Below are 122,584 nucleotides of genomic sequence, written 5' to 3' on the forward strand. Positions count from 1 at the left end.
TTTATTGATTAAAATTCATAAATAAGTTAAATAGATGAAAGAAAATGTTTTTCGTTAGTTTTAGATCTGTCTTTATTTAGTAATAAGTATTTCATAATTTATCTTGGACCTAGTACACGACCCAATTATACACATTTTTTTTATAGTATAAACTCCCTCGCTAGCCGTGTTTAAGTCCCATGTAATAGGGGGCGAGCCTAGTGCCATTGACCGGGCACAAATCCTGGGAACGTGATATACATTTTCTATGCTCCAAACATGAATTCAAACTCATATTAAATTTGAATTCTGTGGTTTAGAACCCGAGTCGAGATTCGAAACCGTGACACTACGATTTCAGTCGCTTATTCTCCAAACAGGCCTATTACGGTTTCCAATATAAGTGCCTACGTTACTGTTCTAGAAATTCCCGATACCGGCCCCGCCGGCGTGGTCGACGACTTCCCTCAATCAGCGCTTATCGCTATCGACCCACTAGGATCGATTAATTCTTTCTAATAGTTTTCCTCTCAGACGACGCCCTGACCCGAGGTTCGCGCCCAACTGGGCACCCTCAGGCCTGTTGTCTTAAATGTTGTATCGGATGAGAGCCTTCAACGCTCCCCATTTTTCCGGCCAAGTAGTTAATGCCATCTGCGGCAAATCTACAATAAGTCACGTCAAAAAAAAATGTTCTAGAAATGTACAAAAAATATTATTAAAAAAAACACACACACCAGGGTAGGTTCCATCCTGACCTGTCGTACCACTTTCGCTTTTCCACTCTCATCAATGTTAGGTAAGTAGGTAATATATTTTTTTTATCATAATTTTGTTTTTGTTGTAATTTTTGATCTTAGGTTTTATTTTTATTTTCCGCGTGGATTCTGTCATGTGTACGTGTACCTGTCTGTCTAAGTCTGTGGCGTCCCGAAATAATAAATTATGTTTCTTTCAAAACATTTTCCCTGCTCGCCGGTTTAGAGAATCCTTAACCCAGCCTTTCTTTCAAATATATTATCCTTAACAAATTAAATACCTACCTACACACTTAAATTCCAAGAATATAAATAGTAATCAATGGAAAGTTCCAAATACTTTCCGTCCGCATAATGAATGATAAACTGTAACGTTTCATTTCAGCAATTGAAAAGCAAGCATTTGTTTGTCTCATCATTTATTCATTAACTTTTTAATCCTCTTGTTTAATGTAACGAATTGCAAGCGATATTAAGCTGTTTTTACATTGGCCTCGATTCCTAGAGACACCTCCTAATTTTATTTAAGTTATACCTGTCATTTTCTTCTCCGCCGAAAAGGAAAGGAACGGTTGATTAACAACTGTTAATTTTAAAATGAATGAATAACCCAGGCGACTAAAACAGTCGCTCATATGCAACCCGTTTGACGTGCTGTCAACTTAATTCCGTCGGGTTATTGATCAATGTAACATTTTTGGTTGAGATTTTGTGCCTGAAATTGACGTGTATTCCATAAATTTTACGCATATATATCGATTACCTGTCCCTTTGCTTTTCAACGTATAAGAAAATGACAGGTAAAATTTAAAATAAAATTAGATGACGCCTGCAGGAATTAGCCCCAATGACAGTTATAACTTAAAATAAAATTAGATGGTGTTTACTGGGATCGGCACCATTGTTCGAGTATACTCGACACATACATAGTTATAAGTACTTGTTGCACAGTTCGTCGGCACAAAAGTTTCAGGAGAATATTCAGTTCAGTCGCGTTCGGAAACGCGCGCGGGATACACGCTGCTCGTGTCGTTTGCTTGTGATTCGCTAATAAATTTAAAAAAAATATGCGCGTTTCGTTTGACAAGTGACATAAATATTTACAAATACTTTGAATACAGTTGTTTCGATTTAAAGGTGGTCTTAAAAAGTTTGCGTTTCTATAACAATATTTTTTTTTTCAATTACGAATTTGTGATACTTTTGCCGTTTGTTGTTTGTGAATTGTTTAAAATATAATGTAAGTTTTAGTGGTTAATCTGTGGGACAATTTCCGTTGTTTCTGTATTGATACCGCGAGCAAGATTTCGACTTTTAAATTGAAAAGGTAAGCTAATAGTGTTAACTTTATAATATAAATATTTACTTCTTATCTATAAACGTAAAAATATTACCCTACTTACTACAAAAATAAATTTTTGATTTATTTATTTATGAAATTTCAGATTTTGAATTTTTGATGAATAAAAATGATACAGAACGTAGTTACATGATTTTCTTATTCCCATAAGGCAATTTTGGCATTTTTGATTTCTTTTTTGACGTGACTTATTATAGATTTGCCGCAGATGGCATTAACTACTTGACAAATGGGGAACGCTGAGCGCTCTCACGCGGTAAAAAAAAATAAAATAACAGGCTTGAGGGTGCCCAGTTGGGCATTTTTTTTAAACTCGGCTACTTATTGGTAAAACAGGCTATTTCCGAGTATATCAACTTGATTTTTTATTAAAGATACTTACTGTCACTTTTCGAGTATATATTCCGAGGTATGCATACCCTACTACATCATGAAAATAAATAGTACCTACCAAATGCAGTCTTGCGACAAACGTAGCAATTTCTTTCTGGCAGCTTTTATATATAGGATCTAATTTTTACCCCTATACATATATTTTTTTTACCTTTGATGGGCCCGCTCTTGGCCCCAGACTTGCCCGAAGCATTGACGATGTTTAAGATGGAGCGAGCTCGCCCAGAAGGTGCCTGTTCACTCTGGCCTTAAAAACACCCGGGCTATATGCATTCGGCAATACAGAAGACGGCAAAGAATTCCACTCCCTAGCAGTGCGCATAATATTCATATTCATAAAATCACTCCTATTTCCTGTTGGGGTAGGCAAACGCCACGGAATTCCACCTATTATATAAGATCCTGACACACAACTTTCCCTTCTTCTCATCAAAGACTTTATGCATGCTTGCCGGTACAGACCTGGTCTTTCTTTAAAAACATCCCTGGATCTGATCATGATGAACGCCTTGGCTTTCCTCTTCCAACTCTACCACCATCATAAATCTTTTTCGTAATTCTACTTTCATTTTGTCCGATCCATCTAAGCATCCCTATCTTAATTTTCGTTATTACATTTTATTTCACCCACAACACTGGCTTATAACTCTATTTGTTATTTTATCATTGGGTCATGTACCTAATTATGTACCTAAACATAAATTATGAAATTCTGATTACTAAATACAGATGTATTTAAAACTAACGAAAAACATTTATTCTTTATCTTATTTAAGAATTTTAATCAAGAAAAACGCAATAAGTCCGACATTTTATCACGTTTTTCTATGACGTCACAGTGTAGTTTTTCATACAATTCCTTTAATAATTTCTTGTAACTGATGTGACTAGTTGGAAGCTAGCCTATTCATTTTTTTTTCTGCTCAATATAAGAACGTAGGTATACGACGTCATATTATCTAGGCACAGGTATTTTTTGTAAAGAACAGATTACGGATAAGTCTTTCCTTAAATGAAAGCCATTCGTTTGAAAAATGACACAAATAATCTTTTATGAGACTGAAAGTGGATTTATCCTTTATAAAAGTACCTTTTGTAATGAAATTAAATGTATTTTATGGATAAAAAAGTCACGCAAACGCTTACGACGTAAAACGTAGAGAATTTTTAAAAGGTTTATCATGGGTAATGTTTATTGCTTACCTAGTAGATAACATTTATGACTTAGAGGAATAGAGTGAGTAATATCGTTTTTTCATGAGATATAAAAAAATAGAAAAATATTTACTTATATTTCTTAGCTAAAATTTTATTGCGGTGGGTAGGTACAAATTCAACAGCTTATTTTATAATATTATTTATTTTTATTTTATGACTTGAATTTTTTTTTATTTTATTACTCGCCTCTGAGGAATCCCTAGGTAATTGATCATGTGTGTCTAACAGATGCAAAAATAAAACATGAATTCTATACAAACATATATAAACTCATGCTCAATTCCCATCAGGGACACAATATTACTGTTGCTTCATCCACATTCATAAGACGCTTGATTTCTATATATTTTTCTCTATATAATGCTGATATCTGATTACTTGTGGCTTCGCCCACCCACTTAGTAGTTATAGGCGTGAATTTGTGTTTATATTTAGGTTTTTATTTACTGAACATCGAAAATAGGCTAGTTTCCAATTAGTCAAATTAGTTACTTTTTACTAAACGTCAAAACACGAAATGACTAAAGAATTTATTTCAAAAAGCACGCTGTGACGTCATGGAAAAACGTGACAAGATGTCGGACTTATTATTACGTTTTTCTTGTTTAAAATTCTTAAATAAGTTAAATAGAAAAAAGAAAATGTTTTTCGTTAATTTTAGATGTGTCTTTATTTAGTAATCAGAATTTCCATAATACATCTTTAACCTAGTCCGGTCACGAGTACTAATAATTATACACTTTGAAACCATGTCACATTAACTTTACTAAATGTAATACTAAATGTCAAATATGATAGTGCGACAGGGTTCTAAAGTGGGTACATGATTTTGCTCATGACTGTACACGACCCAACACCTAATCATACAATAGGAGCTGGAAACCGGACCTCCTCTTACCTTGTTTTTATCTTTCACAACATTCGTGGACTAAACGATGGTGTTTCCATTAATGTTCGTGTTATTCACGGCCTACTTCCACTGGGTCACTGAGATACAGGGGGGTTAAAATGGCCACATCGAAGCAATTCATCTAAGAAAGCAATGTTGCGATTTGACATTTGCGCATATAAAAGTAAGTGCGCAATGCAAATAAATTACAATTTTGTACCTTATTACTTAATTTTATAATATTTAATTAGATAATGGCCCTGATTACTGCAGACACCTCCTAATTTTCTTTTTAAGTTATACCCGTCATTTTCTTATCCGCCGAAAAGGAAAGGGACGGATGATTGTCAACAAGTTAATAATCGGGGTTAGTTGATGATCGGGCCGTCAGTGCGTTGCATTTAGATACTTTGTTTTATTATTATTGTTTTATGAATTTGGTTTGTTTTTCTTTTTGTTTTGGTATTTTTTTTATTTTATATATTTTTTTTGTCTGTGTACTTATTGATTTCCGTGTGGTTTCTGTCCTGTGTTAAATGTAATGTACCTGTCTGTCTGTGTCTGTGGTGTCCGGAAGTAATAAATGTTTCTTTCTTTCTTTCTTTCTTTCTTTAATTTTAAAAGGAATGAATAACCCGGGCGAATAAAATAGGCATCTCGCTGGTATGCAATCCGTTTGACGCGCGTGTCTACTTAATTCTGTTGGCTGATGTAAAATGTTTCGACGGTTGTTTTAGATTTCTGCTTAAAATTGACGTGTGTTCCATAAATTTTATGCCTGTCGATTACCCGTCCCTTTCTTTTTCAGCGGATAAGACAATGACAGGTATAACTTAAAATAAAATTAGATGGCGTCTGCAGGAATTAGCACCAATATCTTATAATATAATTATAATAAGGTACCTACTGTCACCTCTTTTATATTGCCTTGCCCTAGCAGGGCGTCACAATACATGTACCTTCTTACTATGTTCCACCATATATGGACGCCTATGGACGCCCCCCGGGAGGGGTCTAGTGAAGGGATTATATCTGAACGAAAATTACTTTGGTCGGTAAGCTGCTTTCGATTTGGAACTCAAACGGGTGGATACTGTTAGACAGAACTACTAGTTCAGTATGATTGGAGGTCATATTTCTTATCAGATTATGGTAACAGTGGCTATGTATCTGTCACGTTTTTCCGCAGGATCTCCTGTGACTTATTAAGCCAATAGCAGCAGGCATCTTAAAATAATACGAGTAACATACTTATTATACAGGGTCTTAGTGACATCGTAACGAATACTGAGGGTTATGATTCAGACCATGATTCTGAGTTGATATCAAGTGATATTAACTCAGAATAATGATCTGAATCATCCCTCTCAGTATTCGATACGATATCACTTACACCTCGTGCAAGTACATACAGTTAGCATATATAAGTAGATATGGGTGTTAGTGACACCGTAACGAATACTGAGGGGGATGATTCAGACCATGATTCTGAGTTGATATCAAGTGGAATTTCCTGTCGGAAAATTAATGAAGATTTTAGTATTTTTTTAAATTATTTTTAGTTCTATAGTTTTTGGAAATTCTACTTAGTATCAACTCAGAATTATGGTCCGATCCCCCCTCAAATTTTTCGTTACGATGTTACTAACACCCTGTATATCAATGGTATGTGAGGTAAAATTCCGAATGAAGAATTTCCATACGGACGTTATTCTTGTAAAACTTGGGCTGCGCGTGGGTTTTATTGTTTCATTTTGCGACTGAAATGTTCGAACCTTTTTGAAATCTCTGGCATATTTGCAATTTCGAAATGTAGCTACCCTAATAACTAGTTTTGGTCAGGCGAAAATAGTTTATTTAAAGTTTGTTGATCGCTTCCTATTAATAAAATACACCCTTATTTTTAGACAATCCGTGATAACCCGGCCGGAGAATTTGTGACGTAAATCGTAGTGTCACAGGCTCGATTCCTGGCTTGGTGTCTAAACCATTGAATCCTTTTTTTAAATTTATTTGAGCCATAAATTATTACCTGGAATCTGACAGAGGGCAGCAGTAACTGTCAGTACTATTCAGAGGCGGAGGACAGGAGTTCTAGTATGGCTTTGTAATAGACTACTCTGGGCGCCATCCCACTTGCGTCAGACAGAGTACTGCGGGGCGGAAGGCAAGAGGGAAACCACTGCCCTATTTTTTCCTAAAAAAGTAGCATGGAAAATGCTTCACCGACAAGAGCGTGGCTCTTAAATTGATGATGATGATAAATTATTCATTTTTGCACATAACATTCTCTCGCCAAACTGACACCAGTTTGTTGGCGAGTACGCTTTAGCAATGTTTGATTATACACGTACACACTTTACGATGACATTATTTTAATTCAAGCTGTGCTTTTACTAATTTTGATTTAATTGCTTGTTTTGGCAGTTTGGGTATTTTCCTTAGAATAAGTTTTTCATTAAAGAATTCATGTTTGGATCATAGATATTTCAGTAATTGATATTACACGAATTGGTGCATAGGATTTGTGCCCGGTTAATAGGAATAGCCCTTTTTCATGGGAATTAACGTATAGACTTTTTTTTTCTCTGGCTAGGAATGGGTGCTTATTATACACTTCTGTCTACCCCTTGTTGTCTTATTGAAGGTTTACTTAAAATGTCATTATCCACTTCGGCGACGGAAGACAATAAATTTCCCATTGATATTCAAAATTTACCTTTGAACAGTTAAAGGACAGTAATTAATCAGAAATTTTGTATAAAAGTTTATTATAAAGTTTGTGATTATTTAGAAGATATGAATGTATGGGATTAACTGTCTGGGAACTGATAGTAGGCAGCCAAATTACTAAATTGTATAACAATATTTTATATTTATTTTTTTTGAAGAATGTCTAGGGTGCTTTGCCGAGGTTTTTCTTGCAGCTTCTTAGTTTTAGGCGGATGAGACGTTCGTAATGTAAAAATAAAAAAGGTCGTGCAATCGTCACCGTTTTTTTTAGTGGAATAGTACCCACTAATGCCATCTATTGGATAAGTGCGGAACTAGGTCGGTAACTAGTTCGTAATCGCGAAATGCATGAAAATAAGGCTAAGAATATTGATCTATCGATTGCGTACAAACAAAATTTTTAAAATACTAAAATACTTTATTACTTAGAAACAATTTACAGCAATAAAGGTGATTGGAGTCTCCTTTTAAGCGTAGTGATTGCGTTGATTAAAAACCTGGATTTGTATACAGCTTCAAGAGACCGCAGACATAAGTATTACATGTTTCAACTTGATACCTCCACGAAAAAAAAAAGAAAAAGTTTTGACAGACAGACGTACAGACGGACGGACAAGAAAGTGATCCTATGAGGGTTTCCTTTTACCTTTTAAGGTTCGGAACCCTAAAAATTAAGATTCAAAGTGTAACTATGCTACCTACTGAAAAAAATCTTTTTGAATTTGAATTTGAACAACTAAACAACGAGGATTTAGTTAAGTAAATCAATTGCCCAAGAATTCATCCCAATCTACATAATAATGGGTAGTTGAATTTTCAATTCCTTTGTACCCTTCCCGTATACGCCTGAATAGATACTATTTTAAACAATTAATTAGCTTTCGTTATCCCTCGATCCTCAATATATTTTTAGGGCTATTGTTACTAAAGATTGTTACATTGTTTATATTAAGAGCACTTTTCACTAACACAGTTGGCTCGACCATTATAGACGGCGATACGGCTCACCGCCTATCACGTTGGTCTAACAGAAAGCTCGGCGAGGTGTATACTTAGTTAATTTTGCGATGGATGTACCTCTGACTACCCCAATTGGGATATCGTGAGCTGCTTTAAAAGGAGTAGGCTTTCTTAATGTTATAAATATAATAATAATTATTTATTACCGAATGACGAATAAGACCGAACTAAGATCGGTTGATATCGATAATGCCGGTCAATTATTTTATTATTTTATCGATTTTATTTTATGACATTGTTTTTCTGTATTGTTTTGTAATGAATAACTTTTTGATTTGGAAAGAATAATTGTTTTATTTTAGTTTAATAATTTAATATACTCTTGTCATTATTATTTGCATGTTATAATTTTCATAACTAAAAATGCTGACCATCTGAAAACTTTACCTATCATTTTTAAGGCGAATAAATGAATTATGAATTATACTTACGACACGTCCGATAGAGCGAAGTGAAAGAGAAATATATAAATGCCAAGGAAAGACAGAGAGAGAGTTATGTATATTTACTATGTACAGTGAGTAGGCGTTGTAGCCATTTCGAAGAACGCTTGAATTTCGAGTCTCGCACGGGCTTAAACCAATTTTAGGAATTGTTCATGAAAGCCTTTGGCATTTCTACCATCGATATAATTAACAGATATTGAATTAGATCTCAAGCCAAATTATGACGAAGATTAAATTCGACCACAACGGATATTTCATTAAGGTACTTAATCTAATAACATTTAATATTCTTCTTCTTCTTCTATCGTGTGGGTTGTGAGGTGGATTACCAACCCCATCTACCCTGGTGTTAGGGTTATTATTGAGCCGCCATAGGCCTCTGACATGACTCATGTAACGACTACGTACTTACATCAGTACTCGTAATAACCGGGACCGACGGCTTAACGTGTCTTCCAAAGCACGTATCATCTTACTTTCGGATAATCAGGTGATCAGCCTGTAACGTCTTAACCAAACTAGGGATTACAAAGTGATTTTTGTGATTTGTCCCCACCGGGTTTTAAACCCTGGACCTCCGAATCGTGAGCACAACGCTCAACCACTGGACCACGGAGGCCAATATTAACTATTTAATAACCGTTCCATTTTAGCATTAAACATTTAAATCATAAGGGATGGATTGCCTTACCATTCGGTATGTAACATAACAATTACCCTGGGACTTTTCAAGGTTTAAGGGAATAGGAATTATTCCAGGAATGGCGTAAAATCCCTTCCGCTAGGAGAGGTATACGAACAAACGCAAACAATAATTTCCATGAAACTGTTAGTCACATCGTAACGAATACTGAGAGGGATAATTCAGACCCTGATTCTGAGTTGATGTCAAGTGGATTTTCCTGTTGGAAAATTCATGAAAACTTTTGTGTTTTTTTTTTTAATTATTTTCCGTTTTATACGTTTGCGACGGAAAATTCCACTTGATGTCAACTCAGAATATTCATGCCTCATAATTTTCGTTACGATGTCACTAACACCCTGTTTTAGCAAGGAGCTCCTAATTCTGAAAAAGTATTTGTCGTATTCCAATTATTGTATAGCAGACCGTGTTGGCTTCGGCCCCACGCACGCCTTCCAAAAGTCCGGGCCTCCATAGGCCCGAGATATGAAAAAGACATACAATAATAATAATAATAAAAAAGTTTATTTAGGTATAATCTACGACACACATATACATTTACAACATTAAAATATACACACAATACGATAGCTCTGCTGCTCCCCATATTCCATTCCTTCCTTATAGGTTATAAAGCACAAGACGATCTTTTAATATATCCCTCTCAGTATTCGTTACGATGTGACTAACAGTTTCATTGGTAACTGAAATCGACTTTTTAAATCCGATAAATAAGTACATCCGTGGTCTAACAGCTACCGTGGTCTAGTGGTTAGAGCGTTAGGCTCACGATCTGGAGGTCCAGGGTCGATTCCCGATGGACAGTGTCGAAATCACTTTGTGAGACTGTCCTTTGTTTGGTAAGGACTTTAGGCTTGGATCACCTAATTGTTCGAAATCGTAAGACAATAAATCGTAAGTGCTTCGGAGGGCAAGTTAACCTATTGTTTCCTTCTATTAGCCGGTCAAAAACAGCTCTACCAACCAGCAGTGGAGCAGCGTAGTGGAGTATGCTCCATGCCCCCTCCAGTTGAGTAAGGGGAGGTTTGTGCCCAAAAGTGGGACGTATGTAGGCTGTTTATGTTTATATATGTAAATAAGAACATCAATGCATCTTCGTACCGTTAGGTATGTTTTGAATTTTTGAATGATCAAAACGTGAATTCGAAAGCAATTTCAAAAATTGGTGGTCGCTTTTGTAAAAGACTGGACCTGGCAATTCTTCAGCGGTAGGTAAGCGGTCCCTGTCGAAAACGGAATAACGCTAGCTGATGGTTTAGGCTTGTGATGTATTCGAACATGGAATAGACGAAATAGGTTGGAAGGGCCAAGTGAGCGCGAAATGCGCGCCATATAAGTATCACCAAGTGCAAAGTCTATTTGCACTCCACTCATCCTCAAACTTTACGTCTCACGCAGCTCCGCGATATAGTATATTAAAAGATCGTCTTGTGCTTTATAACCTATAAGGAAGGAATGTAATATGGGAAGCAGTAGAGCTATCGTAGTTATCTGTTTGCTGGAGTAGTAAAAGAGAATGGAGTTGAACCGGCGACAGCGGTTCTCATACAAAATGTGCGTAAGGGCCTTTACAACCACTTTCTTCTATTCCGTGCGTTCGAAGCTCACAGTGACACTCGATCGTTCTTCCAACTGGATCACCTCGGCTAAATAAGTACATAAACTGACGGGCGTAAATAATGTCTAATACCTAAAAACAAGAGCCACAATCGGAAGACAATTTGCAGCCTCTTTTGATACAAAGTCTTTTATGATGAACCTCCAGCATTTATTATATATCGTGTCTTTTCTACATCCTTTGTCGGTTATTACCAGTAATCGTGAGATTTGTCTGAACATGGATATGCCTCCCAAATCTTGAATCTCGAAACATAATATTCGAATTTTTATTAAACATTAAGTATATTTTTTCATTAAGTATATAATAAATATTTTTAAAATATTAAACACATAACCTACAAAAATATCGTTAGCTTCTTTTTTTGAAGATTACAAACTTACTTAAAAACTACAAAGTACTTATATCGAAAGATAAACGAGTGCTGTTTGATCAATGAATGCTGGCGTGTTGTAAAACTTTCATATAAATTACAATCATAAACGAAATCATAAATAAATTACTGACGAAATATTGAATATGTGTGAAAAGCTTCAAACTTTAACGACATCCATCAAAACGCAACAGACAAAAGGGACAAACAGTGTAAAACTATGTTTATAGCACAAACCCTTTTGTTCTATTGAAACTACGTAAGTATAATGTGAGTTTTACTGGAGGCACTATCCCAATTTGATGGAACAAAGGAATGTGATAACAAACACGACCAATAAATGTTGGCTTTGAGTATGTGTTCCAGACTATAAGCGAGAAGCAATAAATAATAATAAATAAAATCATTTTATTTCAGGCATGTAACCCATATTTACATTAGAAATTAAATTAAATTAAATTAAAATTACAATTCAAAAATTAAAATTCCAAAATCAACAAAATACAATGGTAAAATTAAATTAAGTTAAAACTAAATCAAATCAATGAAGCGAACAAAACTATTTCTTTTAAAAACATGAGGGGTCAAAAGTGGCTCCAAATGGTTCGTGTAATATTACACACGGTGCTACTCGCCAGTTGTATTACTTGAACTTGGCTTCACACGCTACCGCGTGTCTAGATAGTTTCGTTCGCTTCATCGCCGCTTATTGTTTCGAGTGCTGATGGCTCTCACCAGGAACATAATTTAAGACAACAGGCCTGAAGGTGTCCAGTTGGGCGCGAACTCAGGACGTCGTCTGAGAGGATAAAATTTGAAAGAATTAATCAACCCTAGCGGGTCGATAGCGATAAGCGCTGAATGAGGGCAATCGTCGACCACGCCGGTGGGGTCGGTATCGGGGTTCTGAAGTGTTTGTTGTCGCGAGTTGATTGGCCGCCTCTTTGGCTAGATTAATCGGGTCGTCGGGATTGTATATTACGTCCTTCGGATCGTACCGTCCCTAAGCGGGATAAATTAGGAAGCCGCAACTACCAGAGGATTTGGGTGGTGCGGAAACAAACAACCAACATTGTTTCTTATGTTTTCGTTTAAATTACAGCGTAACTTTCACAAGTGTTTTACAGTCACGAAACATTGATTATGATATATGATAAAAAATATCATATTTTGAACTTATTACTTCAACTCGCAAAGTGATCAGTAATGTGCCGAGTCGACTATTTTTGGTATTCGAGTATTTTAGTTCTCATAAAAAATTAAATCGAGTAAGTACTTGAGTCGTACTTGGATTAGTATTCTAACTTGAGTATCCGACACCTAACCAAACACGAGTATTCCAAGCAACTTGAGTACTATCTACATAATAATAAGTATATAATGTTTTATTTTTCATTAGCGAACTCGTGTTTGAGTATCCGAGTTCTATTTTTTGAATACTTGAATAACCATTAGGAATAAATTGGGTATTCGAGTTTCCTAGAAAGTTCAACTTTAAAATTATTTGTTTTACTGGCCTTAAACTTTCTACTCTCTGAATCCAGGAACTAGATAAGAGAATTTCCGGTATAAACGAGTACACGGAAAAGTTACGAAGGGCCTCTTGATTTCAGTTCCCGCTTTTACAAAATTAATATGACTTTTTTGTAATACTTTTTGCAATTTGAATTAGCTTTAGGAAGTCGTTATGTTTTTGATAAGACATTTTTACAGTGTTATTGTGTCAGATATTTGTAATTGGGAAAATAAGCCTTAAGTACGTACTTAGTACTAATTATAATTAATTACATACATACATAAACTCACGCCTATTTCCCACCGGGGTAAGCAGAGACTGTAGAATACCATTTGCTTCGATCCTGACATACTTTTCTTGCTTCCTCCACATTCATCAATAGTTTTATACACGCACGCCAGTTCAGAGTAGTTCTGAACCTTTTCTAAGAACATCTCCAATTTGGTCAATGTACGTCCTTCTAGATTTTCCTCTGCCAGCCCTACCACCAACCTTGGTGTCTCTGTATGTGTATAATTAATTACAAGTTATAATAAACCTGTCATGTCTACAACAACAGCTTATTTTGAACATTTGGTAAACATTTTGCTTTCGATGGAGTGAAGTTTGAAGCCTGTCCATCATTGAGGCTAAAGATACAGATTTTGTTATTATCAAAACACTCTTCGGAAGGTTTCGTGGAATTTTAACTTCATAATAAATGGCTATTGAGTAGTGAGCGAACAGGAAGAAGTTGTTATGTATTCCTTCTTGGAACGCTTTGAGTATAATTAATTGATTTTAAATCTGCAAGAGCAATTCTGGATGAAGATTCCCGGAATTAGTACTGCTCATTACAAAAATGATAGCACGTTGCCTTATCTTCTTCTATCGTGTGGGTTGTAAGGCGAATTACCAACCTCATCAACCCTGGTGTCAGGGTTACTACTGAGCCACCAAAGGCCCCTGTCATCGCTCATGTAACGATTACTCACTTACATCAGTAAGTACTAACTGAGATCAACGGCTTAACTTGCCTTTCGAAGCACGGATCATCTTACTTTCTGACAATCTGGTGATCAGCCTGTAATGTCCTAACGAAACTAGGAATCACAAAGATCTTTGTGATATGTCCCTACCGGGATTCGAACCCTTATGTAGTGTTGTAACTCTCTCTGCCATACATGTCATATCTTTATCTGTAGTGTATGTGTCTCTGTGTGTCCGTGTCTGTGTGTGCCTGTGTGTCAGTGTATTTGTGTCTGTTAGTGACGATGTGGCATAAAAGAGACACAGAGATATGAATTCACATCATCACTTCCCTATTTGTCAGGCCAAGTAGTTGCCTTTTGAAAATCTACAATAAGTACGTAAAAAAATCCATCACTTACCATCTGATGAGATTGTGGTTAAACATAAAACGTGGAACGTGTGGTTTTTTTTTTAATTTGAATTTTGATATATTTAGAATAAAAAAAAAACTAAAACAAAATCTACTTATTGTCTTTCAAATATTGTAAGTAATAGGTTTTCTTCAAGGTTTCGTAAAAAGAACCGTGGGCTTCTGAAATACGACTGAATTTTACTAGTTTGCTACTAGTTTGTAAATAATTAAATCAGCTTGTTATGTTAAATTCTGTTTATAAAATGATTTCCATATACGTCGTCCGCTGGCGCATATCAAATGAACTTCATTTACATTCGCAAATGGAGCAGAAAAATCATTCATTAAAACAAACAAGAGAGATTTATTTATCATCACAATTACCAATATTAATTATAAAACAGTTTTTGTTTGCACGATCCAATATAAAAAAAAATACCTACTTTATTTAACTCATCTTTTACGTCGTATAAAGAAATCTCTAGGTGTAGAAATCGACCCACCGGGATTCGAACCTGGGACCTCCGGATACACTAGAGCACGGAGTAAGTCGAAATTCGGCCGCCGATTTAATAATATTCAAAAGATTTTGATTTCACATTGATAATTTACACCACTGAATACAGTTAAATACAATATAATATAATTAATATTCTTTAGGCAGTTGTGTTAATTATAAATGTCAAATCAAAATCCAACAACCGAGTTAAATTCTATTATCCCAGTAGAAATCATGGATCAGTAATAAAAAAACAAAAAAAAAGTAATACCATCTTCCTAGCATTATTCCGTTTTTTTCAAGGGTCCGCTTACCTAAACTGAAGATTTGACAGATCCGGTTTTTCGCAGAAACGACTGCCTGTCTGACCTTCCTATCCGCGAAGGGAAAATTCAATACAGCCCAATACAGGTTATATCACATACCTCCGAAACGCATTCCTCGGGAATGTGGGTTTCCTTCACCGCTACGCACGTGATAATCATTTGTGATCCAAATATGAATTCGAAAAATGATTTTGAAAATCATAGATTTAGGCCCGCGCTGGATTCGAACCTGCGACTTTACAGTGAGAGTCAAACGTTCTACCAACTGGGCGACCACGGAAAAAATAATAACCACATATTTTTCACAACATGCCGATATATTTTCTGATTTTCAACTATTTCATTCGTAGTTATTATATTGTAATCCAATTGGGTATTTGACTGGGTTAAAAATAAATTATAAAATGCTAATCTAAAAATAGAAGCCAGTCTAAGATGATCAAAAATCAGTCTCATTTTACTTTTAGACTAATTAACATAAACATAAATAATTATCGAATTTTATTTAAGAATAAAGTAACAATGAGTACGACGTTTGACCGCTTTTGTTGATGACGTCACAGGACAGTATTTCCATACAAACTCCAAAGAAAAACTTTCGTTTTGACGTTTCGTAAAAAGTATTTCATTTCACTAGGTTGTCAAGCAAGTTGGTGCACGAGTAAGGACGTAATATACGATCCTGACGACCCGATTACTTTAGCCATAGAGGCGGCCAATCAGCTCGCGACACCGAACACTTCAGGACCCCGATACCGATCCCGCGGGCGTGGTCGACGATTTCCCTCAAACAGCGCTTATCGCTATCGACCTAGGGTCTATTAATTCTTTTAAAATATTTTTCTTCTCAGACGACGCCCTGAGCCGAGGTTCGCGCCCAACTGGGCACCCTCAGGCCTGTTGTCTTAAACGTTGTACCGGGTGAGAGCCTTCAGCGCTCCCCATTTGTCCGGCCAAGTAATGCCATCTGCGGCAAATTTACAGTAAGTCACGTCAAAAAAAAGGTGCACGAATAATCAAAAACCACCACCAATCCGCGTGTATATGTGTGTCGTAGATTTTACCTAAATAAACTTTTTTATTATTATTATTATGGAGTATGCTTCATACCCCCTCCAGTTGATTGAGGGGATGCATGTGCCCAGCAGTGGGACGTATATAGGCTATTTATGTTATATATGTATATAATCAAATATTTCACCATACAGAGGATGATTGATTTATGGGCTAATTTAACCCATGCTTGGACCCTTGTGCAAAGTGAGGCCATTTGATGTGTTGTGGGTCCGTTGTACCGCTGCCTGAGTGATGACGGCCCTTGGTTCGACATGCAACGGCCTACGATATCCGGATGTCCCGGGTTCAAATCCTGTTCAGTACACGACCTCACTGTGAAAGACTAGAGAGGACAGGTTATTTTGTATTAATTTGTAAGTCACGAAATCGGAAATTCAATTTCGGCAATTTTGATATTAGATTTAAAAATCATATTAGTTTGGAAGCAAATTTCTAGTGATAAGCACTAGGCGACACTAAATGGGCAGCAATCATTGGGCACCATCACCAGCCCATTAACGTCCCCACTGCTGGGGCACGGGCCTTCCCTATGTATGGATAGAGAGATCGGGCCTTAAACCACCACGCGGGCGCAGTGCGGATTGGTGGTTATTAACGACTGCTAGGTTGGTATTAATAAACTAATCTCAGCTGAGACTGCCCTCAAGATCATGCTAAAGTCTCTGTTTTTATATGAGAACTGTCACATTGACATGATCTTGAGGGCAGTCTCAAAGCTGAGATTAGTTTATTAATACCACCCCTAATGCAGCCGGGACCAACGGCTTAACGTGCCTTCCGAAGCACGGAGGAGCTCGAGATGAAAACTTTTTTGTTTTTTTGTGGTCACCCATCCTATGACCGGCCTTTGCGAAAGTTGCTTAACTTCAATAATCGCAGACCGGGCACGTTTACCGCTGCGCCACAGAGCTCCTCACGTGCTCCTATTGGGCACCATTTCAACCTAAAATACGCCGACAAAATACGAGTGACCGGCAATTCTGACGGACACGAAATATCCTCATGACTTTTATACAGTCCTTCATAACTTCTATACCACATGTCTCCTTCAATCCCAATGCGTAACTCGTGTCAACATCCACACGTTAATAACGAATTCCGAAATGATATCTATAATTACCGAGCTATATTTGGATTTTGATGGGCAGTTGAGCAATCAGGTTATTAGATTTCCATATCGAAAGCCCTTGAGGGTATATCCGTGTTACATTACATATATCTACAGTAAAATCCGTATTTCCTAATGGGCAACCCCATTAAAAGCGGATTCCCGAATAATCAGAGGACTTTCAGCTACTTTTGATACCTAATATAATCTCACGACTAAGTTCCCGGTTGGGGTAGTCATAGTTATACCATCGCAAGATGAACTTTCAACAAACAACGAACGCTTCACCTGAGCTTTCTGTTAGACCAACGTGATAGGCGGTGAGCCGTATCGCCGTCTATAATGGTCAATCTACACGATATAAGAAGAAGAAGAAGAAGTAACGCGGTTCACACGCCACCCTCCCTCCATTCTTCCCCGGATGTCGTCAGGCACGTTCAGGCGTTTGTATCGATCCAGACGCGACACTGTAGCGCGTTAGTAGCATTTGTATCGATACAGACGCGATGTTGTCGCGCGTTTCGTAAAGGCGCGTCGCTGCTAAAAGTCGCCGTAGGCGAGTGCCCTTAGTCATTACAATGGCATTTTTTTGACGTAACCTATTGCAGATTTTCCACAAATAGCATTAACTACTTGGCCGGACATATGGGGACCGCTGAAGGCTCTCACCCGGTACAAAATTTAAGACAACAGTCCTGAAGGTGCCAAGTTGGGCGCGAACCTCGGCTCAAGTCGTCGTCTGAGTGGATTATATTTGAAAGAATTAATCCCTAATGGATCGATAGCGATAAGCGCTGAATGAGGGAAATCGTCGACCACGTTGGCGGGGCCGGTATCGGGGTTTTGAAGTGTTTTAAATGGCTAGAGTAATCCGGTCGCCTTGATCATATGTTACGTCCTTCGGGTGATTATAATGACAAAAAACAATGGAGAAAATTATGGATCTACCTACTCCACTCCAATTTCATCAGTCATCCCGTGATCATGGCACTAGCAACAGTGTCGAAATAAAATATCGGGAGTCTCATATCCCCATTTAAACGCGGTAAGAACCCGTTATTATGTGCTTTAATTATGACAAAGAACAAGACAAAAGTACAAAAAGCGATCACTAGTACCTAGTATTTAACTCTAAATGGGTATGTTGATGTGTTTTCCATGTTGCGAACGGACAAATAGTACGAGTAGTGCGGCCTGACCCTAATGTCCATCGCTTTTCTTAGCACATCGTGATCTAATTATACTAACGCAACTGCAGTCATTGAGTCCATCCATTCACCCTGCCTAAGTATCTACATTGTTTTCATTGGAAAATTTTCTAGGTTAGTGTATTCATTGGTTTGTATTACATTTATTTAATCATTTATTGTAAAGAAAAACACAATATGACAACAATGATCCCCCAAGACTTTTTTATGTCCTTTCTAGTCTGTTTTATATTCGTTTTATCCGAAAAGGATTCAGTTTCATTGTCGATACTGAGTGTCGTGATGACAAATAAAGATTGCCTCTCTCTGGAATCCTTGGCCTGAAATTAAAAAAATAACTCATACTTTTATCACTTATTAGTTACATGTTCAGAATAGATAAAAAGTATTTGACTGCGTCAAAGACAAACCTTATCGAGCGAAATTTAAAATTAATGAAGCAAAACATGTTTTTTTTATTATTTACCTAAGCTTTTTCAATAAAAAAACTAAAAAATAAAAAAGGAAAATAAAATATTTTAAGAGGTATAAAATAAGCGTTTTTAATTTTTAAAAAGCTTATCCGAATACTGTCAATAATGCCAATAATTTATGTTCCAAACATTAATTCGAACTCATTTCTTTGCCTTTATATTTTTCTTTATTAAGGAAACAAACAGCTTGCACATAATAATAATATACTTTAATATATATAAACTAATAATTAAATACATTAAGCCAAAACCGTTTCCACCGATATATAATCTAACATTATATTATATTCCGTTGCAAATTGCAATAAACAGGGGGGCTAAAAAGGCCACATCGAAGCAATTCATCTAAAAAAGCAATATTGCAATTTGACATTTGCGCATATAAAAGTAAGTGCTCAATGCAAACTTTTTAGACCGCCTGTAGGCTCTGCACGGCAACCGCGCCGAGCGCGGCGCGAATTATATCGAGGCCTTCGACCAATAGCCGTTTGACGTCCGTCTACGTAGAAAGCATTCGTATCGTTTATTGGTCAAAGCGCTTAATATAATTCGCGCCGCGTGCGGCGTGGTTGTCATGCAGACACGGCTAGTCGGTAATATAATTAGTTATCCTATAATTGTCGCTGTGTGATATAAGTTGGCTGTGTGGGTATTATTAATACTCCATTCCAGATTGATAATGCCGACATAGTTAACTTTTCAAAATAGTCCTCAATGTAGGTATGTGTCATAAATTTCCGTATGGCTTTATGGCCGGAGAAATATTTGTACTTACTAAATTCATTCTTGTAAGTATTGTTAGACTGTGTCTGTAATACTGTAATTTATTAATGTGTAATAAAGACTTTTGAAATCAATCAAATCAGTTATCCTATAAGGTTTAAACATTTTGCTAACAAGTACAAAAATAAACCTCTGTAAGTAAATTATAAGCAAAACCTATGTAAACATTTCAGTGGTTTGGAACCCTAGCTAGGATTCGAACTCGTAACCCTACGATGTAAGTCAAGCGTTCTCCGAACAGGGCTATTGCAGGGCTATATTTTTTTTTATTCTTTTTTTTATTACGGCGGTATTACTATTGTGGAAAAGACAAATATACCCGATTTTCATAGTGACAGTTTTTTCACAGAGAATGAAATCAGTAATAAGATATTTTCCGGGCAAGTAGTCAATGCCATCTGCGGCAAATCTACAACAAGTCACGTCAAAAAACAAAGATATTCGATCTATGTCTCCGTGACAAAATGGCACATCACGCCTGTGTCTTAGGGGAAATCACGCCAAACTTGGTTAATAGATTATTTAGGTGAAGTACTCTGCTTGATACATCTGTACTCTGGGTGATTTATGAGAAATGAGGTCGTTGTTTATTACCTATTATAATATAAATAATATACTTAGTTAAAAAACGTATTTACACAAATATATAAATAAATAAATAAATAGAAATAAATAAATAAATAAATATAAATAAATAAAAAAAAAAAGTAAATAAATAGACTAATCAAATTGTCGTGTTTAAGGACAATTAGAAATAAAAGACGAAATTTATGTCCGATCACATAACACTCGGTTTTACCTCTACCTTCAACCAATTGGTTACAAACTATCTACATTATGCTATATCCCTCCTTATTCTAAAAAATAACAAAAGAAAGGTAAGTCCATAAAGACAAAATAAAATAAAGAATATGCTTCTATGCTGTTCTGGGAGCAAATAAAAAACATAGAACACGTTCAGCTGCTTGTCTTCCCGGGCATGTCGTAAAAACCGACAGAGGGATTGTGTCCTCTAACATGATGGACTAATGTTATGGGCGATAGGCTGATCCCTTATCAACATACGGTTCATCATATCCAGCTTACGACATCGTATCAACAGTGGCTGCAAGTTGTCTTTGATTACTTGTGGCTCTGCCCACCCCATTAGGGATTACGGGCGTGAGTTTATGTATGTATGTAAAATAAAGAATTAAAACAAAATAAAAATAAACAAAGCTAAAACATATTTATTAGATATTTGAGTTGTTGGATGTTGGAAGTAGGGTTCGTTGTGCAGTTTTCGCTATGAACTAAAAATGCAATTATATCAGTGGAAAAAATATATTGTATGTAGCGTGATTAAAATTGTGTTTTGAACTGTACATGTAAATGACAGATGTGATGTCAAGCAGTCGCCGTGCGGGGAGTCGCTGTCCACGCTACAATTCGTTGGCTCTAGACGGCATTGCGCTCACCTATCACGTTGGTCTAACAGAAAACTCGGTGACGCGTGGGTACTTAATTCATCTTGCGTTGGATGTAACTCTGACTACCCCAATTGGGATTTAATCCTGAGCTTATGTCATAATGTCAGTCTAAGATGGATCATCTTGGACCATAGATTGTCAAAGATGGCATCAACACAGATACAAATACACTGCACCAAAAAAAATAAAAAAATAAAAAAGACTCTTTACTAGGTACATGGCAAATGACGGCCTTATCGCTTAAAGCGATTTCTTCCAGAGAACCATAAGACGAGGAAAAACGTAAAAATTGAAATTGAAAGATTGCGGGTACAAACTATAAGTACAACTTACCAATAAATACATGCAAATAAAGACATAACATACAAAAATAAAAAAATATACCTATATACACATAAAATACCTAATAATGAGCAACTCAAGAGCCACAGAATATAAACAACACCACAACACACTTCATTACAAAAACAGAATCATTTACAATCGGGGAGCGCCGAGAACTCCCGGTAAGTCAACATTCCTAGATGTTCAACCTACCGCATTGGAAAGTTTGTTATGTTTTCCAATAAAATACCAACTCGTATAAAACCTATAAAAATAAAACTTTGATAGATTTATTTTGGATGGGTTTCGATCTGCTAGCTATGCAAACTTGGGAAAACAAACTCGATTTTCATAAAAAAACATATTGAACACTGATATAATTTCAGCCATTCATACACGGAACCGCGAATCAACGCGGTTGACGGTGAAGGAGATCGCATTGACTCGAATGTAATCCGTTGAAGCCTATGTCAGTCGACTGCAATATGATCTCTAAATCTTTTAAGGGATAAGGTACCTAAGTACATGTTTTTACAATAAGATTCCCATTGACATTCAGAATTTACCTTTGAACAGTTTACAGTCATTCAATAAAAACTTTGTAAAAAAAGGTTATTATAAGGTTAGTGATTATTTAGATGATATTTGCGCATGGGATTAACAGCTGTCTGGAAACTGATATTAGGCGTCTAGAACCGGGTGCGTGTTTTTCTTGCAGCTTCTTTTCCCCAGCTATACAGGTTGTGAGAAGCTGCAGTAGTTTAGGCGGATGAGACGTTCGTTATGTAAAAAAACATCAAAGTGTAACTAGGTTACCTACTGAATAATGATATTTTTTTTAATTTGAATTAACACACAAACGCCAGCTATCGGCGCGGACGGAAAAACGCGAAGACTAATTGTACTAAATTAGACATTCTGTTTTGCAGTATACTGATCAAAGTACGACCGCGCGAACAAGCCGCGTCGGTTCGCGGCGACGTGTGACATTCGCCTTATTCGTTATAGATTGTATAATAAAGTTAGATCACAAAAGTATATCGGAATCTATCTATATTATACTTCCGTTCCAAATGCTAGCCTGTGATAATAAACAAGTTCCTCTTCTAAACATTTTTCATCTATTGACAGACAGATGCCCGTAACCGCTTCCGGACTGTGCAGAACCACAAGTGAACTGCCATAAGATAACTTATTGAAAACCTTAAAAAAATCTAAGTACCTTATTAAAAGAAGAAGGGGAGGCCTTTGCCCAGCAGTGGGATCTTGTAGGCTAGATTAGATTCTTCTTCTTCTTCCAGTGCCTGTCCATTACTGGACGTTGGCCGTCAGCTTTGAGAACTCTTCTCTGTCAGAAGCAAGACGAAACAGCTGTTCTACGATTGTAACGCCGGTCCATTCGCGGATGTTCCGCAGCCAAGACTTCTTCCTCCTCCCTCGACGTCTAGATTAGATTAGATTATACCTTATTAAAACATATAATACCGGGTTCTTACCGCGTTATTCAGGCATATGAGACTCCCGATATTTATGACACACGACACATATGTTTGTTTAGAAAATTATGGATCTACCTACTCCACTCCAATCGTCTTCTATCGGCTATCATCAGGCAACAAGCCGCAGGCAGGTGATGATCAGGCTGATCACCTGATTGTCCAAAAGTAAGATAGGTACGTACGTGCTTAGGAAGGTACGTTAAACCGTTGGTCCCGGTTACTATTAACTGATGTACTTAAGTAAGTAGTCGTTACATGAGCGGCTCAATAATAGCCCTGATACCAGGGTTGATGAGGTTGGTATTTCACCTCACAAACCACACGATATAAGACTCCACTCCAATTTCATCAGTCGTCCCGTGATCATGGCACTTGCAATAGTGTTATAATATCGGGAGTCTCATATCCGTAATTGACGTGTAAGAACCCGGTATTATGTGTTTTAATTATGATCATAATAATCTATCTATATAAACCATTAAAATAATCTTATACTGAATAAAAGCTCTTTTGTATAAGGTATGTTATGTATATTGTAGTTACGAACTATATAAATTCTGCGTCTGTAGTTTAAATAGAACGGAGTAACAATGGAATTACTAATTACTTAACAACCACAGAGTAATCAATATAGTGGATGTTTAACAGTTAGAAATTATTCATAAATTCGTGACGCGAGGAACAGATTGTGTCGTGAATACATAATGAATACAAACCCGATCGAATACTAGGTATTTATAAATTAAATCAAACAGAGCGTAAGTAATTCTAAGATATTCACTCTACCCTAGCGTAACTACGTCTTCAGTTGAGACGACCCCAAGGCCTTCCTCGAACTCAGTTGAAAATAGGCATTCTTAGACGGCGCCTGAACCTGAAGGGAGTCTTAAACCTTTTCCAAGGACATCTCCAATTGGTCAATGTACGTTCTTCTAGGTCTTCTTCTGCCGGCTCTACCAACTTACTTCAACTTGAAACTTTCGCTTTATATAGTGCTTTCGTAATCCTGCATTCTTTACACTCCACGTGTCCAAATCAATTTAAAATTCCCTTCTCAATCTTAGTCACCATATCGCCTTTTACACCATATCTCTCTCTTACCACACTGTTTCTCACTCTATCAGTATTAAAGTAAAGAAAACGTCATGCCAAAAAGAAAAAAAAAAGTAAAGAAAATACCCTTTGTCTGTGTGCTAAGTATCCTTTTAGCTTTATTTATATCTTCTATGAAGTAACGGAGTCTGAACTTTGACTTTAGAAAGGTTATAATGGAAAATAAATAAGGAAGAATTGCTTTACGGTGTTTGCTTGTTTGTTGTATCTTTGTCGTCGTATCGATTTAGTTATTTGACTTGCCTTCGGGTTGTTGGGGAAAGTCTGCGAAAATATTTAATTTTGAAGATGATTTATTTATTAAAGTACATCCACATCATATAAGTACATTAAAACATTTTTACACATCGTCACTGAAAAGGCAAACCACTTGACTGAGACTGAGAGCCGTGGTAGCCCAGTTGGTAGAACGCTTGCCTCTCACTTTGAGGTCGCAGGTTCGAATCCAGCACAGGCCTAAACCAATGATTGTCGAATTTGTTTTTGAATTCATGTTGGGATCATAAACGATTTTCACGTGCTCAGCGGTGAGGAAACCCACATTCCGAGGAATGTGTTTTTGGAGGTATGTGACCTAATCTGTATTGGGTTGGTTTACTCTTCGCGGGTTGGAAGGTCAGACAGGCAGTCGCGCCTGTAAAAAACCGGACCTGTTAAATTTTCAGGTTAGGTAAACGGACCCTGTGACAAACGAGATAACGCTATGCGGAGATGATCACTGGAAATGCAAAATTAGGTACATAAGTGCCAAAATTTCCTAAAATAGGTAACATAATTACACTTTGAATCGTATTTTTTTACAAAACTTCTCACAACCTGTATAGCCGGGGAATAAAGCTGAAAGAAAAAAGCTTTGAAAAAACAACCATCATCATCATCATCATCAGCCCATTAACGTCCCCACTGCTGGGGCACGGGCCTTCCCTGTGGATGGATAGATCGGGCCTTAAACCATCACGCGGGCCCAGTGCGGATTGATGGTTATTAACGACTGCTAATGCAGCCGGGACCAACGGCTTAACGTGCCTTCCGAAGCACGGAGGTGCTCGAGACGAAAACTTTTTTTTTGTGGTCACCCTTCCTATGACCGGCCTTTGCGGTAGTTGCTTAACTTCAACAATCGCAGACCGAGCGCGTTAACCGCTGCGCCACCGAGCTCCTTAAAAAAAAAAACAACCAAATAACCATAAATCATAATTACCTACCACCTACCTACTTCGACTTTATATTTTTGATTTAGTATATTTTATACATAACATAACATAACAAATACTTTATTGCACAAACAGGAAAAAACAAAATACAAAACAAAAGAGAAATAGAACCTATTGTGATACCTATTGTTTCACGTGCCACAAAGTCTATCGATTAACATTCTTATGCCACGTCGTTAGGGAACGGCCAATTATAGTGTAAAATATGGTAACATGACGTACTTGGCGTCGTATTATTATCAGTGACGTTCCGTTCCCAGGAATATTCCCAAAGTGGGAATAAAAAACTCTGATAGTAAGGACAATGGCTGTTTTTTTCTCGAATTTTTTTAGACACATTACTGATTTTGAGACTCCAATATCTCAACCAAGTAGAGTTACTCGTACATCGTAAGGTTTTACAAAAGGAAATAATAATTATGTTAAAACGAAAGACAAAAATGAAAATTTTTGTTGGGAGGCAAAATGTATGGGAAAATAAACATGTGTAAATTTCCAGTGATTTTAGCCTCTCGCCTCTTAACTTGTTAAATTGAAATCATTCGGACTGATAAGCAGCATGATATATTTTTCGAGCCCTGCCGAAAAGTGTAAAAAAATATTGTGAAAAATTATGTGCCGTCCTTGGGTATCGGGTACTCTTACTAAAAAATAAGTAAGTACACTGACTGCTTTCCTTTTTCAAATTGTTCTTTCTTGTAGTCTTCTCTGCCTAAAGGTTAGGTAATAAAACTCTTTTTACATAAGTTTTGCGTTTTTTTACTGCCCGGAACGTTCCCAAAGCGATTCAATTTTTACTGATGAAATATGAAAGCAAAATCATGCATAAACGAGTGTACAGGTAGGTACACTCGTTTTTTCTTCGCGACTTTACTGGTTTTCTTATAAAACTCACTTGATATGATGCGAACAAACTTGTAATCAAGTTAGTAAAATTACCTGCATGCCAAATTTTCTTGTGATTTAATCAAATTATACTTTGCCGTCACTAGGTACCCTTCAGCATCTTTCAATTTCAAACTCAGCCCGACATAATGAGCAGTGAGCAGTACAGCCATATTGCTTGTATGGGTTAGAGAGGGACGGCTAGATGAAGATGATTAAAGGGTTATATTTTAGGGACAACATTGACATATGAGGGTCGACATCTACCTGTTATTCAACTCGTATGAAGATGGAATAGCTGCTCTTAGAGGGTCTGAGGTATTATTACATTGCATGTAGATGTTTTACTTACATTATACAGGATGTTAGTGACACCGTAACGAATACTAAGAGGGATGATTCAGCTTATGGTTCTGAGCAGGGATGTTAGGGAGCTCCGTAACCGTAACCGAAACTATCGGATATCCGATATAAAAATCCGCCTGTTGTGCTTTTCTGTATATGCTTTCCTTATCTCTGTATTTTGTGTCGATTGTGCTCAATAAAGTATTTTATATATCTATCTATCAATCAAAAATCATCCGTAACCGTAACCGCATCTGAAATAAAAGTTTCGGATAATATCGGATAGGGGCGGAGCCTAATTGAGACACGTTATGACAACTCATTGTGATCGGCTGGCCGCTGCCAGTGCCGCCGAATTGTTTGTTTTTTTCTTCTTTTGTCGTCTATTATATTACTTGTCGTTAGAAATAAAACCACTTTAATACCTATTTAGAAGGAAAAATTGAAGGGAAGAGAGGAAGGGGTAGACCTAGGATAACATTTATGAAACAAATAAAAGAGAAGGTGCAGGTCGTGTCGTATCGGGAGGTGAAGGTTTTGGCGGGAAGAAGAGAGGAATGGCGGTTACTCCACCGACAAGAGCGCAGCTCTTAAATAAAGAGAGAATACCTATTTGTATTTTACTTTGGAATTCCTTAAAAAAATAATATCCGTAACCGAAATTATCCGAAACTATCGGATAAACCGAAATAATTTATTATCCGTATCCGTAACCGTCTCCGGTATAAAAATCATTCTTAAATCCGTATCCAATCCGTATCCGAGATTTCATGATTCAGACCATGATTTTGAGTTAATATCAAGTGGAATTTTCCGTCCCAAAATTCATGATTTTTTTAGTTTTTTTTTTTATATTATCATTTCTATACTTTTGCGTTGGAAAATAGAATTTGATATTAACTCAGAATAATGAGCTGAGCATACAGGTAGCCATACAAGTAGGTATGGGTGTTAGTGACACCGTAACGAATACAGAGTGGGATGGTCCAAACCATGATTCTGAGTTGATATCAAGTGGAATTTCCTGTCGGAAAATGCCACATGATATCAACTGAGAATCGTGGTCTGAATCATCGCTCAAAGTTTTCGTTACGATGTCACTAATACCCTGTATATGCAATATATATATATGAATGTAAATATATAAATATATATATATATACTTATATATATAATAAAAGATGTACGTATGTACGTCTCTGTACAAACACGAGAGCGCGACCGCAATTCTAAGAACCATAGGGCGTGCCAAACTTTATCCAACTGGCATTTAGTACTCGACTGAACAACTAAACTGAAGCATATACAAGCGACTGAGGTGACACTTGACAACTAATATTTCAACACTAAACAGCTTAAAGCGCATGCTGTTTGACGCATTTCAGGATTTAACTGACGAACTATACGACCACATGTAGTGAAATTCATATATTCATACGTGAAGCTCTGCTCACGGCATTGAGGGGTATGATGGGCAAAATTCCGGTTTTAATTCAAATTAAAACACGTATTTATTTACGAATTAATTTACGAACGAATTAATTTTCCATCGCAAAAGTAAAGACTTTTGAAAATAAATTCGTTCGAAAAATGTAAACATACACGTGTATGTGTGTGTGTGTGCATGTGTGTGTGTATGTGTATGTGTGTGTATGTGTATGTGTGTGTGTGTGTATATTAACTCAGAATAATGAGCTGAATCATCCCCTACTTGTATGGCCACTTGTATGTACTTGTACAGTCATGAGCAACATCGTGTACCCACTTTAGAACCCTGTCGCACTATCATATTTGACATTTAATTAGGCTTATGGTTTAACTTGTCAGAAAAGTTAATGTGACATGGTTGCAAAGTGTATACATATAAGTACTCGTGACTGTACAGGTTGGTGACGAAAACTTTGATGGACGATTCAAACCATGATCCTGAATTGATATCAAGTAGAATTATAGTATACTTACAACTGAAAATAATTTAAAGGCACGCTAAAATTTTCATGAATTTCCTCAGTTTTTTTAATCCATTATTATGGATTACCATTCGAGGGACGGGGCGGGGCGGGGGCGTGCGGGGCGGGGGGGGGGGGTATGATGAGACTGTCTAGGTCCGCAACCCCTTATTTTACTTCTAAACCTGCATGCTGCTCATAACAAATGTATTATTGCACGCAGCATTGCACTAGTGTTTTCGCCTTAAACTTCTAGATTTTACAGCGTTTTACTTTAAAATGTACGTCCCTATAAATTCTGAAAGTTGGCATTAAGAATGCATTTCTAAGACAGATTTATATTCTGAAGTGCTTTAGCCGCAATTTACTTTCCGCACTCGGGGAAACGTAATTTCACGTGTTTACTGGCTATACCTACCTGTTTGTTTATGACTGCATTGATTTTGAAACTTTGCCAAAGAAAGCTATACTGAGGTGAATATTACATAAAAAAAAGTCGGTCAAGAGCGAGTCTCGCGCACCGAGGGTTCCGCGCAAACTGCCGTACATTACCAAAGACAATCTAAGGCAGGCTTTGATTTAATTATAGAACTTTGAATTTGAATTTACCTTTGAAAAACTTTTGTCATTACCAAAGACAACCTAAGGAAGGCTTTGATTTTAATAACGAACTTTGAATTTGAATTTGAACCTTTAAAAATCTTTTGTCTTTGTCTTATATTGTCATACATCGACATCGCTTATCAACTGCAAATAAGTTTGTAAGTAATCACATTTTTTTTGTAAAAGTACACAACATATTATTTATATAAGTTTTTCTTCCTTTACTTGTGATGTACATGATAAATATCATGATTCTAGGTAATATGAGAAGTACTTACCCTATAGCTTACGAAATGAATATGTAAATAGGCTAAAAACAGCTGCGTCTTTGGATTGGGTTGATTTAAAAGCTTTATTTTTTTACAGCTCCAAGGGACTGCAGACATAAATGCAGGGTGGTGGAGTAAAATTGAAATAACTGTGTAATACTTAAAGTTTTCTTATATTTTCTCTTATTTTTTTCAATATTATCTCTCACTCCCCCTCAAGACACGTTCATAAACTTCACCTCATACTTAACACATCACGTTGATAATAAGCTTTCATTCCCACATAAATATTTGATGTTAATTTAATAAAAGTGTCTTAAATTAGCGACAGACAGACGGACAGACCGACGGACAAGAAAGTGATCTTATAAAGGTTCGATTTTCCCATTCGACGTTCGGAACCCTAAAAGACTGACTAGATGCTGACCGTAGTCATACCATCCATCATTCACTGAACTGAACTGTAGTTGCTGAACTTATCACAAGTCGAGTCACGACTAGTGTTGGGTTCTTACCCGGAAAATTCCCGCGTTTTGGGAATTTTCCCAATTCTGAGGGAAAAAACCCGAAAAATTCCCATTTCAAGGGAAAATATTTTTTAGCGCATATATTTGTATTAAAAGTAAGGATTTCCAACAAAGACCATTTAAATATAATGTATGCCTACTTATGCCCAATTTATTTTCTGTCGTAGTGTCGTATGAACTCTTAAAAAACTTAAAGGAGATCATCGGATTTCGGCCCAGAAGTCTAAAGTGCCGGCCAAAAAATAATTTTGCTATATTCCGTTAGATCTTATCCGTATGAGCATTTATTACTATGGCACCAAAGCTGTAGGGTAAATATCTTCGGTTTTATTCGATTTTAAAAAACTGTATTTTTCATACATTTATGGTGAAAATGTAAAGTGCCGGCCAAGTAACAATAATGGTATTATCCTTAGAACTTATCCGTCTGAGCATTTATTACTATGGCACCAAAGCTGTAGGGTCAATATTTTCGGTTTTATTCGAATTAAAAAAAACTGAATTTTCATACATTTTTGGTGAAAATGTGAAGTGCCGGCCATGGAACAATATTTGTATATCCCGTTAGAACTTATCCATTTGACCATTTATTATTAGGGCACCAAACATCTATGACCATTATTTTGACTTTTGTTGGACTTTACGTTATAGTTTCTGTGTGAAAAGTGCCGGTCAGCAAAAAAACACATGTCAAAGCTATCGAGAAGATACCTGTAAACATTATTCACTATGACAAAAACGTGTATGACCATTAATTAGTTTGGCTTTTGTTGGATTTAAAAAAAAACTTGAATATTGTTTCATTTTGTATAATTAAAAATAAAATATAACAGGCGCGTTATTTAAAGGATCGTCAGAATGTTTATTACTATGGCATTAAACGACTATGACCAATATTATGAAATTAAATCGATTTTTCAAAAATTAAAAAAAAGTTTTATCTAGTGATAATGGAACTATCTTGCTAAAGGCGTAATATGGTGGTCGTCATTTGAAAAATAGGTTTGCGTTTGACCACTACCTTACCTGATGGTGATACACGCTTAAGAAGCTATTTTTTTTAAAGAAAAGTGTAAACAAGGAATAAACAGTGGGGTGATAGAGGTACTATGTTATCGGCCGAGTAGCACCAGGACATTGTGATAGGCATACTTGCAAAGTACAACTACCCGACTCCTGTTTTCCCTAACAGATACTTCAGACGTCATGCCAAAATACGAATTTCGTCACTAGATGGCAAGCTTATCTTTGGAGGGTGGTAACCATTTACGGTCAAGGTGAATCAATACCATAATTCAACCTAAACTTAGGCCGTAACGTTGAGTCGAATGCAAAAACTACAGCCAACATCATATCTAAAATCAGATAGTATTAATATAGAAGTTCACCTAACAACACTCAAAACAAAAACACAAAGTATTTATCTGACTAATAACTAGTCATTGGGAAAGCTCTGCTTGTTGTCATTGTTAAAATGTATAGAAAAAAGTTTTTTTAAAAAGTCCAATAAAAGCCAAAGTCGACATTTGGTAGTATAGTAAAAATACGTTTCAAGTCGTTTACCAAAAGATTTGACTTATTTTGTTTCGCTGGCTGACATTTTCCCATTTGAACCAAAACGGAAAGAGAGAAGAATAAAAAGTCAAGATAACGGTCAAAAATGTTTTGCGCCAGATTATTAAATGTTCTAAAGGTCCTTTTTAATCCGCCGTACCGCATTTTTTACCCAAAGCACTTTATTTTCATACAAAATAAATAAGAAATCAAGATTTTTAAAATACACTAAAAGCCAAACTAATGGTCATACAAGTTTGGCGCTATAGAAAAAAATGTTAACAGGCATCTACTCGATACTCTCAACATGATATTTTTGCTGGTCGGCATTTTTCACATTTGAACTAAAACGTAAATTCCAATAAAAGTCAAAATAATGGTCATAGAAGTTTGGCGCTATACTAATAAATGTTCTAACGGTCCTTTGTAATACGCCTGTATACCTCTTTTTCCCAACGGACATAATATTATTTTTTACAAAATGTATGAAAAATCGAGATTTTTAAAATCCAATTAAAGCCAAACTAATGGTCATACACGTCTGGTGTCATAGTAAAAAATGTTCAGAACAATCTACTCGAAAAGTTTGACACATTTTTTTTCTCTGACCGGCACTTTCAAATTTGGGCCGGCCAAAGTATGGAAAGCCGACGATCTCCTTTGTAATATATTTTGAATGGAATGTTCGATTTTAATAATTCCATGCAAAGATATCTACATATTATAGGATATATAGGATGCTTTTGGCACGAGAGAATGTCATCATCATCGAGGAGCAACATGGTTTTGTGCAAGAAATTGGGAGGCACGAATACCTACAGATATTATTTACTTGGACTATGAACAAGCTTTTGATCGAGTTCCTGTCACACGATTGATTGCTAAATTAGAGCCCTTTGGAATCAGAGGCAATGTCGTGAAGTGGATTGAAGACTTCCTGTCAAATCGCATATTCTCTGTGCGCATCGGAGAATCATACTCTGTTCCCAGAAAAGTCCTCAGCTGTGTGCCGCAGGGATCGGTGTTAGGACCTATTTTATTCAGTATCTACCTTACAGATCTTAAACATGGTATCATGTCTGATATATCACTCTTTGCAGATGACACGAAAATAACGGGGAATCCACTTATTAGCCATAATATAATCCAAGATGATCTCGATAGAGTAATTGCTTGGACCCGAGATTGGCTAATCACATTAAACGTAGACAAATGCACTGTGTTGCATGTTGGCAGTAACCACCCCACGTTGAGTTACACCATTGACTCAAAACCTCTCGAGTGTGTTAAAAAACAAAATGACCTTGGCATAACGATAACACATAATCTAAAGTGGGACGAACACATTATTGGAATCACTAAGAAGGATAACTCCCTCTTATACATAATTAGAAAAGCTTTTTATCATATAGATACGGAATTGTTTCTTAAGCTTTACAAAACTTACTTACGTCAGATGGCTGTTAGAACATGGGTTTCAAATATGGAGACTTTACTATAGGAAGGACATTGCACTACTAGAGAGAGTCCAAAAAAGAGCAACAAAGATGGTGACAGTACTGGCTGGCCGGAGTGGACCTTAGCGGGGGCCGCAGGACTCTCACCTCTGGCTTGCCTTCATTGGCCAGCCAGAGTGGGGCGTTAGAGCTATACGCTCGCAGGGTGGAAGTGAAAGATGCATAAGTCGCGAGTTGGTAAGGCGGGTAAACCGCCTCGCAGAAAGCGGTGTACACCTCTTGACACCCAGAGATGCTCACAACCATGTTGCTGCCTTGCCGTCCAGTCGCGTCGGCTAGATAGGTGGCCCAACCAGTGAGTGACGAGTCACCGCCTGCCCAATAGAAAATGTGGCAGATGAAAAGGCGTTCGTGCAACGTACAAAATAGAGCGGATGGAAGCTAGTGTCACCTACCAGTTTTCTGGTGTTGATCTAACTGGCCCTTTGACATTGCGTTCAGGAGACAAGGCGTTCTGTTTACATGCGCCACATACCGTGCTGTACACCTAGAAGTAGTGGAGACACTGTCGACAGGCGACTTTTTGATGGCGCTAAGGCGTTTCGTAGCGCGACGAGGACGAGTGGAACAGTTGTTTAGTGACAACGGCACAAATTTCCGAGGTCTCGATAATGCGTTCAGTTCACTAGATTGGGATGAAATACAACGTTTTTCATCAATTGCCAGAATAAAATGGAACTTTTTGCCTACGGCTGCGCCTTGGTGGGGAGGGTTTTATGAGCGGATGATCGGATTCTTAAAACAAATCCTACGAAGAGTGTTAGGCAGAGCTTCTATCACACTGACAGAGCTGCAGACGGTACTTTGTGATTGCGAGGCGGTAATTAATAGCAGGCCCCTCACATATGTAAGCGGTCAAAAGGATCTGCAACCGTTGACTCCTTCAATATTCATCCAGCCTCTACTGTCCCATCATACAACTGACTTTGATGAAGTCGATAGAAAGGCCTTAAATATCCGGTATCGTTATTGTCAGAATTTACGCGAAGACTTACGGAAAAGGTTTAAGGATGAATACGTGAGTGAACTTATACAAAAACGTGAGCGAGCAAAAACTGTACCGCTACAAGTTGGCGACATTGTTTTGGTAGAGACTGAAGGCAAGCGCGTGACGTGGCCATTAGCCTTTATAGAGGAATTGTATCCTGGTGCTGACGGTGTGACGAGAGTGGTTCGGGTACGGACTTCAACAGGAACAAAACTAAGACCAATACAACGTGTTTTTCCTCTTGAAGTGCACGCGACTGACAGTTCTATATTAGATTCTATCTCCAGACAAAGAGAGACTGACTCAACAGACCATAACGACGACGACGCGACAAACCATCCCAACACTGCTGAGGCCAGAAGCACACGGTCAAGGCGAGCCGGGAGGCTGCCGCTGCGCCTGTTCGATTATATCTTAGACTGAATAGGTGACCTCCCGGTTTTTCCGGCCCTGGCAGTGTGACGTATGTTGCTTAGTAACAGATCTACAACTGCTGTTTTTTGAGTGTCATTTTTCTCTCCGAATAAAATATTGTTTTGTACGTTGCACGAACGCCTTTTCTCTGTTATTAACATTGGTCGAGCAGGCGCCATAGTCCCCCATAGCCCCAGTATCCCGGTTCACTAACCCCCAACCCAATAGCCCAGTTCCTTTTGTTCCCATAATCTGCAATAGTCCTACACGAACCAGGGATTGTCTTTGGGTGCACTCCCATAGTGCATACAGGGATAATCGCCGGTTGGTGTCACAACACATTTAGAGTAAATTGTCTTAAGGGGCCTCTACGTGTTGGCTTCGGCCCCACGCACGCCTTCCAAAAGTCCGGGACTCCATGACAGACCCGACCCGAGATATGGAAACGAGATACAAATAATAATAAGATTAAAAATAATTAAATAAAAAATATTTTCCCATGATTCGGGAATTTTTCGGGTGTTTATTTTATTTTCCCATATTTTCCCGATATTTTTTCTTTCCCACCCAATTTTTTCTTTCCCTGCCCATCACTAGTCACGACGCGCTATCTTTACCTCTCCAAGTTTCTGCAAATCTATTGTTAGTCTGCTACGGACCTGAACTTCGAAACTCTGTAATTGGACATCTCACACGACGGTACCAATAACTTTTCAACTTTCAACTCTTATTAGTTTGAAACTCAGTAGTACCTATAGTAAAACCCTTCAGACTTTCTAGACATCAAAACTTTTAGTTTAAGTCTCCTCTTTGCCTTGTAGACACGTCTACTTCGCCATTTCATATAAACATAACATAAGCTCACGACTATATCCCAATTGGGGTAGTCAGATGTACATCCATCGCTAGATGAAGTACCTACACCTCACCGAACTTTCTGTTAGACTAACGTGATAGGTGACACTTAAGATAAATTAATAACTCATTGATACAAGTCAGGTACCGGAGTACGAACCGGCGCCCGCCGTTTGAGAAGCAAGCCGGTGAACCAAAGGAGCACAGTACATAACTCATGTATTAAGCACATTAATGCGTGTCCATATAGAGACCATTTCAGAAATTTGAGATTCTAAGTGCATCAGGAGCTAGTAAAAGTTCTCAAACGATTGTAAATGCATCCTATAATTTACAAAAATAGACACTTAAAAATTCAGTCAGTTTAAGGCAGTCCCTTAAACGATAACATTATAATACACCTCATCATCAAGCCGTATGAGGATTTCTAGTATGTGGCGGACCTAACTAGTTGACCAGCTAGTTATGCCCATATGAAACAGATGGCGCCACCATTCAATAATGCAGTCCTGAAACGCGCTATCGAAGTTTACACAGCGTAACGCATTAAGTATACAACTTCTAACATAATAGCGGTGGATCGTCGATCCCTAGTCACACTACCAAGTTGTAGTTAGCGGGGTATTATGCTCTATACGGTACCGCGAAAACATGCTTTGATGGCAGCACATTCTCTACAACTACATTGTGGATTAAATTACTCTGAATAATTCTATATTCTGTATTCGCCTTCAGTCTAGTATAAAACCGTTTAATATGTTATTTGAGTAAGACACTTCCAGTAAAGCTGGTTCGAGAACTTTCTCCGGATACCGGACAGTTGTCCGATAAAGAAAATAATAAAGGAACGAACGGCACTGGGAGACAAAGAAAATTATATTATGTCGGCGTTACTGGACCAGACATTTATGTCTGTACTTTTATTTAGTTTAATTTATCCGATACCTACATGGTAACAGATGAAAAGAAAGAATGGACCAGATTACTTCATTTAAAATTCTAGTATTCACAATCCTCACAAAGGAGGAAAGTTTGCTAAATAAAGATATTAAAAAAAAGAAAGGAAAGTTTTTAATAATGTATAATGATTTACTTATGCCATTATTGCGAGAGTAAAAATATTTAATTATTTATTGTTTAAATGAATAAAGTCTTTTTGGTGTGTTTCCCTTGGGTAGCTAGGCTTACTAACCGAAATATAAAAGATAGAGCAATTACATCAAAAATCATCCCCCATATCTTTCCATTAATAACCTCTTTTACCAACACCATTCCAAACAAAAGAGCGAGGGAGTAGAACCTGAAACCATCAAAACTTCAAATCATAATTGGTTCGCTTATAACGATCGATGTTGTCGTAAAACAGGCATTTCAAAGAGGGTTAGCATGGTATTGGTGGACCATTCATCGAGGAAACTTTGAGCCATTTACCGGGAAATTATTCACGAAAACTGATTTCAGCGTTCATAATCACTTTGTGTATGGCTGAAATTCACTGTATAAGACTGTCCCTAGTTTGGTCAGAATATTGTAGAATACTAATAACGACCTCCGTGGTACAGTGGTTGAGCGTTGGGCTCACGATCCGGAGGCCCCGGGTTCGGATCCCGGTGGGGCCATATCACGAAAAATCACTTTGTGGTCCCTAGTTTGGTTAGGACATTACAGGCGCTGATCACCTGATTGTCCGAAAGTAAGATGATCCGTGCTTCGGAAGGCACGTTAAGCTGTTGGTGCCGGTTACTACTTACTGATGGAAGTAGTCGTTACATGAGCCAAGGGCCTCTGGCGGGTCAATAGTAACTCTGACACCAGGGTTGATGAGGTTGGTACTCTACCTCACGACCCACACGATAGAAGAAGAATTGTAGAACGAAACGCGTAATGCGAGAGAGACAGATGATGAGGAGTCTACACGAACTTGCTTATTTCGATTTCCCTCAACCAGCGCTCATTGCTATCGACCCACTAGGGTCGATTAATTCTTTCAAATATTTTTCCTCTCAGGCAACGCCCTGAGCCGAGATTCGCGCCCAACCGGGCATCCTCACGCCTGTTATCTTAAACGTTGTACAGCCTATTTTATCGTAAGTTTGCCGTATATGGCATTAACTACTTGGTCGCGCTAACAAGAAACCCCCCCCCCCCCCAACCCCCTAGTGGACCGGGAGCGATAAGCGCTGAATGAAGGATACCGTCGACCACGCCGGCGGAGTCGGTAACGGTGTCCTGAAGTATTTGTTGCCGTGAGCTGACTGGCCGACTCTATGGCTAGATTTATCGGGTCGTCAGAATCAATGATGTCTTTCAGGCGTAGATATTTTTCAGTAACTCCCTTAAACAGAATGTTTTCAGAAACCGCGACTTCCAAAATTTGAGAGTAAACAGCCTACTTACTTAGGTAAAAAAAGCAACTTTACAACATCTTAACGTCTTAACTTTTGTTTGGGTTGAGTTCTAAAGTGCTTGGTTAGCATAAAGTGTTTTGTATTGTTGGCTCCAAGGAAGGTCGTTTTAAATTATGACGTTTCGTAAGGATGATAATTTGTATTCAAATTTTGGGAGCTTGATAATACTTACAACATATACTTAGAAGTGATGTTGTAATTCAACGGCTCCGAACTCCAGTGGTTGAGCGTTAAGCTCACGATCCGGAGGTCCTGGGTTCGAATCCCCACATATCACAAAAATCACTTTGCGATCCCTATTTCGGTTAGGATATTACAAAGTAATCACTAGACTGTCCAAACGTAAGATTATCCGTGCTTCAGAACGCTAGGTTAAGCCGTTGGTCCCGGTTACTACTTACGAAAATAAGTGCGTAATCGTTACATGAGTCATGTCAGGCGCCTTTGGCGGCTCAATAACAACCCAGGGATGATGAAATTGGTCATCCACAACACACACGATAGACGAGGATTTTGCAAACGTGGTTTTTTTTAACATTCAAGGCGAGCCACAAAGCCCTATCCTCAGCCGTATCCAAGCTCTTCCAGCCACCTTCAGCAGGTCGTCTCCATCTTGCCAGGGGTTAACCCACACTGCGTTTCCCTAGACGCAGTCTCCACTCCAGAACACGCTTGCACCAGCGCTTGTCCGTTCTACGACAAATGTGGCCAGCCCACTAGCACTTCAGTTTGCTGACTTTCAGAGCTATTTTGGTAACTTTGGTACTTATAAATACTTAAACCATACTCTACAGCTGCGTCATACACGGCGTGATAATACACGTTCGTCCCCAACTATGCAAATGCATGCAATTTGATGACCATTTGTACCTCCGACAAGGGAATTAGACATAGATACAATAAGTATTTATGCCACACGTCACATCTGTTTTGTGAGGTCACGTAGTTTAAATTGCATCATCCATTACACTCAGCGACACGTTTCCTGATGATATATGTATGAAAGGATTGAGATAGATGGCTCGTGGCGTCATGACATCATAGCTGCTATAAATTAATCCTTGGGTAAGCTGAGATACAAATTACTTATACAAAAAAATAGCAGTTTTGTCAAATCGTCGCCGAGGTCGCTAACTGACGTACTTATCTGAAATTTTATGCGAATCTGATTTGCACGTTTTGCAATTGACTGTTTGCTAAATCTACCACGAAATATGAGCGGCAGGTTAACTTCGTGAATGCTTTGTTACCGCGAGGTAACTAATATGACGTGACTCTACATTTGGCTGGAATATGTAGCATTCACCACTTGACCGGAACTAAAGGAACTAGAGTCCAGAGTAGGGTTGCCGCCACGTTTTTCAACGGGAATATATTTCGTATTTTTTGACAATTTGCATAAAAGATACGTATAGTATTTTAGGAAAATAATAAGTGGCATTTTTTTTAACACGTAAAATAAGAACGAGGTAGGTCAAATAGAAGAATAACAATTGTTAATATAGTACGGGTGGCAACCCTAGTCCAGAGGTAACTTTGTGACTTCTTTTCCGTTCACTGCTTCTGTGTTAGTATACCCGATTGTTATATATTTTTTAAAACAACGGCATTATCACTTAGAATTACATATTCCTTCCTATTTTCCTCATAAACTAAGATTCTTCAAACACAACCTTTTATCACAGTACATCTGAGAGGGTGTTTATGAGTCCCATTAGACTAACTAACGAGAACAAAGGGCCTGAGCAGGAAATGCCAAGTGGATTTACATTAACTATGTACACAGAAGTTCCTCGACTATCCAGGATTGTCCATTTGCTAGAGAGAATGTTTTATTTAGTCCGTCGTTTGAAATGTGAATATCGTCTGAATATAGGGTTGCCAGCTACTTCCCTCAATCAGCGCTTATCGCTATCGACCCAGGGTCGATTAATTCTTTCAAATATTTTTCCTCTCAGACGACGCCCTGAGCCGAGGTTCGCGCCCAACTGGGCACCCTCAGGCCTGTTGTCTTAAAACGTTGTACCGGGTGAGAGCCTTCAGCGCTCTCCATTTGTCCGGCCAAGTAGTTAATGTCACCTGCGGCAAATCTACAATAAGTCACGTCAAAAAAAAATGTTGCCAGCTGAGGGTTTAGAAGACATCCGGAGAGCGCGTTTAATAGATTAGTTTCCAACTAGTCAAACCAATTACTTTTTACTTAACGTCAAAACACGAAATTACTGTGAATACGAAAAAGCACACTGTGGCGTACAAAAACGTGACAAAATGTCGGACTTATTATTACGTTTTTCTCGATTGAAAATCATATTAATAAGATTTTTATAAATAGAAAAAAAAATTTTTTTTCGTCAGTTTTAGATCCGGTTTTATTTAGTAATCTGAAAAAAACTGGTTTTGCACAGACACTACTCATTGACGTTATCGTACATGCGCATATATGTGTGTTTGACTTCTGACGCCCTTACAATTGAAGACTAAAGTAAGACCGAGGGGAGTGGGGGGGGGGAACTAGCCCAGCCGAGCCGCTGGTGGCTGTTGGGGAGCGGAGAGTTGCCGTTCTATACGTAGTACTTATTACTCTTTATTCAATGAGCTTACAAAAAAAAAAAAACCCAAATTCGAAACTTAATTTGCCTCTGCCTGATTTCAACCGAATCTTCCGCACCAATGCACTCTTTGTCTAGCTAATTGCAATTAAATGCACTCGAAATCTCGGATGCATGCGAGGGAAAACTGCATTTGCAATAATGCAACCTATTGCCCTGTTAAATCGCTTGAACAGTCGAAGGAAAATTGAAATAAGCGAAAGATTTGTGTAATATGCGGAAAATTGAAGAAACGTAAATACGTTTCTAGAAAAGGAAATTTCATTGAATTTCTTTTTCCTTTAAAATTGGGTGCTGTTAAAACAAAGGCGATACGGCTCGCCACTTATAAGGTTGGTCTAACAGAATGCTCGGCGAGGCGTGGGTACTTAGTTCATCTTGCGATTGATGTACTTCTGACTACCCCAATTGAGATATAGTCGTGAGCTTATGTTAAACAAATCCTAGTAATTTATGGTGTGATGGTATGATAGAAAGTATAGACGCACAGTGCCAACCTTAATTAAAAAGCCCGCCTCGAATCGTACCTGGTGCAAATGTACACATAGTAATAATGTATAATTAATTTATTATTTCAATGTAGCATTTGAAAATGTTTTTTTTATAATTCAATATATATTTTTTTATATATATAATTCAATACTAACGAAAAAGAAATAAAGACTTAAAACAATTTCATTGGTCTTTTAAATAACTTTCAAATTAAACGCGTAAGTTCCATAAATTAATCTTTTACTCAATAACTGAATTCTATTCAAAACTCACAATTCATTTTATGAACAATTTATTTTAGAAATAGAATTGAGCTTTGCTGTTAGAGCTTAATAAAGAAATTGTGTAAAACAAAGATCTTTGTAAAGAAAAAGGCGCCTACTTTGTGCCTTTTTTGATGCAATATAGCAAGTAATAGACCACAATCTCAAAGGTAAGGTAAATTACGTTTTGTGTGGTTGAGAATGGATTTACTTTATCTAGAAAGAGCTTATTCACTCTTGCCTAAAAGCGACCAAGTGTGATCAGGTCGAGGCGTGGTGGAGTATGCTCCATACTCCCTCCAGTTGATTGAGGGTAGACCAGCAGTGGGACGTATATAGGCTATTTATGTAAGTCAGGTAAAAAAAACTTGCCTTGAAGAGGCCCAAGTTGTATTTTTTCGGGAGTACAAATTCGCGGGTACAGAATTCCAGACCTTATCTCTTCGTTCATATAAGGAAGGAAAATGTTCCGTGTGTGGACCTTTATGTTATTAACAAAGGTCGATTTTTGTTTGGATGTCTGGAAGCCCTCCATTACATTACGTGTCGAATTCTTCTGATGACGTTATCAAAACTTTTCCAATTAACAAAAAAAAAACCGACCTTATCTATTCTGTCGGCCTCTGTGGTCCAGTGGTTTGGGCGTTAGGCTCACGATCCGAAGGTCCCGGGTTCGAATCCCGGTGGGGATATATCACAAAAATTACTTTGTGATCCCTAGTTTGGTCAAGACATCACAGGCTGATCACCTGATTGTCGAAAAGTAAGATGATCTGTGCTTCGGAAGGCACGTTAAACAAAAAAAGTAAATAAAAAGGTTAAAAAAAAGTTAATAGTTGTTACATAAGCAATGTCAGGAGCCTTTGGCGGCTCAATAATAACCCTGACACCAGGGTTGACCATACGTGACTTTTTGTAGATTTGCCGCAGATGACATTAACTACTTGGCCGGACAAATGGGGAGCGCTGAAGGCTCCCACCCGGTACAAAGTTTAAGACAACAGGCCTGAGGGTGCGCAGTTGGGCGCGAACCTCGGCTCAGGGCGTCGTCTGAGAGGAAAAATATTTGAAAGAATTGATTGACCCTAGGGGGTCGATAGCGACAAGCGCTGATTGAGGGAAATCGTCGACCACGCCGGCGGGGTCGGCATCGGGGTCCTGAAGTGTTTGGTGTAGCGAGCTGATTGGCTGCCACTATGGCTATGTCGTCGGGATCGTATATTACGTCCTTCGGCACGATTTTAACTATATATCATTAACTATTCTCGCCAATCTTGCTATTGTGTTGGCGAATATATTTTTAACACGTCCGGGCATTTATCAAGAATAACGATCCGTTTATCGCCTATAATATTTTTTTTATTCTTCGTCAGATCGCGTGGATGGCTGTTGATTGATTATTTACGACCCACACCGTAATTAAATTAGCCAGGCTTTTTATAGTTTTGCTAAACTATTATTGATTCATTTTTCATCTGGGATTAGTTAGAACCTAAAGCTTTTGTTTTTAAATCCGATCAAGAAAGTGTTTCAGCAATCTCCGAGTCATAATAGTTGTTTTTTTTTTATTACGTTAGACTAAGTACAAAAACAAAAAAAAAAAACAAAACGCATAAGGGGGCGGCCTAAAGAGACCTGGCGACCAAAAACCTAAAACCTATAAACTGTTTACAAAACCATGATTTTGACACTCGGGAGAGTAGAAAATTCAAAAAAAATTCAAAATTCAATAATATCTTTATTCAGTAGGTAACATAGTTACACTTTGAATCGTCAATTTTACATAACAAACGTCTCATCCGCCTAAATCTACTGCAGCTTCTCACAACCTGTATAGCCGGGGAAAAGAAGCTGCAAGAAAAACCTCGGCACAGGGCCCTAGACGTTCTTTAAAAAAATAAAAATAAACATAAAATATTGGTATACAATTGAGTAATTTAACCAATAATTCTCGGCATGTCATAGAAAATTGCAGGAAAGAGAGGAAGGGGTAGACCTAGGAGAACATTTATGAAACAAATAAAAGAGAAGGTGCAGGTCGTGTCGTATCGGGAGGTGAAGGTTTTGGCGGGAAGAAGAGAGGAATGGCGGTTACTCCACCGACAAGAGCGCAGCTCTTAAATAGAGAGAGAGAGAGAGAGAGAGAGAGAGTCATAGGAGCAAGCAAAAGATCGCGAGGAGTGGAAATCTGTTATTCGAGCTCTACATCCCAACAGGGGGTAAAAAGATTAGAAGAAGAAGAAGAATAGTTAGTCTAACTTGGCTAAGTTCCCAGGCTGCACCAGGCAGTTAGGAGAAGGCTCTCGTTTGACGATAGAGAAACATCATTGTAAGTGAAAGTCATTAAAATAGACGATATACTTATTTAAAAAAAAAACAAGTAAGAAAAAAACAAGTAAAAGACCACTAAATCCAGCCCATCTGATTAAAAAAATTCCTATGTATAAGTACTTCCGCATGTCTAGACAACTATAAACCCAGTTGACAAAATAAACACCTCATTAAAACACACTATTTCGGAGTTGCAACGAAATACGCGTACACGCTGCTATTTTAGTAAGTAGGCCATCTGTTTCTGAAGCTTCGCTATTTATGCCGCTAATGAAGATGTACACAAGGTGAAGGAAATCAAAATACCATGTGGTGAATGAGGTGTGCTCTTGTGTAATATATTCAGATGCTGGTTTAGGCAGTCATGTTGACGTTTACGTATATATATATATATAACTAGATGTCGCGTGGTTCGCTCGCAGCAAGCTGCTCGCGTGTCCTGTATTAGTTCGAAGCTATGTATGGCGGCCATCTTGTTTTCCCGCCATTTTTTTACCGCGATAGAATTTGACCAAGACTAAAATAGGTCTCGTGAAATCAAAAAAGTTCTAGGTGCTATAGTTTTGCCAGGCTGTAGGGTGTCTCCCTGATGCGGAGCAGTTTTCCAAGATGACGTTCCTATAACACCCCTATACATCGTTTTTACACCCGAGACATTTTCTGGACAAACAAAAATTTGTATGGCGGCCATCTTTTTTTTCGGCCATTTTGTTTTTTTTTTTTCCCGGCGATAAAATTTGACCAAGAATTTATTAGGTTTGGTGAAAAAATTATCGTTCCAGGAGCGATAGTTTTCCCAGGCCGTAGGGTGTCTCCCTGATGCGGAGAAGTTCTCGAAAACCTGGAAGTATACCCATACTCTACATGACGTTTCGATCACATCCCTGTACATAATTTTTACCTTCGAGGCATTTTCGGGAAAAACGAAAATTTTGTATGGCGGCCATCTTGTTTTTCCGCCATTTTGATTTTTTTTCAACGGTGATTGAATTTGACCAAGATTTAAATAGATTTCGTGAAAACCAATAAGTTACAGGTGCGATAGTTTCGCCAGGCCGCAGGGTGTCTCCCTGATGCGGAGCAGTTTTCAAAGATCGAGCAGTATTTTCTAACTTGACACGACGTTCCAATTACACCCCTGTACATCATTTTTACCCCCGAGGCATTTTCAGGAAAAACGAAAAATTTGTATGGCGGCCATCTTGTTTTTCCGCCATTTTGATTTTTTTCACCCACAATAGAATTTGACCAAGATTTAAATAGGTTTCGTGAAAAAAATATTGTTCTAGGTGCGATAGTTGCGCCAGGCCATAGGGTGTCTCCCTGATGCTGAGCAGTTTTCCAAGATCTGGAAGTTTTCTCATACTCAACAATACGTTCCGATTACAACCCCATACACAATTTTTACCCACGAGGCATTTTCAGGAAAAACGAAAAAATTGTATGGCGGCCATCTTGATTTTCCGCCATTTTGTTTTTTTTTCACCGGCAACTAAATTTGACCAAGATTTAAATAGGTATCGTGAAAACTAAAAAGTTCCACGTGCGATAGTTTCACCAGGCCGTAGGGTGTCTCCCTGATGCGGAGCAGGTTTTCAAGATCGAGAAGTATTTCCATACTCAACAATACGTTCCGATTACACCCCCATTCACAGTTTTTACCCCCGAGACATTTTCTGGAAAAATAAAATTTTGTATGGCGGCCATCTTGTTTTTCCGCCATTTTGTTTTTTTTTCATCCACAATAAAATTTGACCAAGATTTAAGAAGGTTTTGTGAAAAAAGAATCGTTCCAGGTGCGATAGTTGCGCCAGACCGTAGGGTGTCTCCCTGATGCGGAGCAGTTTTCCAAGATCTGGAAGTTTTCCCATACTCATCGGAAGATTTTGATCATACCCCCCATACATCATTTTCACCCCTCGATGCTCCTTCTGGGAGAACAACTCTGTCAGTGAGTGAGTCAGTCACTACATGGGTTTGTAGCTATATATATTATAATAATATATATAATTATTTTTTGACGTGACTTATTGTATATTTGCCGCAGATGGCATTAACTACTAGGCCGAACAAATGGGGAGCGTTGAAGGCTCTCACCCGGTACAACGTTTAAGACAACAGGCCTGAGGGTGCCCAGTTGGGCGCGAACCTCGACTCAGGGCGTCGTCTGAGAGGAAAAATATTTGAAAGAATTAATCGACCGTCGTTAGCGATAAGCGCTGATTGAGGGAAATCGTTAACCGATACCGGCGGGGTCGGTATCGGGGTTCTGAAGTTTACGTATATAGGTACGTAATCTTTGTTCGTGATATGTTCAGAACACCCAGATCGCAGCACAGCAGCCGCGTAAAGCGGCTCGTGTTATATCGATGGCTTCGACCAATGATGAACTTTCCAGGCTACGTTCTCCAAAACGAATACATATGGCTCTGTCGAGATTTAACGTGATAATTACCCATATTCTCATTACTCTGGTAGATTCAAAAATACAATATCATTATTTATTTATTTGATTAATTCAATTCACAATATAAGCTTATATCTAACGCCAAAGCACTTATATGAAGAATAATAACAGAAGACAGAAAATAAACAGAAGAACAGAAGACAGAAAAGAGACAGAAGTATATACAAAAATAATTGTTGCTAGATATTTGGATCAAATTATGTGTAGAATTGTGTTGCTACCTATATCGCTTCTCTTTATTTTGATCAGTATAATAAGTGACATCGTAACTAATACTGAGAGGGACGATTCAGCTCATTATTCTGAATTAATATCAAGCATAGCAGAATTAATATCAAGAATTAATTCTGGCCGCTTACTATGGGTCTCGTGAGGAGGCTCGGTGTCGCTCAGCGGGCAATGGAGAGAGCTATGCTCGGTATTTCCCTGCTGGATCGAATCAGAAATGAGGAGATCCGCAGGAGAACTAAAGACACCGAAGTGGCAGTGGGCAGGACACATAGCGAGGAGAACCGATGGCCGCTGGGGCGGAAGGGTTCTGGAATGGCGACCACGTGTCGGACGACGCTCAGTGGGTAGGCCCGCTACAAGGTGGACCGACGATCTGGTGAAGGTCGCGAGAAGCCGTTGGATGCGGGCAGCGCGGGACCGATTGTCGTGGAGATCCTTGGGGGAGGCCTATGCCCAGCAGTGGGCGTCGTACGGCTGCTGATGATAATGATGATGAATTTTCTATCGCAAAAGTATAGAATTGAAAATAATTTTATAAAATACATGAATTTTGCGACGGAAAATTCCACTTGATATTAACTCAGAGTCATGGTCTGAGTCATCCCCCTTACGTTACGATTTCACTACCCTGCCTCCCACCCCCACTCACACTTACACACACTCACACTACACTACACCACTACACATACTACACTTATCACTGCCTGCCTGTCGCCTGTATATCTCATTTTATCCTTGGGTATACAAGTTTATATAGGTAACAGTTTGGTTGGGTAGGCGTGTAAACAAATCCCATAAGCCGAGATGTAGCGGAAACTGCTTTATGAAATTTTGCGCATACGTTTGTATATCGTTCGTGGCCCTATAAAGAAATCCCCTTAAGCGCCTAGCGCCTTTTCGAAAAATTACATTCTAATGTAATTTTCTTTAACAAAACTTCTATTTCATTCGAGGAGGTGTGGCTACTTAGTTCATCTTGCGATAGGTACCTCTGACCACCCCAATCGGACAATAGCCGTGAACTTATTTTGTGGAAAACCTCTATCATTGAATTAATTTCACTCCGGATAAAAATTGAGACCACAATTTTTTATACCTGGATTGAAAAAACTAGCATATCCAATGCGAGGGTTTGTTAATATTAACTCATCCGAATGCGATTTTTCAAAAACGGTTCTTTCTACGTTTTTATTATAAGACGATAATATTTAAATACAAAAGTGCTGATTTCTGTACACACGATTTAATTTTATTTTAATTTATAAGTTATAACCTGTCATTTTCATATCCGCTGAAAAGGAAAGTGACGGGTAATCCACAGACATAAAATTTATGGAACACACGTCATATTTGCCCTTCCAAAATGTTATATTGGCCAATAACCAGACAGAATTAAGTTGACAGCACATGTCAAACAGACATGCATATGAGCGAGATGCCTATTTTATCCCTTTTCTTTTCGGCGGATAAGAAAATGACAGGTATAACTTAAGAGAGTAAGAGGTTTTAGGAAATTTCCTAATTTTATTTTAAGTTATACTTGCAGGAATCGTTAGAAAATTATAAGAGAAGCTCGTAAGAAACATTTGCCTAACTAAAACATAACTATGATTATTTCACTGTTATGAAAATGACTGGTAGAATATCCTCATGACTTTTCCTATTTTACATAATTATGATACAATCCAGGTGAGGCGAGGGTAAACGAACGTACTAAATCCGGGTCATGTCGGAGACACCGCCTTGTGGTTGCAGTACCGTCCATTAGGATTTACATCAATTAATTTATTATACTAGCACCCATATTCGTATGTTATGAATTATGAGTGACCCTTTGCTCTCTGATACACACACCATAATATCCGCCTGTATCACCGAAGGGGTAGGCAGTATACACACCCACTCCTTGCTATGTTTAAGTCCCATGTAACAAAGTGCGAGGCTATTTCCATTAACCGGGCAGAAATCCTGGAATCCAGGTGTTACATATTATGTACAGTCATGAGCAATATCATGTACTCACTTTAGAAATAAGTCGCGTGAACATATTTGATTTGTATACGTGTTGTGTGTGTGTGTGTGTGTGTGTGTGTGTGTGTGTGCGTGTGTGCGTGCGTGTGTGCGTGCGTTCATGCGTACGTGAGTGCGTGCGTGCATGCGTGCGTGTGTGTGTGTGTGTGTGTGTGTGTGTGTGTAATGCTCGTGACCGCACCCTCCGATATACTTAGCCTCTTAGTCGATTATATATTTTTCATAGATTAAAAACCTAACCGAATTATATAAGAGCGAGACAAAGCTAACACACGCAATAGAGTAGTTCCCAACTAGTCAAAATTACTTTTTACTAAACGTCAAAACACGAAATGACCATGGAATTTGTATGAATAAGCAACCTGAGACGTTATAGAAAAACGTGACAAAATGTCTTACTTATCACAACATATTTCGTTATTAAAATTAGTAAATAAGTTAAAATATAAAACGTTTTTTCTTACCTTTAGATTTGTCTTTATTTAGTACTTCATCAGAATTTCATAATCTATCCTTATACCTAGGAAACTACTTTCTATTGTACTGGGGGGTTAAAATAGCCACATCGAAGCAATTCATCTAAGAAAGCAATATTGCAATTTGACTATCATAATTATAATGAGAAATCAATTAGATTATAATTACGTGGAGAAATAACAGTTTTTCATTTTAAATTTTCAACTTTCGATCTTTAAAATCAAATTAAGAACATTTAAAAAAACCATAAGTAATCATTTTTATGAAATTCTTTTTAAAAGCAAATTGAAGTACGTAAGTAAACGATTGCCATAATAAACAGAAAATATTATTTTGAATATCGCGTAGGCAATAAAAGCAAACATTATGTCGACATGTTTTATGTAGGCCTATTCTATTAGAGTTTTTATGATTGTTTAGCACGATAACGTTAATAAATACATATTGTACAGTTTACATTTCAGTCTACAGAGATATTTGGCCCGTACCCAAGGATTATGAAAACTGATTTATCTTAATTATACTATTATTTAACATGATTTTGATATATTCATGATTATGGCTGACTCCTGGTAGTGGTTGCCTGGAAGAAATTTGAAAATTGCTTCAGAGCAATATGGCCGCCCATTTGTACTGTTACTGAATGTTTTATAGATGTTTCTGTGATTTGTTTGTGTCTTATTAAAGTATAGGTAAGTATTTGATTTGATTTATATTTTAAAACTACTTACAGTGGTATTGTTGGAACAAATTATAACAAGGGGGGGGGGGGGGGTTGGGTTAAAAGGCGACATTGAAGCAATCTATCCAAAAAGCAATTTGCACAAGTGCCACATATGACCCAGGAGGGTATAGCAGAAAAAACAAGAAAAAATAAGATAAAAATATAAATTAAGCCAGAAATACAAAAATAATAAAAAACATACCTAAGAAGTTAACATCAAACATAGTTAATAATAATAATTTTTTTTTCTACATTTGCGCATATAAATAAGTGCCCAATGTCAACAAACTACTTACCTACTTGAAACATGTAATTAAATCTACGAATAAGTAGAATTAAATTGAACACAGACAATCGAATAAAATATATATCCAAAACAAATCCAAAAAAAAACAAATCAAATTATATTATTGTAATTACAAATTGTTTTTGTAATTTAAAACAATTTAAAACTTAGTCAGAAATACATAATATATATAAAAGCTCATGACTATAATCCCAACTGGGGTTATTAGAGGTACATCCATCGCAAGATGAACTAAGAACCCACTCCTCATGTGTTTTCTGTTACCCCAACGAGATAGGCGGTGAGCCGTTATGCCGTCTATGTATAATGGTCGAACCAATTGTCAGAAATAAATTATTCAATTATTTAATTGCATTATGGGTCTTAGGTATAATATTATACATTATATTAGCATGTTTATTACATTATTCAAATGTTTTCAACCAAAGAATCTCCATACCTCAGAACAACATCAAATGATTTCCAAATTCAAATTCAAAAATATTTTCTCTGTAAACTCATCAAACAATTTTGGCGCAAAACTTTCCGTTTTCTGGCCAGTGACCCTTTACAAACAAAATTTCCAAACGAATATTTGTAAATACAAACTTGGGCCATTTACATAGGGTGCGATTTCACACGGCCGAAATATCCAAAAATATTATCGCATAAATTAAATTGGGTGGTATTTGCTTTGAAAATTTTCCGTTTCGTTGAGTACCCATCGCAGGGTTTAATGTTCCGAACTGGATGTAGGTGGGGACGTATACTGAGATAAATCAGGGAGGTGGATTCCTACTAGAATAGACAGAGTGCAGTCATAAAAAAAATACGTATTTAATTCAGTATGTAGTCAATATGAACTATGTTAAGGACTTTTGGCAGCTTAAATAGTAACCCTGCCTCGTCGGTTACTGACTTAATCGACGCGAGAGAAGAAGAAGACTTGAGTTTATGTATGTAACAATTTACATTACATACATACATATATTTTCATTACTCCATAGATAGGGCGTGTAGAACGGTGGTTGCCCCAATCGCCTTCCGTTCCGCAGTACACCGACCAATTTCTCATTCGATGATGTTCTAGCTAGAGCCCTACCAGAACCCATTTCCTCGGCCTCCAAGCAGTACTGATACCGCTGCTGCCCGGCATCAGGGGTGCGATTTTGAAGTACCGGCGCCTACTCGCTACATCCCAAGATCGTCATAGAACCTAAGTAGCATTTTATAGGTTAGCCCGTCCCAGTGAGCTACCCACTACGTTCTGCTAATCCTGTCGCTGTTTGGTCGGGGACTGCTTATTTTTGTATTCGCAGCTAACCATCATATCTGATGGCCGTTCCACTATCCGCCACCTGTGGACCCCGTAGATGGCCTACAGCTGAGCCCACTACTGAATGAATGGCGATTACTCCACCGACAAGAGCGCAGCTCTTAAATAGAGCCAATATTTTGGTAATGTCTTTATTTATTACATCGACTTTGTGAGTTTGAATTCATATTTGGATCATAGATAATTGGAATCACATTCTTTCCAGTATTTGTGCTTCTCTCCTCAAGCACAAATACTGGAAAGAATGTGATTCCAATTATCTATGATCCAAATATGAATTCAAACTCACAAAGTCGATGTAATAAATAAAGACATTACCAAAATATTGGCTTTATTCAACTTTTGAAATACTGACACTGATAATGTGATGCCTGACAACATTAGACATAGACAGTTCACGACATTCGTCCCGCCCGACGAACGAATCAGTCTAGCACATGATTCTGGAGGTGCCCAGGGACACGTCTAGTGCGGGTAGAACGGCGTACTACTTCCAATTCAGTTATTCAGAGCCCAAGACGGGATTTGAACCCATAACATTACGACAGAAGTCAGATCACGCGTTCTTCTAACTAAGCTATCACGATCCGTCTTTCAAATAAACAATAGGCGACCTTTTTAAACCCATAAACACATTCGACCCAAAAACATCTGTTTCGAAACAACAAATTTTGTATCCGAACAATCAAATTTAATAAAACATGATGCTACATCGTATTTATTTTTATTGTTCTCTCACACTCCACGGGCTCGGAAGTTGCCACAAATAAATATTTAATTTATTTTTTCTGATTTCAGAATCATTGAAACTTGATTTAAATTTTATATTTCAATAAATTCACAAAAATGGTAACAATATATTATACTGTTTTATACATACATATACTAGTAGGTATGAGTGGTTAAGGGCAATATCTCACTGGGACACTATGGTGGCGATACAGTCGCGCCACCAACAAAATGTATGCAGTTGTTTTTAAAGAGAAAGTATTCCACACGGTGGTCCTATAAACTTTGTTTTTATTTATTGCCATCATGTACAATACTTATACAATACAGGTCTCAAATACTATGTTTTACATAGGTGGAACAGTACGGTCACGAGCATTAATATGTATACACTTTGGTACCATGTCACAATAACTTTTTTGACAAATTGAACTGTAAGTCTCACTAAATGTCAAATATGTTAGTGCGACAGAGTCCTAAAGTGGGTACATTATATTGCTCATGACTGTACATGAACCCTGTTACTAGGGCATTGCAATATGTCATAATTATTTGCAATATGTTGCCTGATGGTGGCGCAACCATGGTGTCCTAGAGACTGTGATACTGGATAATGTATTATAGATTTTTCTTCTTCTAATTCTTTCATCCCCGGTTGGTAGGTCTCGACTAACAGATTTCCACTTCTCGTGATCTTTTGCAGCCCCTGTGGCTTGCTCCCATGGCATGCTGAGTTAACTTTCGGTCAACCGAGCGTCGCCAGGTCTCTTTGGGCTCGTTTGTTCGGGTTTTCCACAGGTCTTCTAAGAACATGACCAATCCACCGCCATTTCACAGTATTCTGCCCAGTCAATCTCCACAGTTCTGTGTTTTATAGATTGGACGTTACGTAATGTATTTTGACCACAATCTCACCTGATGGTTGTTGAGGCCTAAGTTAGTACACGCTTTACACAATAAATGCATAATGGTGGTGATTCCAGTACACTCCAGGACGGGTAATCGACAGGCACAAAATTTATGGAACACACGTCAATTTTAGACAAATTTTAAACACCCTCTTAAAATGTATACTGGCCCGACAGAATTAAGTTGACAATGCAATTCCATGCCGGTTGCATATCAGCGAGATACCTATTTCATTCGCCCGGTTTATTAATTCATTCATTTTTTAATTTACAGTTGTCAATCATCCGTTACTTTCCTTTTAAGCGGGTAAGAAAATGACAGGTACTTATAACTTAAAATAAAATTACGAGGTGTCTACAGGAAACTTTTCAAACAAACGTATTTTTTTTTCATTGGGCAACACACAGCGATATAAGTAAGCCTAATATTATGCGAAGCAAGCAGGCAGAAAAAACGTGCCGTCCATAGCAAAATGGCGAATGAAAAAGAATTGTCGGAAATTGATACTCGACTCAAGTGGTTCCGGACGGAATTTAATTTCCAGACCGCATTGGGGCTTCTCTTCTTAACTCAAAGTATCTATTGAGATTTCATTATTATTTTTTATTGAGACTTGAAAAACAATAAAAAAGTATTTCTATACTTAGACATTACTTTATACTTACTTAGAGGGCGGAAGGCAAGAGGGAAAACACTGCCCTATTAAGAAAACGCTACACCGACAAGAGCGTGGCTCTCAAATAAGTAATGATTATACTTACTTACATAATTATAACATAATAACTTTGAACGCAAAGGAAAATAGTCTTAGTGTCTTCGATGCGAAGGGCAAAGACGCCTTTTAAAATACAAATCCCGTTGTTACTGTTAGTTACCTATTTATTTATTTACTTATACTTATTATTATATTATTTTGTTACTTATTATTATATTATATTATTATTTATTTATTTATTTGTTACTATTATTAGCTAGCTATTATAGTCACTGTTGTCCTGTGCTTCGCCGGTTTCCTCCCCATACGGGGAAGCACCGTTTAGAACTCCGGTACCGGACTTGCACCAATGAGACGCAGTTGGGTTGACCATTATAGACGGCGATAAGGCTCACCACCTATCACTACATATTGGTCTAACATAAAGCGTGGCGAGGTGTGGTACGTAGTCGATCTAGCGATAGGTGTAACTCTGATTTATGAATTGGCATATAGTTGTGAGCTTATATATGTTATGGTGTTTTGTATTGTATTATTGTATATTTAAACTATCTGTGCTTACACTGTAAAGGTTCCAGTCTGTTTTTTTAGTAAGTATACAGGGTGTTAGTGTCATCGTAACGAATACTCAGGGGGATGATTCAGACCATGATTCTGGGTTAATATCAAGTGGAATTTTCCGTCGCAAAATTCATGATTTTTTTTTAGTTTATTTAAATTATTTTCAATTCTATACATTTGCGATGGAAAATTCCACTTGATATTAACTCAGAATAATCAGATGAATCATCCTTCTCAGTATTCGTTACGATGACACTTACACCCCGTACAAGTACATACGGTAGCCATACAAGTAGGTATGGGTGTTAGTGACATCGTAACGAATACTGAGGGGGACGGTTCAGACCATGATTCTAAGTTAATATCAAGTGGAATTTCCTGTCAAAAATTCATGAATTTTTTTTTTAATTATTTTCCGATCCATACTTTTGCGACGGAAATTTCTACTTGATATCAACTCAGAATCATGGCCTGAATTATCCCTCAAAGTTTTCGTTACGATGTCACTAACACCCTGTATAATAAGCTATTCTCTTTACTGCGTCGGTATCCAACTACTGCTGGGTATAGGCCTCCTCTCTTTCACGCCATCCTTTCCGGTCGTATGCAAATCTCATTGCTTTCCGGTATACCTCACAATATCAACCGACCATCAGGCTGGTGGTCTACCTCGATATCATATACTATGCCTTGGCCACCATTCAGTAACAACTTAAGTCTATCTGTTGTCTTCCCGTCTTGCCTAGTGCCCTGCCCATCTCCACACTTAACCCTAGCAATTTGTATAAGTACCTACATATTCGACTTTAGTGCGTTGCAGAATGTGGTATGGTACAATCATGAGCAATATCATATACCCACTTTAGAACCTTGTCGCACTAACATATTTGACATTTAATGAGACTTAAGGGTCAATTTGTCGAAAAAGGTAATGTGACATGGTATCAAAGTGTGTACATATTAGTACTCTTGACCGTACGCATCCAGTGTATAAGCTATTACTATACTATATACTTATTTTGCCAGTAACTAGTCTATGTTCCTAATAAACTTAAACTTAAGTATTACTTATTGATTGTAGAGGCGAAGGGATTTATACTTTATTACCAGTCACCTTAGGGTTCAACATCAGCTAACAGTGTCTTCCGACTCCTTGCGGCTTTGCCCACCCCAAGGATTACGGCTGAAATTGAATTTCAACTTACCTTGTAAGCAGACGGGACACACGAGGTGTTACAATCTAGACTTCAACGATTTTTTTCACTTCACTCCGTTGAAATGAAAAGTGGGGACCACTTCAACGCTTTCAATATTCACATTCTTTTTACAAGCCACTTTGTTTCTCTAAATAATTAATGAAAATGTGAGAGTACCTACTAATATTTGCATGAAGCCATTATTCTCGCTGCTGAAATATCTTCTGATACAGGGTGTTAGTTACGCCGTAACGAAAACTTAGGGTGATGATTCAGACCATTCTGAGTTGATATCAATCGGAATTTCCTGTCGGAAAATCCGTGACAATCTTCTTCCATCGTGTGAGTTGTGAGGTGGATTACCAACTATTGAGCCACCAAAGGCCGCGACATGGCTCATGTAACAACTATTAGCTTACATCAGTAAGTAGTAACCGGGACCAACGGCTTAACGTGCCCTCCGAAGCACGGAAGAAGAAGAAGCGACGGAAAATTCCACTTGATATCAACTCAGAATTTTGGCCTGAATCATTTCTCAAAGTTTTCATTACGATGTCATACTAACACTATTACCTATTCAAACTTAAAGCCAAAAATACATATCTATCTGCAACTCTATTGAGTTAAGGTACACCAAACAAGGGAACGTACTGGTATAGTGTTTGACATTTTTATGACTGTGGACTCATAAAGCTGCTATAAACTGCATCCACGGTCAGCCAGCGTCGCAGTTCCACTGCATAACTCGAATCCAGATCTTATAGCTAAAGTTTCAAGGATGCAATTCCAACCCTCTATTGTTTAGAAAACAAAGGTGAAACGCGATATTTCAAGTACCTGTTTCTAGAACTAACAAACGAACTTTGTCGTTCTACGAAATTGAAATTAGAATGGTAGAGTCATAGATAATGTCGATAAAACTGCCTATTTCTCCCACCAGGTGTCGCTACTGTTGAGTGTTCTTAAATGTTGTTGTCATTGTTGTTGGAGAACCGATGGCCGCTGGGGCGGAAAGGTTCTCGAATGGCGACCACGTGTCGGACGACGCTCAGTAAGTAGTCCCGCTACAAGGTGGACCGACGATCTGGTGAAGGTCGCGGGCAGCCGCTAGATGCGGACAGCGCAGAACCGGTCGTCATGGAGATCCTCGGGGGAGGCGTTTGCCAAGCAGTGGGCGTCGTACGGCTGATAATGATGATGATGAAATGTTGACAGTTCCCCATACTATTTGAGTAAACGATCATTATTATTTTGCTTATATACACTATAAACCTTTGTACTAATCCGGGTAAGAGCCTTCAGCGCTCCCCTTTGTCCGGCCAAGTAGTTAATGCCATCTGCGGCAAATCTACAATAAGTCACGTCTAAAAAAAAGGATTACGCCTCATATTACTTTCTAATTTAATAAATAGACCACAAAAATCAAAAGTTAATGTCAGTAAAAACGGAGAACATTGTGTCGAAAATATTTTTTCAGACACGACCCAAATTAATTTCTTAATCCCACAAACTTTAATTACACGTCAGTCAAATCCAATTTAATTTTGTGTCTTAAAGTTAAAACAAAAAACATAAATTATTTTTCGTACGAATTGAGTAATTAACTGTCATTTTCGATTAATTTCTTTCCAGCAGAGCTAATATGCGCAACGTGAGAAAATTATCGATCGATCCAATAAATTTTGTCGAAATCGATAAGTTTGTTTATTGCCATAACATGAGTGTCACGTGATTTTGTTCATATTTTGACAGAATTACATCACTTATTTGCGTCCACATATTAGCACCAATCGACAAAACGACATAATAATATTATCAGAATCGATAAAATACTAATAATTTTATCACAGTGCGTTTAAATAACTAAAAATATTGACCTAATGCTAAATCCTGACCACCTACAAACTGTACCTACCATTTTTAAAGCGAAAATGAATTATGAATTTATCGCCAACGTCACAAACTGACGTAAGTATCTTAATTTTTTAGTGAATCTGAGTTGCACCTTTTGATATTGTCAATAAGACACGCAAAGCAAAAATTGCAGATACGTCAGTTTGCAAAGCCAGGCACGAATTATGTGCTTCTTAGCCCTACTGGAGTGGAAATAAAGAAATGATTAGTTATTCAGCTGCTTATTACTTTACATACTTAGGTATATAAACTGACGCCTGCAATCTCCATGGTGTGCCAGAAAGTAATAAGCAAAAACTCCCCTCATTGATTTAAAAGATGTGTTGCTGTTGCAGTTTCTTGTCATTTCTTCTCCTCAGCCATAACACCTTGCGAAATGACGTAAATTCAAAAATGTTACATTGACCTTCAACAAGTTTGTCCATGACACTCACACACACACACACGCACGCACGCACGCACGCACGCACGCACGCACGCACGCACGCACGCACGCACACACACACACACACACACACACACACACACACACACACACACACACAAAAATAAAGGTGATTACCTTTATTTTTTTCACGCATTTGTTACCTACACTATGTAAGTTACTTTTCGTCGTTTGTTTTACTTATTTGTTGTAAGTACAATATTAGTTCTCGGGAAGAGCGGAGTCTTCTGATACAGGCGCTATGCTTAAAAGGAGGCTCCAATCACCAATAATAGTGTATTGGCTTCTAAAAATAAAGTATTTTGTATTTGTATGATAACTACGTTGAACAAATGATTCTGATTTCTTTTCAGCCTCTGTTAATCCGAGGTCCTAAGATGGATATGGTGAACCTTATTTTGACAAGGGATACTCATATTCATTTATTGCCTGTCATAAACACAATTAAAGTGGAGCATAGTAATTAGGTACTTACATGTGATGCCCTCCCCTGGATCAGCTTATCGCCTATAACAATTAGGGATTTCCCAGGCTACGTTCATCAAAAACAATATAGATGGCGCTGTACAGATTTTCCTTCATTCAACCCTCTAATTTAATGGATAACAGACATATGCATCTTTGTTTTTGGGTGTAAAGGATGACTCTTTGTAATACACCCATGCACAATTACATGTTCCATTCATTATTATTCTGATCAAAATAAAGAGAAGCTATATAGGTAGCAACAGAATTATATAAGTACATAATGTGATCCAAATATCAAGTAACAATTTGTTTTGTATTTCCAGCTGTATATTGAATATGCACCCAATGCTCTAACCACTAGATCACGGAGACTTTTAGCTTTTTTTCTTTATTTTTTTATTTGTTTTTACATGACTTATTGTAGATTTGCCGCAGATGGAAACTTTTAGCACACCCCGGTCACTTCATACAAAAAAACCTCGTTTTACACAGACACTACACATTGACGTTATCGTATACGCGCAGCTGTGTATGTGACGTCTGAGACACTTACGATTAAAGACTAAAGTAAGACCGAGGGGGGTGAGGTAAACCTAGCTCAGACGCTGGTGGGGAGCGGAGAGTTGCCGTTCTATACGTATTATTATTCCTTATTCTATGTCTTTAATTTAATGAAGCCATAAACCTCATGGGGTAAAGACGTGATTTTTGTATGAAGTGTCCGGGGCGTGCTTTTAGTATTTGTAAAATTTTCACTGGGCCTAAAAACGTAATGCAATTTGTTAGCGCGCTCTGACGAATCAGGTGACAAAAATATTCGCTGACAGTTTTTGTTTTGTTTTGTTTTATTATTTTGTCCAGCAACGTAAAATAATTGCGTTATAACATTTTTAGTTACGAATCACAGCATTTGAAACATAATAAATATAATTGGACCCAACTTACATACATACATAAAGATCACGTCCTTTGAAGTAGGCTGAGACCACGAAATTCCACTTCAAAAAACCAATCTTCCAACTTTTTTAATAATTAATATTTTATACTTAAATGGTTTTCGATAAAAGTTTTTTTAATTGTAGCTATTAAATTCATAAATCTTTTATTATAATATATTTTAAATACAGTTCGGTGTCCTTGTAAAGTTTAATAATTTATTAATCTGTTTGTCATGTGACTATAGATGGGCAATTTACTTTTTTTATTTTGGGTAAAACCCAAAACCTACACGTGTATGTCATATTATTTACGCAGACACAGTTTTACATAGACAGAAAACTACACCACTCCCGGCCTGTCTATACAGTGAAAAATAAAAGAATTCTCTACGGAAAATTCACCTCAGAATCATGAGCTGAGTCATCCCTCAAAGTTTTTGTTACGATGTCACTAACACCCTGTATAGATGGGGAATCTACCTGATCCTTTTTATTAATTTAAATATTGCTTTTTTAGAAGAATTGTTTCGATGTGGCCTTCTTAACCCCTCTGGTGTCTTATTGCTTATTCAGTCTTCTCGCGCATGCGGCGTAAGCCGCACGTTAGTTAATTAACTATGTTACGCTCACCGCCGAGCGCAGACGCTCAGGCAAATATTACTAAAAATGCGGACAATAAGTCTAAGTGTAATAAGTGTACTTCGTGTGCGGTGGTGATCAGCGAAATTCTGGCCTTCATTGCCAATAAAGTGGATACATTACCAGAAATTACTATTATTCAAATCTGTCAAAGTGCCTATACAAATAATGAAATTGAAGATGGAAGACAGTTGGCACTATCTCTGCTTGCGCCGCAGAGGAAAGTCCTACGACGTAAAGAGGGTTCCGAACAGAAAGCTCTGCAGGAAACTATCAAACTTATCAAGGAATTCGACCCCGATACTTTGCCAATTTTTGTTGCAAGAAATCTTAATAAGTTGCCCCCAGTGACCTTTGACCACATTGACGTGACCACATTTCTGAAAGAGATGACCTGGCTAAAACGCGAAATTTCCGTCTTAAAAGAAAAAAGTACAGGAAATAATGAGTCCGAACACATAGCGCCCATAAAAAAGGACATTGACGATATAAAAATATTGCTCCGTGACTTACAAAAATGTCGTTCAGATGGACAAAATAATTACAAGGAAAATGATTTGCAAGGACTGACTCCAATGTCTTATTATGATAAGAATAACGGTAGACGGTCGAGTGATCATAATTCTGCAAAAGAAAAGGGTACGACGATTGTAGGTATGCAGTCCGACACTAATGACGATACGGAGATCGCAGAGAATGATTCACGCGCATTGCCGTACAAAGGCGTAGGCATATATGCAAGCGTAGGTGCAGTGAATACGGATACATATTTGAAACCTCATTCTGAGACCCCAAAAAAGTTGTATTCTGACTCCGTAAAACATAATGGTACGAAACGTACTCAATTAAAACAACCGATGAAACATTCTACATCAATAATTAACAATGATAAAACTTATATCAAGGAGGATCCATGGAAATCGGTTCACAATAAAAAACGCAAGAAGATAACGAATAGCAGAGGACAGGGGCAACCTTCTGATGATTTTAATTTTAAGGCTGTAGCGAGAACTATTCCCCTCTATGTGTCTCGTGTGCATATTGATACAAAACTAGATGATATTGTGGGTTACATAAAGCATAAAACGAATGTAGATGTCACTGTAATAAAGATTAATACACATGAAGGCAACCAGTTTAACGCGTACAAAGTTATCGTCCCTGCTAAATCTATTGATTTATTTTTAAGCGACAATGGTATGAAACTTTGGCCTGATGACATTGTGTTCCGCAGATTTTTCGAACGAAATCGCTTACAGCGGAAAGGTAACCAGGACAATAAAGGACAACCAAAATGAATGACAAACTAACACTTGTATCCTTTAACTGCAAGTCAGTGAAAAGATCTATAGACCATGTTCGGTCACTGTGCAAGAAGTATCATGTGATTGCTCTTCAAGAAACGTGGCTATATCCTCACGACCTTGGTTTTTTAAACACAGTCGACGACAGTTTCGGTTCTCACGGAGTCTCAGCTATAGATACCAGTACAGGCGTAATTAAAGGAAGACCATACGGTGGAGTAGCCTTACTATGGAATAAGTCTGTCTTTCCCAATGTACAAGTGATTGACTGTAATAGCCCACGGCTCGTGGCTATACGCTTAATTATGGAACAATGTAGTGTATTAATATTCAGCATATATATGCCTACCGATCAACTGGATAATTTACCTGAATTCACAGATGTACTGGCAAACGTATGTGCCATTATTGAAAGCTGTGATACGGAATTGGTGTTTATGCTAGGCGACTATAACGCCCATCCCGGCGCACCGTTTGGTTGTGAACTTACGGCGTTTTGTTCCGAGCAATCCTGGCATTGCATAGACATCGACGCGTTAGGTGCAGACTCCGATACCTACACTTTTCTCAGCGAGGCGCACGGCTCAAAAAGGTGGCTCGACCACTGTGTGGGTACTGAGGCCGCTGTTGATGTAGTAATAAGTGTCTCTGTGTTAAACGACGTATACTGGTCGGATCATTTCCCGTTGGTTGTAAACTGTGATATAGATATTATAACTAGCCGTAAGTCAATGTTCTGTGATAATACTTTAGGTTCTAATTATAAGATTATTTGGGGTAATCGAAATAACGAACAAATAAGTAATTATACAGCGTTGTGTGAGAATAGATTTACTAACTATTTATCTTCAATGAATTTATCTTCTTTTTGTAATCTCGATAACTGTAGTATAGCGGAGCATTTGGCTCAGATTAATATTTTTTACAGTTTTATTATTAACACTATGCAGAGCGCAGCTAGTCAGACACACAGTATTAAAAAACCTAAGTTTAATAAGATTCTAGGTTGGAATTATCATGTTAGTGCATTATATAAAAACGCAAGGGAGAAGTTTATGTGCTGGGAAACATTAGGTAGACCTACGTCCGGTCCGTGCTATGACGAGATGTGCGGAGCGCGCAGGGCTTTTAAGAACAAGCTCAAATATGTTCAGAAAAATCAAGAAAAAATTAAATTTGATATTTTGGTTAGTCATCGAGAAAAAAAGAATTTTACTAGGTTCTGGAAAGATATAAAAAAATTTGATTTCAAGAATATTTTGCCTTTAAGTGTAGAAAACGAAAAAGATCCCGCATCTATTGCTAATATGTTTAAAGATAAATTCAGTTGTGGCCCCCCACCTGCAGTGTGGGACAGGTCTACTACCGATAACAATACAGTAACATCGGCCTCGGAGGCTTGCCACTTCTCATCGGAGGATGTTTGTAAGATACTGCACTTAATGAAGCGAGGTAAGTCTCCGGGACATGATGGATTAAGTATAGAACATATACATCATGCGGGAAAGGACATATGTGAAATATTATCTTGTTTTTTCAACCTATGCGTGCGTCACAGTTATCTACCGCCGGATCTTATTCGTACAATGGTCGTACCTATTATTAAAAACAGAACGGGAAATAGCTCCAGCGCTGGCAATTATAGGCCAATATCTCTAGCTACGGTTGTGACCAAGATACTTGAAAGACTACTACAAAAAAAATATTTGACGGGGTGTTTACAGCTTGAAGATGCTCAATTTGGATTTCGACAGAACCTATCCACGGACATGGCCATCTTCACGCTTAAACAGGTTGTTGATTATTACGTTGACAGGGGGACATCAGTATACGCAGTCTTCCTGGATCTCAGCCGCGCCTTCGATACAGTTAATTATAAATTATTGTGGGAAAAATTATCGAAAACCGGGGTTAATTGTAATATTGTAAAATTAATGAATTTTTGGTATAATAATCAGATTAATAATGTTAAATGGGGAAATACATTGTCGGAGGACTATCGGCTGAGCTGTGGGGTGCGGCAGGGAGGACTGACCTCTCCCGATCTGTTCAACCTCTACGTTAACGACCTCATCGGGGGGCTCAGCAGCACCAACGTAGGTCTAAAATTCGGAAATAAATATATTAATAATATTAGTTATGCTGATGATATGGTGCTGCTGAGTCCGTCAATGAAGGGACTACGGAAGTTGATGGATGTGTGTGAATCGTACGCATCAAGTCACGGGCTAACATACAACGTGAAAAAAACAGAAATGATGGTGTTCAGATCGGGTAGGGGTCCTGATGTGGTATGCCCACTGCGTATTGATGGACAGCCTGTTGAAGTAGTGAATCAATTCAGGTATCTTGGTCACATCCTGACCAGCAACCGTAGGGATGACCTGGACATGGAGCGTCAGCGCAGAGCGCTGTCCATCGTAGGTAATATGCTTGCGAGGAAATTTCATGGGTGTACGGATGAGGTCAAAGTAACTCTATTTAATAGTTTCTGTCAGAATCTATATACCTGCCAGTTGTGGACCAACTACACTAAAAAGTCTCATGATAGCATCAGAGTGCAGTACAATAACACCTTCCGGCAATTAATGCGCCTAAAACCTTACTGCAGTGCCTCAGGCATGTTCTTTAAGGCAAGAGTCAATTCCTTTGAGGCTATCGTGAGACATAGAGTGGCATCCTTCATGGACCGCATCCGTACATCCGAGAACTCGATTGTTACTGAGCTGTCTGGCGTGACCTGGTCATCCCCTATGTATAAGAAGTGGTTAAGACTTGTATCCAAATTTTAATTTAGTAATTGTATTATTATTTATATTGTATTATTTTATTGTATGATACCTACCTAGTATTTGTATATACGTTTTATATGGACCTGTGTCTGAAATAAAGATTATTATTATTATTATTATTATTATTGGTAGCGCAACCACCAGGCGAGGTAGTCTTAATGCAACTGCAAACGGTTGCGCCACAGAGATTGCCATTTTGGCCCTTATTGTTAAGGCCAAATACCTCGCGGCTACATAGTCGCAAGTTGACAATTGCAACATAAAAAAGCGGCCAATCGAGTCGGACTCGCCCATGAAGGGTTCCGTAACAGCAAGTATTAGTTTTATCTTTCCTATACTTGAGTTGATTGAATGAAAAGTAAATTACGGTTTACGATTTATGATGTATTAAAAAAAAACTACTTACTAGATCTGGTAAAAACCAATTTTTGTTGGTAGTTTGCATGCTAATCTACATCATATATTTTTTTAGTTTTATCCTCCTCTTATTTTAGAAGTTACAGGGGTGGGGGGGGGGCACATTTTACCACTTTGGAAGTGTCTCTCGCGCAAACTATTCAGTTTAGAAAAAAAATATATTAGAAACCTCAATACCATTTTGGAAGACCTATCCATAGATATCCCACACGTATGGATTTGATGAAAAAATTTTTTTGACTTTGGCTACGGAACACTAAAAAGGTTATAAAAAATATGAATTCTTTACTTTCTTAAATTAATTTTATATTTCTCGATCTTCTCTTATTGTCAGAGGTGTTTGTAACCTTTGTAATTATCTACTAAACCTGAATTATATGCAAAGTGGCAAAACAATCAGCGTTTCTTTAATACAGTCTACGAGTGGTGAAATAATCAATCCACACACATTTTAACAACTTGACACCTCATTAAAAGTTCAAATTGATAAAAGAATGTCATTTGTTTGTCCGCAGATTTCGCCTGAGATCCGTCATGACTGACAACGCTCTCAATTCTCAACGGTAAGTGTTTTGTAATAAAGACTATATTTTGTCCGTTGCTTGATAATATCACACTTCGACTCTACATCAAGTTGATATTATGCTATGCTAGTGAATAGATGTATTTGTTCTCTGATTATACGGGACATGTCCCCATGAGTTAGTATCCCGAATTGACATTTCATTTACGTTCATTCGTTTCCGCTCGTAATAATATATTTTAAATTTTTATGTTTATTTTTTTAAAGAACGTATAAGGCCCTGTGCCGATGTTTTTTTTTGCAGCTTCTTTTCGTTTCGTTTTAGGCGGCAGTTAGCAGTAGTAGTAGTGTGTTTGTGTAAAAAAATACGATTCAAAGTTACATACTGAATGAAGATATTTTTGAATCTGATCGGAGCTAAGTGATCTAATCTGTATTGGGCTGGTTTTCCCTTCGGGTTGGAAGGTCAGACAGGCAGTCGCTTTTGTAAAAAAAACTGGACCTGTCAAATCTTCAGGATAGGTAAGCGGACTCCGGGAGAAACGGGATGCACATGATGATGGTTTTAGGATATGACGACATTTAATATATTTTCCTTAATTCCGGTATAGCAATCGGAGTTGGTTCCGATGTTCAAATAGCTTTCAATTGATTGATGGATAGAGTTTAAATTTCGTTTTGAAATTATTATCTAAACAATCTGACGCTTATCAAATAGACCATTTTTTTTTAATTTTGCTATCCGTCCAAGATGTGAAGCCATCTGTGGCAAATCTATACACCAATTCATGTCAAATAAAAATAAATATATTCTTCCATGACAGCCTCTGTGTCTGTGACTGTGTCTAGTGGTTAGAGCGTTGGGCTCACGATCTGGAGGTCTTGGTTCGATTTCCGATGGGGATATTGTCGAGATGACTTAGTAAGACTGTCCTTTGTTTGGTAAGGACATTGCAGAATTGAATCCGTGCTTCGGAAGGCACGTTAAGCTGTTGCTCCCGGCTTTTAGTCATAAAACAGCTCCTGTAGTGGAGCAGCGTGGTGGAGTATGCTGCATAGCCCTTCCGGTTGATTGAGGGGAGGCCTGTGGCCAGCAATGGGACGTATACAGGCTGTTTAAGTTTATGCATTCTTTTATTCTTCAATATCTTATTAGTGCCAATTAGTGTTGTATTCACTTCACTTCATTGAATCAGTCTGATTGCTCGTTCAAGGTCATGTGGATAGGTTATTCGTAAAGGAGACATTCATCATAATTTGCTTCTTCTTCACTGATTTGGAGATCAAACAATAACCATTATAGACGACGATACGGCTCACTACCTATCACGTTGGTTTAACAGAAAGCTCGCTGAGGTGTATTAGTTCATAATTATAATAATAGTTCATCTTGCGATGGATGTCCTTCTGATTTCCCCAATTGGTATATAGTAGTGAACTTATGTTATATTATATATTTATATTATTTAAAGTGTATAAATATATAATATAACATAAGTTCTATAATAACTAAGTTAGCAATTGAATATATCTCTGTCAGTCGTATCGGTTTTCCGTTCCACTGAAGCAAGGAAGGGTAAGACGAGTGTGTGCGCCTGCGTTTTGCGCGAACGTCTGCGCACCTTAATATATCCTGCGTACCTGACCGCTTCCGTTAGTCGAAGTGGTCGCCATGGCCGAAATCGGTTGGAGAGATCATCATCATCATCATCATCATATCTCTGTCTCTCTATTTAAGAGCTGCGCTCTTGTCGGTGGGGTAATCGCCATTCCTCTCTTCTTCCCGCCAAAACCTTCACCTCCCGATACGACACGACCTGCACCATATATATTGAATATGAATATATACATTTTTTAATTTGAGTTTGAATGGTTTCTATATATGAATAATTATTTTTTCAAAGAGAAAATTCCGGCGGTGGTGATGGTGTAATTGTTAACACGTTCGTCCTGACTTGATAGGAGATGCGGGTATTATTATTAAAAAAAAGAGTCCCGACCGAGTCACATTATTTTTCTCTTTGTGAGTTTCCCTAAGCACTGGAGAGTGCTATAAGAAAAAAAATATTTTTCGAAGCTTTTCTTCCCCTAACTAAATCAACATTTTTTCCAACAGGGTGTTCAAGAAATCGTCTCCAAACAACAAGTTGACGCTGTATCTGGCATCACGAGACCTGGTGGTGGAGAATGGGTGCATCGACCGCATCCAGGGTGTCCTCCACGTTGACCCGGAGTACATGGACAACAAGAAGCTGTTTGGACAAGTTACTCTTACCTTCAGGTGAGGGGTTCTGTCTTCTTCTCTCATGTGGGCTGTGAGGTCAATGACCAACCTCATCAACCATGGCGTCAGGGTTACTATTGAGACTAAAGCCCCTGACATGGCTCATGTAACGACAATACACAAACGTAAGTAAATAAAAGCCCAATTGCTTAACGCGCCCTCCGAAGCAAGTATCATCTTACTTTTGGACCGTCGGGTGATCAGTCTGCGATATTCTAACGTAAACCAGGTCTCAAAAAGTGATTTTTGGGGCATGTTTCATCGGAAATCGAACCCGAGATTTCCGGATCGTGAGCCTAACGCTCAGCTGCTGATAACAATAATATAATTCTATTCTTTATTAACAACTATTAATACCTACTACAGCGGATTTCCTAATAGTAAATTAAAGATTCTAATACGTTATTCTTGTTTGTTAGTTTTTCCGTTGCGATATATAATATTGAGAGTTTGCTTTTCCTAAAAAAAAATCGCAGACGATAAATCTTTGGTAAAAAATGAAAGCAAAATAAACTCAGCCGCCGATTACAATAACATCATTCTGGTCTTTATTGATAACTATTAATTACCTACTATAATGGATTTCCTAATAGTAACGCGTGATTCTAATATTAATAAGTTATATATTGATTTGTTAGTTTTTCTCTTGCGATATAATATTGAGTTTGCTTTTCCTAAAAAAATAAATCGCGGAAGATAAATCTTCGGTAAAAATATAAAGAAAAATAAACTACTGCTTGATTGCTTTCGTATACAATATGTTTAGTTTTTGGTCGAGTTTCTTATTTTCATGGTAAAACTTTCGGGAGCTATAATATTTTTGATCAGTCCATCCTTGGAAATATTTCGAGAAGCTTTCTCAAACTTGTTATAACGTAACTCGATATAGAATTCTAATGACAATATTGTGTCTCTTTTTTCTTGCGGAAATGCCTGCCTTATGCAAGATATATGTACATAAAACCTATTTGGCACGTGTCTGAGTAGTCATGTTATTAATTCAACGTAATGATTGGGTAAATACAGGAAAACCCGCAAGGGAGAGTTACCGTTCTATACGTAGCTTTATTCTATGAACATGGTCTGCTAGTGAGGCACGGAGCATGCATCCAATTTTGATAAAACAATGCAATAAACGCAGCCTACAAATTGCTACGTGCTACGAGATTAAATGGTGTTACTACGCCGTAGCATTTCCCGTAACGGTACGTAGCAAAATAAGCCTACATTTTCGAAATACAAAATTCAGTGTGAATTTTTTTTGTACTATTTAGTGTGCAGTCGTATGCGATCATAATCCCTATCCGAGCGGGTAGTACCATAAATATTCAGAATTTTTTGTATGCTTTACGGGATTTTTTGGACACAAACTCAAAAATGTCGATATTCAACTTTATCCGGGGATGTTTGTTATGTACGGTGGTGAATATCATAACATTATAACTATAACGTAAGGATTATACCTATTATATACATACATAAACTCACGCCTATTTCCCACCGGGGTAAGCAGAAACTATGGAATTCCATTTGCTTTGATCCTGACAGAATTCTCTTGCTTCCTCGACATTCATCAACCGTTTCATACACGCACGTTGGTTCAGAATAGATCCTACTGAACCTTTTCAAAGGATATCTCCAATTTGGTCAATGTACGTCCTTCTAGATCTTCCACCAGATCTTTCGCTTTGTATATTACTTTCGTAATCCTATTATCCTTCATCCGCTCTACGTGTACAAACCAACTTAACATTCCCATCTCAATCTTAGTTACTATATCGTCTTTTACACTACGTCTCTCCTATCACACTGTTTCTCATTTTATCACTCAATTAAACACCGCAGATGCTACGCAACGACTTCATTTCTACGGCATTAATCCTAATTTCATGCTACTTCTACTATACCCAACATTCACTACCGTACTTCAACGTAAGGGCAAGTATTATATCTATTATCTATGTATTTATCTTTCATATTAACTTATTTATTTGTACACAATAGAACACAGAAAGAAACACAAAGAAAACAGGCAATACAGATTAGTTGCTAACTTCATTGTTTTTTCTGAAATACCTAGTATCTTTAAAGGAAACGTCGCGTCGTGAAGAAACCAATGTGGGTTTTCCTGTGGATGTGGGGAATCATAAATGACTATCACGTGATCAGCGGTGAAGGTAAACATCGCGAGGAAACCCACATTCTTAAGAAAAGCATTTTCGGAGGTATGTGACCTATATTGGAGACTATAGAGAACCGGAGAGGAAATATGATTGGCCACCTGATACGACACGATTCATTTATAACAAACATTATAGAAGGAAAAACTGAAGGGAAGAGAGAAGGGGTAGACCTAGGATAACATTTATGAAACAAATAAAAGAGAAGGTGCAGGTCGTGTCGTATCGGGAGGTGAAGGTTTTGGCGGGAAGAAGAGAGGAATGAAGTTCACTCCACCGACAAGAGCGCAGCTCTTAAATAGAGAGAGAGTGACCTAACCTGTATTAGATTGGTTTTCCCTTCGCGTGTTGGAAAGTAAAACGGGCAGTCCCTTCTGTAACAAACCGGACCTGTCAAATCTTCAGGTTAGGTAAGCGGACCCTGTGAAAAACGGGATATGATGACTAGTATCTTTAAGGGTTTTTTGTCAAGGGTTCGAACTCGGACTATAAATCACTGAATTCGATTTTATGAGTATGAATTTGCGGTGGGGTCATAGATAAATCGTAGATTTCCAAGATTTGTGCCTGGTTAACAGCAATAGGCTCTCCTCCCCTTATTAGATGGGACTTAGACATAGCTGGCGAGGAGTGAGTGTACCTATATGAATAAGAATAAAATAAATTTATTGCCAGTAACAATTTACATTTATTTTGCTATATAAATAGGTAAGAAGAAATAGGTAAATAATATGGATATATTTGGTTGTATAAAATAAATATAATCAGCGGGAAAATAAAACGGCGTCGTTCTTGTTACTCCATTTTGTTTCTATTGTTTTTCTTCTGTTATATGATAAAAAGGTTACATCCCGTTTTCGCTACTTGAAGCTCGTTATCGCCCCTATATGTATACATAAAAAAGTAACAGCATTAAGTAAGAGTTGGAATCTCTTATTAAGCAGGCATATGCTTATATTAGGAGACTCCGCTCTACCGCAACAATTTTGCATTTGTACCTATTTCATAAGTCACACACAGCCTCCGTGGTCTAGTGATTAGAGCGTTAGGCTCTGATCTGGAGGTCCGGGTTCGATTCCCGATGGGGACATTGTCGAAATCACTTTGTGAGACTGTCCTTTGTTTGGAAAGGACCTTTCAGGCTTGAATCACCTGATTGTCCGGAAAAGTAAGATAATTCCGTGCTTCGGAGGGCACGTTAAGCCGTTGGTCCCGGCTATTAGGCGTAAAAACACCTTCACCAACCCGCATTGGAGCAGCAGATTGAGGGGAGGCCTGTGCCCAGCAGTGGGACGTTAGGCTGTTTATGTATGTATGCATAAGTCACAACTTATAATACAAAATTTGGCATGCATTTAAATTTAACGTGAATGTGTGTGTGTTTATGTGTATCCGCGTGTGTGTATATATACACCTCTGCCTACGTTGTCGCAGTGATGTTAAGTTGATTTTCTTTTTTCTTAAGAAATTCCTTAATCTGGCAACCCTGCAAACAGTTTCTCAGAAAGTGATGAAACAAATCCAGTCAAGTTAAAACACGATCATCAAAGTTACGTAACCATAGTTTCCGAACGTCATAATATCGACTGTAGTAATCCCAGATCCAATCCTCTTAAGCTTCAGTGTTCGATAGATTAGAAGTACTAAAACTATAAACTTTCGCTATAAAATTGCAGCTACTTTCTTTAAGCTTTATGGACGGTTGACCTTAATACGGTTTTAAAAGATCTACGCTAGAGCATAAGTATGAATGACTTGTAGACAGGCTAAAGTATTTAAATAGAGTATCAGGAACTACCTGTATAAGGTTTGTTATCCCTTCGCGGGTTAAAACATGAGACGGGCTTTTCAATTGGATAAGGGAATTTTTTATCATAAATAACATTATGACCTTAATTTCGTCTTCAGTCTAATGCTATAGTAAATTAACAATACATCTAGTGATAGTTTTTGTTTTAGAACACCTTTACCACATAATAGTTTCCAACTAGTCAAATCAGCTACTTTTTACTAAACGTTAAAACACGAAATTACTATGGAATTTGTATGAAAAAAAACTGTGACGTCGTAGAAAATCGTGACAAAATGCCGTGACTTAATTATTACATTTTTCTTTATTAAAATTCTAGAACATGTTACTTAAATACAAAAAAGGAAAATGTTATTTGTGGTCTTTAAATCTGTATTTATTTAGAAATCAGAATTTTCCTTTGAGCTAGAAAACTATCCGCATTTATTTATTTATTATTGGAAGACCAACACAGATTGACCATTGGATTTTTTATTGGAGACATTGTCGAAATTACTTTGTGAGACTGTCCTATGTTTGATAAGGACTTTACAGGCTTGAATCACCTGGTTGTCTGAAAAAGTAAGATGATTCCGTGCTTTGGAGGGCACATTAAGCCGTGGGTCCCGGCTATTAGCCGTAAAAATACCTCCACCAAACCGCAGTGGAGCAGCGTGGTGGAGTATGCTCCATACCCCCTCCGGTTGATTGAGGGGAGGCCTGTGCCCAGCAATGGGACGTATATAGGCTATTTATGTTATGAAGACCAACAACTAACGATACAAAATAATAGAAAATACAAAGATAACATAACACCATTCGTCATCTAGCCAAGTGTATGCCGTCCGAGTCGATCCACAATAAATCATGACACAAAATATATGCATGCCTGTGAGAATTTCATAAATAATTAGGGTCCTTCCTGGCTACGTTCCCCAAAAATAATATAGATGGCGTTGTCAAGATTTAACGTGATAATTACCTATTTTCTCATTACTCGGGTATAATTATTATTCAAAAATACAATGTGATGGCAGAAGCATTCATAAACAGCCTATATCTGTCCCACTGCTGGGCACAGGCCCTCCCTCAATCAACCGGAGGGGGTATGGAGCATACTCCACCACGCTGCTCCAATGCGGCAGAAGCATATATAAAAATAATCGTTGCTTGATATTTAGATCACATTGTGTAAGTATAGAATTATGTTGCTACTTCTCTTTATTTTGAACAGAATAATAATGGAAGAAAGATGTAGCGGACCCAACTAGTTGGCCACCTAGTTCCGCTCACATGCAACAGATGGCGCCACATTCAATAATGCAGTTTTCAAGCAGTCGTGAAACGCGATATCGAAGTTTTCACAGCAAAACTTTCAACATAACACCGTCGGATCGTCGATCCCTAGTCACACTACAAAGTTGTGGCTAGCGGGGCTATGCTCAGTTCGGCACCCCAAAAAACATCCTGTGGCGGCAGCACACCCAAGCCGTCAAACTAATGTAATTGTGCCTGGGTGTAATAAAAAGGGTCATAATTTGTACCCAAAACAAAGGTAAAAGATGTATCTCTGTTATCCATGAAATTAGAAGCTTAAACGAAGGAAAATCTTTACAGCGCCACCTATATTGTTTTTGAAGAACGTGGAAAGTCCTTCATTGCACGTTTATGTCAATTTGATGAATATGTATGTGCGTAACGCCCACGCAAAATTCCGTTTCTATTTTAGGCCTCGGCTTATTAATAACTATAATTAATTACACGGTAAACATTTAGTAACTGGGGTTAATTATTAATCTGTGGTATAACAGTCCTTATATATGTGGGAACGGAACGTAAGCTGAATGGAACGGGGAAGAAAGAGAGGTGTGTGCGAAAGGGACGGGGTGTGTGATGGCGGTTGAAGATGAGTGTGCGTGCGGGGTCGGATTTTTAATTCTTTTAAAAATAGAAAAAGACGATTATTTGCAAACCTAAGTTTTATTTCCGCCATCCCTCAATTTGGGGGCTCGTCCGGGATAAAAAAACCAGTGCTACGACGCGTAAATACGACGATTACTACAAGACGGTGCGCGGGCCGACCACGCCGCCACGTGCTCGAAAATCTACGACGAAAACGACGAGTATTTTTGCAATCTACGACGAATACGACGAGTATTTTTGCAATCTACGACGAAACGACGAGTATTTTATAATAACGACGACACGAAGAGTATTTCCAAGACGGAACAACGATTTTTACGACGACGAACAATGGCTGCGAGCGAAAATAAAGGAATCGAGCTAACTACGGCGATGGGTGGATTATACCTAGACGGCATTACAAAGTTTAGCGGCGACGACACCGAATCATCCTCAAAATGGGCGCAAGACTTGGAGGACAACGCTGCGATCTTCGACTGGACACCCCAGCAGAAGCTCGTTTTCGCTCGGAGATCATTGACTGGCACGGCTGGTCTATGGCTGAAAAGCGAGAAGGTTTTCAGAACATACGACGAGTTGAAGACGGCTGTTTTAAAAGAGTTTCCAGACACGATGAACACAAAAGAAGTACACGAAATCATGTCTGCGCGAAAGAAGCAAAGAAATGAGACGTTTTACGAGTATATGCTAATCATGAGAGAGTTGGGGCGCAAAGCTAAATTTCCCGACTATGTTATTGTACAATACGTCATAGATGGAATCATCGATTATGAACCTAACAAGTCTATTCTATATGGAGCTACGACGTTCCCAGTGTTGAAGGAAAGATTACAACTATATGAGAAAATGAAGAATAAAGCTAAGACTACGAGTGAAACTCAAGCTAAGAAAAGTAAGCCACAACTGCAGCAACGAATGAACAGGTGTTACAATTGCGGCGAAACGGATCATGTGGCTAATAAATGCAGAAAAGGAATCAAGTGTTTTCGGTGCAATAATTATGGACACATAGGAAAGCAGTGTCCGAAAATTAACGACCAAGTTGCGTCGGTAAAACAGCACTCAAAAATGTTACCTTCAGAGGGCGCCACTGCACGTACACCGTCGGTAAAACAGCGCTCAGCGAACTTCAACATGGACGTGACAAGTGACAGTGTTGATTTTGACAACCAAACGTCACACGAAAGAAATGAGGTTATGCAAATCGAAAACAAAGGCAGAAATTCATCTACGAAGCCGATGATTATGGTGAAAATTGAAAATTTATCAGTGAACGCGCTTATAGACTCCGGCAGCGACTTCAATTTGATGTCTCACCAGTGTTTTGTTGCCATTGGAGCGGAGAAATATGAAGATAACCTAAATTTAACCGGACTTGGACGCACGATAGTGAATTCATTGGGAAAAGTGTACTTGGACATTACGATCGACGGCAAAAACTATAATAGTGTGTTATTTCATATTGTAAACAGCGACGCTATGCCTTTTGATATCGTCACTGGAAAGGCAAAATTACGTAAGCGCCAAAATAGGTATTTTGGGTTTTTTATATATTCGGAATCAGCGTTTCATTCTGCGTCGATCTGTCTGGGTAGCATTGCGATACGAGCACTTTTTTGGCGCTTACGTAAATTTAAAAATAGTTGACTTTTTTCAATTCCAGTTTCTTAAACGACAAGATTTTGGTGTTTTTTTCGTGACTGGTGTATAAGTAATATTGTGTTCCTATATAATAACTACATATTAACTTTAAGTAAATTTGGCATTCTATAGTTTGAAAAGTATCATTTTATTAGTAATTTTGGACTACTGAAAATAAAAAATAGACTATTTATAAGTCATTTTTATTAACAGCTTTTAAAATAAGTAAGGCGTATAAGAAAAAAATGTCTTAGCATGTTTATGCAGTGAATGGCGAATAAGTAATTTTGACTTACAGTATTTAGAATAAGTAAGGCGTGTACGTAAATTTGCCTTCGCATTTTTATGCTGTTATTAAGCAAGTTTGTGGGCTAGCAGTAAGTTTCCCAGGAAGTTATTTTTTAAAAATAGATCTAAAAGTAAAACTATTTTAGAATTGATTTTATAATTTATTAGCGACTCGCCCGGCTTTGCTTGAGTGCAATGCTGAGGAAAAATGAAATTATTTACGACATCACATTAAAATCCTCAAAAATAACAGTATTTCTACACTATTTATTGGATGATATTATGTATACCTATAAACTTTCCTATTGAATCACTCTATCTATTAAAGAAAATTGCATCAAAATCCGTTGCGCAATTTTAAAGATTTAAGCGTATATAGGGATATAGGGACAGAAAAAGCGACTTTGTTATACTTTTTAAGTTCTGTCATTTGCATATTTAGCGCCAATTTTGAATTGAGAACTCAAAATTCAAATTTGTTGGAATTTCGAATATCAAAACAATTGAAAGCATTAGGATTAATGCAATTGTTTAGTTACAGCGTTGGTTTGAATCTGTCAGGTCACGTCCGAAAATGAATCTCTATTCTCGGTATGTCACATGGCGATTTTTGAGGATTAGTTGTCTTTATTAGGCATTTCAGGGACAACCATTTAAACGATATTGCATGACGCACTTGGTGTGAGGAAACTAGTTTGCCGTTACATCCCGCATTTTCTGACGATCATAAGGTAGCCCGCGTCAGATGGTGTAAGAAAACTCTTCAGAGGTTCAACCGAGGAGAGTCAAATCACGTGTACCACATCATCAGTGGTGACGAATCTTGGATTTATGCTATTATCCTGATTCCAAACAACAATCCACAGTTTGGGTCTTCCAAAACGAGTCAAAGCCGACTAAAGTTGTTCGGTCTCGAAGCACTTCAAAGAAGATGGTGGCTACCTTCGTGGAGAAAATCGGTCATGTTGCGACAATTGCACTTGAAGATCGTTGGACGGTTAATGCGGATTGGTATACCTCAATTTGTTTACCACAAGTCATCGCCAAACTTCGAAAATCTAACCCAAAGCGACGCATGATGATGCGCAGGGGTGCAGGATGCTGCACCATGACAACGCAAGCTCACACACCGCTCGTCAAACGATTATTTGAAGCAGGAAAACGTAGAAATTCTTGACCATCCTCCATACAGTCCTGACCTAAGCTCCAATGACTTCTTTACATTTCATAAAATTAAAAAAGAAACTCTTCGCGGTCAAAGGTTCCAGTGCGGTGAAGAAGCGGCCAACGCTTTCAAGTCAGCCATTTTGAACACCTCTACTTTGGAGTGGAATAAATGTTAAATAATACCTGGTTCGAGCGAATGGAAAAGTGTATTAAACTTCGTGGTAAATACTTTGAAAAACAATAAGGGGAATTATTGAGGAATTAAAAAAATATTGAGGAATTAAAAAGACTTGACCCTTCCAGAGACTTGACTTGACTTAGAGGCACGTATGCTTGTCCTAATTCAAACAATTTTGAGCCCAAATATACTACTGCATGGTCGACTGTGCTGCCCTGCATATGTTATGTTATGTTAGTGGGCTCTGTTTTCCGCATTTAGACTCTAAGGTGGTCCATTATGCGTGTAATTGTTGACTACGTAAGCCAACCTATCTCCTTCCAGAAGCTCAGAAGCCTCCTGGGGATTTCACAGGTTTCGCGGAGCGACCCCATTCCTTTGAGGATTTTTACCCGTTGTGCTGACACTCCCGTGCATTCCAGGATTACAGTTTCTTCTGCGTCCAGACAGCCTCTGCAAAGTGGGCTGTCCGTTATCCCTAAGTTAAATAGGTGCTTGTTGAGTTGGCAGTGACCCGTTATACTGCCCACTACTATTCGGAGTCATTGCGGTTTAAGCGAAGCAGTCGGCGAGTGAATTGGATATCATAGGCATGATATCCTTCGACTGTCTGCATGTGGGCAGCTGTGCCCATCTGTCGTTGTGTAGTTGCTGGGTATGGTCCCGTAGCCACGAGCGTAACTGACTGAAAGGTATCGGCAGGATTGGTTCGGGTCCATATACCCTGGTGTCTGATCCTCTCCTTGCCAGTTCGTCGGCGGCATCATTACCCAGCGATCCACTGTGCTGCCCTGCATATTATGAACGGTGGATGCCAATGACAAAATTAAGGGCAACATCCTTCTTTCAGTCATTTTGTAATATCGTCCATCTTGGATTTGAAATTTTGACATAATGACAGTATTCTACTAGTGTAGTCCTATCATTTGATACCCATATTGAGGGGGTTGTGGAAAAATATGTACCTAGTCCACTATTTTGGAACGGCGGCCATCTAGGATTTTAAATTTTGACATAATCACAGTATTCTACTTGTGTAGCTATTTCATTTCATACCCATATTGAGGGGGTTTGGAAAAATATGTAATCCCCCATTATGTACCGGCTGCCATCTTAGATTTATAATGTTATTGATTTTATTATATTGTACTGACATCGGAATTAAAGGTGTGTACCAAATTTCAGATCAATCTGACAACAGGAAGGTACTTAAATTGCAATTTCTAATTTTGATACAAATAAATACCGTACGGGTTTAGCTAAATAAAACCGTTTAACCCTTTCACGGACAGAGACAATGGGTCATTGGTGGTTCATAATAAATAGTATGACACCTTGGAATCAGAACGTCGGTATACGTTCTGTCTTTGAAAGTGTTAAAAAGAAACTTTTACAAACAGATAACGGGTTGTACGCTATTATTTATATTTTATGAAACTTTATTTCTGGCACTTCAGTATTTTAATAGCTATTTTTATAAATCAATTGAAGTAATAAGTAATTTAAGGAGGTATTAAGAATAATTATTTGTCTCTTACGTCTTTTTACCCATGTAAGATATTACAAAAACTTACTTTAAAGAATCTTTGGTGAACTGACATAATCAATCGATCACTTTTTACGCAATTTTCACATAATGAAAGCAGATGTGTAAAAGTCGTTACAGTAACTTTTACTCCGCTAACATTACAGTATTATTATATTTAAAGAAATATTGTCGTTCTCGTATGCATTGTCGTAAGAGCTGTAAGTAATTTTGCTTCCAAATAATATTTTAACCAGATGGCGGTTAAGTAAATTTGCTTTACTGTAAACTGAAGTCATTTTTACGTAAGCGCCACTATATCCTAAAATAGCAATCCAACTGTTATGATATGTATTGCTGGACATAGAAAATTAAAAAACAATGTAACCTTACATTGACATCATCTAAATTGGATAATTGGGTAAAAAGTTATGATAAAAAAACGAAAAAATGAAACTTTAAACGGCTTTTTCTCGAAATGGCCTTTTGGCGCTTACGTAATTTTGCCTTTCCAGTGACGATATGATTTTAGGCCAGGAATTACTTCAAAAACTTACCATGATTATGAGTGGTTACAAAGTTAAGTTTTTGTCTGAAAGGGATGAATGGATGTCTAAGTTGTGTTGTTTTTCAGATTCAACAGTAGAAGTGGATCATATTGTCAATCCTGCAGTGAGAGGGAAAGTCCTTCAGTGTATTGAAGATTATAATCCAACCCAAATTAAAGATGCACCCATTGAGTTGAAGATTGTTTTAAAAGACGACGTGCCTGTAGCTCAAAGACCACGACGCTTGTCTTTGATGGAGCAAAAGATTGTTGAACAACAGGTAAAGGAGTGGCTGGAGGATGGTGTTATTCAAGTAAGTTTTTCTGAGTATTCAAGTCCTTTGGTGTTAGTCAAAAAAAAAGATGGCAATGTACGGGTATGTGTGGATTATAGAATGCTGAACCGGAAAATAGTTAAAGATGAATTTCCACTACCTGTGATCGATGACATGATTGATAAGCTGTGTGAAGCCAAGATATTTAGTGTTTTGGATCTTAAGAATGGTTTCTTTCATTTAAAGGTGTCTAAAGAGTCTGTCCCCTATACATCTTTTGTGACACATCACGGCCAGTTCGAATTCCTGCGAGCTCCGTTTGGTCTGTCCATATGCCCGAAGTATTTCATGCGATTTGTGAGCATTATCTTTAGGGACTTGATTTCCCAAGGCATCATGATGATTTTTATTGATGACATTCTAATTACAGCAGAAGACGAAAAACAAGCAGTCGAACGACTTCAGCTTGTGTTAAAGGTGGCTGCAGAATATGGACTTAAGATAAACTGGAAGAAGGCAAACTTGATCAAACCTGAAATTGAATATCTAGGCCACGTAATCAGTAATGGAGAGATAAAGCCAAGCCCAGAGAAGACGGAAGCTGTACGTAAGTACCCTGAACCACGAAACACTAAACAACTACACAGTTTTGTTGGGCTGACATCCTACTTTCGAAAGTACATTGAGAACTATGCCTTAATATCAAAGTCGCTCACGGATTTATTAAAGAAAGAAAAAGAATTTTTATTTGAAGACGAACAAAGACTAGCATTTAATATTTTAAAGGAGAGATTATCTTCAGGCCCTGTTTTAAAGATTTTCAATCCAAAGTTAAAGACTGAATTACACACTGATGCGTCTAGTATTGCCTATTCTGCTATACTCATGCAACATCATCCAGATACAGGTCTCCACCCAGTGCACTACATGAGCAGAAAGACGAGTGAAGCTCAGTCCAGATATTCAAGCTATGAGCTGGAGGCAACTGCTATCATTGAAGGCATAAGGAAGTTCAGACAGTACCTGTATGGGATACACTTCACGATTGTCACGGATTGCAAGGCGTTTGAATTGACATTGAAAAAGAAAGACCTGTCTGCCAAGATTGCCCGTTGGGTGTTATTCCTCAATGAGTACGACTTCGAGATAGAACACCGTGCTGGAACGAAGATGAGACACGTTGATGCATTAAGCCGTTACCCATATGTTGGAGTTACCACATTACACGATAAAGTAAAGCAAGCGCAGGAGCAAGATGAAGGCATCATGGCTATTAAAGAGATTCTACAAGAAAAGACATATAAAGATTATTGGACACAGAATGACATTTTATATAAAGGAGATAAGCTACTTGTTATACCTAAGACGATGGAAAAAGAAGTAATTAAACAGGTGCATAGCAATGGACATTTTTCAAAGAAGAAGATGAAGGAAGTGATTGAAAGAGATTACTACATACCAGGATTGGATAAGAAACTAGAAGAGTTCATAGTAACATGCATTCCATGTTTACTAGCTACTAAAAGGGAAGGAAAACTAGATGGATTATTACATCCTATTGAAAAGGAGAGTGTACCGTTGGATACTATCCATCTGGACCATGTTGGACCCTTGACGCAAACCAGTAAACAGTACAACTACATACTGACAGTGGTAGATGCTTTCACTAAGTTTGTTTGGCTATTCCCTACAAAAAGCACGTCAAGCCGAGAGACTCTAAACAAGCTAGAGATCCACCAACAGACTTTTGGAAACCCACGACGGATAATAACAGATAGAGGAACTGCATTTACAAGTCATGAGTTTACAAACTATTGTCAAGAAGAGAATATACAGCATATAACCATAACCACTGGAGTTCCACGTGCCAATGGGCAAGTCGAAAGAATACATAGAATATTGATCCCATTACTTACCAAGTTGTGTATAGAGAACTCAAGCCTTTGGTATAAGCATGTCAGTAGAGTGCAGAGAGCCATCAATAGCACTTTTCAAAGGAGCATAAACTGTACACCTTGTGAATTGCTTTTAGGTACAAAGATGAGAGTAAAAGAAGATGTAAAGATACAAGAGTTACTACAGGAAGAATACATACAGATGTTTAATGAAAGTAGAGAAGATCTAAGAAGACAAGCTAAAGAACAGATTTATAGAATTCAAGAAGAAAACACAAAGAGCTTTAATAGGAAAAGGAAGGAGCACTTACCTTATAAAACTGGAGACATTGTTGCTATAAAACGCACACAATTTGGTACAGGACTTAAATTGAAGCCTAAGTTCCTAGGACCCTACAAGATCTTAAAGTATAAAGGCCATGATAGGTATGACGTTGAGAAGCTTGACAGCTGTACAGAAGGTCCTGTCAAGACTTCAACATCTGCAGATAACATGAAGAAGTGGCCAGAAGAATAGAGTTTTGGTAAGATTCTTATTTAATTGTTGTAATATTTTTATTTTTGTTGCAGGAAGAGGATGCAGTTTTTATTTTATTTTTTGTTGTTTTGTGGCCAAATGGTCTTAATTTACTAAAAGAAGGTTTATATTTTATTATTAGTGTTTGAATATTTGGAGTTAGAAGTTAGCATGGTTTTAGTTTGTTTTGTCTAGTTTACAGTTTAGTCTGAAAGGTATTAAGTTTATGTAAGTAAGCAAATAAGTACTAAATATATTCAAGAGGCATAACGTAAGGCTGTCTGTCTGCAAATTTAAATTAAAGTGTTTTTAAGTTGTTTTTCACATAAAATGTTTTGTTACATAAGATGTTAGTAAAAATGTTTAAAAGTAGATGTTTAAGGTGTTGATGATTTACATACGATGTTTTGTAACATGTTTATTTTTTTTTATAAGATGTTTTGTAATATTTAAGGTTCAAAGATGGTTTGTTAGGTATGACTGAAGGTATGAAGAGTGTTTGTGTGATGTATTGTATTGAAAGATATGAAACATTATGAAAGTGTGGACGAATGACTGAGGACAGTCATTGTAACAGGACGGCCGAATGTGGGAACGGAACGTAAGCTGAATGGAACGGGGAAGAAAGAGAGGTGTGTGCGAAAGGGACGGGGTGTGTGATGGCGGTTGAAGATGAGTGTGCGTGCGGGGTCGGATTTTTAATTCTTTTAAAAATAGAAAAAGACGATTATTTGCAAACCTAAGTTTTATTTCCGCCATCCCTCATATATGTAATTAGTTTTAATAAAAGGAACAATAGATACAGCAGGAATACAGTACAATACAAAAATCCTTTATTAAATATAAAAGCCGACCTTATTGTTACATAGAAATTTGTTCCAGTGCCAGGTAATCTTAGGGTGAATTAAGAAAGAGTTAGGTGCAAAGTCACCCAGTTAATATCTGACCTGTAGGCGAGTTTACTATCTATCTCCATCACCTAAACCTGAAGATTAGATATATCTGGTCTTTTACAGAAGCGACTGTCTGTCTGACCTTCAGGTATGGATTTTACAGGAATGTGGGTTTCCTCAAAATGTTTTCCTTCACCGAGCACGTGATAATTTATGATCTAAAGTAAACAGATTTTATTTCGCATATGAATGTGAGAAGAAATTCGAAAATCGAAGAATCGGCGTGGGTTGAAAATCAGTGTTGCCCTCTGGGTAAATTTTCACTGATCCCTGGCCTTTTTTGGTGACCTGCGGCACCCATGTTTTCCAACTAAATATTAATGTGTGTATATTTTAATGTTGTAAATGTAAAAAATATGTGTGTCGTAGGTTTTACCTAAATATACTCTATTAGTATTATTATTTAGGCTCGTGTTGGGATTCAAACCTGTGAGTTCATAGTGGGAGTAAATCATTTTTCCAACTGGGCTACGACGAGCGAGCATGAGAGTGAGTTTTATAACTTTATATAGGTAGTTATATAGGATCGTGAACTCAACGCTCAACAACGAGGCTATTGGAGCCCCTCCGAATTAAATGAATACATTACGTCAATAACGATGTGCCGTCATGAGCAATATCATGTACCCACTTTCGAACCCTGTCGCACTATCATATTTGACATTTACTGAGACTTACGGTTATGAATTTAATAGCTACAATTAAAAAACTTTTATCGAAAACCATTTAAGTATAAAATATTCATTAAAAAGTTTAAAGATGGGTTTTTAGGTGGGATTGCGTGGTCTCTGGCTAGTCCAAAGGGCGTGATATTACGTATGTAGGTAAGTTGGGTTTCAATTATATTTATTACGTTTCAAATGCTGTGATTCGCAACTAAAAATGTTATAAAGCAATTACGTTGCTGGACAAAATAATAAAACAAAATGTCATAACTTTCAACGAATATTTTTGTCACCGTTTTTAGGCCCAGTGAAAATTTTACCAATTTTACTAAAAGCACGCCCCGGATACTTCATACAAAAATCTCGTATTTACCCCTTTATGTTTACGGCTTTATTAGATTAAAGACATGGAATAAGTAATAATAATACGTATAGAACTGCAACTCTCCGCTCCCCACCAGCGTCTGAGCTAGGTTTACCTCACCCCCCTCGGTCTTACTTTAGTCTTCAATCGTAAGGTGCCAGACGTCACACAACCGATACGCGTGTACGGTAACGTCAATGTGTAGTGTCCGTGTGTGTTTTGTAAGAAGTGTCCGGAGTATGACGCCACAGAATCATCTTATTGTTCGGACAATTAGGTTATTTCAGCCCGAAGTTACATACAAAAATATGCATGGTCTATACGCGTCTCTACCGCTGTCGCTAATGCCTCGATGCCCGCAGTCATACAATTCGCGCTCTAATTGAGTGTCCTATTTCATAAAACAACTCGACGCCAAATTAAAATAAATGTTGGCTGATAAATGAACCACGCCGGCCGTCAGTTTGGCCAGGGACGAATTAAATACAATGATTATACCAAATTGGAATTGTAATAAGAGTATTTACATAATGGATAGTCGTGTGTTTATCAGTTTGTTGTTTACCAGCCCAGTACAGGTTAGGGCACATACCTCCGAAAATGCATTCTCGGGAATGTGGGTTTCCTTGTGATGTTTTCCTTCACCGCTGAACACGTGATAATCATTTTATGATCCTAACATGAATTCGAAAACTTTGGCTATCATTGGTTTCAACACAGGAGTGTTGAATTCGAACCTGCGACCTCAAACTGAGAGGCAAGCGTTCTACTAACTGGGCTACCACGTCTCATTGACATAAAGGGATACAAAGTACATATTAAATAAGGTAGTTAGTTACATACCTACGTATCTAAATTCTCATGACTCAACCTCGAAGCCCCACGGACCAATAGGTATACTGTGTAATACGTATAGATCGAAAATTTAGAGGCATATTTACCTAAGCTTGATGGTAGTACATAATACAGAGTTGCTTACACCATTCACCGCGTCACTATACTTATTAAAATAGAAATAGTTTTAGTCGTTACTAAAACAATAACCATACTTTTTTGGTTGCAAATTAAAGTATATTCTAGTGGAAAGGAACTAACAAAATCACTACTATTTAAAAAACAGGTAAGGCGATAAATGGTAATTTCAACTCTATATTATTGACTACCGTAAATCTTAGGTAAATACACCGCCGAACTTACAACCTAATGGTAATGAGATATTAAAGATAAATATTTTTATTGTGTTAAAAAGTCCGTACCTAGTCACGAAGGACTAGATAAAGTAAACCTTACCCTACGTTTATACTCACAAGGTATGTAATCATTTAACATAACATAACATAAACAGCCTATATACGTCCCACTGCTGGGCACAGGCCTCCCCTCAATCAACCGGAGGGGGTATGGAGCATACTCCACCACGCTGCTCCAATGCGGGTTGGTGGAGCTGTTTTTACGGCTAATAATCGGGACCAACGGCTTAACGTGCCCTCCGAAGCACGGAATCATCTTACTTTTTCAGACAATCAGGTGATTCAAGCCTGAAAAGTCCTTACCAAACAAAGGACAGTCTCACAAAGTGATTTCGACTATGTCCCCATCGGGAATCGAACCCGGACCTCCAGATCGTGAGCCTAACGCTCTAACCACTAGACCACGGAGGCTGTATTCATTTACTTATACTTTATGTTTATAACTCACTCATGTATGAAAAGGTCAGCACTTACCTGTGAAAAGGAGGTAAATTGATTCATAAAAGTATATAATATTTATCGTACTTTTCGCTAAAGAAAGAACTAGCCGATGATAAAGCGTCCTTATAAAACATAACATAAGCTGATGACTATATCCCAATTGGGGTAGTCAGAGGTACATCTATCACATGAAATAATCACACCTCACCGAGCTAGTTAGACCAACGTAATATATGGTCAAGGCAACTTTGTTAGAGAAAAACTGCACTCTAATTCTAATTTATCTTAAGTGCAATTTTCACTAACACAGTTGGCTCAACTATTATAGACGGCGCTACGGCTCACCTATCAAGTTAGTCTAACATAAAGTTCGGTGAGGTGTGGATACTTACTTCATCTTGCGATGGATGTACCTCCGACTACGCCTATTGCGATATAGTCGTGAGCTTATGATAAAACTTAAATAATATCATCCCGTGATCATGGCACTTGCAACAGTGTCGAAATATCGGGAGTCTCATATCCCTGATACAAACGCGGTAAGAACCCGTTATTATGTGTTTTTATTAAAATTTAAATAACATCTTGACTTTGAATAACTTTTCTCAGGGAATCCTACATTGAAAATTAACGAATTTTTATCTTTTGGAATACTTACCTACAATTACTTTTCTTCTATCAGGTACGGGCGTGAAGATGAAGAGGTGATGGGGCTGAAGTTCTGCAACGAAGCCATCATGAGCCTGGCACAAATATGGCCGGTACACTGTAACCACGAACGAGAGCCGAACACGCCTCTACAGGTAACATCTAACTTTTTAACCCTTTCACGGGCAGAGACCATGGGTCATTGATGGTTCATAATAGATAGTACGACACCATTCGGAACGTCATTAGATGTTCTGTCCTTGAGAGTGTTAATATTATCCTTCCGTGTTATTGAAGATGTCCTTAGAAAAGGTTCAGTACGATCTACTCTGAACCGGCGTGCGTGTATGAAACGATTGATGAATGTTGAGGAAGTAAGAGAAGTGTGTCTCTGCATATTTCGGTGGAAAATAGGCGTGAGTTTATATATGTACGTATGTATGTAAATTTTCACCTTATATTGAATACGTAAGCGGTGTGAACTGAATACTTTCAGATGTAATTATTGTTACAAATGAAACTTTGCATTCGGTATCTGCTACGAACTAGTAAGTTACCGCAAGGGGGTTTAAAAGGCCACATTGAAGCTATTCATCTAAAAAAGCAATATTACAATTTGATATATGTGTGCGTTGCGCACTTACTTTTATATAAACTTTTATATAAGTAATATAGCAATCTGGCATTTACGTATATACCTAAATGTCAGATTGCTATATTACTTTTTTAGATGAATTGCTTCGATGTGGCCTTTTTAACCCCCTGGTCGTTTAGGAATGCCTGTGCCTAGCAGAGGTATGTATATGGTCTGTCTTTTTTTATTATTAAAAACGAAACAAGTCCCTCAATTTCTTTCTACAATAGCTACGTATCTCGGGATGAAGAAAATACCAAATAAGATGAATGTCTGTTTATTTATTGTTTCGGCTTTTATTCAAATCTACTCTTGGAACGAGCAAAAAAGCATTTACACCAAAAATACTTCACTATTCCGCTTTTTTATGTGACTTATTGTAGATTTGCCGCAAATGGTATAACTACTTGGCCTGAGGGCTCTCGCCCGGTACGATATATAAGCCAACAAGCCTGAGGATTTCCAGTTGGGCGTGATACTCGGGTCAGGGCGTTTATCAAATCAAATCAAATCAAATACTTATACTTTATTGCACAGAACTAAATTTCAACAATCAGACATAACACATGAATACAGTACAATTTGGGCGGCCTTAGTGCTCTAGAGCAATTTCTTCCAGGCAACCACCAAAAGGAAACAAACATTTACAAACAACTTGGATGCGGGATGGTGCAACAAAAAGTAAATACCTAAAAGTAAAACTAAAGTTAATATAATAAATACACTATACTTAACGTACAATTTATTGGATTAAATTTTATCTTGTAACAAGGCTGTATGCAAATCTGCCTTTGCTTTCTTCGTTAATATTGTTTGGAAAGTATTAAAAAAAAGTAAGTTTCTCTCTTATGTCAACCGACACACGACAGAGGTGTATTATTCTTTAGTTTTATTTTTTATTAAAACAACATTGTTTCCGCAGAAATCTTGTTTATTATTTATAATAGTCATTACATTTATTAATAAATACTCAATATAATATAATTTATATTTACACATATTATTTATCCATATTTATTTGAAATAATTAATCCGTCCTAGTGGTCTAATAGCGATAAGCGCTGAATGAGGGATATCATCGAGCATTCTGGCGGAGTCTGTATCGGGGTTCTGAGTTTGTTGTCGCGAGCTGATTGGCCGCCTCTATGGCTTAATGGCGTCTGAAAAGTGCAGTGCAATGTGTTATTTTTTTTTGCTGCTATTTTTTTTTATACAACCGTCCCATTATAAATCACTTGTCTTATCCTCCCTGCCAACTTCTCTGTGCCAACCATGAATGTTAAACTCGGAGTTATTATTTTATCCTTGACAACCAAATGGTTTTATATTCCATGTGGCAAAACGCCAGATGTAGTTAAGTAATTGGATAGCCTTAACTATTATTGATCTTTTAAAAAACATTTTGACCTAACAGACAAAGGCATTTGAAGCTTTGGAAATCTTATGCCTGCAATTAGATCGTGTACTAGGTACTTACAAGATAAATTATGAAATTCTGATTACTTACTAAATAAAGACTTAAGAAGGTTGCCTGGAAGAGATTGCTACTTAGCAATAAGGCCGCCTATTGTACTAATTCTATTTCTCTTTTGTTTTGTATTTTGTTTTTTCCTGTTTGTGCAATAAAGTATTTGTTATGTTATAAAGACAGATCTAAAATTAACGAAAAATAAATTATTTTTTCTACTTAAGTAAGTCTATTTAACTTATTTATGAATTTCGATCAAGAAAAACGTAGTAATAAGTCCGACATTTTATTACGTTTTCTATGACGTGACAGTGTGTTTTTCCATACAAATTCCATAGAAATTTCGTGTTTTGACTTTTAGTAAAAAGTAACTAATTTGACTAGTTGGAAACTAACCTATCCTTGAATCAGCATAATTATATCCTTAAAACAAGGTTAACATACATACATACATAAACTCACGCCTATTTCCTACCGAGGTAAGCAGAGACTATGGAATTCCATTTGCTTCGTTCCTGACAGACTTCTCTTCCTTCTTCCACATTCATCAATCGTTTCATACACGCACGCCGGTTCAGAGTAGATCGTACTAAAACTTTTTTAAACACATTTTCTTTAATCTGGCAAGGTTAAGAGTACTTTAAACCAGCGAACTTGGATGAAAATTTTGATGAGAGTTGGCGAATGTGTGGTATTTGGGTGATAGTAAGCAGAATTCCGTGTGATTGGAGGTCAACCCCAATGGGAAATAGCCGTAATTGTATGTATGGAAATAAACGCTCTGCCCGCAAACCACATGTCACCAACCACGGTATAATTTACATCAGTATACCCACGTGTATTGTACAGATTTTTTATATCCTTCCTCGTCTGTTTTATATTCGTTTTATCCGAAAAGGGTTCAGTTTCATTGTCGTTGCCGAGTGTCGTGATGACAATAAAGATTGCCGCTTTCTGGGATCCTTGGCCTGAAATTAAAAATAGAACTTGTCTAGCAAAAGACATGAATAAAAGAGTTTGTGAGGGCAATTTTCAAGGTTTATTCTTTTTTTGTAAAAAATATTACAGAGAATGTGTTGATTCGACACAAAAAATGGAAGAGAGAGTGAACGCTGAAAATCAGCGTTGTGGCACTCCCTCAATGTCGGAGTGTCACAACATCTTGCTGAGCTGACGTCTCTTTTTAGAGATAAGGTTTAATTCAGTACTTTGTTCACTATTCTATTCTGTGTACCACCTACATATTTCTAAAATAAATGATTTTCTTTCTTTCTTTGAATGATTGGACCGAACGTTACCATTTAGTTACCAGACAAAATCGTCAGGAAACCCACATTCCCGAGAAATGCATTTTCATTAACCTGTATTGGGCTGGTTTTCCCTTCACGGGTTAGGTTAGGTTAGTGAGGTCAGACAGGCAGTCGCTTCTGTAAATAACCGGACCAGTTAAATCTTTGGGTTAGGTAAGCGGACCCCGTGAAAATACGGGATTACAGAATTTGTAGCAGTAGAGCTATGGTAGTTATCCTGTTTGCAGGAGTAGTAGTTAAAGAGAGTCGGATTGAACGCGGCGACAGCGAACCGCTGAAAATGCGCGTTACGGCCATCGAACCTCTTTTTTGTACTACGTGATCTTAGAAGGTACCAGTGACAATTCTGGCTGTTTTAGCAAAAGCCCTTTCTATTTCAAGTATCTAATAATAACATATGTTTCTGAGAGATGGATGGATAGGTCAACGGGCGATCGGCCATAGATAATTTATCATGTTGGTAACCCGTAGACGACTTTAGCGATAACATTCTGGCTGATAATTAAGTTTGCGAAGAAAAAATAGGTTTGTGGTAGACACACCTAAGTTTAACCGAAGGGGTCATCGGCATCTGAAGGACGTACGACCCTGACAACCCACCTTGGCGATCTTGTCACCCTCAGATTCGTTGTCTTAAATTTTAGTCACGGTTTAGAGCTCCAGCGCTCTCCATATGTCCGGTCAAACAGTTAATGCCATTTCTGGTAAATAACATAACAAATACTTTGTTGCACAAACAGTAAATGTAAAACAAAAGAGAAATAGAAAGAGTACAATAGGTGGCCTTATTACTAAGTAACAATATCTTCCAGGCAACGTTTAAGTATAGGAGATGTTATTTAATATTATTATTATACTATATGTAGCTGGAATTATATAATAAAGTGCGATAGCGAGATGATTACCACGTGCTCAGCAGTGAAGGAAAACATCGTGAGGAAACCCACATTCCCGAGAAATGCATTTTCAGAGGTATGTGACCCAACCGCGGAACGGAAGGCGATTGGGGCAACCACCGTTCTACACGCCCTATCTATGGAGTAATGAAGGCGATTACTCCACCGACAAGGAGAGAGTGACCTAACCTGTATTGCGCTGGTTTTCCGTTCGCGGGTTGGGGTCAGACAATTCGAAAATAATTGATTTAGGCTCGTGTTGGGATTCAAACCTGCGAGTTTGTGTGTGTGTGTGTGTGTGTGTGTGAGCCACGGAACAACGAAAAATAATAATATTTTAGCTTTGGAACCTCAGTTCGCGATTCCGATTCACTCTTGCCCGGGTTATTTCGTATGCTTTTCACGACATTGCGTCGAAATCTGACCACGTTCCATTGTATGAAATTCGTACCGAATCATTTTGCTCGTTAACAAACGAAAATCCCTCCATAACGGGCTCCATTTACTGCACATGAATTTTACAGAGGATGCCTTAATATAAAACCCATTAAGCCTTCGACCCGAAGGTATAAATAGGGCTAATTTAATTAGGTATGGGCGAGACACAGATACTGAAAAGTATCGGAGTCCGAAGGACGTAATATACGATCCCGACGACCCGATTACTCTAGCCATAGAGGCAGCCAATCAGCTCGCGACACCAAACACTTCAGGACTCCGATACCGACCCCGCCGGCGTGGTCGACGATTTCCCTCAATCAGCGCTTATTTTTCCTCTCAGACGACACCCTGAGCCGAGGTTTGCGCCCAACTGGGCACCCTCAGGCCTGTTGTCTTAAACATTGTACCGGGTGAGAGCCTTCAGCGCTCCCCATTTGTCCGGCCAGTAGTTAATGCCATCTGCGGCAAATCTACAATAAGTCTTGTAAAAAAAAACATGAGCCATGTCAGGGGCCTTTGGCGGACATTATAAGAAGAAATACAATTAGTGATTATATTTCAATAAAGATAACATTATACAATAGTTTAAATGCGCGGTATGATCTGTCGAAGTACTAAAGTCAATGTTGTGACGTTCATTAGAATATTATGTATCAATCGAGACAAGGTCGATCGATTCTGTTCTATCTAACAGTACTTATGTGGGTACATTTACATTATTTATTAAGTATTTGAAGTACTTTCGATTCTGTTCTATCTAACAGTACTTATGTGGGTACATTTACATTATTTATTAAGTATATTCAAGGTATAGTATAGTTAAAAAGGAAGGAAGGAAGGTAGGAAAGGGAAGACCAAGAAGAGCTTACATGGAACAGATTAAAGAAAAGGTTAACGTCGTGTCTTACAGGGAAGTCAAGGAATTGGCCTTTGATAGACTGGAATGGGAAATTCTACACCGACAAAAGCGTGGCTCTTAAATTGACGATGAAGAGTAAAATTATTTTCTACAAAATTGTTGCCAACTTCAATTGCGGAAGTGTCCAGAAGATTCTATTAATTTCTAAAAAGTTCTTTGTAATCTTTGAGTGTAGCAACACTTTTATCAGTACGACTATACCAACAACATTTCGCTAACTGCTCTAAAGGGAAAATGAGAATTAGGTTAAAACAAAAACAAGCATTTCCAGAGTATATTTTAATATTATAAACTCGCGTAGAGATAAGCAAAGATGTGTCTTGGGAATACAAAATGGAGCTTAAATTGCGGCTACAGAAAATATATTGTATTTTCTGTTTAATTCAGGAAATGTGTAGATTCGAAGAATTCACGCCAGTAGGTAATCCGTGACAGGTGTTGGCAACCCCAATATTAAATTAATATTTTTATTGAAATGACAACATTTGTCTTCTTCCTTCCGTTTTTCATTGTGCTCTATTGAACTACTGTTCGCAAACGTGAAACGAATCTAAATTAAATTCGGTAATTTTTATGGTATGGATGTTTTCTTCTGACTGACAATCCTCACTAAGGGTAGTACCTATTAAACCAATCTCAGCTTTGAAACTGCCCTCAAGATCGTGTCAATGTGACAGTTCTTCTATAAAAACAGGGACTTAAGCATGATCTTGGGGGCAGTCTCAGCTGAGATTAGTTTATTAATACCACCCTAAATGTCATCTTAATCTGAGGCAAACCTACAAAAAAGTCAAGTCACAAAAAAAGACCAGTAAAGTATGATTTTAGTAAGTACTGACTAGTATTACATACGACCTCCGTGGTCTTGTGGTTGAGTGTTAGGCTCACGATCTGGATCCTGGGTTCCATTTCCGGTGGGGACATATCACAAAAATTACTTGTCTACTTCAGCTACTTCCACAGCATAATGTCTTACGGTATTTTATTGTGGGGTCGAGCCGCTGATGTAGAAACTATTTTCATTATTCAAAAAAGGGCAGTTCGCGCTATTTATAATCTGCGTTGTCGGGACTCTTTAAAGGAGCTGTTTAAAGAAATAAATATACTGACGGTCGCAAGTCAATATATTTATGAAAACATTATGTATGTGCGTAAAAATGTATCTCTCCTTCCGAGAAACTGTGAAAGGCATACTTACAATACAAGGAATAAAAATAAAATTGTTGTTCAAAATTCTAGATTAAGTAAATTAAATTCATCTTTTTTGGGGTTATGTATACGTTTTTACAATAAAATACCAGATAATATTTTAAATTTGTCAGAGAACAAATTTAAAGCTCACGTGAAGCTTACTTTATGTAAAAAAGCCTATTATAAGATTAATGATTACCTAAATGATAAAAATGTCTGGTATTGAATGTGTTCCTCTAGTTATTAAATAACTTGTAATGTACCCTCATTGATTTAAAAGATGTGTTGCTGTTGCAGTTTCTTGTCATTTCTTCTCCTCAGCCATAACACCTTGCGAAATGACGTAAATTCAAAAATGTTACATTGACCTTCAACAAGTTTATCCATGATAATTACGTTGAATAAATGATTCTGATTCTGATTCTGATTCTGATTACTTCGCGGTCTCTAGTTGGGTAATTACAGGCTGATCACTTGATTGTCCGAAAGTAAAATGATCCGTGCTTCGAAAGGCAAGTATAATCCGACCGACGGATTGTACCTTCTCCAATAGGCATTACAGGCGTGAATTGAGTCCGTCTGTACTTATGTAACATTCTATTTATTTTTTTTAATTTCGTGTCTAATAATGGAATAATTTTGTTCACAGGATGCCTTGATAAAGCGATTAGGCGCCAACGCATACCCATTTCATCTGGAGTTGACCCCGCTGGCGCCACCTAGCGTGCAGTTGGTACCAGCCAAACAGTACCACGGTGCACCTATAGGCACCTCTTATGACGTCAGAGCTTATATTGGTAAGTGCATATTGTTCGGCTCTTGGTGTGTGTGGACTGTATGTGTAGTAGATGGTGAGAGGTCGAGGGTTCTAATTCCAACTGCAGCAAAACACCAGATTGTTCCTTGTCACTATTTTATTAAATTGTTCTCTCTCTCTCTATTTAAGAGCTGCGCTCTTGTCGGTGGAGTAACCGCCATCCCTCTCTTCTTCCCGCCAAAACCTTCACCTCCCGATACGACAAGACCTGCACCTTTTCTTTTATTTGTTTCATAAATGTTATCCTAGGTCTACCCCTTCCTCTCTTCCCTTCAATTTTTCCTTCTATAATGTTTGTTATAAATGAATCGTGTCGTATCAGGTGGCCAATCATATTTCCTCTCCGGTTCTCTATAGTCTTCAGTATGGTTCTCTTTTCTTCAACTCTTTCCAGCACTTTTTCATTTGACACCATTTCAGTCCAGCTTATACCCTCCATTCTTCGCTAACACCACATCTCAAACGCTTCCAACCTCTCTCTGTCTCTCTGTGTCATAGTCCACGTTTCACTTTCATAGAGTGCAATGCTCCAAATATATGATTTAATAAACCGTTTTCTATTAAATTAATTGATTAACTTGTTATTAAAATAAAATACACTTATACACTTTCGCGGGAGGCGTCGGCCATTCGATTCGTTACAACGTTGCCATGCCAAAAAATATTATTATTTTTATACTTGTGTTGCCAGTAACACATATCGTAATACGTAGGGGCCTTTTTGAAAAAACACATTCTGATATGATTAGCTTTAAGAATACCTCGATTGACACACCACTTTTTTCCTTTTCTTTCGACCTGTGTTGGTAAAAGTACTTAGAATAATATTATTGCGATGGATGTACCTCCGTTTCCCCTTTTGCGATATAGTCGTGAGTTTATGTTATTAATTCCAATTTGGGTAAAAACTTGCACCACATAGTTTTACTATGATTAAAACTAGCGTGTCTAAGACGATGACGGGTTTTCTATTTTTTCCTAACTGCTCAATAGATGGCGCTGAACTGGCTAGGTTACTGCAAGGAATGAAACATGAAATAAAATAAAAAATAAAATTAATTATTTCTGTTTTTCTTCGCTGAAATTATAAAAACAAAACAAAACGTAAAAGTCATACTAATTATGTTCTGAGAAGAAAGAAATAACAGGAAAAAAAATCAATCTCTCATTAGTTCGTCATCCTGGTAATGGCCAGTAGCGTAGTTAATATTATTTTCTTTTAATTATTTTTTATAAAAAAAGAAAATCTCCGATTGCGATAGAATGTGATTTTTCAAAAAATACGCTTACGATGTTGTCTCCATGACACATAACAATTTTCTGTTCTTATTCATCATCATCATCAATTTCAGAGCCACGCTCTTGTCGGTGTAGCATTTTCCATTCCAGTCTATCAAAGGCCAATTCCTTGACTTCCCTATAAGACACGACGTTAACCTTTTCTTTAATCTGTTCCATGTAAGCTCTTCTTGGTCTTCCCCTTCCTCTCTTTCCTTCTAGCTTTCCTTCTATGATGTTTTTAATGAATTCGTCGTGTCTTATTAGGTGTCCAATCATCTTGCCTCTTCTGTCCTCAATAATTCTCAGTATTTGTCTCTTTTCTCTTACTCTTACTAGCACTTCCTCTGTTCTTATTATAAGAAAATAAAATAACATCCATCGCAAGATGAACTAAATACACACTTCACCGAGCTTTCTGTAAGGTGGTGAGCCGTATCGCCCGCGCCGTCATATAAAGGTCGAGCCAACCTGTGTTAGTAAAAACTGGCGGGCTAAAATGGCCACATCTAACCAATTCATCATTGTCAAATTGCAATATTGCTTTTTTAGATTAATTGTTTCGATGTGGCCTTTTTAACCCCGCTGCACTTAAGATAAATAACACATAACCAGAACATGTATTGTCAACAGCGGAAAGAGCAGACGAGAAGATATCCCGTCGCAACACTGTGCGTATGGGCATCCGCGTGCTTCAAGGCCCAGGGCGACCCGCCATGCCAGCCGTGCTGCCGCCCCCCTCCCCCCACCACGCGCTCAGTGCGCTTGCGCACCATAATGTTATGAGGTATTAATTTAAATATAATTTATTTTATTTACTTACATAATTGTCGAAGAGAAACTTGCAATGATTTTTAATTATAGGTCATTACGATTTATTTCATACATACATAGTATCACGCCTATTTCCCTTTGGGGTAGGCAGAGACTGAGGAATTCCACATACTAAGATACTGACACACCACTTTCGTGTCTTCCACTCTCATCAAAGACTTCACGCATTCGCCGGTTTACATTACTCTTGATCTGACCTTTCTTTAAAATATTCTCGATCTGTTGGCGGTGTGTACGCTTTTTTATTATTTTTTATCGTTGGGCTCCCGGGAACTCCCCGGGTAAAGACACCCGGTACATACATACATACATGAACTCACGCCTATTTCCCACCGGGGTACCTAAGCAGAGACTATAGACTATTGCTTCGATCCTGACACACTTCTCCTGCTTCCTCCACATTCATCAATCGCTTCATACACGCACGCCGGTTCAGAGTAGACCGTATTAAACCTTTTCTAAGGACATTTCCAATTTGGTCAATGGAAGTCCTTCTCGGTCTTCTACCATCAACTTTCGCTTACCCGCCACCCGGACAAAGACACCCGGTATACCCACTAAAACCCAACGGAGTTCCTCCATGCCGCCAACCGCACACAACCGCGACCTCGCCGGCGCGGTATGTACGCCTAAGCCTTCCTCCTCCAACGCTACCACTGACCAATAACCGTATCATAAATCTTTTCCGTAAGTCTACATTCATTCTTCCTCTTTCTTCTTTTTATCTTACTCAGGACATGTCTTCTGACTGTACTATGACCTACTCAGAAAATGACTTTCCTAGATCATGACTTAAAAAAAGAGCCATGGTTGCCCAGTTGGTAGAACGCTTGCCTCTCACTTTGAGGTCGCAAGTTCGAATCCAACACAGGCCTAAACTAATGATTGTCGAATTTGTTTTCGAATTCATGCTTGGATCATAAATGATTATCACGTGCTCAGCGGTGAAGGAAAACATCGTGAGAAATCCACATTCCCGAGAAATGCATTTTCGGAGGTATGAGACCGACCCTGTATTGGGCTGGTTTTTCTTTCGTTGGTTGGAAGCTCAAACAGCCAGTCGCTTCTGTAAAAAACCGGACCTGTCAAATCTTCAGGAGATGATGATAAGTCAAAAAAAATCCCCCCGATTCCTGTAGACACATCCTAATTTTATTTTAAGTTATACCTGTCATTTTCTTATCCATTGTTTTAAGTTTACGCGGTTATTATCATAAGTAATTAAAACACATAATAACGGGTTTTTACCGCTTTTAAAGCACGGATATGAGACTCCCGATATTTCGACACTGTTGCAAGTGCCATGATTTTCTTATCCGCCGAAAAGGAAAGGGACGGATGATTGCGAACTGTTAATTTTACAATGATTGAATAACCCGGGCGAATAAAACAGGCATCTCGTCAATATGCAACCCGTTTCACGTGTGATGTCAACTTAATTCTGTCGGGTTACTGGCCTGGTACTGGATTTTTAAATTTCTACTTAAAATTGTTCGTGCCGTTTGTGTCGAACGTGTGTTTCATAAATTTTATGCCTGTCGATTACCCTTTTTCAGCGGGTAAGAAAACGACAGGTATAACTTAAAATAAAATTAGATGGTGTGTACAGAAATTAGGACCAATATTTGATAACATAACGTAAAAATAATTGTTGCTTGATATTTCCCCCAATCAGAGCTTATCGCTATCGATCCGCTAGGGTTGATTAATTCTTTCAAATATTTTTTCTCTCAGACGACGCCCTGAGCCGAGGTTAGTTACTGCCATCTGCGGCAAATCTACAATAGTCACGTAAAAAAAACTTGCTTCTCTTTATTTTGATCAGAATAATAATGGGTGGAAGATGTAATTGTTAAAAAGGGTTATCATTTATACCCAAATATATTATAGGTATGTCTGTTAGAAGGAAAATCTTTACAGCGCCATCTATAATTGTTTTTGAGAAACGTAACCTAGAAAGTCAGGCTCATTGGGGCAGTCAGATTCATCCCACGATGCATTAAGTATCCACGCCTCACCAAGCACCGAAGGCCGGTACGATTGATCCCGAAAATAATTTCCGAACGAAATTCAATCAATCAATCAATAATACTTTATTGCACAACGACATATACAAAGGACATAAACATACGAATAAAAACATAAGTACAATAGGCGGCCTTATTGCTACATAGCAATTTCTGCCAGGCAACCTTAGGGTGAAATTCATTTTAGTCCTTTGTCATCTTTCCACTTGTACCACAAGATCCTTAAGATATACCTATTTGGGTCAATCCCTCCTTTATCATAATGGCAACGTAACCTTGAAAAATGTTGTACGGGAATGATCACCCTTAATAGCCCCAAACCTTTTATCATGTACACACATAGTTATGTATTATGTTGTATACATAGTTAAGTATTATGTCGCAGTCGGATTGTATAATCGGCTGTATGATCCGCCGCTTTACAAAATGCCTAGCCGTAATGTAATACAGTGGAGGTTAACAATTTTAATGCAGCATAAATTCTATTAACTACATCATAATCAGAAGTGACTGCTTGTCTCTGCTTGACTGCTTGACTCTCCAACCCACAATGAGAAAACCAGCCCAAACACAAACATCTGGAACGCACCGTTACTTACATTTTAATACAAAATATGTAAAAAAAACCCTTATCCCGTAGTACGTACGACCGAAAGAATAATAAAAGAATGAAAGAAAATACTTTCTATGAAAAAACCACTACCACTAAATCAGAAAGAATAAGTAACACCTCAAAAGAATAAATTATGCTCCCTGACTTTTCGCCTGCTGCTTCCTTTTACGCAATTCCGAATTATTATATCCACAAGAGTTTTACGTAACTTATTAAAATATTATGTAAAGTTATTACCATACCATAAATTGATTTGAAATATGTGTACTTATATTAGCAGTATTGAAAAATATAATGTAGGCAGAAGGATATATAAAAATAATTGTTGCTTCCTCCGCCCCCGGCCTCCGTGGTTCAGTGATTAAGCGTTGCGCTCACGATGCGGAGGTCCCAGTTTCAAATCCCGATGGGTACATATCACAAAAATCACTTTGTGGTCCCTAGTTTGGTTAGCATATTACAGGCTGATCACCTGATTGTCCAAAAAGTAAGATGATCCGTGCTTCGGAAGGCACGTTAAGCCGTTGGTCCCGGTTACTACTTACTGATGTAAGTAAGTATGTTATATGCCCTTGGCGGCGCAATAACAAACCTGACACCAGGGTTGATGAGGTTGGTAATTCACCTCACAAACCCACACGATAGAAGAAGAAGATCGTTGCTTGATATTTGGATAAGATTATGGTATAGAATTATGTTGCTACCTGTAGGTATTGCCTCTCTTTATTTTGATAGAATAATAATGAGTGGAAAATGTGTATGTGTGTGTGTGTGTATGATTTACATTTCGCGACTTTATAGTGCAGAAGCGCCAATGCGCCGTGAAACTTTAAATATAAACAGTATAATAAAAAACATATGAAACTTAAGTTTAAACAATATAAAAACATATTTAATTTTCACACATCATTCATCATCTCGCAAAACCTCAGACACTCGCGACACACATACGTCCACTCACTCACATACAGATCACACTCTGGTGATGGTGATGATGTGTGTGTGCCCGCTGGATGCGGGCAGCGCAGGACCGAACGTCGTGGAGATCCTTGGGGGAGACCTATGCCCAGCAGTGGGCGTCGTAAGGCTGATGATGATGATGAAGATGTGTCATGCTAGGGTGTAATAAAAACGGTCATCGTTTATACCCAAAAACAAAGATAAAAGATGCATATGTCATCCATGAAATTAGAAGGTTAAACGAAGGAAAATCGGTACAGCGCCTTTTTTTTTTTGACGTGACTTATTGTAGATTTGCCGCAGATGGCATTAACTACTTGGCCGGACAAATGGGGAGCGCTGAAGGCTCTCACCCGGTACAACGTTTAAGACAACAGGCCTGAGGGTGCCCAGTTGGGCGCGAACCTCGGCTCAGGGCGTCGTCTGAGAGGAAAAATATTTGAAAGAATTAATCGACCCTAGTGGGTCGATAGCGATAAGCGCTGAATGAGGGAAATCGTCGACCACGCCGGCGGGGTCGGTATCGGGGTCCTGAAGTGTTTGGTGTCGCGAGCTGATTGGCTGCCTCTATGGCTAGAGTGGTACAGCGCCATCTATTATTGTTTTTGAGGAACGTGGCCAAAGTTCCCTCATTTACATTATCTGTCCCTGTTCGGTGTGCTCGAAATTTAACACGTTTAAACAGGACAACAGACAGTTGTTTACATCTCTTTTGTCCTGTTAACGTAGTCGTAAACACGATGTAACGTAATTAATGAATTGCTTGTCGCGTCTAATTGGTGTTCGTTTAGCTATTGTTATCTAAGTCTTCGGAATAGGGTAGTTTCCAACTAGTCAAATCAGTTACTTTTTACTAAACGTCAGAACACGAAATTAGTATGGAATTTGTATGAAAAAGCAACCTGTGACGTCATAGAAAAACGTGACAAAATGTCGTGAAAAAAAGGAAATATGGACATGTAAAAAGTCTATAAAATGTTCTGCGAGGAGTTCGCAACAACAATATTGAATATTAATTCGCGTGGTGCGTACTGGATGCATTAATTGCACTTTATGAAAGGTATTTCAGACAATTCAATAGCATTGAAATATTCACTGGTGGATTTTCATAAAATATTCGGAATAATTAGTTTTACTATGAAGAGTGTTTAAATATAGCTGACTATGTTATCCTCTACATTTCGGATCCGGTTTCCTAAATTGCAAACCCTAATCATGAACCGTCGTTATCGGAGAATGGTTAATTGCGTAAATGAGCCTTGCTGGATATTGAATCGACAGAGTATAGGTACCTACTCATCATCATCATAGGCCTGCAACATAACATAACAAATACTTTATTGCACAAACAGGAAAATACAAAACAAAAGTGAAATAGCATGACTACGGTCGCGTGCATGTATACACTTTAGTACCATGTCACATTAACTTTTTTGACAAATTGAACTGTAAGTCACACTAAATGTAAAAGTGTTAGTGCGACGGAGTCCTAAAGTGGGTACGTTATATTGCTCATGACTGTACAATTGGCGGCTTTATTGCTAAGTAGCAATCTCTTCCAGGCAACCTTTAAGTATAGGAGATATTTAATATTATATAAATATTGCGGAATAGTGGAGCATGGGAATACTAATGTACGTATAAAAGTAAATACAAAGACAGATACACTTACGAGTATTTAAACTACATAATAATAATACACATATAATTGTTATAATAAATAAATATCAATACTTAAACTACTACATGGAGGAAAAGGAGTAGACAGATTATGAAGATGAAGAGGAAATAGAAGCAAGCGCCTTGATTTGCCATTTAAAGGACTCCAATGACGAACTTGAAAGGACTCTTTTACATCTTGATCAGATGAATAGTATAATAAAGCGTTTCTGTGGCAACGTCTTGTATGGCTGTAAAGTCCAATACGGGAGCGGGAATAGCGTCCGCACGACAGGCTTCAGCTGAGGGTTGTTAGATGGTGTAGATAGTGTGGTGTGGACCTAGACATAGGTAAATAATATTGTTCCTGATCATTATGGTCCTGTGTGTAACCAGTTTGCTTGTCAAAAGTGTGCCGGTTTGATCCCCAAACACAAAAAGACGATTACAAAAAGAAAACAATCCAATACAATATCATTAAATACCCTGAAAAGTAATCCCAATTTGTAAAAAAAGAAAAGCAAACCAGCCTAAGAAATAAAACAAAAATCCAACCCAAATCCTTCGATTTGTGAAAAAAGCTGTTTCAATTAAACTTGATTAACATGGCGTTGTTCAAATAAACCGTTTTTTGTTTCAGACTCAAAAATAAAGTTAAATTGGAATCGGACGAGAATTGCCGACCGAAGCGAGAAGGAATTGGTGAGTTTGTTTGATTTTATTAAATCCTAAGGATTCGTACAGACTAGGTGACTGTGACTGCTTGCGATAGGCTCATGGACTGCATGAGTGTTTTACGTACTACCTACTCGCATCTGTTCGCAGGCACGTGCCAGCGCTGCTCACGTTTCTCTCTCTTTCTCTCCTTGGCATTTATTATTCCCATCTGATAGTGGGGTCTGTCATGTCTCATGTCTGTATTTTTCTTCCACATCGCTCTATCGGACGTGTCGTTTTAAGAGACATTGCACAAGCACTGGTCGCGTTTATTTGTTTATAATGAAAAAGTAGATACTAGAATAGAGAATAGAAATCACTAAGTTTAAAGATGTATGTATATAGGTAATAGAGTGAAAAGCGATCTGAAAAAGTGAGTTGCGCTAAACATGCGCACCAAACCGTTACTTAACTGTTACACTAGTATAATACTAAAATAGAATAATTCTAAGATGTTCTTTATAATGATATTGAGTTTAAGAAAGACCGGTTGTTTCAAAATCGATACTCTTAGACGGCGCTCAACCTTAACTCGAGTTTACTCCAGTAAGGCATGACGTCATTAATTTCGTATTATTTTGTAGATAGATTATGCTGGACTCCAGCGAGTAAAGTCCTTAAGTCGAGGACGTAAAATTAAAATACCAAAATGCTCAGCTGAGGCCGAGTCGAATGGAGGAAGAGTTGAGTGAACATCTGAGAATACGCGTGTTACTGTATCTGCGCGCGTGCAGAGCGCGCGCTGCGCGTATATGCGGCGCGATCGCGACGCTGGCACCACCTTCGCTCAATGTGTACGAAGCCCTAGACTACATTTTAGCTTCGCCTAAATTTTCGTCGATTTTCACAACTCCCACTTGACATTGCCAAGAAAATGGAAGCAAAAGCGGGAATGACGTCAAACTGCGTAATTTTCTGTAGCTAGCTTGTGTCTGCGCCGTTTTGCCGTCTGGAGTTGTGATTTGATTTGACGGGATTACAGGTTATTCTATTTCTGGCACTGTGTTCGTGTACGTGTGAAAATGTTCGGATAGGATAGTCAGATTCAATCTTGAGTTTTTATTTTATCAGTACTTACAACGAATCAAATCTTTTATTTTTTTATTTTATTTAATTTGACGTAACTTATTGTATATTTGCCGCAAATTGCATTAACTACTTGGCCGGACAAATGGGGAGAGCTGAGTGCTGTCACCAGGTACAAAATTTAGGACAACAGGCCTGACGGTGCCCAGTCACAACGTATCAAAGATTATATTGGAAAGCTATCAAAGTTATTTTCGCTAATTGTATTTACATTTTACATTAAATGACAATGGGCACTTTTGTATGAAACTTGGTCCAAGAACCTCCACTGATGAGACTTATATGTAATGAAAGCTTATGCTTTCCCTATGATTCTGGCAAAGTTCTATCAGATTCTGTCCCGGGGTTCTTTTTTTACGGCCATGTTTGTCCTGGCTAAAAATGTGATAAAATACAGTGGGAGCTAAAATCGACTCAAGATTTGTTGCTGGATAACTAAGTCTACATAAATAATTATGTATCATGTTGTATATCATTTTAAAGAGGATCTTTTCTAAAATCCGAAACATAAAAAAAAAAACAAAAAAAAAACTTTTTGTAAGCGAATTATAGTCAATTTATATCTGCAGCGCCATTGTTTCTCGGTAGCTAAGTTCAAGTTTCATGCCTTTTACCCCTTCCAAAAGTATCTTACCGATTTTTTTAATATTGTTCCGGAATTTGATCTGAGTGATAATAACAAGAAAAATAAATAAACACCTCTCCGATAGAGACCGGCTAAGGTATTGCCTATTGCAAGAAATCGTCATCATTAGCAAGTCATTACGGTATTGCATATAAGCTTATCAGCAACTTGGAACTTGGTCCAAGAACCTCCACTGGTGAGACTTGCATGTAATGATAGCTTATACTTGTCCTATGATTCTGGCAAAGTTCTATCAAACTCTGTCCTAGGGTTTTTTTACGGCCATGTTTGTCCTGAGTGTACAGTAGTGGACTGCAAAATCACCTCAGGATTTGTTGTCGAAAAACTATTTAACTAAGTCTATATACATAATTATATATCATAATGTATATCAATTTTAAAGGGGAAGGTTATCAGAATCAGAAACACAAATAAAAAAAAATGCATTATGTAAACGACTTTTAGCCAACTCACGTCCGTAGCACCATTTTTCTCAGCAGCTACGTACGAGTTTCGCGCCTTCCAACCTTTCCAAAGAAGCCCAATCATTTTTTCCTTCTTCTGATATTGCATTCTTAACCTGACAAGTGACAACAAAGAAAAAAAAAATAAGAAGAAATAAAATAGATACCATTCCGATAGAGGCCGCGTAAGCTATGGACCTATTGAAAGATAACGTACTCAAAGGCTAGTCATTATAATCCAACAGACGTAACATGATTAGAATGCGGCGGGACGGAAATGTAGTACATCGCCTTATGCGAAAGAGACGAAATATGTGTCTCTTTAACACTAACAGCATACAGCTTAGTACGAGAGAAACAAGAAATAAGTCATTCTAATCAAGATGCAATACAATGACTCTATTGTATACAAAAGAAACACATTTATTAAACAAGTTCAGGCAATAACTGGTGCAAAAGGCGGCTATATTGCCAAGGTAGCAATTACTACCAGGCAACCTTACGTTTACGATACGTTTGTTGTACCATTCGGCATTGTTTATAAGACAAGATATAAGCCTGGATTAATAAAACAAGATTGTGGTGAAAGAAAACATACTACATTTGCGTCCTCCCGCATTCTAATCATGTTACGTCTGTTGGATTATAATGACTAGCCTTTGAGTACGTTATCTTGCAATAGGTCCATGGCTTACGCGGCCTCTATCGGAATGGTATCTATTTTATGTCTTGTTGTTGTCACTTGTCAGGTTAAGAATGCAATATCAGAAGAAGGAAAAAATGATTGGGCTTCTTTGGAAAGGTTGGAAGGCGCGAAACTCGTACGTAGCTGCCGAGAAAAATGGTGCTACGGACGTGAGTTGGCTAAAAGTCGTTTACATACTTAATGCATTTTTTTTTTATTTGTGTTTCTGATTTTGATAACCTTCCCCTTTAAAATTGATATACATTATGATATATAATTATGTATATAGACTTAGTTAAATAGTTTTTCGACAACAAATCCTGAGGTGATTTTGCAGTCCACTACTGTACACTCAGGACAAACATGGCCGTAAAAAAACCCTAGGACAGAGTTTGATAGAACTTTGCCAGAATCAAAGGACAAGTATAAGCTCTCAGTACATGCAAGTCTCACCAGTGGAGGTTCTTGGACCAAGTTCCAAGTTGCTGATAAGCTTATATGCAATACCGTAATGACTTGCTAATGATGACGATTTCTTGCAATAGGCAATAGCTTAACCGGTCTCTATCGGAGAGGTGTTTATTTATTTTTCTTGTTATTATCACTCAGATCAAATTCCGGAACAATATAAAAAAATCGGTAAGATACTTTTGGAAGGGGCAAAAGGCATGAAACTTGAACTTAGCTACCGAGAAACAATGGCGCTGCAGATATAAATTGACTATAATTCGCTTACAAAAAGATTTTTTTTTGTTTTTTTTTATGTTTCGGATTTTGGAAAAGATCCTCTTTAAAATGATATACAATATGATACATAATTATTTATGTAGACTTAGTTATCCAGCAACAAATCTTGAGCCGATTTTAGCTCCCACTGTATTTTATCACATTTTTAGCCAGGACAAACATGGCCGTAAAAAAAGAACCCCGGGACAGAATCTGATAGAACTTTGCCAGATTCATAGAGAAAGCATAAGCTTTCATTACATATAAGTCTCATCAGTGGAGGTTCTTGGACCAGATTCGCCCATTCTCCTTTCAGAATAAAGTATTAATAAACATGAAAATCATTAAGTTATAAGTAATTCTGACCAAGACAACCTCCGGCCAAGTACTTAATGCCATTTGCGACAAATCTACAATAAAAGCCACGTCAAGAAGACCACGGACACCTCTTCTGTCCTATGGGTACCTTACCCAGTAATGGGTTCAAGTAAGTTAATTTGTTTACATTGGCCGAGCAGACACTGTTAGGTTAGAGTGTCTACGAGTGGGCTCCGGCACCATATACGTCTTCCAAAACCCCAGGATTCTATAGTATCGAGATATGAAACTATCTAATGCCATTTGTGGCAAATCTACAATAAGTCACGCCAAAGAAATATAGAAGTTACTATATAAGATACTCGTACACAGGTATACAGGCGAAGGACGTAATATACGATCCCGACGACCCGATCACTCTAGCCATAGAGGCAGCCAATCAGCTCGCGACACCAAACACTTCAGGTCCCCGATACCGACCCCGCCGGCGTGGTCGACGATTTCCCTCATTCAGCGCTTATCGCTATCGACCCACTAGGGTCGATTAATTCTTTCAAATATTTTTTCTCTCAGACGACGCCCTGAGCCGAGGTTCGCGCCCAACTGGGCACCCTCAGGCCTGTTGTCTTAAACGTTGTACCGGGTGAGAGCCTTCAGCGCTCCCCATTTGTCCGGCCAAGTAGTTAATGCCATCTGCGGCAAATCTACAATAAGTCACGTCAAAAAAAAAAAGGTATACAGGTTGTTAGTGACATCGTACCGAATACTGAGGGGGATGATTACATGATGATGATACGTGCTCATTACGACGAGTCGCTGTGTGGATATTAATATAACGTAGTTTATCCTTTAGTAGTTACACGAAACTATGGTCGCTCAGCGGGCAATGGAGAGAGCTATGCTCGGTATTTCCCTGCTCGATCGAATCAGAAATGAGGAGATCCGCAGGAGAACTAAAGTCACCGACATAGCTCGGAGAATTGTAAAGCTAAAGTGGCAGTGGGCAGGAGACATAGCGAGGAGAACCGATGGCCGATGAGGCGGAAAGGTTCTGGAGTGGCGACCACGTGTCGGACGACGCTCAGTGGGTAGGCCCGCTACAAGGTGGATCGACGATCTGGTGAAGGTCGCGGGAAGCCGCTGGATGCGGGCAGCGCAAGACCGATCGTCGTGGAGATCCTTGGGGGAGGCCTATGCCCAGCAGTGGGCGTCATACGGCTGATGATGATGATGGTCATATCTACATGTAATGCCATATTTAATTATAATATATACGTCTGATATAAATGGGTATATGTATGTATGTATTTATATTTATATATTTCTATTTTATTTTCATTTATTTATTTTACTTTTATTTGTTTTTTTATTTATAGTATTTATTATTTTATACAAGATGATGCACTGTCCCGCACCAAATTGTAATAATGTTTCCTATCCACTGGTTGCCTGGAAGAAATTGCTGCTTATCAATAAGGCCGCCAGATTGTACTGTATCTATCATCATCTGTGTTAATTTGTTTTGTATGTTGTGTGCAATAAAGTATATTTGATTCGATTATGATTCAAACCATGATTCTAAGTTAATATCAAGTGGAATTTTTCGTCGCAAAATTCATGAAAATTTTGGTGATTTTTTAAATTAAGTAAGTACTTACAGTTCTATACTTTTGCGACGGAAAATTCTACTTGTTATCAACTCAGAATCGTGGTCTGAATCATCCCTCAAAGTTTTCGTTACGATGTCACTAACACCCGGTTTACCCTGTTTACATCATTAGTTACCTTATTACTTATTAAAGTAACTAACGATGTAGTAATAGGTAATAAAACTGATCCAACCGATACATCGACCTTGGCAAAGTATTACAATTAACTGTTAACATTATTAAGGTGTCCATATTTTCAACTTTCCGAGCATTAGGCTTGACGCAGGCGCCCGGGACTCTCATTTAGTTAAACAGTGTTAATTAATATTTATTTCTTTCAACAGCGCTCGTTATAAACTGCAGTTTTTAACGTGCTTTTTTTGCTGGACTTAGAGCGAATACAAACATAAGCATAGAAAGCGTTCAGATACCTTTCATTTTATTTATTTCATGGATCATTTACACCTAAGCCATTGTTCACATTAGTTATAGGGCATGTTCTGCCGGGAGCCGTGATAGCCCATTTGTTAGAACACTTGCCTCTCGCTTTAAGGTCGCAGGTTCGAATCCAGCGCACGCCTAAAGCAATGATTGTCGAGTTTGTTTACGAATTCATGTTTGGATCATAAATGATTATCACGTGCTCAGCGGTGAAGGAAAACATCGTGAGGAAACCTACATTCCCGAGAACTGCATTTTCGGGTGACCTAACCTGTATTGGACTGGTTTGTAAGGTCAGACAGGCAGTCAGTTCTGTAAAAAACCGGACCTGTCAAATCTTCAGGTTAGGTAAGCGGACCCTGTAAAAAACGGGATAATGCTAGGGAGATGATGAGCGCTCTTTATAAACTGCTGCTTTTTTGCTGAACTTAGAGCGAATACAAACATAGAAAGCGTTCAGCTGCCTTCCATTTTATCTTTCCTTTTGCCCGTATTCGTAATATTCATAATTACCTAGTTATTAAAGCAAATGTAAATTGTTACTGGCAATAAATTTATTTTATCTTATTCTTACAGCTAAGAACAATGTACACATTAGTTATAGGGCATGTCCTATGATGCTAAAAGCAACAAGGATTGTTTTCCATTCTAAGGCAATTGTCACATGACGCAGATTTTGTAGCGATGATGCGCCGCTCGATGAGATTGTGTCACCTTTTCTTTGACATCTCAGGACTTCGTATTGAAAGTGACTATTTGTTGGCTTCTGATTGTTTGTAGCTCTCCGTATGTATACTCGCTACAAACTGGTATTTTTAATGTGTTTTTTGTTTCAGAGAATACTGAGTTGCCGCCGCCAAGAGCCGCCGTTGAAAAACCATTTTTATTGTCCGATGGCAGGTGAGAATCGCTACCGATAATATATTGAACTGTTCGCAGATAAAACTGATAAAACATTAACGTCGAAATGGCGGGACCAATGGGAAGTAGTTTTAGAAAGTATTGGATAGGTATTAAATATGTATGTAGCAATTGGTGCTGATTTCTGCAGACACCGTCTAATTTTATTTTAAGTTATATCCGTAATCGACAGGCATAAAATTTATGGAACACACGTCAATTTAAGGCAATTCAAAATTCAATTTTAAAAACCCTCCCAAATTTTTATATTGGCTAATAATCCAACAGAATTAAGCTGACACGTCAAATGAGTTGCATACCAGCGAGATGCCTATTTTATACGCCCGGGTATTCATTCATTTTAAAGTTAACAGTAGTCAAACTCTGTCTTTTTCCTTTTAGGCAGATAAAAAAATAACGGGTATAACTTAAAATAAAATTAGGTGTCTGCAGGAATCGGGACCATTATCTAGCTTCGGTTCGCCGTTTTGTCTGGTCCACAGTTTAACATATCTATTGAATGTGGAAGGTACTAGATTTTTTAGTTTAGGTACCAAATAGTACTGGATGGGTACTATATCTAACGACATGCGATTTCAACATCAAGCAATTGGTCCCGCCATTTTGATGCTAATAATATGATGAAGCCCGACTTTTCCTCTGGGTTTTGTTAAAAAAGTAATAGTCCTTGACACTGGTGAATAACTCAGAATAATAATGAAATCGTGAAATTAACGTTTAATAACACTTTCGGAGAGTTTCGGAGACGATTTTCTCGCCTAACCTCTCAAAATGGAAATTTTCTATCTCGGTAATTTCGTACCAACAACCAGGATAATCTAAAAGAAATGCTTTGAAAACACTTTCTGAAAAGATGGATTGATTTATTATGTAAAATTTCCAATTAAGGAAGTGGGAATTTTGAGACCGCCCTTATGGAGTAGGCCGCGCGGGGTTGTTATAATGTTTGGGCATACCTGAACAGTCCACACAAAAACTTATTCTTTACTCGTGCGAGCGAGATAGGTAGTCCGCGCGCACTCTTTACCAGCTTGATACCCTAGACGGGGTGAAGTCAGCGGTCGATACTAATTGGTGCGGGGCGCAAAGTTACCGATCTATACTCAGTATTATTCTTTATCTATGATATAGAGGTGTATTGAGTCATGGTAGCTCAGTTTTAAGAACGCTTGACTCTCACAGTAAGGTCGCAAGTTCGAATCCCAGCACTTAAACTAATGATTGAATGATTATCATGTGCTCAGCGGCCTGAGAAATGTGTTTTGGAGGTAAGTATGTGACCTGTCCATCTTAGGATTTCGTCAAGATTGGCTGCAAGTTGTCTTCTGGTTATTTTGTGGTTCTGCACATCCTATTAGGTTTACGGGCGTGATTGTTATAAGTTTATTTCAAATGCTGACCCTACAAAGGTATCACACGCGCTGTCGTGGTCTTTTATAATTGATTTCTCTTTTATTTCACCTTTGTTATCGAGGTCCCGGCATTTCCCGCTAGAGATGAAAACTACATTATTGTTCTACGCAACAAAGCTGGAATTTAATGAAAATGCTTTGAAAATAGAAAATTCCGTGTCGAGAAAAGGTTACGGTTATTCTTAAAGGTTATTCTTGCGTTACACGTCTGTTTCATAGAAATGGATCAGGGGTCTAAAAGGCCACATTGAAGCAATTCATCTAGGAAAGCAATATTGCTATTTGACATTTCTTTCTCACTTACTTTTATATGCGCAAATGTCAAATTGCAATATTCAATGAATCAATCATATATGTATTGCCTTTTAGATGAATTTCTTCGATGTGGCATTTTATTTTCCCCCTGCCCCCACCCCTGGTTTTGTTATACCATACCCCGGACACTTCATACAAACAACCTCGTTTTACACTAGCTATTACATTACATTTTTGGCCTTTTACCATAGAATAAAGAGTAATAACTACGTATAGAATGGTAACTCTTTCCTCCCCCCCAGCGTTTGAGCTACGTTTACCCCAACTCGAATATAGTTTAGTCTCGAATCTCACGATTCAAGGTTACGCGCGGATCGTTATTTTTATGTTGGATCAGTTAATTTTTAAAAATCGTTCGAATTTTGAAATTGGACGTCGACGTTCTTTTGTCTGATTCGAATATTTGATGTTATAGTAATTTCCCGCGCTGTTCTTCTTCTCTCGTGTGATAAGGTGGATTACCAACCCCATCAACCCTGGTGTCAGGGTTATTATTGAGCTGCCAAAGGCCCCTGACATGACTCATGTAACGATTACTTACATCACTAAGTAGTAACTGGGACCAACGGCTTAACGGGTCTTCCGAAGAACGGATCATCTTACTTTCGGACAATAAGGTGATCAGTCTGCAATGTCTAATCAAACTAAGGATCACAAAGAAATTTTTGTGATATTTCCCCACCGGAATTGGAACCCGAGACTTCCGGATCGTGAGCCTAACGCTCAACCACTGGACTACGGATGCCCGCGATCTAAATAAATATGAACTGATGATTATAAAAGCTTCTTTAGTAAGTAATACTACGTACCTAAGTAAGTAATGACGGCTAAATTAGGTATTGTAATTGGCAGCCCGCAGACATCACACACACAGATGCGCGTGTACGATAACGTCAATGTGTAGTGTCTGTGTAAAACGAGGTGTTTTTTTATTGTTTGAAGTGTCGAGGGTGTGCTAAAATGTAAGTCTGTTGTTCACGCCGCGACTTGTTCTGAGTGAGGCCCTTTTAATTCCAGAACGTGCACCACCGCCTTCAATCATTTCGACGAACATAATTTTTCCCTTTTTGTTATTGTTTTGTTAAAATTTTAAATTATGTTGTGTGTGGCGTCCTTTTATAATAAACAATTTATATTCTATTCTATTCTAAGTCGCTTTACGATTAAATTCCACTTCCATTCCACACAAGTTGCTTTAGCCAGACAGCTTATATGCTGAACCAACAGCAACTTCCAATATTTGATCCAATACGTGCCTAGAACATCAAACGGCTATAGCAAACACGTACTGCGCTCATATGCAGTCGATCGACTGCAAATCAACAACAGAAGTGCATTGCTTTATATTTACATGCTTTATGAATGTGGAGGAAGCAAGAGAAGTGTGTCAGGATCGAAGCAAATGGAATTCTATAGTCTCTACTTACCCCGGTGGGAAATAGGCGTGAGTTTATGTACTATGTATGTATGTTAAATGCTTTATAGTCAAAGAGAGGCGTTGGCCATACATACATTCAGGCTGTTAGTGACATCGTAACGAAAACTTTGGGAGATTATTCAGACCATGATTCTAAATTGATATCAAGTGGAATTTTCCGTCGCAAAATTCATGTTTGTTTTGTTTTTGAAATTATTTTCAATACTTTACTTTTGCAATAGAAAATTCCTCTCGATATTAACTCGCACTTTCGTATTCGTTACGTACTTTCGTGAAAATAAATAAACTGATGTTCTTGAATTTTCTGACAGGAAGTTCCACTTGATATCAACTCAGAATCATGGTCTTAATCATTACCCTCAGTATTCGTTACGGTGTCACTGACACCCATACTACTTGTATGGCTACCCGTACATACTTATACGGAGTGTAAGTGACATCGTAAAGAATACTGAGGAGAATGATTCAGCTCATTTTTCTGAGTCAATATAAAGTAGAATTTTCCGTCGCAAGATTCATGATATTTTTGTGTTTTTTTTTGTTACGTCATAACGAAAACTTTAAGGGATGATTCAGTCCATGATTCTGAATTGATATTAAGTGAAATTTTCCGTTGCAAAAGTATGAAAATGAAAAAAATACCACAATTATTCATATTTTTTTTATATTATATTCTATAATGTAAAATTTATTCCCCAGAGTGGAGCTAGAAGCCTGGTTAGACAAGGCTACGTACTCCCACGGTGAATCCATCAGCGTCAGTGTTATGATCGCCAACCACTCGTCCAAGACAGTCCGGAGGATCAAGGTATTCTTTTCTTCTATCGTGTGGGTTGTGAGGTTGATTATCAATCCCATCAACCGTGGTGTCAGGGTTACTATTGGGCCGCCAAAGGCCCCTGACATGGCTCATATAATAACTACTTACTACATCAGTACCAAGCGGGGCCAACCGGGACGAACAGCTTAACGTGCCTTCCGAAGCACGGATCATCTTACTTTCGGACAATCAAGTGATCAGCCTGTAATTTCGTAACCAAACTAGAGATCATAAAGAGATTTTTGTGATATGTCCCCACCGGGATTTGAACCCGGGACCTCCGGATCGTGAGCCCAACGGTCAAACCACTGGACCGCAGAGGCCGTTATCAAGGTATTCAATTATAAAGTATAAACCAGAATGCCCCAAATTGGGTACCGGAGGAAAGTCACCAGGGTTGCGCGAAATTGAAAATTTTCTTTATTTTTTATAAATAAATATAAAACCATGTTTACTTTCTTGCACACACACATAAATGCATGCCGATTTAGTACCGCGTTTAGGTTTTGTTAAAACATTTTATATGGTTCCATAAAAAACAGTGTTTGGTGAGGATTCCGTTACCTGAAAATTTGGGAACCGCTAGTATAAACAGTATGTTTAGTTTTCATTGCTTTCGGTTCCGGATGTCTGATGAGAAACCTGACATGTATCACCAATCCCCACATAGTATAAAGCAAGTTTATGGGGACGACGTGTGATCCACGGCGAGTCACAATTATACGCGCATGGCCACGCGTCTACCTGAACACACGCATACAGTACCATAATGTTTGAATTCTCCGCGCGCCGCGCCGCTTTCCATTACGGTACGCAGCACGAGTATAAATATCTACGTCTGTACCATAACTCGACAAAAAGATCATTATAAGTAAACTCTCGTAGCTACGTATTCAAATTCTTTATCAAAGAGAGTGAAATAATTTCGAAAATATTTCTAGCATTATGCCTCGTTTGATCTGTCTAACGAGGCATAAATGCTAGAAATACTAAGTCTACAAAGCCTCGTTTGATGTGATAAGCAAAGAGAGCACAAAGAAAGTGCAAATTAAAAAATAACAACGTTCAATGTGTGTCTAAAAAACAGACAAAGTAAACGCTATCCATTATAAGTAACTTAATTAACTCCGACAGTGACAAAGATGTATAGAAAAGGCAACTTTTATACGTAATAATATTTTGTCGACTAGAAATTGAAATATAAAATGCTTTTTCATTAATGGCAAATAGGTTGGCTGCTGGCCGAAACACGTCCTCTGAAAGAAATTGCTACCTTAGCTATAAGGCCGCCTTTGTAATTTTGTCTAATTTGTATTTCTGTGCATGTTCCTTTGTGTTCCTACAATGCGACAGTTTGAATTTCGTAAATTTTCGTCATACAGATAAAAGTCGTGCTTGTAGAAATTGTCTTCCGGTCGGATATCGTATAAAATAGAATAGAAATACAACGCAATTATTTAACATTTCATATTTATTTGAAAGAAAGTAACGTTTATTATACAGGGACAAAACGTAATAAAAAGAACTTACACAAGAGAGTACAAATAAATAGAGAATAGACATTCAGACAAATTTTAATTGAGTGTATGGATCGGTCAACAATTATGGTTGCTTAATTTAATTTTAAGTTAAGTATACTTTATATTTTAAAATTTTCCTCTTCGGCTTAAAATTAGGAGGAGGAATCGGAGCCATTGCCTCCTGCAGACACCACCTAATTTTATTTTAAGTTATACCTATCATTTTTTTATCCGCCGATAAGGAAAGGGACGGATGATTGACAACAAGTTAATTTTAAAACGAATGAATAACCCGAGCGAATAAAATAGGCGAGATCGCTGGTATTGTAATCCGTTTGACGTGCTGTCTACTTAGCTCAGCCGGGTTATTGGCTGATGTAAAATTTTTAGACGGTTGTTTAAGATTTTTACTTAAAATTGACGTGTATTCCATAAATTTTATGCCTGTCGATTACCCGTCCCTTTCTTTTCCAACGGATAAGAAAATGACAGGTATAACTTAAAATAAAATTAGATGGCGTTTGCAGGAATTAGTACCATTATTTACTTAGTGTTTGTTTGCAGTGTAGCTGTAGTATACATGGAAGAAATACAATAATACTTACAAACAAAACATAAATACTTATGCATATAAAATAATAAGATATATTTCAACATTAATAACTATTAAAGTTCAGTTAGGAAACACACTCACCAACTCTCCCACGTCGTTTCTACAATAGTTATTAATGCTAAAAATAGCACCGTAGTTAGTTCGCAAGTATGTCTCAAAGTGGAAACGTCACACATGACTAGCATAAAAGCATTTCGTTCCAAATTGAAACAGAAATTAATGTTTACATAATTTTACGCTGACGAAATACATATCACAGAATTGAAACTAAAATTAGTTTGTACCGAATGTGAAATAATGCAGTGTTCATACTTTAGGGAATAGAAGATGTTGCGTTTTTAGTAATTGAAGAGAAATCTCAGAGATTTGTGACCGATCGTGTAATTTTTGTGCATCTATATCATGACTTTCTCGATTTAATTTCTTTTTGTTCCCTAAGTACGGGTGAATAATATAAGCCTTCCTTCTTTTCTTTCACCCAGACATTGGTGGTCCAACATGTAGACGTGTGCATGTTCTCCAATGGCAAGTTCAAGAACGTGGTGGCGCTGGTGAGGGGAACCGGCGCTCCCATACAACCTGGACAAACCCTCACTGACACATACACTCTGACGCCACACAGAGGTAAGCATAATCAAAAAACCTAAAATAGAGTAGAACTTACCCCCGGCCCCGGCTACCGTTGGTCCCGGCTATTAGCCGTAAAAAATAGAATAGGTCACAGGCCTCCCCTCAATCAACCGGAGGGAGGCGAATTGTATCGTAGGTTACGCGTCGCTAAGCCTTCATGACATACGAAATACATCCATGCAGAATTCAAAAAGTTTATAGCAAGAATAATATCAAAGTTACAAAAGAAGTTCGAGTTACAGTGAGAGATTGTAGAGTTATGTAATTTACTAAGCTTAGAAAGTATGATTACTTACAAACTGAATTTATAGAATTAAAGCACTCAACAATTTTCATTTTGTCCAGCTCAGTAGCAATAAAAATCTTTGCATATTTGTTCCGAACATCGGTTGTAACGACTCATAGTCCCAAAACACAACTTTACAATGAACTAAACCAATGCAAATACATGTATACCAATGGCCTATAGAAATCTCTGAATAGTTTATTAAATGCAAACGTAATATTCCCGGGTAAACATGACCCATGCTCATGAGAAATTAAACAATTAAAGCAGGTCGAATAAAGATTGATGCTTGTAATTAAATGATTTCAAAATTTTACATACATTTCCCACCAGAGAGTTTTTTTTAAGTCTATTTCATTATCGTATCAAGCGGAACAACTAGTTATAACCAAGTATTCTAGGTACCTCAAGATTGGATCTGAATTTAATATAAAAAAAATTTTCACAGGTGTAACCAAAAACTGGATAGCGCTTGAAGACTCTTACTCCAAAACCGGTGCGAGTCTGGCGTCAACAGTGGTCTGCAACACCAACTCACCTGAAGAACGAAACGTCTTCGCCATATACGTGTCCTACTACGTCAAGGTAAAACTCACACTAAGTACAATGGGCGGAGAAGTTTCCGTCAAATTACCCTTCATACTGACACATTCCTGCATCAATGAAGCTCCAACTGACAGCGTGATAGAAGAAACAACGCCCAAAATGATCCTAGAAGGCAAAGAGAACAGCGAAGAAGAAGACGGCGAAGCAGAAAAGGACAACCAGAACAACAACGGTGAAGAACAAAAGCGACACGAAGAAACTGCCTTTGGTGATGAACCAGAGGTCAAATCACCGGATGATCATCGCTGCATTGCCGATGTTTTGGTCAACATAGAAAACAAGATAGATCGCCCTAAGAAGTTTGAAGGCACAGAAGTGAGGAATGTGAGACCTAACGAAGATGAATTAGATCTGATAGTGAAATATCCAGGAACGGATACGTGATCCGACGAGGAGTTAGAAGACACCGGACAAGGGAAAAAGACTGAGTGTGAAGTGAATCAGAAGAAGGAGCAGACGAACAAAACGGAGGTCCAAAAATGTGGTTTCACTGAGAATTTAAAGAGAGCCGTCTGTTGTATAGATAGGAGACGGGAATCATAGCTCTTTCTGTATTTTTATGTAGTGGTAAATATAATCCTCCAGAAGAACATTCACTTTACTATCACTTTGCACTTGATAATCTCCAAATTGACACTCCAAAGATATTTCATGACTATATTTTAAGTCATGATAAATTAATAAAATAGATTTTTTGTAAAATACATAATTAATTTGAATCATAAAAGACCAAATTAACGAAGTCAATCAAAGACCGGTCTGAAAATAACAAGAACGAATTGCTCTAGTCGTTAAAATTAAGAATGTACTAAATTTTAATATTCATAAGCGTAATAGTAATTAAGATTTTAATTATAATCACAAGACTTATATAAAGCCTGAATGGTATTACGCTTACTAATTTGTAGTCAAATTGTATGTATATTTAGCGTGGAAAGAAAAATAGGCACGTCGTGTACACTTGTTAAATATTATATCTAGCAAAATTGCCCTGTGAATTTCTGTCTTAACCTGGTCAATCTTCCACAATCACACAAAAATACTAGAAGTGCCATTAACCCAATGACCCAACATTTTTTGTTGTATTTCGCAGAAATAATAATTACACATTTCTGTGTCGCAGTTTATCGTTTGGCAGAAATATTAACAATGAGTACATCAATAATCCACGTTTTATGTAGCCAACTATTAGCATATCAAATTCGAGTTATAATCCCCCTAGCGTTACTCCCTTTTCACAGAGTCTGCTTACCTAACTTGAGGATTTGACAGGTCCGGTATTTTACAGAAGCGACTGCCTGTCTGACCTTCCAAACCGCGAAGGGAAAACCAGACCAATACAGGTTAGGTCACATACCTCCACAAAATGCATTTCTCCGGAATGTGGGTTTCCTCACGATGTTTTCTTTGACCCATGAGCACGTGATAATCATTTATGATCCAACACATTCATTCGAAAACAATCATTCAACAATCATTGGTTTAGTTCTGTGCTGGATTCCAAAATAGATTTTTCTAGAACATCTATAAGATCTAGATGATGTGAGAAAAACACTCGCAAGATCTCGACAATATTGGGTTAGGTTACAAATATTTATACAGCCAGATTTAGTTACCTTCACGATCGATTCTCAAGAGCACTAACGTATCGTTGAAGTGCTAAGAGTGATTCCAAATCTTGTATTATGGCGGAAGAAATTACTAAATAAATAACAGTTAAAAAACTAAAGTCTAAAGTAAAATCTTTTAATTATGCGAAGTCTTTCAATGCACATGTCTTTACTATGCTTATTATGTAACTGTCGAATAACCAAGAGAAATTAGAACATGCATATTTATGTTGATTTCTGCAAAATGATAATCTGCAAAACGCCAAACAATGGAGATTCCAAGGCCAGATAGAAATGTTAACAAAGCCTAAATTTTGTAAATTATAATTCCTTTATTCAGATATTCAATCTTATATTTGTGCCTAAAAGGACTTGCCTAAACAATCTTTCCCTCGTACCTACTGTAGACGACAGGTCGACATGGCAATTCTCTAGTGACGTGACGTTTTCAATATCGATATATTTTTATTATGTATGTAACAAAATGTGAATAAAATAATACCACGTTTTCATTTAAGTTAATATTTATTCATCTGAATCATCTAACGTATCGCTACAAAAACTTAAAGAATCTTCGTCACTGGTATCTCCGACTTTTATAATAAAATCTTCCATTTCATTTTCCATTCCCATGTCTTTTTCCCAATATTCATTTTCAAGGTTAGGTCACAATAGTAATAAATTATGTGAGCGAGATTATTATGAGATTAAACGAACTTACCTGTAAGTGAAGTTCTATCTCAATTATACGAAGCTCCTTGTTCGAGAGGTTTTAAACAGTGTAGTCTACGTCTTATGCTCCAGCATCGTCACAATTTTCAAAGCTCATATCCAAAGCTAAAAAAAAAGTTAGTTTCCCGCTTCCTGAACGCAGCTGTCAACTAATGTCATTATGTTTAAAGCATGTTTCATGGACAACTCCATCACCTGTGGAAGCTTTAGGGCGGGATATTAAAATTGAAGGGAGGGAGTCCTCTCGAACAAGGAGCTTCGTATAATTGAGATAGAACTTCACTTACAGGTAAGTTCGTTTAATCTCATAATTATACTCGCTCCTTGTTCGAGAGGTTTTAAACAGTGTAGATGTTCAAAGTTTAGTTGGGAATGAAACATTTAAATTGAAACGAGTACCAATAATATGATTATTCATTAATTAATAAAGTACATTGTTATCACGAAAGCTAATTAAGCTGCCCATGACTTTAATCCCAATAAAGGCAGTGAGAGGCACAGCCGTCGCCTGATAAACTCAGCGCGGCGTTCCACCAAACGTTTTGATATTATCATGTAAAAAACAATAAGAATAATAACTGTTCGCTAAACAAGTTTCACCAGTTCTCAAGAATGGAAACGATATTATGTATGTTATATAATATATGGTTATACTATACTGTACTAGAATAGATACATAGTTCTAAATAATTAAGTTGAAGTTGAGCAAGTACATTAAATACCTATTTCACATTACTATCAATTTCACAACAAAAGAACTACACAAGAACAAATTTCTGATGGAGCTCAACATCAAGATTGGCTATAAGAGCCTCACAGGGACCTCACCATAGAGCACATTTCCGAAGCTCTTGAACAACAACGATAGTTATAGTCGAAAGGACTGTGAGACTTCATCATATAGTATAACACTCATTTTTCATTGGCATACCAAGGGCTACAATAATTATCAAAGTTACACATTATTTGTTTACATACATAAAAGAAGAAGAAATACATAAAGAAGAACGGGTAATGACGAGGGCACCCAGACACAAGATTGATTGTAACATCCTGTGCTAAGTTGGCAATTGTTGTCGACATTGAGTAGTTAAATGAATCCTAAGACAACATGTCAAATTGATTAGAGAAAATACAAATATAAGTGCAAGTAAGAATTTCGATACATTTATTCAAATGACCTTTTTCATTAAAATATTCAGAACCACTGAACTAAACTTTCCTCTTTATTATAAGATATTGTTAAATGAGGCTGAAAGTATAAAGAGGGGAAGTGCATTTACATTATGTACTTGTGTGATAATTATCTTCGTAATAATTAAGATTTTGTTTTTATTAAAATAGATTACCTGAGCCCAAGTTATTGTGTATTACCTAATATCGACCATATGGGCTTGGTAATAATATTTAGTATATTTTTTTATGTGGTAATAATAAATATAACTTGTTGTGGATTTTTTTCCTATTCCTCTATGCAACCTTTCACCCACCAATCAGATGATAGAACAACGTGCACACAACACATTAACACACGTAACATTGTTTACGCAGCTATCTCTTTAGTGTAATAATTATTGAATTTGTTTTTAGGACAGTAATAGTGACGTCCTATTATTTACTGGAAAAAATAAATAAATGAATAAAACATATTTTACCCTTAGGTGTGCAGTTACATATAAGGATAACATTAATTTATTAATTATCGGTCGTGTAGGTATATTATCATCGTTCGTAAAAATCATCCTTTCCTTTAACCTAACTTAACATGATCCTGTTGTTTGCACAGGGATTCACTTCTCGTACCCATCCTGAAGATTTAATATGTCAGGTTATTTAGTGAAGGGACCTGCCTGATTTACGTTACAACACTAACCGAAAAATAAGATAAACATATATTTATCATGAAAATATTATTGTTACTTCTCCACTGCAGTTTGGTTCCGATTGATTAAGTGGAGGGACATTATTGTTGTAATTTTTATATTAATTGTAAACTGTGTTTTGGGCTGATCAGCAACAACATAATAAATCTACAACAACATAATTTAGAGAAAACGCTAATGGTGATGTAAGTTATATGTTACTAATGAAGTATTTTTCCTTCCTTTTCACCTATGAGTTAATAATAAAAAGGGCAACTATTCTATCTAACCGAACTAGGTATCAATATTTTACAATTTCGAATGTAATACTTGAAGGAAATTTTCATTGAAGTTATAATATTATCAGGTAGGTACCCCAATTTATACTGAGATTAGTATTGTTATTCCTGATTAACAAAGACAGGATTTGAATCCCATGTCTTAATGATAATGCTAAAACTTTTAGTGATAGACATTCGGAATTAATTTTACCAGAATTTTGAAAAATATATTTGCTTGTGCAAATTTTCCCATTATAACTTTATAGGGAATTCTTCCTCCTCATGAGGTACTATTCTTAAACGGTCTTGCTGCCTGGGCCACTGTTGATACTAATGGCTGTGAGACTGCTAATACATCTGGTTGTAGCTCTGCTACTACTGCTGGCTGTAGGGCTGCTGGTACTGCTGGTTATAGCACTGCTGATCATGACTGGTTGCATCACTGCTTTTATTGCTGGCTGTGGGGCGGCCTGCTGATACTGTTCCTTGTGGGCCTTCTGTTCATGCTGTTGGCTGTGGGGCTGCCTGCTGATACTGTTGTCTCTGTTCCACAGATCCTGTTGCTATCTCGTTTACTCACTCTTCGGGCAATGTTATTCATTATTATTTATGTGCTATTTGAATTTTATGATGTTGGTTGAAAGAATTTAATAGCAGTATTCTCTAACCATGTCTTGTGTACAGTTATCTCTTTTGAAAGTAATCTCTGACATTACATACTTTGATTTCTAGCACAGTTGAGGTTGATTAATAGAACAGAGGCTTTTAGGTTTTGAATTGTCGGTTATTTCTTCAGAATTTGTACTCTCATTATTTTATAATAATCAATTTGACATAATAGTCTATTGTTTCTCAGCATTAGTCTAATCTTGAGTTTCAACATGGGTAGGTAAGCCCCGACAATTCAATGGTTTATCTTCGATTCCACAAGTGACAAACCAAACATGGAAATAAAAGTATAAAAAATAGTTGGTCTATGTTCTAGCTATCTACTAGCGTTTAGCAAAAGGCGATACTTGTAGTGGTAGCTTTATGTTATTTGAGTTGATACCATCAAGTCCATTGTCTATCCTCTAAGTGATAGCTCTAGGTATGGAAATGAGAAATAGGTATATAGCGCTTGCTAATGCCGACCATAATCGTGGTAGCTCTTATATTAATAGGGTTCATACCATAAAGTCCATTGTCTATCCTCTAAGTGATAGCTCTAAGTATGGAAATGAGAAATAGGTATATAGCGCTTGCCAATGCCGACCATAATCGTGGTAGCTCTTATGTTAATATGGTTCATACCATCAAGTCCATTGTCTATCCTCTAAGTGATAGCTCTAAGTATGGAAATGAGAAATAGGTATGTTAGCGCTTGTCAATGGCGACTTTCTTAGTGGTAGCTCTTACATTCATTGTGTTGATACCTTCAAGTCCATTGTCTATCCTCTAAGTGATAGCTCTAGGCATGGAAATGATAAATAGGTATATTAGCGCTTGGCAATGGCGACCTTCCTGGTGGTAGATCTTTTGTTAATTAGGTTGATACCATCAAGTCCATTGTCTATCCTCTAAGTGATAGCTCTAAGTATGGAAATGAGAAATAGGTATGTTAGCGCTTGTCAGTGGCGACCTTCCTAGTGGTAGCTCTTATGTTCATTGCATTGATACCTTCAAGTCTATTGTCTATCCTCTAAGTGATAGCTCTAGGTATGGAAATGAGAAATAGATATGTTAGCGCTTGTCAATGGCGACTTTCTTAGTGGTAGCTCTTACATTCATTGCATTGATACCTTCAAGTCTATTGTCTATCCTCTAAGTGATAGCTCTAGGTATGGAAATGACAAATAGGTATATTATCGCTTATCAATGGCGACCTTCCTAATGGTAGCTCTTATGTGCATTGTGCCTTTAAGTCCATTGTCTATCCTCTAAGTGATAGCTCTAGGTATGGAAATGTAAAATAGGTATATTAGCGCTTAGCAATGGTCTTAGTGGTTGATTTTTATGTTAATAGGGTTGATACATCAAGTCCATTGTCTATCCTCTATTGTGATAGCTCTAAAGGGAAACAAATAGTCTGTCTATTCTCTAGTCAGACAGTTCACTACTAGTGCTTAACTAGGTGACTCTCCAAGTGGTGTTCTCTTGTTGGTTAGGTTGGTACCAATAATCATCACCCATACGTTGGAAGCTTGAATTATAATAAGATTAGAGTAATTTGGAAGAAATTGCTTACTATAATAAGGCTATCTTTTGCCTGTACTCTCTTAACACTCTTTCTGTTTTTATTGTTAGGGTATATTATCATCATCTTATATTGTAAGTATCATTCGGAGAAGATAACATTATTAACACCACTTAACAGAGACTGTGAGAAGGGATTATGTACTGTTATAATATATATAATATCATTTTTAAGTATGGTTATCTTGTAGTAAACCAATTATAATCCTCTAAATGTTTTAAGTGTTATCTTGAATAAGTTATGTATCTTGTCTACCAATGGTGTAGATGACCTCTGTGATATTGAGTACTACTGTGTCATAGGTACTTCTTGATGAACAGGGTAAACATGAAGTGCTTCTGTCATCTAATTATCTGAACTTGTCAAATTATTTCCGAGTTAATTATTTACTTTTCTATGCCATTCTGCGGTTATATTTCACTGGTTCTCTTTGTTTTATAA

The 122,584-nt window shown here is 37.7% G+C and overlaps 1 protein-coding gene across 1 annotated transcript; it reads left to right on the forward strand.

The window, feature by feature from the left end:
• Positions 1-1,740: 1,740 nt before the first annotated feature.
• Positions 1,741-118,922, forward strand: LOC126380363 (arrestin homolog). The gene is made up of 11 exons (XM_050029748.1): positions 1,741-2,064; positions 64,566-64,613; positions 66,690-66,854; positions 85,138-85,258; positions 92,612-92,759; positions 94,691-94,844; positions 100,791-100,852; positions 107,698-107,761; positions 111,647-111,755; positions 114,383-114,524; positions 115,265-118,922. The coding sequence occupies exons 2-11, from the start codon at positions 64,585-64,587 to the stop codon at positions 115,804-115,806; spliced, it is 1,536 nt and encodes a 511-aa protein (XP_049885705.1). The 5' UTR covers positions 1,741-2,064; positions 64,566-64,584; the 3' UTR covers positions 115,807-118,922.
• The last annotated feature ends 3,662 nt before the right edge of the window (positions 118,923-122,584 follow it).

Source organism: Pectinophora gossypiella, chromosome 3 (assembly GCF_024362695.1).
Source record: "Pectinophora gossypiella chromosome 3, ilPecGoss1.1, whole genome shotgun sequence".
In the NCBI taxonomy this organism is placed as follows: Eukaryota; Metazoa; Arthropoda; class Insecta; order Lepidoptera; family Gelechiidae; genus Pectinophora; species Pectinophora gossypiella.

Bases quoted from the DNA above. Each gene is read 5' to 3' on its own strand.
- LOC126380363 (XM_050029748.1), top strand. From the start codon at position 64,585: ATGACTGACAACGCTCTCAATTCTCAACG. The intron at 64,614-66,689 runs GTAAGTGTTTTG...TTTTTCCAACAG, and splicing joins AACGCTCTCAATTCTCAACG to GGTGTTCAAGAAATCGTCTC. The intron at 100,853-107,697 runs GTGAGTTTGTTT...TTTTTGTTTCAG, and splicing joins ACCGAAGCGAGAAGGAATTG to AGAATACTGAGTTGCCGCCG.